The 126,779-nt window shown below is 36.4% G+C and overlaps 8 protein-coding genes across 19 annotated transcripts; 4 read left to right on the forward strand and 4 right to left on the reverse strand.

Moving 5' to 3' along the window:
• The first annotated feature begins 8,309 nt into the window (after positions 1-8,309).
• LOC117916190 (ultraviolet-B receptor UVR8) lies at positions 8,310-12,918 on the forward strand. 4 transcript variants are annotated; one of them, XM_034832107.1, is made up of 7 exons: positions 8,310-8,597; positions 9,435-9,475; positions 9,612-9,891; positions 9,990-10,339; positions 10,433-10,834; positions 11,318-11,702; positions 12,363-12,918. In XM_034832107.1, exons 3-7 carry the CDS (start codon positions 9,667-9,669, stop codon positions 12,603-12,605), a joined length of 1,605 nt encoding a protein of 534 aa, XP_034687998.1. In that variant the 5' UTR covers positions 8,310-8,597; positions 9,435-9,475; positions 9,612-9,666; the 3' UTR covers positions 12,606-12,918. The 4 variants fall into 4 exon arrangements, with proteins under 4 accessions (XP_034687998.1, XP_034687990.1, XP_034688015.1 ...); XM_034832099.1 differs by having other exon boundaries at positions 9,615-9,891; XM_034832124.1 differs by having other exon boundaries at positions 8,310-8,584.
• An 11,706-nt stretch (positions 12,919-24,624) lies between these two features.
• LOC117915436 (probable pectate lyase 5) lies at positions 24,625-26,580 on the forward strand. Its single transcript, XM_034831063.1, has 4 exons — positions 24,625-24,788; positions 24,881-25,621; positions 25,835-25,973; positions 26,051-26,580. Exons 1-4 carry the CDS (start codon positions 24,679-24,681, stop codon positions 26,270-26,272), a joined length of 1,212 nt encoding a protein of 403 aa, XP_034686954.1. The 5' UTR covers positions 24,625-24,678; the 3' UTR covers positions 26,273-26,580.
• A 2,534-nt stretch (positions 26,581-29,114) lies between these two features.
• LOC117917820 (T-complex protein 1 subunit epsilon) lies at positions 29,115-48,767 on the reverse strand. Its single transcript, XM_034834240.1, has 9 exons — positions 48,505-48,767; positions 46,694-47,012; positions 44,819-45,167; positions 44,335-44,467; positions 44,176-44,228; positions 31,590-31,692; positions 29,927-30,093; positions 29,737-29,850; positions 29,115-29,610 (listed from the first exon to the last, which is right to left on the reverse strand). The coding sequence occupies exons 1-9, from the start codon at positions 48,701-48,703 to the stop codon at positions 29,440-29,442; spliced, it is 1,608 nt and encodes a 535-aa protein (XP_034690131.1). The 5' UTR covers positions 48,704-48,767; the 3' UTR covers positions 29,115-29,439.
• Positions 48,768-52,435: 3,668 nt separating this feature from the next.
• Positions 52,436-61,026, reverse strand: LOC117914101 (cleavage and polyadenylation specificity factor subunit 6). Of its 5 annotated transcripts, XR_004651225.1 has the most exons (3): positions 60,656-60,703; positions 57,956-60,069; positions 52,436-53,377 (listed from the first exon to the last, which is right to left on the reverse strand). XR_004651225.1 is itself a non-coding variant. In XM_034829304.1 (2 exons), the coding sequence occupies exon 2, from the start codon at positions 60,062-60,064 to the stop codon at positions 58,112-58,114; it is 1,953 nt and encodes a 650-aa protein (XP_034685195.1). In that variant the 5' UTR covers positions 60,065-60,069; positions 60,898-61,026; the 3' UTR covers positions 57,623-58,111. The 5 variants fall into 5 exon arrangements, 4 of the variants coding, with proteins under 4 accessions (XP_034685195.1, XP_034685203.1, XP_034685182.1 ...); XM_034829304.1 differs by lacking the exons at positions 52,436-53,377; positions 60,656-60,703 and adding an exon at positions 60,898-61,026 and having other exon boundaries at positions 57,623-60,069; XM_034829312.1 differs by lacking the exons at positions 52,436-53,377; positions 60,656-60,703 and adding an exon at positions 60,741-60,868 and having other exon boundaries at positions 57,623-60,069.
• A 1,532-nt stretch (positions 61,027-62,558) lies between these two features.
• LOC117913807 (actin-related protein 3) lies at positions 62,559-84,330 on the reverse strand. Of its 3 annotated transcripts, XM_034828862.1 has the most exons (9): positions 83,867-84,321; positions 83,330-83,789; positions 82,074-82,220; positions 78,863-78,955; positions 78,601-78,720; positions 75,612-75,722; positions 64,924-65,049; positions 64,724-64,822; positions 62,559-63,175 (listed from the first exon to the last, which is right to left on the reverse strand). In XM_034828862.1, exons 1-9 carry the CDS (start codon positions 83,914-83,916, stop codon positions 63,095-63,097), a joined length of 1,287 nt encoding a protein of 428 aa, XP_034684753.1. In that variant the 5' UTR covers positions 83,917-84,321; the 3' UTR covers positions 62,559-63,094. The 3 variants fall into 3 exon arrangements, 1 of the variants encoding a protein (XP_034684753.1); XR_004651167.1 differs by lacking the exon at positions 62,559-63,175 and having other exon boundaries at positions 64,732-64,822; positions 64,924-65,042; positions 83,867-84,330; XR_004651166.1 differs by lacking the exons at positions 62,559-63,175; positions 64,724-64,822; positions 75,612-75,722; ... (3 more) ...; positions 83,330-83,789; positions 83,867-84,321 and adding an exon at positions 73,101-75,599 and having other exon boundaries at positions 64,967-65,042.
• Positions 84,331-97,535: 13,205 nt separating this feature from the next.
• Positions 97,536-108,422, forward strand: LOC117916356 (oxysterol-binding protein-related protein 1D). Its single transcript, XM_034832313.1, has 8 exons — positions 97,536-98,464; positions 99,866-100,222; positions 101,581-101,668; positions 102,219-102,688; positions 105,490-105,645; positions 105,891-106,199; positions 106,815-107,159; positions 107,822-108,422. The coding sequence occupies exons 1-8, from the start codon at positions 97,976-97,978 to the stop codon at positions 107,996-107,998; spliced, it is 2,391 nt and encodes a 796-aa protein (XP_034688204.1). The 5' UTR covers positions 97,536-97,975; the 3' UTR covers positions 107,999-108,422.
• A 906-nt stretch (positions 108,423-109,328) lies between these two features.
• LOC117919168 (protein SDA1 homolog) lies at positions 109,329-117,073 on the reverse strand. The gene is made up of 15 exons (XM_034836283.1): positions 116,574-117,073; positions 116,035-116,211; positions 115,818-115,942; positions 115,593-115,728; positions 114,993-115,142; positions 114,848-114,901; positions 113,804-113,899; positions 113,667-113,726; positions 113,464-113,538; positions 113,327-113,380; positions 112,999-113,100; positions 112,127-112,855; positions 111,847-111,981; positions 110,063-110,170; positions 109,329-109,765 (listed from the first exon to the last, which is right to left on the reverse strand). Exons 1-15 carry the CDS (start codon positions 116,967-116,969, stop codon positions 109,616-109,618), a joined length of 2,547 nt encoding a protein of 848 aa, XP_034692174.1. The 5' UTR covers positions 116,970-117,073; the 3' UTR covers positions 109,329-109,615.
• Positions 117,074-117,816: 743 nt separating this feature from the next.
• LOC117924011 (D-cysteine desulfhydrase 2, mitochondrial) lies at positions 117,817-126,103 on the forward strand. Of its 3 annotated transcripts, none has more exons than XM_034842557.1 (8): positions 117,817-117,925; positions 122,110-122,245; positions 122,337-122,430; positions 122,924-122,966; positions 123,097-123,444; positions 124,135-124,264; positions 124,385-124,561; positions 125,214-126,103. In XM_034842557.1, exons 2-8 carry the CDS (start codon positions 122,169-122,171, stop codon positions 125,455-125,457), a joined length of 1,113 nt encoding a protein of 370 aa, XP_034698448.1. In that variant the 5' UTR covers positions 117,817-117,925; positions 122,110-122,168; the 3' UTR covers positions 125,458-126,103. The 3 variants fall into 3 exon arrangements, with proteins under 3 accessions (XP_034698448.1, XP_034698456.1, XP_034698464.1); XM_034842565.1 differs by lacking the exon at positions 117,817-117,925 and adding an exon at positions 117,932-118,311; XM_034842573.1 differs by lacking the exons at positions 117,817-117,925; positions 122,110-122,245 and having other exon boundaries at positions 122,344-122,430; positions 122,924-122,970.
• Positions 126,104-126,779: the final 676 nt, after the last annotated feature.

A 126,779-nucleotide genomic window follows, 5' to 3' on the forward strand; every position in this document is an offset into this window, starting at 1 on the left:
ATTACCGTCGATAAATAGTTACATATAAGCGGCAAATAATTCAATTTTGTGATGGAATAAGTGTGTTAGAAATTTGTGGCAGCTTAAATCCGTCACAAAAGTAAATATAAGCGATCGGTAATAGTCAATTTTTTGGTAGTGTTCCTACAACTCCTTGGCCTCCACAAACGACTACAGGCCAACGCTTTCTATCATGACCTACTTCTTCTAGACTATTGTGGGGACTTTCTCCCACGTGTCTACCCACATGTACCTTCACACGTCTGTCCACGTGGCAATACCCTAGCTGAACCACGTGTCACTCTTTTCATTGTTGACCGAAAAACCTTTGGTACACTCGGAAACATCCTACTCGAACCATTTAGAGCCACTGAGCGGACCACATCTTCCTGACAGCCCCCAAATCCTCTCTGGTATGCGAGACGATGATTATCTGACACTGGAATGACTGATGGGACTCTTCCCATCCTTATGTCTACGTCAGTAGACTGGCACGTCCAGTCTCAAACCTTTAACAGGATTGAATGGATGGCAAGTTGTGTCATGACGCGCTGTCTAACACAACCACCAACCACCTTGCAATTGCAATGATTGCCCTGTCACTTACTACGCAATCATCATAACAACATAAAGTCAAGGGTCAGCTCAACATCATTGTGTTTCCCCCATTTGAGCAATATAAAAAACCCTACTACACATGTACACAATACCATGGACTCTCTCATCTACTCTCTCAAAGGGTTCCTACCAATTTCAAAGTCTAACTTAGGCTTCGAAGAGTGTGTTCAGACAACTTGTCCGGACATTTTTTCTGTAGGGAAAAAGAAAAGCCCATTTTCCGGCAGTTGGGCAGAAGCTTTTGCTACCACAACCAAGGGAGGAATCCATCCTCAATTGACTTGGTATCAACATTGGCGTTGTCTATGGGAACGAGATAAAGATGTCAATACCCTCCAGAAGTCAGTCGTCGGCCATGGGTAGTAAGGACTACTTCGACTGGAAAAACTCTTAACAAGAAAGAGAGAGACAAATGCAAGGCCTACTCCACGAGACAATAAGATTCAGAGAAAAGATCGAGGTGTTGCGTATCCAGGGGTCTTCATCAGGCTCTCCTCATAGCCGACAACCTAGAAGTCAGCGAACAAACTCTAAGCAAAACAAGAAGGCGACATATCCTAGAAATTCAAAGTTCCCATATGAGGAACAAGGAATGCCTCATGAGGAAAGACCCTCACTAGCTTGCCCCACACTATTAGATAAAAGCTCTGATTCCACTCGCATCTTAGCAAAAATGAGACGCGATAAGATGTCATAGTTGTCAGATGCAATGCGCACCAGGCTAAGGCCTCAGGTGCCTAGTATGGGGGAAAAACCACATGTAGTAACGACCCAGGAGACATATCCTGTTCTCTCGGTTGCACCAGTCATGACAGACTAGCTCTCACATCCGCCAACACAACGACTAGCAGAGGATCTCCCCAATCGAGGTCCCCTTGGCTATGTCAGTAAGCAACTGGATGATATGCTCTCCACACCTTTCAACCCTTACATCATCAACTACGAGCCCCCAAAAGGGTTCACGATCCTAAAGTTTTCCATATACAATGAAACCAACGATCCATTTGACCATATCATGCATTATAGGCAACTCATGACCCTTGACATAGGGAATGACGTGCTTTTGTGCAAGGTCTTTCCAGTCAGCCTCCATGGTCAGGCTCTTTCATGGTTTCACCGTTTTCTGATGAATTCCGTGAATAATTTTTGGGATCTTTCGGAGGCCTTTGTGAGACAATATTTGTGTTCAGCACAACATAAGTAGAACATCAATACCTTGCAAAACATAAAGATGCAGGAGAATAAGTCATTGAGAGAATTTGTAAAGAGGTTCGGACATGCAATGCTTCAAGTAGAATCTTGTAGCATGGACGTCGTTCTTCAAAATTTTAAAATAAGTATATGTCTAAGTGCACCCTTTTTTAAATCTCTCGCCAAAAAACCTCCAGCAACGATGGAAGATTTGTTCAAATGAGCAAACAAGTACTCCATGCTTGAGGACGACGTTCGTGCAACTACCAAGCAGGTCTTGGTCACCAGTCAAAATGCTATGAACGATTCAGTCGGAAGCTCTAAACCCGCAAACCAACACAGACAAACTGGTAAGCGACAGGACAAACAATAACAACCAACCCAAGCTAATCTCACTCTTCTCAACATCTCACACGACAAGCTCCTTCCCATGATCCGAGATTTGTCCAATTTCAAATGGCCAGAGCCAATTATGACAGATTCGACGAAACGGGACCAGAGCAGAAAATGTGCTTACCATAAAGACCATGGCCACACCATAGAGCAATATAGAAGTCTCCACTACTTAGTGGAAAGATTAGTAAGAGCTAGGCACCTGAAATAGTACATCCGCTCAAAGAGAAGGCGTGAAGATGCAACCCAAAATCCGGACACCACATCCCTCACAGCTTCAACGGCTCCTAGAGTCGTAATCAACTACATTCATGGGAAACCCATTGATGAAAAATACAATTCTAAGCGAAAAAGGCAAAAGTTACTTCGAACTGCCTCCATAAGAAAGTAGGTTAGCTCCATCCAACCTAGCTTACCAAGTGGGGTCATGCGCCCGATAGATGGGGTAATTAGCTTCCCTCTAGTAGACCCTAATCGGGTGTTACAACCCCATAAAGATGCCCTGATCCTGACGCTTGGAATCAACAATTTCAATGTAAGGCATATTTTAGTTGATCCGAGCAGTTTAACTGACCTATTACAAATGTCTGTGTTCAAACATATGAGATTCCCATCATCCGCCCTAGAGAATCCCATACGGGTACTATCAGGATTCAATGGAGCCTCGACAACTTCCCTCGGAGACGTTGTACTACCTGTCCAAGCTGGGTTGGTTATCTAGAATGTGCAGTTCTTAGTAGTGGAAGACTTGTCCCTTTTCAACGCCATCATGGGGCGCATATGGCTGCATAGCATGAAGGTCATCCATTTTACGTATCACCAAATGGTGAGTTACTGAACCGAGAATGGGCAGATCAACCTTGTTAACCCAAGGGTTCTCCTAATCGGGTTTTGATGATAACAAACCATAGTTAAGTGACTAATTGGTTTAATAATTAATAATCTTAGGTATAAACTTGAAAATTCATCAAATGACCAAATGGATATAAGATCGAGACGCTTGGAAAACTTGTGATCATAGGAAATTAATGTAAGATGAATGCATGAGTGCACTTAGGATTTTCACATGTTTCATGCATTTTTGAAAACTCGGTTTATTCTTTAAAACGCCGATTTCATTAAAACCCGAGTTTTTAACTAATATACCTTAGGAAAAATGTTTCAAAATTGGCTTAATAATTTACCTAAAGACCTTGCCTAAGTGTTAGAAAAGAGAGGGATTAAAAAAATAGGTTTTCGGGGCCAAAAAGGCTCAACCGATCGAGGCTATGGCCAACTGGCTCAATCGGTTGAGGAACTGGTCGACCGGTTGTGTTCGTCTGATCGAGGACCGGTTGTGTTCGTCCGGTCGAGGACCGGTCGAGGAAGGTCAAAAACCTCCTCTCTCTCCTAGTAACCTTCTCTTCCTGGTCGAGGTGTTTCTCTTACCGGTCGAGGTCCGGTTGAGGCAACGGTAACCTGTCATGCATTAAATGCTCTAACGGCTAATGAACCAGTCGACTCCTAGCTCGACCGGACGAGGTTAACTTTTGTTGTTTTTGACTCCCGAGCTTAGAAACCTATAAATTGAGAGCTCCACTTCATTTATTGACAAGAGAACACTTGCATTCAATAGCCTACCTACCTATTCTTGATAAAAAAAAAAAACTTTCATTTCTTTCATAGTGCATTAAATCACCACTTGCATATCCTTTAGTGCACTCTTGTGTGTCATTCTAGCTTTGTCTTGTATTTGAGTTATCCTTAAGCTAGGTTGAGGGATTATATCTTGTAAAAATCTGAGTGTTAAAGCCTTCAAGAGGGTTGAATCTTGAAGAGGTTGTGTAAGAGCTCATTGGAGCCGGAATCCAAGTGTAAGAAGATTGGAAGCTTGGTTGAAGTTTCAAGTTAGTGGAACCCTCACTCAGTTAGGAGGTTGAGGAAAGTGGACGTAGACAAGGAAGTGTCGAACCACTATAAACTTGAGTTTGAATTCCTTAAACCCTATCTCTTTACTTTGCTTATATTATGTTTGAATTTGTTGTGATTGAAAAGATTTTAAAAACCCAATTCACCCTCCCTCCCCCCTCCCCCCCTTTTGGGTGTTTTTCTTAAAAGACAGGTCGTCAAGGAACACACCCTGAAGCGACACGTCGCCTGACAAACCCCTCAGTGGAAGTGACCCTCCTTTAAACGACTGACACGTGTCTCACCCACACTGGGGGATTCCAAGGGACATTTTCAACTCATCCACCTTTACCCGGACACAAATGCACGTGCTGAAGGGGGCATTGTGGGGACTTCTTCCATGAGTCTACCCACGTGTACCTCCACGCATTTTTCCATGTGGTAATACCATAGTTGAACCACATGTCACTCTTTTCATTGCTAACCAGACAACTTTTGGTGTACCCGGAAACATCCTATTCGGACCATTTGGAGCCATTGAGCGGACCATATTTTCCTGACAGCCCCTAGATCCTCTCTAGTATGTGAGACGATGACTATCTAACACTAGAATGATTGATGGGACTCTTCCCATCCTTACGTCTACGTCAATAGATTGGCACGTCCAATCTCATACCTTCAACAGGATTGAAGGAATGGCAAGTTGTGTCATTACGCACCGTCTGACACAGCCACCAACCACTTTGCAATTGCGATGATTGCCCTGTCACTTACTGCACAATCATCATTGCAACATAAAGTCAAGGGCTAGCTCAACATCACTATGTTTCCCCCTTTTGAGCACTATAAAATACCCTACTAAAAGATTACACATGTATGTAATACCAAGGACTCTCTCATCGACTCTCTCTCAAAGGGTTCCTACCCATTTCAAAGTCTGACTTAGGCTTTGGAGAGTGTGTCCGGGCAACCCGTCTGGACATATTTTCTACAAGGAAGAAGAAAAGCCCATTCTCCGACAACTAGGTAGAAGCTTTTGCTGCCACAACCAAGGAAGGAATCCATCATCAGTTAACCTGGTATCAACAACTACTCTATCCAAACCCACTCAAAGGGTTACTTGAAGACCTCCATGGAGTCCTTTACACCCTGTTTTTTTGCTCAATCCATGCACTTACTTGATCATTGTCACCTTCTGTCACTAATGAAGTCACTTATTTGGTTTGATGCTTTATAATAATAATAATAAGGGTTACTTGAAGACCTCCACAGAGTCCTTTACACCCTGTTTTTTTGCTCAATCCATGCACTTACTCGATCGTTGTCACCTTCTTTCACTGATGAAGTCACTTGTTTGATTTGACGCTTTATAATAATAATAATAATATTCTTAAAATATCCTCAAGTGTCTAGATAGGCAAGTTTTGTAAAGTGAATCATGTGCTGCAAGAAAAATATATATTAGAAATTAATGTTTGCAGGCATTCCTATTTTACAGAAGAAAAGAAACCGATATATGTTTATAGTGGACATATGTGGGTGTCTCACCTTATAGATTACACACATATCACAAAACTACAATTTTAACCATATTTTATAACCCAACCCCCACCTTAAATAGGAATACAACAAGAAGTAAGAATTAACATTTGACTCTTTTAATTTTAGACAAATACAATTTAAGAAGACTTTTGAATCTTAAGTAGCCATTACCCATTATTCCATGATAAAAATTTATTATTTTTAATCTAATATATAGTCAAATATTTATTTAAAAAAATAAATTATATCATGATTGATATTTATTTTTTAATTAATTTTCTAAAATATTTTTCAAAATTTTATTGTAATCATAAAAATGATTATTTTATTTTTTTATCAATACAAATGTTTATATATTCTTTTAATATAGATGTTTATATATTCTTTTATAATATACAGTTTCTAATTTATTACAATATGCCTTTTTTTTATAATTAAATTGAGTATCCTTCTTAATAATTTATTAATATTAAAAACGTGTTATATTTATACGACATATTATCAAAAACACTATTAGAATCACTTTTTTCAGATTCCCATAAAAGCGTTTTTCATTGAAGTGCTATAAAAGAAAACGCTTCAATTAAAAGCACTACTAAACGGGTTCTTAATCTTATTAATTGACAAATTCTAATAAGAGATATCAATGTAAAATGTGAAAAAAAAAAAAAAAAAAAACAACAACAACAACATAGAGGGAAATTTAAATACGATTATCAATTAAAATATACACTCAAACTTTTTTACAAGAACATTTTAAACCTCCAAATCCTTCTATCTCGAGCTATGTAGTATTAACTGCCGTGCTCTACAAGTCTATTCCTTCTAATGGTAAAAAGTATGGTTTAAATTACACGCTGAATGGGTCTTAACACTACCCTTCTACGACCCTCCCAATTTTCTACCATGCAAACTTTATTCTACTTCCTTGGAACTTTCCTCCCAAAACCACAGCCCATGCGATCTATTTACCTCACTCTTTCTTATTCTTTTCGAGGAATATTAATCCGCCCAATTCACACGTTGACCTCCTAATTTTTGGCATGATAGTAAATTCTCTAAGCAGTTCCCCAACAATGCTAGTTCAGTGGAGAAGAGATCAAAAAAACAAAGAGAAAGCCATACATTCACATTCTCAAGGTTGTTTGAAATTCTACAAAATTCAATGGCTTCAATTTCACATTCAGACGAAGCAAATCCCATTTTCCAAATTTATAATTTATTGTAGAGCAGACCTGTAGATTCCAGAGCATACACCGTATTTTCAAAGACTGCATCATTTCTCACTTGACTTCATTTTCCCATCACCCAAATAGCTTTCCATGAATTTTTAGTTTGATTATAATTTAGAGTATGCTCTTGTATAATAAGACTCGAGCGGATCGACAAATATGCATTTACCTAGGTCGATTACTTGAAGCATCATTTACCTTATTTGTTTGCGTGACACATAAACCTGATACATGCATACCAACACGAAAAATTGACACGTTGAATTTATGGCACGGTTGGAGTTCACAGATGTCAGCCACGTCTGTGGCCTGCACTGACACGTACATACCATAAACCATGACTATACTTGAGCAACATGCTATGTAAATTTCCATGTAGCCTCGTCCCTGTATTAAGAAGGAATGGTAACACCCTAACGTATCTTGCTTGCTTAAAGCCAGCTAATGTAGAATGAGATTAGAGATGTAACTATTAGATGGGTTTAATCTTCCAAGCACCAACTACCAAGCATTTGATATTGACGTAAAAATATAGAAAAATATGGACGCTAGACTTGGCAGTGCTTTTAAAAATCACTTTTAATATAAAATTAATAATTTAAAAAAAATTAAATATGTGATAAAAATTAGAAAATATTTTTAAATGAGAAGTTATTGATAGGTGATTCTAAAAAATATATTTGTATTAAAAATACTTTAAAATAAAATATTATCAAATGATTGGTTATTGAATTCACATGTAATATTATTGGATTTGTGTGATGAAGAGTGTATTTGTCAAAGTGTTTTTAGTAAAAATGTAATTTCTAAAAATGTTTTTAAAAGAATCATCCAGATTAAATACTATAAAAATTTTATTAAATAGATTTAAAAAAAAATTATTGAATATTTACATGTGAAACAAATAATAGCTATATGGTTAGAAGCAAATTTTTACATAAAAAGGCATAAAAGATGTGCAAGAGGTTTTACTTAATTGATAATACAATGCACATGAAAAAGAAAGAAAAAAAACATTTATCTTTTTGGAATATAACGGGAACCAAAAATATATTAATGTTTTTAATGAAAATAAAAGGTGACACGTGTCATGTTAAGTGTATAAACTTAATCTCCTATATTTTTTATTTTCTAATTTCTATTTGTATTTAATATTTATTTATTAAAAAGAAATTGGGCTAAGAGAAACAACTTAAAGTAACAGAAGGCTAAAAAGAGGGGCGTAAATGTATATAGAATACAAGTAGAGAAGTAGAGAAAGGAAAATAATAATAAATATCCCTAAGTTTTCGTTTAACCAAAGGTTGTGAAAAAGGGGGGGTGTGAATGCCGAGAAATGACGTGTAAAAAAGGGAAAGAGTGAATAAATGGAAATAGAGGGATGGGTCCTTCTTCACCACCTAAGGACACCTCATATAGATATCATATACAAGAGGGGGAGGGGAGACAACCTCTTGGAAAAGCTAGGGGCCTTAATATTATTCATTTACTCTTGAAAGAGGAAAAAAAATTCTCCCTTTTCTCTCATACTTCTTCCAAACAATCCACCCAAAAACCCCACTATCATCTCCATTTTCTTCAGAATTACGCAACACAGAATCCTCTCATCAGATTCTCATTTCAACGCCCTTCAATTTGATCTTTTTCCTGTTGTTTTTGGCTTCAAATCCAGTAATTCTCCTCGTTTATTGACCGATGCTGATGAGTTTTCAGGAATCCTGGTCTCTGGGCTATGTAATCTTCGTTTCTTAATTTCCGTCTCTCGATCTGTAACGATCATAATGTACAGAGGAAAATGAAAAGTTTAAGACAAGTTTTTAAGTTTTGAAGCTGTGATTGTGTTCTTCCTTTTGATTGATTTAGTTTTTGGTTGGCTGATGATTTGAAGGATCAGAATTGGATCTTGGCTATGTTTAAAAAAGGAAAAAAAAAATCAGATTTTCTCTTTGGGTTAATTCTTCATAAAAGTGCTAATCATTGCAAACCTATGGGGAGTTTGAGATTGATTTTACTGGTTTGTCTCTTTGCTTGTTTTCTCTGTTTAGATTGGATTAATCTGGATTTTGGGTATTGGGAAGATTAATCTGAAGTTTGTGTCATGTATCGTTCATACTCAGATTAGAAGTATCTTTCTAGCCTGTAAAATTCTTTTCTTTTTGCATTTCTTTTGGGTGTGGAATATCCTTTGTGAGAAGATTAGTATTCTTCTGGTTACAGTTTCTTTCTTGTGGTGTATTTTCCTATTTACTTGTGTGATGGATTGGTATTTGCAACTTCCGGTACTGTTTTATGGTTTATGGTTCCTACGTTTATACATCCATCTGATGTTGGCCTGGCATGATATTGAATGATTGGGTTGCCAAATTCTTCCTATTCTTCCATATCTTAATTAGTTGGATCCTTTAAGAACTTGGTTAATGTATTTTGGAGAACTCCCTTTGGTTCAGGCAGTGTGGTTGTTGATGATCTGGGTGTCTCCTGTAGTTGTTGCATTTTGTGTATCAATTTAGTTTAATATTTTTTTTCTTGATGGTACAAAAGGATTTTATACGATCATGTATTTATCTGTAGGTTTTGAGACCTGAAGTTTGCTGATCAGTACGTAACCCAAGGTAGTTTTTTATGGCACAGTTCTAGCTATTCTGAAAGAATCAGTTAAAACTGTAATGTTGAGATCTTAGATACTTTGTTCAAAACATCAAAGGGAGTAATGTAGTTGTTTGGGTGCTCCTGTTTCAAATGCTCTAGCAGTCAGATCGTCTCTTCTGCATAATTTGGGCACTGCAAAACTTTGGCAGTGCCCATGGATGCCACAAGGAGCGGGACGCCCACTGTTCAATACCATAACATACCTGACCAACCGATTGCTGCTATTGTCACCTCCCCATTACCAACATTTCAAAGACAACAACGACACTGCTTTGGGGACTCAAGCCCTGGAGAATTTCCATTGGCTGCCAACCCCTCCATTGTTCTCCATGTCCTCACGGCATGTAACTTGGAACCTCAGGATCTTGCAAAGCTCGAGGCAAGTGTCTCATTTCTATTTAGATCTTTTTAATATATCTTGTTCAATGTTAGAATTGATAATGCTGCTGATTGGACTATAATGGTGTCTGTTGCCAGGCAACATGTTCCTTCTTCAGGCAGCCTGCACACTTTGCCCCTGATTTTGAACTGTCCATATCGGAGCTTGCTGCTCTGGATATGTGCCTAAAGAGGGCCATATTTAGGCCAATGACGCTAGAAGAACGTGAAGTTCTAAAGCAAAGGTGCGGAGGCTCATGGAAACTCGTTCTGAGGTTTTTGCTGGCTGGAGAAGCATGTTGCAGGAGGGAGAAGTCACAGGCAATAGCAGGACCAGGTCACAGCATTGCTGTGACAGTGAAAGGAGCTGTTTACTCATTTGGCTCTAACAGCTCTGGACAGCTTGGACATGGCACCACAGATGAGGAATGGAGGCCTCGCCAAATAAGGTCGCCAATTTTATGATTAATGGTGTAAGAGCAAGAAAATGGAAAGATATTGTTGAGTTTGTGAAAAATTAATAGAAATTCATTATGTTTCAGATCTTTGGAAGGCATTCGCATTATCCAAGCAGCTGCAGGGGCTGGCAGGACAATGCTGATCAGTGATGCTGGCCAGGTTTATGCCTTTGGAAAGGACTCCTTTGGGGAAGCCGAATATGGGGTCCAAGGAACTAAACTAGTAACAACTCCACAATTGGTTGAGTCTTTGAAAAACATATTTGTGGTACAAGCTGCAATTGGTAATTTCTTCACAGCTGTGCTGTCAAGAGAAGGCAGGGTGTATACATTTTCTTGGGGTAATGATGCCAAACTTGGGCACCAAACGGAAGCAAATGATTTGGAACCTCATCCTTTGTTGGGGGCACTAGAAAATATACCAGTGGTGCAAATTGCAGCTGGATACTGCTATCTTCTTGCTCTAGCTTGTCAGCCTAATGGCATGTAAGTTCCTTCGCCATATAGCTTGAGAGAAACTTGGTATTTTAAGAAAAGCTATCTATTATTAATGGTGCTCTCATTAGTTGCATATGATGATGATTTGCAAATTACATGTAAATTTTGAGAGTGCTGCATTGAAATCACAAATTGCTCCAATTAATTTCTATTTGACGGTATAGGCTTCTTCCTTCTTTCCATTCTTTTACAGTTTCTTTCTTTCTTTCCCTTTTTTTTTTTTTTGGTGTGGGGGTGTTTGCTTTTGTCCCACAAAAGGGTATCCTTGAATCGTCTCTGCTTCAGTCCTCTAATCTTTGCTTACTTTTGTTGTTTTTTCCCACTTCATTTTCATGATTTTCCTTTTACTTCTGAATTAAAATTCCTAAAATGCTGAAATATTCCAGAATCCTTTTCAGTATTCAACTCATACCCATGTAAATGAAATTTAATTAATTAGTCAGATATTGTGTTCTTTTGGAAACATATCAGGTCGGTATACTCTGTTGGCTGTGGCTTGGGTGGGAAGCTTGGACATGGCACAAGAACTGATGAGAAGCACCCTCGACTGATTGAACAATTTCGGATTCTGAACCTTCAGCCCATGGTGGTTGCAGCTGGTGCTTGGCATGCTGCTGTGGTTGGGCGGGACGGTCGGGTCTGCACATGGGGTTGGGGGCGTTATGGGTGCTTAGGTCATGGGAATGAGGAGTGTGAATCAGTTCCAAAGGTGGTGGAAGCTTTGATTAATGTCAAAGCTGTTCATGTTGCTACAGGGGATTACACAACCTTTGTGGTGTCTGATGATGGTGATGTCTACTCATTTGGGTGTGGAGAATCATCCAGTCTTGGGCATAATAATGGGCCTGATGGACAGGTTTGATTTTTTTTTTTTCCTTATTCTTTTTTTTTTTTCTGTATTAATTAAAATTAGCTTGATCTTGTGTGATGGTTAAGACTGCCTGCTAACATGGACAAGTGAATTATTTTTCCACTTTTTATCTATTCCTCCATAATTTCTCTGTTACATTTCATAATTTCTGAATGATGCACATGTTTTCTTAACTAATTGTGGATTTACTAGATTGTTCCCTCTGTCACAAGAATGGCAAGGGACATATTCATTTATTTGACAATATCTTGAATGGCCTTTATTCTTTTTCTCTTTCATTTCCTTTTGCCCCCTTTCTTTGCATCTTAGTGCTTGCTTGCTTTATAACTACCATCTATTTAACTTCTGGATTTCCAGCCCCTATTAATAAATATGCATGCAGCATGCTTTCCTAGAATCTCTCTTTAAGCAATTCATTCCACACAAATAAAATCTACAGATTTATAATGGAGATTTGGTGAATCCATGATTTCTCTCTGCTTTCTATTGGTTAAAGCAGGTCCTGGAAAGAACTGAGATTTCCATTGCCATTATTGCCATTTTCAGTAATTATAAGTGCAGGGAGAGCGTGTGTGTGTTTTTGAAGGAGACTTTTGCTTTCGTGAATAACTGATATGTGTTTTGATTGTGTTTGCTATATGATAGGGAAATAGGCATGCTAACATCTTAAGCCCAGAATTAGTAACATCACTGAAGCAGATTAAGGAGCGGATGGTACAGATCAGCCTCACCAATTCCATATACTGGAATGCCCACACTTTTGCGCTCACTGAAACAGGGAAGCTGTATGCATTTGGTGCAGGAGACAAAGGGCAGTTGGGTGTAGAGCTCGTTGCCAACCAAACTGAGAGGGGAAATCCAGAGCGGGTTGATATTGATCTCAGCTAGGGATATTGCCTCACCCTCGTATCATCTACACCAATGCCATTCCTAATTTATCATCACCACCATCCACGATCATGCTTTGCATTTACTGTTTATATTTCCTTGTCTATTCTGTACATAGAAACAAAAAAGGATTGTGAAGGATCAAGCTAGGTAGCAGGGGGGCCAAGCAAATGCATTATTGTTGACTTTTAAAGTTAAAAAAGAAAAGGTTAGTGCTTAGGCCTCAAGCAGTGAATAGCTGATACATTTGTCCAGGTTCATTTTATAACTTATTTATGTTAAATGAATTCATAAGTTATCTGGTTAGCCCCAAGAACTAGAATTCATGCATCATCAGTCTGCCCTTTGATACACGGAAGTCATGCTCATTTGATGGACAGAAGTAGCCGAGTTTGGTTGAAAGCCTGCTGGCTGGCCTCTTCCTCGTAGCTTCCCGGAAAATAAAGGTTGGTCAAAGACCTAAAAGGATAGAGAGGAAGCAGTTTTAAACGTGAGATGTTGTCATGCTGACTGTCTTTTGAGTGTCCTACCTGCCTATGAGCTGAAAAATCAACATCAAAGTGGATGCAGAGAATGGTTCAAATGATTGATGGAGTGGCAGGGGAATTCTAAAGAGGGCTTGGGACAGATCTCAAGGGAAGTTTGTCACTTGAATCTTTGATTCCTAGAGGGGACAATAGAATGAAAAGCAGGGGGGCAGAAGAGATACAGGCCGGTGAGTTGGTTGGTTAAAGCCTGTGTATTGCAGGCCGACAAGCCGGAAAAAAACAGCTACGGCTGTGGTACAATATCAAACCAAAGCACCTCGCTCCAGTCTCCATCCTCTATGGTTTGCCTATTTTCTTAGCGTACCTTCCTAGCTTAGTTGCTTGAATGGAGGAAAATTTGACCATTGGATGCGACGCATGCCCAAAATCCAATTTGCCTACTTCCTTCTCAGTTAGCCATCCGGTCTTAAATAGATTTAATGATATAATAAATTAATTTAAATTATTAAATATGTTTCATAAAATAATTTAATTTCATAACTTCAAATTAAAAATACAATTTGCCTACTTCCTTCTCATTCTTAAAGTTCGCTAATCCGTTACATTAAAATAAAATATAAGAATGATATGAATTTCTGAATAATTAAAATATAAATTGGTTTATAAATCAAAATAAAATGTAAGAAAATATGAATTTTTGAATTCTTAAAATCGCTATGGTCTTAAGGAGATAAGACTGCGAACGAATCTCGAGCTGATAATGATAAGCACAAGCACGAGACATCCTCAACAACTCTCTAATAATATTAATTCAAAACCCATATCAATTTTTTTTTTTTAACGCTTGGTCCCACAACTCCATATAAACTTCTTTTACTAATAAAGTAATTAAAAGAATGATTTTCAAATTTCAATAAGTAAAACTAAAAATAAATTAGAAATTTAAAATCATTTGGTATCCGATACACTTCCTACTTTCTTTTTTTTTTAAATAAAAACTTTTTATATAAATAAGAAAAAAACTGCTGGATATCTGAAAATTTTAAATGTAAGGTTATTATCTTTTTTATATGAACTTATATAAAATTACTATTACTTTTTAATTTTAAAAACAAAAAATAGCAATTATATCTAAATCAATACTTACTTTTTCAATAAAATTCATGATTTTTCATGTCTATTCTTTTCGTCTCTTTCTTGCCCACCATTTTTAACTTTTGAGTGTTAAGGTTAAAATAGTTAGGTTATATTTAATTTCCAAAAAATAAAGAGAAAAAAATAGATTAATGTAAAGAAAATAAAAACTAGATTTAAAATATATAAATTATTTTTATATATTGCTTCAAATTTGTTTCACGTCTTTTTTTTTTCCTTTTATATAAAGATTAAATAATTTTAAAATATATAAAATTTTAACAAATTTTAATTATATTTGATTTTCTTTTATATTTTTTTATAAAGAAACTAAATAAGAGAAAATGATTTTTCTTAACATTTTTTTTCTCTTTCCTTGATACTTTTTTATAACCACACATAATCTTAACTTATCCTTGAACTAAAATCATTTTTACCTCATTTGCTCATATTATTGAGAATATATTTTAGAATTGTGATTTTATATTTCGTGACTTATTTTTTATAATAAATATTTTATAGTTAGTTTATATAATACTTCAAATATGGATATTTTATAAATAAATTTATTACTTAAAATTAATAAAAAATATAAATTAAAATCAATTAAGATAAATATTAATTAAAATTAATAAGGGTAGATATGTTAATTTAATTATTTAAAATAAAATATAAGTTAATTTTTATCAACAACCTTAATAATGAATAAATAATAAGTTTTAAGTTAATAATTTAATAACAATTTAATTTAAAGCCAATTTAATTCATTAGGTAATAAGTATTAAATCTTACCAAGTATTAAATTAATCTCAATACTTTTTAAATATTTTATTTTTTGAAAAAAATAATGATAGTATTTATGAGTGCATTCTACTTACAAATACTCATCCACCCTCAATTATATAGAATAAAATAACTTTTGCAAGATTCATTGTGGTTTCATCCCCAACTCCATTTCACATTACATTTCTTTTACTTAAAAAAAAATGATAATAATCAAATAATAAATATAAAATGGACATAAAAAATGGCCCAAAAAACAAAAACGAGGGTGCAACTTGGGTGGATTGACTTGACTCAACTCAATGTTTCGATGATAAGTTTGAGCAATCATTTTAGATACTTGGGTTGAATTTGGGTTAAGTTTTTTCAACATGAATTCAATTTGGATTAAACTCAGGTTTGAATAACCTAGACCTAACCAAAACTTAATTTAATATATATACACATATATATTCATTTTCTTTTTCTATTTTTAAAAGGAAATGTCAAATTATATTATATAATATATTTTCATTTTTTAAAAAATATATAAATTTATAATTATTCTTTTATTGCTCCTTTTGAAATTTTGTTATATTTACTATTTAAATTTTCATATAAATACCTTAAAATGTTTTTTAAAATATTATAAATAAATTTTGAATTATGTAACCCAATTAACCCAAATTTAACCCAATCAACCCGATTTTAGAAAAATTACCTTGGGATAGAGTTCAAGTTGGGTTGACCTTCAATTAATTGTTTGTTAATTCTAATTAGGCTCAAATTAATCATCAACCTATCTAATATGTCCAAGTTGTAGCTTTAACAAAAACAAAAAATAGAGTTAGGTTTTGATATTTTGTTTGAAAAATCAATATATTTTTCTTCCTACAAATTTTGAAATTTCAATTTTTTCAATTTTAACTTTATTTTTATATTTTTTATTATTAGGTATAAGCACACGTTTTATTCTTGACTATAAGAGTTTATATTTCTTTTATTATTATATTTTATTTTATTTTTCATTCGTATAACCATCAAAGTTTTTGGGTTTGGATCACTTCAAGTGAATTTTTTTCCTAATCATCAACCACTCTAGCATGACATCTACCCCCTTAACAATTTAATTTCAAATTAAATCATCCCACCACATTAATGCATAGCATTAGAATTTAACAAAACTCCTTAACCATATAAATTATAACTCATTTATAATTTTTTTTCTCATATCTTCATTTATTAATTATCGTCTCTAATTAGATTAAATAAAATTTTTATTTAATATAGAACATGATGATTATTAAACATGTTGAGATATTATGAATGCTTTCCTTATATCATTTAGTGTTTAGATATTAGGAAAGTTAAGATATTATGAATATTGAGATATTAGGAATATTGAGATATTAGGAAAGTTGAGATATTAGGATATTAGTTGTTATTTCCTTATATTATTATTTCCTTGTATCATCTTTTCCCATTCTTAGAATGGTGATTACCCTCTATATATACTCTGTACATGAACGAAATAAAATATGAATGAAAAACTATCATTTATCAATTTGAAGATGGTATCAGAGCCAGGGAACTGAAATCCTGGATAGTTTGCCGTAAGGCTAACAATTGTCCCTCCTTTGTGAGAGAGAAAAAAAAAAATGAGTGGAAAAAAGTACTATTGTTTTTCAATCTGAAGGTACTTTCAATCCAGGAATTATTTTGACTTAATCAAACTATGACGTTTGGTCACAACTCGTGGAGATGCATATTGCCGAACGGGAAAAACTTTCCTACATCCAAGTGTGTAGGAAGCCTTAGTTGATCCAAGGTGGAAAGCAAGATTGGTTAGCCGATATCCTCACCAAAGCTGTCTCAAGTCAAGTATTCTCAAAATTTTTTAGACAAGTTGGGCATGTGTGACATCTATGCACCAACTTGAGGGGGAGTGTTGAGATATTAGGAATGTTTTCCTTATATCATTTAGTGTTTAGATATTAGGAAAGTTAAGATATTATGAATATTGAGATATTAGGAATATTGAGATATTAGGAAAGTTGAGATATTAGGATATTAGTTGTTATTTCCTTATATTATTATTTCCTTGTATCATCTTTTCCCATTCTTAGAATGGTGATTACCCTCTATATATACTCTGTACATGAATGAAATAAAGTATGAATGAAAAACTATCATTCATCAATTTGAAGAAAACAATGTTTTGAAAATCGGACCTACATGTGTTATTATTAAACAATTTTATCATGCTATCGAAATTATTTTGACTATTATCTACTAGTAGTGGAATTAATATAGAACATGATGATTGAATCTTATTATTTACATAATGCAAAAGATAAATTGCAAGTAAATAACTAGTTATAATCAACCATTTTCCACAAAATCAGAGGCTACATGTGAAGGACGATGGTTCATGGTATTTCATTGATAAGATGATGAAGGAAAACAAGAATCTGGAGGAAGATAAGAGGGCCTACTACTCCAGGAGGCCTCTGCAAGAGTTAGAAAAAGGTAGACTGCAACCAGGATAGATAAAGCCAAGGCAAGCCCATCTTCTGGACCCATACACCTTCATGAATTTCAAGTACGCCAGGGAGCTGCAACAAAATCAACCCAAAGCTCTCGAGATTTGAATATGTATCAAACTGTCTTCTGAATTCTGATAAAGCACGCTTACCACCCATCTGGGAATATATAGGCAGAGAAGAGGAGGAAGAGGAGGAGGAGGAGGAGGAGGAGGAGGAGGGGGAGTGGAGTGAGTTCCAGGTCCATTGAACTGAAGCTGGCTCCTACCTGGTTTGGCCTCCATTCATGAACTTGTTTTCGTCAGCCATGTTGTAAGGTTTTTGCACGTGGCTTGCATGTGATTGTGATCCGCCATCGAGGCCATCAATGATTGCAATCAAGTTCAGTAATTTGATTTAAGGAGAAAGACATGAATTTTGGAAAGGTTCCTACATTCACAATGTTTGTAAAACGTAAAACACAAGCACATGATCAATTTAATTTTCATGTTGAACGAAAAATAAAAATAAAAAATCCTCATGTAATGATTGACACTGCTTACGTGGCACGTGGACCACGTAACAAGGTAGCCAATGAAATTTTGTGGGTTGGCCCACATTTCCAGACACAGTTACTTAAAATGGCAAAATGCTGAACCTTCGTACTTTCAGCTCAGTCGGTCGGGCCCATTGACCTCTTTTCACTGGGCTTAGGTTCTCCAGCCCAGCTGCAACAGTTGAGCACACGTATGACATATCACTAGTTTCATACATCCAAGCCCAAAGCTCAAAATCATTAGATAATTTCAAGTCAATGATTGTTATAATTATTTTCGGTTCTGCAAGGAGCTTGACGTCCTCTTAGGCATCACGGAAGATGCACATTTTAAAAATATTATCAAGCAACTTGATTCATGTGACCACCCTTTTTCTGTCAACTACACGTGTGTGATCTTAGCTACACACCAAAGAAATGGCAGAAGGGAAAGGATGGAAGGAACGCATATAATCATAATGAGTTTTGACTAACTTCAAAGACCCAGAACTCCGATTAAATTAGATATATCGAGACAGGGAAGATGTTATTGTGGATGATTCAAGGACCTATCACATGCCCCGATCTTTACACTGCTGCATTTTTCTTTTTCTTTTTCTTTTTCTTTTTGTATAATTTATTAATTAATTTATGGTCTATGATCTAAATGATTCCCCCCCTTTTTTTTTCTCAAGGGGAAAGAAAAAAGCTAACAGATGAGGATCTCCAAAGCTCAAGTTTCCAAGTTCAATGATGTTCAAATAGGAATAAAGTCATGAAACAATTAAAAACAAATGATTTCTCACGCTCTTCATTTGGATTGTTTGATACACGGACTATTTATTTATCTGTCTTAAAGTTTTCTATTTCTACAATTATTCAAAATAATAATGATATTATCGTCATGTTGTTGTTGTAATAGCTCTTTGATCTCGGAGCTCATACACCTCTCATAGTGCTTTATGAAAAATAAAACAAATAATAGAATAACCACTATGCATTTAAAAAGTAGAGTTCATTATGAAATGAAATTTCAAAAAAAAATAAAAAATACCACCTTTAAATTTATGATATTGGCAATTATATATAAGTAAAACTTTAAAAGAATAGGGAGTTGTGACGTAATGACTCGCACCCAATCATGTAAATATTATTTATTTTGAGTTTAGAAGAGCATTCATGACTTTAAAAGTCGTTTACAAGGTGAAAAAGAATTCATATTTATATAGTATTGGGAACTTTTTCCCCTATCTGATATGAGATATCACAAACACCCTCTTTCATACAGATACAACATTTTTATTATGTCCTACAAGATTATGAAGTCAAACAAATAAACATATTTTATAAGGACAAATAAACTCTTATATCGGATCAATGATTATACTATTTATAACAACTCATATAAAACCGTGTAATTATTATTTATTCTGAAGACAAATGGGTCTCACGACTTTACAACACATGTATAAGATTAAGACGGATTTCTTATATAGTATTAAAAACTTTTTCTTTTACAAGACATGAAATATCATATGCGATACATAATAAGTCAGCTTCACGGGTGGGCGGGGCACATGGGGAAGGAGTTTGTGAGATGTATCAGTGTCATGGTTTGCCCCACCACGTGGCTTTGCTAGTGCCAATGTGTCATACATTCTTTCTCACCTCTAATACTCTAGCTTATACTTACCACTGAAAATGACACGTCAACAAACGCCATCATCCCTTCTCACAAAACCTGTAGCTCTTGTCCTTTCTAGATGTTGATTCCACCTGCAAACAACTGCTTACTCGAGAAAAGTCATAGCAAACATGGTTAGTTCACATAATATTTGATTAATTATAAATTAACTTTTGTATATATTGCCACGCAGCCTTGAGGGCCCAGGTAATTAATCATCTTAAAATTTGTACAATTAAAATCTAAGTTAAGAGGAGAGCTTATCCATAACCAACAATATTGAAGGAGGTGTTCCCACACGTAAATCCAAGCACAGCATTAATTGATGTTTTTGGTTTTTGAGTGAAGTGACAAAACAGAGAACTTAATGAGCAGGGAAGTGGGAATGTCTTATCCTTAGGGCGGGGCCATGTGCACACCCAAAGGCAGAACCTTGATGGGGGTTGAACTTCCATAACCCGAGTACGTACTGAGGGCGTCCGCGTTCATAGCTGAGGTCTTCCAGTGCTAGGTGTCATGGTTCAAATTCTGATTTATGCCATATATGAAAAAAATCAGATATAAGTAAGAGGAGTACAAATGGATAAAACATTCAAGCAACAAATGATAGGCAAGTGAGAGCTTCTCATTAATAGGGAATATCAATCACTTGAAAGCACATCACAACCTAATAAATAGCTGGCATAGAAAGCTACTTGCTAATATCGATGTGAAAACCTCTCAACTTAATGTTCAACTGCAGATGTCGCATATGGGGTTCCTTAACCATATTTTGGTTTATTTCCTTTTAATTGATTACCATTTCATATTCTCAGTTAAAAAATTCAACACACTATACAAATTTCATGTTAAGACATGTTCCCAGTGAAGTTCGCCGCATTCCATTTTGACTTGGTTTAAATATATACTTCACAAATTCTTATGTCTTCTAAGTTTCTTTGTCTTCCACATCACTTGCTTGCGCTGGCCAACTTGATTAAATTATCATTATATTGACCTGATATATGGTTGAACCACCAAGGCCCTAGGCCTTATCCTCAGGCCACTGTTTCAATTCAGCTAAGTGGATACATACGAGTGGAATCAAGCTAATTAATTGAGGGAGTCAGCTAATTATATATATGGAAAAGTATATACCACTAAGTAAGGATGGGATCCAGCCAAGATCCAATCAACATGAAAACAAATCATGCTTCTATTATTATTAGAAAAATGATGGTTTTTTAAAATGCTAGTGGATATAGGATTCAATACGAAGAATCATATTACTTTTCTATGGGGAGCATCTAATGTGTGTACTGAATTGTGGTGCATAATTCCATCATGATCAACAATTAACAATCCTGTAAAATACTAAGAATATCTGATTGTTGGTTGTGGGTGAGTAGAAGTTCCCTCTCTGCCCTTCCTCTTTGGGGCTAGGCATGCCTTGACTTGCAATGATCATTTTATAGCCATGGTGTATGACTTGATGGAAATTAGAAGGTGATCATTTTTGGTCAATTTGTAGAATATATATACCGGGACTTTTTAACGACGTCTCTGGTGATCTTCACCTCCTTGATGCATCCATGACACAACTCCTCCACTGTGCAGTACTCGAGCTTCTTCTCAATGGGCGGAGGCTTTATCTTCCCAGTTGAGTTGGAGTACATGATGGGTCGGGTGGTCCTTCTGCAGCTTACGTATACCCTTTTTGCAAGTGTAGCTTGGAAGGCAGCTGCATAGAAGGTTGTTCCAGGGGCTGAGGTGTGAGTCCTAGGGTCCCCAGGAGAAGGGTCGGAAGTGACGTAATCATCCATGCTTCGGTTCTTCCAGAAAGTTCTACATGCTGTAGGATCATGATCACCGTGGTTTACCTCGTGGTTTTCTCCCAAGCTGTGAAATGTATGCATGTCTCTTCTTGTCTGGTGCTCTTAATTGAGCGCCGGCCCAAATGAGTTTAAAAGGAAAAAACAAGGAAATAGATTAATGATGCATCCATGATCCGTCCTAGTAAACCTATCATTTTTGGCATATGTATCAAGATACAAATAAGGTTAACCTTGATTAATCAGGCATATATAGCTGAGGAAGCAAACGGGAGAGATGGGATTAGGCTTGTGGCCTTCAATTATTTGATGTCCTTTTATACATCCTGAAGTTGAAATTGAGCCTTCGAACTTGGGTTAAAAAGTCCTATTTGTGAAAGAAATAATGCATCATTAGCCAAATATAAAACTTCTTTTGTGGACTTTTATTAGCAAATCCGGTCTAAACAAAACAGGGACACGTTTTTTTTGTTCTTTTTGGAACATTAATCTTATATATATAATAACATACCAAATCTTTCCTACACAAAAACAAAATTTAATTCACTCTTTGTTGGAATTGGGGTAGAAGTTGCTGTTAGAATGCTCCCTAGTCTAAAAACAAAATAGGGTATACGCATCAACAGCGTTTAACTCCGATCAGCTCCTACTGGTGGCTAGGCCATCAGCATCGGATGTTAAACCGATAACCTGGGTTTAATGGGAAGGCATTGATAATTGGTGGATGCGAGGGCTCCACCCACCCCACTTTATCATGACAAGCTTTCTTTCAACATGTTCCATCTCCCACTCGCATGCGTCCCTGTCAATCATCTTAATCCTCATCAATATTGCAACTACTACCCTTGATCAAGTAGTGCACCAAAGTACGATATTTCGGGTACTTTTCATGTACAGGAGGTAGATTAATGGAAGCCATACATCTTTATGTACGTAATTATGTATTTAGTTGTGTCGGTGGCCACAATTATCTCGTAATTAATTACAAATGGTGGAAACAGCAGATCATCAACTCAGGCCTCAGTTGACTTAATTCCACTCACAAAAAGGGGTTTGTTTGTGGATATGGAATGAACTACGGCCATCCCATTTCAAAGGAATGTCAAAAACACACCTCTGAATTGGCATTTGCTAATTGTAGCGTTTCAATCTAGTCAACCCGCTGCTTTAATTTCATGTGTAATCACTTCTGTCAACCATGAGTGGGTGTTTGTGATTTGGAATAAGGGTGCCACCACTCTACCCTTTCAATTGATGAAAACCGACCAAAACTTATCCCAAACAAAAGAAGTAAACTTAATACGTTCTCTTTTAAGTCTTCACTTTTTTTTTTTTTTTTTGTTCCTTAAATTTGATATCATGCATGGTGTTTTTTGTGGTGTGATTTCCAACCATGTTATTTGATTTAGGCAAAAATGAGATAAGATTCAAGGAGTTCTGAGTACACTCGTGAATTCATAGTATAAAGTGATCTTATCCACTTTAAGAATAATGGAGAAAAGTGGGTGTATGGTGCGTGGTGTCTTCGGTTCCTGAGACCATGAAAGCTTTCAGAGCCACAGGCTGAGAAGGATGCAGCTGGCTTCTCCACTCTCTGCCGCGTGTCAAATGGATGACACTGCTGCTCATGATGCGAAAGCCCAAAAGCGATAGTGGCCCTTTGCGCTTTTACGCTTCTTTCACACCCAGGGCCACATGCTCCACATCCACCATGCCACGCAATCGTCTGACGGCCCACTCTCACCATAGGTGGGCCTAAAACTTGCGGGGCCCAAGTAGGGGGAGACTCTTAAGGGAACATAGCCCACGTGGGCTAACATGCTATGACTGATAAAGATGTCCACGTCATCAAATTAACGGAATGTACGATCCTCCATTATCTTTTTCTGTAGCACTGATTCGCGGCCGCCAACAGCCTAGGTCACCGTGTTACCACGTGAGCATTATTGACGGGTTTGGTCGTTGGCCGCCGGCAAATCCCGGCGGGCTTTACGGTTACGAAAACTAAAGGCGGTTAATGCGGGCGTCTCTTTTGCATTTGTTTATTTGATAAATGTTTTGTCATTGTCACTATTTTTCAACAACTGATTTTGTAACTTTCTAGTTTCTTCCCTCCCTCCATCCTCTTTATTTATTTATTTTTTTAATATCTTAATAATTGCAGCTACATACAATTTATTATGGATTGAGTACCCGGAAGACATTTTCTTAATTATGATTAAAAATATCATTATCTTCTTTTTTGTTTTATGCTTGAAGTCAATCTGCCTCCCCAAGACGTTTTCTTTATCGTTTTATGCTTAAAGCCAATGTGCCTCACGTGATTAGCATTATGCATAAAAGGGAAGAATATCCGCTTAATGATGAGATTTAAAGTCGAAACAATTTTAAATGATAAAAAATTATAATTAATTTATTTTTAAATTCATATATCCATCCTAATAAAGATTTTTGGAACGTTAAAATATGATTTATGAAAAGAAGTGACAGAAAGGAAATCTAATCGGGCCACATGAAAAAAGAAGGTTGTACGTACTAATAATTAATTAGGGCGCATCTCTGTAAAAAAAAAAGGGATTAAAGCTGAATTAAATGAAAAGCAAACCTAGCTATTTGAACGGCTCCAACAAACAGCAACAAAAAGGTAATCTGTGATAGCGAAATAATATTACAAAAGTGTCATAATTTTCAACATCATACTGATAGGTCTTTATGGTCAAAGAAAGTGTCGGTGTGTATTATGATCAGTGTTAAGTTATTAATTAGTATTTCATGCAGATATTTTTTTGTTAATTTTCAATGATTCAATACGTAAATCACGTACGCAAAATTTGGTTCAGTTTTGTGATGAAGAGGTCCTTTTTTTCTGTGCGTCTTTGGTTTTTCCATAGATGGGGTTGTGAATTTCAACTCCTGTGTAAGTACGAGTTGTTGTATTCGTTTATGTCAAAATGAGAGGATTAGTAGAGGTGAGGGTGAAGATTATAGGATTGGAACATGGAGAATGAGAAATAATGAAGGAGGTGGACCCAATTATCCCGGCTTTATTCCTTTATAATCCCACGCCCTTCTCTCAACTTTCTCACAACTTTTTTTTCTCTTCTCTGTTTTTCTTCTTTTCAAGACGGGAGAAAGCTATGGCAATTCCTCTCTCTGTTCTTCTCTTCCTCCTGCCTCTTCTGTCTCCAACCTTCATTTCCTCTTCGCCGGTTCAAGATCCTGAGCTAGTAGTAGAAGAAGTGCACAAGTATGAATGCGTTACAAATATTTGAACAGTCGGTAATTAATTAACAATGTCTCACCTTTTTTTTTTTTTTTTTTTTAATCTTGTTGCTGCAGGAGGATCAATGCTTCAAGGAGGAACTTGGGGTTCCTGTCTTGCGGAACCGGCAACCCCATCGACGACTGCTGGCGGTGCGACCCAGATTGGGAAAAGAACCGCCAGGGTTTGGCTGACTGCTCAATCGGGTTTGGGAGGCATGCCATAGGCGGAAGAGATGGGGAGATTTACGTGGTGACAGACTCGGGGGACGATGACCCTGTGAACCCTAAGCCTGGCACTCTGAGATATGCAGTGATCCAAAAGGAGCCATTGTGGATCATTTTCCAGAGGGATATGGTGATCAAACTGAAGGAAGAGCTGATCATGAACTCGTTCAAGACCATCGACGGCAGAGGCGCCAGCGTCCACATTGCGGGAGGGCCGTGCATTACTATCCAGTACGTGACCAACATTATCATTCATGGCCTCAACATACACGACTGCAAGCAAGGAGGCAACGCCAATGTGAGAGACTCCCCCGACCATTACGGGTGGAGGACGATATCAGACGGGGATGGGGTGTCCATATTCGGGGGAAGCCATGTTTGGGTGGACCACTGCTCTCTCTCCAACTGCAATGACGGACTGGTGGATGCCATCCATGGATCCACGGCCATCACCATCTCCAACAACTACATGACCCATCATAACAAGGTCATGCTATTGGGCCACAGTGATTCCTATACTCAAGACAAGAACATGCAGATTACCATTGCCTTCAACCATTTTGGAGAAGGTCTCGTCCAGAGAATGCCCAGGTAAAGCTAGCGAGAACGAGAATGGAAACAGTTAGGTTCATTGTGTGCATGCCCAATTTCAAACCATTGCTTCCAAAATTAATTCGGTTTTAATTTTAGATGACCAACATAACACTCTCTAAATTCGCTCACTTATATTAATAGGGTAAATTGTAAAAAATATCATGAAATTTTATTATTATCATTATTATTAATTTTTTTCCATATTTACAGATGTCGACACGGCTATTTTCATGTGGTGAATAACGACTACTCGCACTGGGAAATGTACGCTATTGGGGGAAGCGCGGAGCCTACAATTAACAGCCAAGGCAATAGATTTCTTGCTCCTGATGACAGATTCAGCAAGGAGGTGAGGACCCACAAAATTGATTTGGGCTAATTCTTGATGCTTATAGCTTTATTCTAAGAACCAATTGCCCTTTTCAGGTAACCAAACATGAGGATGCACCACAGAGCCAATGGAAGAATTGGAATTGGAGATCAGAAGGAGATTTATTGTTAAATGGTGCCTTCTTCACAGCATCAGGGGCCGGAGCTTCTTCTAGTTACGCCAAGGCTTCGAGTTTGGGGGCAAGACCCTCTTCTCTTATCACCACTATCACAAATGGGGCTGGTGCACTCAACTGCAAGAAAGGCAAGCGTTGCTGATTGGAGCACCCCGCAGCACTAGTATGAAGGTGAAGACAAGTGCAGTGAAAAATGTTAATAAGGGAGGAAGTAGCTGGACAGGCCAGCTTGTATTTACAAGTTTGTTGTTTGTTACTCTTTATGATTACAGCCACCGCCTTGTTTCAAACCAAAAGAAAAGAAAACCATCACTTTGGGTTCCCTGTTGGGAATAGAATGGGGTAAAGAAGAAACGAAGAGCAGTGACTGTTGATAGATAGAATTTCCAATATATCTGTCCTTACAACATTAAAAGCTCGTTGAATTTTCAATGGCTTCATAAAATCAAAGCTCTCGCTCTCATTTTCTTTCTTGCTCTGTTACTGGGGGGGGGGGGGGGGGGGGGGGGGCGGGGTGGTGGGGGGGTCCCAGTTGCAGTATCCCTCACATGGGAGTTATAGACTGTGGAACTCCTTTTTGTGGGACCATATTTTGTGGACTAAAACTACACCATCTTTGAAAAAAGTTGCATGAGCATCCACACCCCAGATCCTGCTTCCAAGTACGAAACCTCCCATCCCTACCATTCAGTCATCAACAAACAACCAGTGTGCTCATAGAAGCGCCCTTCTCCACACAAGCCGAGAGGCTATAAATCATACCACCCACCCTCATTACGCTTCATGAATTTGGAAATATGGCCTGTAGGCTGCCCCATAGACAGCACAACACAGTGGATGGCGCACACAGAAGAGACCTTTCATGTTGCCGACATGGACTGATGGAAGTACAGTATGAGAGATCATTCGTCTTTGTGGTCTCTTAAGAGACTGCTTTTCTGATTGGGGATGGGACTCCCATCTGTGCTGATATATTCTCCAAATAACTACACTGCCACTTTGATACATCTGATTCGCGTAGGCCTAAGTCTAGCAAATGGCCCTTGCCCGCATGGTCAATAAAATTGAATGCCCCACTTCACATTTCAGTATACATACTGAAAAAGGCAAGGATATATCGATTTTTCCTATTTCTTGCACATACGAAAATCGCACTTAATATATTTGAATATTATACCTTTATTATATCTTTTATCCTTCTGAAAAATGACAAAACAATGACTAAATATTCATTTGAATACACTTTTTTTTTAATTGAAAAAACAAAAACAATTTCTATCTAAAATACAATAATTTAAAAATTGAAGCCCATTAATATATATATATATATATATATATATATATATATATATATATATATAATCATTTTCCTAGCAAATTTGGGTGGCTTTAAAAAGAAAAAATTTAACTCATTCTTTCTTTTCAAATTTTATTGAATTTATTATATTAACAATTTATTTAATAAATTGTTTTTATGTCTCATGTTAGACTCTTAACAAATGAACACAAATTGTATATTTTAAGACAAATTTAAAAAAAAAAAAAAAAAGAAACATGTTTACTAGCAAATTGAATGTTTATGAAAAGAATATCCTCAGCCTATAATAGAAATAGATTGCAATGGAATTGAAAAAAAAAATTAAATTTATTATAAATTTGTGATACACGAACTATTAAATGAAACAGAGCAAAAGGCCAGCAGAACCGTACAATGTTTTATGTTTGTCACTTTTAAATTCTTATGCAGTGAATATAACCAAAAGTACAAAATGCGATAGCTGATCCAACAGTTTCCGGGGCGAATGGTAAATTCAGTAGGCAAAAATGGCCAAAGGATTGCAAGGACAGGAAAAAATCTTCTGCCTGCACTTAAACGGTTGTCCAGTAATGGAGTAGGCTACACCACCGACTCGCATTCCACATATCCAAATTGGAGACAAAGGAAGATTACAAAGTTTGTGGTTCCGAGCGTGATGCCCCTAAAGGGTCTACTTAGCAGACAGATAAGAACCTTCTTTAAGCTGGCCTGCACTTGGGTTCAGTGCTACTGAAAAATGCTAAGCCCCACTCTTTTCTCCAAATACAAAGATTGCAATCTGAAATGCTATTAGAATGACTGTATTGTTAATGGACATAAAGGGTCATCTTAACCGGTAAATTGCACAATCCTCTCTATGGGGGGGAAGAGGATTTGCTAGTGGCCTAAACTACCAATCCTCCTCTAGTCTAGTCCAGTACGATCAACCAGTTAGACTCTTTATAATTTTAGGGAGCAATACAAAACCAACTGTCAGCGAGCGTATAACTGTGACAACTAGTGCATGATTAACCTGACATAAATGGGTCATCAGCTCCTCTAAAAAGGTTCCTTCCTCATCCCCCATTTAGCAGGTTATGTAGCTCTATTCACACTTAACAGGTACATTGTACTGTCCCCTCCAGTTGAGGGGAAAGGCTTCACTAGCAGCCTATATCAATCATGCAGATTAATGACCAATGTTTGGGTCCACTAGAACCAAAATGGCTTGCGGTCTAGGATGTGAGTGTGCAAATCAAACCCAAGGAAGAATACAAAGTTTTATGTGGTTAGGACGGTGTACCGGGCATCTTGTAGCTTCCTATATGGGGCCATTGGACTCTCTTAACATGAAGTTCTTCAAACTGTGGGGATAAGGCCTTTCTAATAACCAATTACATCAACCCTATAATCTTTGAACTAGTCCTTGTACCTCCAGTCATGTGGGCTCCATCAGTATCCTTATAGGCATGTGACCTTCAGACATATCTAATTCGCATGCATGGTTGTATATGAGAGCAAGAAAGAGGACAGCTAACCAACTCCGGTCATCTACTACAAACCAAATTTGGGTTATTACTAGAGGACATGTGGATGCAGCTAGAACAAACTTAAACATAAGAACCTATAAAATATAAATAATAAATAAACAAAATTAACTCAATCCACAAGCAGCTAGGAAAGAAAATTTCCTGGCAAGAACATTTACTTTTACTCATGTATCTCATTTCCATGTGCACAAAGATAAAAAGAAGTGGTACTGTCCATCAAGCAATCCATAAATATTCAATAGGAACAACAAAATCAAGAATATATTAACCACAAAACAGGTCAGACTACAAAACCCAATGCAGCAGGTCCAAAATTTGTAAGCAACAAGTAACAACTTATCTGTCCAGTGAATATATGATCTCTTGAGTGATATGGAATGCCACCCAAGCCAACATGATACTGCAAGCACCAATATGGGTGAAGCAAATATTAGAAAGAAGTACAATCAAGTACCTGATATATCAGTATTCAGAGGGGCTGATGACATCATCGATCTTTAGAATCATCTTGACAACTTGTGTTGCTAGCAAGATCTGCTGCTGCTTCCCAATCAGAGTCTCAAAGACATTTTGCTCTCGCATGTCATTTGTGCCAACATCATTGCAGTCTATCCCACAATGGGGATTGTCCTCCTACACATTTTATGGTTTTGAGATTATACACACGAGGACGAGAGAGAGGAAGAGAGCGAGAGAGAGAGAGAGAGAGATTAAATCAGAAGCTCCAAGACAGAACAATGGCTACAATGTCCCATTTACCTTGATTTGCTGAGACTTCACTGCTGATAGTGTTTCAATGGGTTGGAGGCCACTATTCTCAGCAAGCGCCATGGGGATCGAATCCAAAGCATCTCCAAATGCTCTGATAGCATACTGTGAACCAAAGGTGAAAAAGGTGATGATTAAAACCGTTAACAAGGGATCAAAAGACAAGAATAAATCTCCATACCTGCTCAACTCCTGGATATCTATCAGCAGCTGCCTCTACAGCAATTGAGCAAGCAATCTCAGCAGAGCCACCACCATACACAATAGAATTGCTGCGAATGAGGTTTCTAGCCACACACAACGCATCATGGATGCTACGCTTTGTCTCCTCTATCATCATTTTGTTACCTAATGCACAGTAAAACACAAGAATGTATAAGATCATCTGAATGTCTGTCAAAATCATTCCTTCTCAACCCTTTATTTCCACCAACTTATCATATTCACTGTTTTCTTCACTTGTTTTCCTTTATATTTTTTGTTTTGGTATGTGAAAACAAGTTGAACGTGTATAATGGTACATGAAAGTAATGTGTACAAAACTTTAAGGGCCTGTTTGGCAATGTTTTCAGAAACAATTATCAATTAATTTTTAAGGACAAAGTTCTATTGGGGAAGCCAAATATGAAAAACAGTTTTCTCAACTTATTCTCCATGAAGGTATTATCCACTTATGTATAATACAAAAGTTCTTAAAGTGTTCTTCATATTTTCACTTGTTACTCGAAACACTATAAAAAAAACAACTAAAATACCTCAAATTTGTTCTAAAAAACAACCTATTTTTAGAACAAATTTTCAAAAAACTTTTTTTTTGTCAAAAGTATACATCAAACAAGTTTTCTAAGTTACAAAACTGATTTCAAGAACAATTTCCAAATAGGCACTCAACCTCTCCTCAGGATGAAAATAAATAAATAAATCAACCAGTCTTACCTTATAAGAGAATGGAATGCAATTTACAATGCTAACATCAAATTTTCCATGAAACAGCATTACAATCATCTCCTCTAATTTAATTAGTAGATCTCCTTCCAGCTGGGGATCACAATCCCATCCTTCTCTATTTTGATTAGTGGGTCTCTGCCAGTTGAGACGAAAGGGAGATGATCACCCTCCCTTCCTCCTCATCTCTTCACTTCAGTTTAGTTAGATGGTAGATTTACCAAATAAGTGGTGGAAAATAACATTTTGATAGGGACTAGGAAGGGGAAGGGGAAATAATCCTCAACTCCAATTTGGAGATGGTACAATGGTGGTTTTTGAAGCGGAAGTGCAAAAATCTAATTGTTGAGGGGTTTGCTTCTATGTCTGAGGCAGTGGTGGAATTGAAAATAAATTTGGTAACAATAGTTAATTTCAGTTAGAGAGGTTGTGGTTTTATGAATGTTAACATCTGTTCTTTAGTCATCACACAGTATGATATGAATATCTTGGCCTAACTTAATTCACAGTCTAATCAACAGCCATGTTCCTAAACACAACCATATTAGCACTGAGAGTTCCTCCCTCTTCCAGACATGGATAAAATCATCAACCCTAATCAAATTTGCATAGACAAGAATGAACCCAGAGCATGCCAAATGTGAATTATCAGTTTAACCGATTAATTGGACGTACCAGCCCAGAAAACTGGTTAGCATAAAGGATGATGGTGACTAACCTAATTCATCAGCGGTGAGCATTATATCTCAGTAATGACAAATAAACAAGAAAACAACACCAATTGAGGTATCACATACTAACTAGCTAAGAAGCGTTTCTGTGAAAGTGCATACAAACTCTATTCAAACAAAAACAAAATGGTCATTACAGGAAATAAGAAAAGGAAAAGGTAAACCTACCACCACGAATAAATATAGTTACAGCCCTTGAATTTGCACAGCGTTCAATATACAGCATTCGATCTTTAGTGGTACCAAATGATTTTTCACGAACCAAACCAGCCTAAATGAATAACATGAAATAATACATCAGTGTTTCTCATGATTAAATACACAATCTAAGAAAAGTAATTAACAAACAATATATGGAACACAGAATGCAAGTTATAGGTACTTAATAATCAACAAGCATTTACAAGAAGAGTTCTAGTTAAGAATGATATTTTCTGTGTCATTCTAAATAGGGATAGAACAAGACGTCGATATCCCCTGCATTCCCCTGCATGTTCTAAATAAGGATAGGATAAAATGCCAATAACGCAACATCAAATGTCACAGATAATCATATTTTAAGAGCATGATATAAGAAATTGGTTGAGGTACATAACATAAACAGCACAGGAGGTCACTGCATATATCACTAAATGTGATGGGCAGGAACCTGGACAATAGGGGCCTAAGGGCTAAGGGGTCTTTATAAGAGCATGAACAACCTTATCCTTTAAGCCTCAGCATCACAAGGTGATCATAACTCATATTCTAAAATCTGTGGATGCCAACAGATATGGGTTGTATTTTCTAACAAACATATGAGGTCATCATGGGAAATATCCAACGGCTAGGTAAAAGAACCATAAGAAACGACCGTCAATATTTAGAGTAAAATGTAATGGCCTTATTTAATGAGCATCAAAGCATAATAATCACATAACAGAAAAAGGCTTTACAGTGGACAGCAAAAAAATCATGATAGGCACATTCTCCCAAACTTTCTTCTCACAAATCAGGTTGGAGATGTGCAGATATGAATACCATGCCAACAGGTGTCCAAAACAGAAATAATTAATGTGGAGAACACATGACATCTCATATCTTGTGATAAGATGGTTGAACAGGCTTGGAAATCCATCAACCCAAAATCGCTTTCCCACTAAAAGGTACACCTTAAGTCATCTTCAAACCATGACCAATGCTTGTGAATTTTTTACTTTTCTTCTTTTTCTAAAGGATTTCAAATAAATTAGTGAAAATGATCTGACATGCCAGACTAGCTCTTCACTTCTTTAAGAATGCCCCCTTGGCTTAAGATTCTGAAGGAGAGAGTGCATCTATTCTGTGCAGGAAAAGTATCTTCAGCAGTTACTAAACCTATTGATGATTGAACGGATAAAGAACATAAAAAAGATCCAAAACAAATACTAAACCTATTGATGATTGAACAGATAAAGAACATAAAAAAGATCCAAAATGGAACAAAAAACTTTGTCATCACTTCAATCTCTATAGCTGATTAAACAATTTTTTTTATAGGTACTGCTGATTAAACAATACATCATCAAGTCTTTCTTATTGCAACATTTTATAGGCATGTCTTTTCTCACTAAATTAATTCCATGGCTTCCCCCATTAAGTAACTTCAACATAAACAACATAACTCTTCAAACTAGGTTCAGCCATTGGTCTCAATTGGAAAATGTCTTAAATTCCAAATCGGTACATATTTCTTTTGGAAAAGAATATTATATAAATTATTTCCTATGTTGATATATCATTGTAACATTAAATTGTTTTACTTTATAAGAAAAGTTATTAAAAATATCTCTATAAATATTTTAGGCTATGAGAATAAAAAGTTATGAGATGAAGATGGGTTTGTGAAAACTATACATGGTAGATAAAGATGTTAGGAAGAATGGTAACACCCAGTGAAGCAAGAGCTCAGAATTCAGGGTGTAAATACAAGGAGTAAGGAAATATGAGATATTTCAACATATAATAATTGTATCTGATTTTCATCCTTTGTAATATTTTCTACAGCCACAACTTAGGTAGGTTAACCTGACCTAATTCGACATTTAAGTAGTCTTGGACAATCATTTTTTATACTTGTGTTAGGCTCGGGTGAAATTTGTTCAACTCAAACTCATTTTGGATTGAAGTGAAACCAAGATTCAAACAACCCGAACCTATCCTGAACCCAATTTAATATTTTTATAAATAAATGTATATTATTCTATATAATAATATTCATTTTCTTTTTAGATTTTTAAGGAAAACATATCAAACTATAATTATATCATATACTTTTTCCTTTTTTAAAAAAAAAAAGTCCATAAATTTTTTTACTTTTTTGTTATTACCTTGAAATTTTATCTCATTTACTATTTAAATTTTGGTCTAAATATAAAGAAACAAGTTTCAAAAAAATATTATGGATGTTATTTTGAATCATACAACTTGACCAACCTGAACTCATAAAAAATGAGGTCGGATTGAGTACCTTAGGTTGGAGATCAAGCTTAAGTTAACCATCAACCCAACCCAACCCACCCAAGTTCCAGCCATGATATTTTCTATGATAACAACAGAATGATTCACCCACATCCACATGCATGATTGGTCAAACCACATTAAAACCTTGTGTACCTTTATATGTAAATTGACTTTAATTTTATGTTCTTGCACTAACTCAATACATTAAACCTTTCACTAACACAACAAGTGATTTAAAGCTTTTTCCAACACAAGTGGTATAAGTGCTTTTACTGTACATTACTCATCATTACACTAAAAAACTTCTATTCGTGTCAAGTACCCTCTACAATATCGTCCTTAACAACTATGAAGGATATAGATCCTCATGAATACTTTTCTAATTCCATTATTTCATAGTTGAGCTCAAACATCTAAGCATCTTCTTTCAAGCATGTCCAATTTATGAAAATGCTTTTCCGCTGCCTACTATTCCATGTAATAAAGCATCCTAAACTTACAGCAACCTCATAAAAAAAATTTCTCATGATTCAATAGGAAACACCACTTACATAAAGATGCAAAACCATACAATTCTAATTCCACATGCATATAAATTCTACATAGTGCAACAAAAAAGATGAGAGAGAGTGAGCGAGAGCGAGGGCGATGAGGGAGAAAGTCAAGTGGAGAATCGGAGAAAACGGAAAGGGAGTAGCTTTGGGGTGGAGTCGAAGGTGATAGAAATCGAAGTTGAGGAGAGAAAAGGTAAACCCCAAGTTATCATCGTGGAAAGCAAGAGAGGGGTTTCATCATGGGTCTGACTAGAGCCGGCGAGTGTAGGGCTTTTTCTGGAGGGTCTGAACCAGTGCATCAAGGACGGGAAAGAAGGAAAATGGGAAATGGAATGGAAGGAAAAGGGGAGAAGTTACTCCCTGGTGCGAGACGCCAATAGTGCGGGATGCTTTCTCCGGTTAGGGGTTGTCGACCTGGAGAAGAAGAGATACAGCATATGCATCCCGAAAGGCAGAGGGGAAAGGGGGGGATGGATCTTGATGGCGGAGATGTTACAAAAGCTTGGTGTAAATTTCGGCAGAAAGGAAAACAAACAGAAAGAGAAGGCCACGGGAAGGTCGTATGCAGAAATGGCGAAGAGGCCGAGGAGCAGGGACAATAAAACAGTCAAAGTGGAGGTAAAAAGGGAGGAAATAAGCAAAAATTTGAGCAAATTGGAACATTGTCTGGTCGGAAGCTGGAACCCTAGTTCAGCAAGAGGAGAGGACTTGGAGAGATTGGGGTGGTTAATGGCAAGTTCTTAGGGGTTGAAAGGAAAGCTAGGGTCGGCAAGGTTGGAAAAGGGAAGGGTTCTTTTGGAGTTTGAATTTGTGGAAGAAGCTAGACGTGTTCTAACCTCTAGGAAAAGATCGGTGGGAGGGCTTCAAGTGGGCTTGGAGCGCTGGAGTCCAAGGACTGGGTGTTTGGAAGAAGGTGAAACAAGAAATGAAGCCTGGGTAAAGATTCTAGGACTCCCAATTTCATTGTGGGTCTCGTCCATTTTGAGAAGAGTGGGGAAAGTGTGTGGTGGTTTCATAGCCATTGACCCACAGACGGAGAGAATGGAAGAACTTCAGTGGGCTCGGATATTAGTTAAAACGAACGGTGAAGACTTGCTGAGCACGTTGGAGATCGGGGTTGAGGAGACGGTTTATTCCCTCTCCCTTTGGTGGGAGATCAGGCCGTCACCAAGGAAGGCATCGGTGGACAATCAAGACTCGAATGGTCGACCAAGTGGAGAGGTTAGGGGCGACGATGCTGCATGCGCTGGCCCGCGAGTGGAAGAGCTGGCAATCGCGAGGCTCAAGGCCTCCGCTCCAGTCAACAGATGGGACCGGTGGGCAGGCGAGCGGGGCGGGTAGTGAAGTGATTGAAAATCGGGCTCATGTTGGGTCGGAGACCCGCCTTTTTATTGACCCATCGGAGGCTGGGCCTGCCTTGTCAGGCCTTACCATGGATTTTTTGGGTTCAAAGAGGGCTGGTGGGCCTTCTTCGCAAGGCCCATCAGTGGGAGAAAATTTAAAGGGGGTTGCGGCTGTTGGCGTTGGGCCAGTGGTTGGGTTGTTGCTTTCTAAGGATAAGGGGTGGGCTGCCATTGAGGTGAATTCTTCGCCTATTGGGCCATCTATCTTGATAGGGGACAGTCTTGGCCCATCCCAAACCCTGCTTCTTGACAGTGGGCTCTCGGTGAAGGTTTGTTCCTCAGTTCGCCCTGGTACCTGCAACGGGTGTAACTTGGAGATTGAGTTTCTTAAGTTCCGGGATAAGAAAACAGCAATTGGAAACCCAACAATCAACGATAGACCGTGTGCTAGTGGAAGAAGCTTCGAGGTATGGGACTGTTTTAAATTTGTGGGGCTTAAGGGTCTCGGGGTCTTTTCCTTCTAATTCTTTTTCTCTTGGTCGAACTCCGAAGGGGGAGTATTACGACCATTCTAGGGTGCTAAGGGAGGATATCCAAGAGGGAAATACGTTGAGAATGTTAGATGCAGACGGGTCCGCTGAGAATGGCAATGGATGTTGGGACTTGGTTGAGGTTAATTGTGTCGATAACAAGGCAAGGAATTCGGAGTGGGGTTCAGCTCAGTCTGTGCCCCAAGAAGTCAAGGGCGAGAAAGAGATCAGATGGGAGGAAAGTAGTCTAGCCAATTTCACTCATTTTTTTGGATTCTCGACAGAAGGCTTGGAAAAGGCCTGAGTTTCTTGGTCAAAATCTGAAAAAGGCGGGAGATGATACATAGCAAAGGTCTATTGGAGAAATCAAAGTTCGAGAGGGAGCTAAAGAGGCTTGAGTGTTCAATTAACTATGAAGGGGAAAAAAAAAAGAAATGTCCTCTTCAGGGCAGAGGGTGCCAGCTAGCGGAAGTCCAATGAATCTCAAATTATTGAGTTGGAATGTGAGGGGAGCGAATGACAGCTCTAAAAGGAAAATAAACAAGTCTTTCGTAAGAAGTCAGAAGGTGGATTTGTTGTGTATCGAGGAGACAAAAATCCAATCAATGACTAGAGGGGTGGTGAGAAGTTTAGGTTCAGGGAGATTCTTAGACTGAAGGGCTTTGGATGCTACTAGATCGGCATGAGGTATTTTGATTTGCTGGGACAAAAGGTCTCTAGAAATTTTGGATTGGGAGAAGGGCCAATTCTCAATTTCCTATAGATTCAAGAATGTGGAAGATGGTGTGGTCTGGGTGTTTACGGGAGTCTATGGTTCTTTTTCCAAAGAAGAAAGGGAGTGTTTGTGGGAAGAAATTGGGGCGATTAGAGGAATTTGGGAAGAACCCTGGTTGTTTAGGGGGTGACTTTAATATTATTCTCTCCCAAAGGGAAAGGAGTAGACAAGGCAACAATGAGGAGATTTGCTCAGATTATTGATGACTTCGGGGTTGTTGATCTTCCGCTACAAAGGGGATTATTTACTGGAGTGGGGGTCTGAATAATCAGTCCTGGGCTAGACTGGACAGATTTCTTGCGACTCCCAATTGGCTTGATCAGTTCAGTAATGTTCTTCAGAGAAGGTTGCCTCAACCTACCTCGGATCATTTCCTCGTCTTACTAGAGGGTGGTGGCCTAAGAAGAGGACCCTCTCCTTTCAGGTTCAAAAATATGTGGCTTAAAGTTGAGGGGTTTAACGATCTTATTCATAGTTGGTGGCAGGGGATAGTGGTCAGAGGCAGTGCTAGCTATAGATTGGCTGTAAAGATGAAGGAGCTTAAACAAAATTTAAAAGTTTGGAATAGGGATGTGTTTGGGAGACTGGAGTGCAATAAAGCTTTAGCTCTCCAACAAGTGGAATACTGGAATCTGGTGGAAAGTGAGAGAAGTTTGACAAAGGAAATAGTTTTTAAAAAGAAAGCCAAGGAGTGATACGCTAAGTGGGTGTCCTTGGAAGAAATCCATTGGAGACAGTTATCAAGGGAGTTATGGTTAAGGGAAGGGGATAGAAATACGAGCTACTTCCATCGTATGGCAACTACCCATCGAAGAAATAATTCCCTATACAGAATAAAGATAAATGGGGTGTGGTTGTCAGAGTAGCAAGAAGTGAGGAAAAGGGTAGCGAATGCCTTTCAACAATTGCTCTCAGAAAATTCGGAGTGAAAGGCGGATATAGGGAGACTGCAGTTAAAGGAGATCAGTCAGCAAGAAGCGGAGTTTCTGGAGCTCCCTTTTTCTGAGGTTGAGGTCCATTTTGCTTTGATGGATATGAATGGAGACAAAGCCTCAGGACCGGATGGTTTCACTGTGGCTTTTTAGTAAAACTGCTAGGATTTTGTAAAAGAAGAGATATTGGAAATGTTTAAGGAGTTCCATGAGCAAAATTCTTTCCTCAAGAGCCTTAACAACACGTTTCTGGTCTTGTTACCTAAGAGAGGGGGGGCTAAGGACCTTAGGGATTTTAGACCTATTAGTCTTTTGGGGGGGCTGTATAAATTGTTGGCTAAGGTGCTAGCTAATAGACTCAAGAAAGTGATAGGAAAAGTGGTCTCCCCTTATCAGAATGCTTTTGTCATGGGTAGGTAGATTCTAGATGCCTCTTTAATTGTAAATGAGGTGATTGATTCATGGCAAAAAAAGGGGAGAGAAAGGCCTACCATGCAAATTGGATATCGAGAAGGCATATGACAGCATTAACTAGCAGTTTTTACTGAAGGTTTTGCAAAAAATGGGGTTTGGGCCAAAGTGGTTGGGTTAGATGTGGAGTTGTATTTCTACAGACAAGTTTTCAGTTTTGGTGAATGGAGTGTCAGACGGTTTCTTCCCAAGTTCTAAGGGGTTGTGCCAAGGAGACCCTTTTTCCCCCTACTTCTTTGTCATGGGAATGGAAGTGCTGAGTGTTCTAATTAGGAGGGCTGTTGAAGAGGGTTTTCTTTCTGGGTGTAGCATCCGGGGTGGTAGAAGACGACTGTCAACATATCACACTTACTCTTTGCTGATGATACAATCGTTTTTTGTGAGGCAAAGAAGGAGCACTTAACGCATTTGAGCTGGATTCTTTTTTGGTTTGAAGCCGCATCAGGGTTAAGGATTAACTTGGCCAAAAGTGAAATTATCCTAGTTGGTGAGGTGGAAGAGGTTGACGAGATGGCAGTGGAGCTAGGATGCAGGGTGGGGCTTTTGCCTTCAATCTATTTGGGGTTGCCCTTGGGGGCGCCTAATAAGGCTTCCTTCGTGTGGGATGGGGTGGAAAAGAGAGTAAGGAGGAGACTTGCGCTTTGAAAACGTCAGTATATTTCCAAAGGTGGGAGAATCACTCTTATAAAGAGCACGATAGCTAGTATGCCCTTGTATCAAATGTCCCTTTTCCGTATGCCCAAGACAGTGGCAAGGAGGTTAGAAAAATTGCAAAGAGATTTTCCGTGGGGAAGGAGAAATCTGGAAAGGAAAGCCCACTTAGTTAACTGGGAGGTGGTTTGTGCGGATAAGGAAAAGGAGGGGCTTGGCTTAAGGAAGCTAGCCCTTTTGAACAAAGCCTTGCTTGTCAAATGGATATGGAGATTTGCTTGTGTTAAGGATGATCTTTGGAAGCAGGCTTGTGGCGAAGTATGGGCAAGAGGATTTTGGTTGGAGGACAAAGAAGGCAAATGGGGCGTTTGGAGTAGGGGTTTGGAAGGAGATCTTGAAGGAATCGGTTTGGTGCTGGGAAAATATGGCGTTTAATGTGGAAAAAGGCACCAAAATCAGATTTTGGACTGATCTTTGGTGCGGGTGTACAGTGTTGTCCCAAAGATTCCCTCATCTTTATGTCATGGTTGTTCATAGGAATGCCACAGTGGAAGAGATGTGGGACCAGAATTTCGGTCAAGGAGGCTGGAATTTAAGGTTTCTTAGGGACTTTAATGATTGGGAATTGGATATGGTAAGTAATTTGCTTCATGTTATGAGGGGTCACAAGATTACTTTGGAGGAAGACTCGGTTTGTTGGAAGGGAGGAAGAAACGGGCAGTTCATAGTCAAGAAAGCGTACAGCTTGTCGGTCAGCCCCATTGTCTTCGTTTTCCCGAAAAATTGCATTTGGGTGGATCGAGTTCCAACCAAAATTGCGTTCTTTGCGTGGGAGGCCACTTAGGATAAGGTGCTTACCCTAGATAGGCTCCAGAAAAGAGGGTGGCAGCTCCCTAATTGTTGTTTCTTGTGTGGTTATGAAGAAGAAACTGTAAATCATATTCTCATACACTGTATAGTGGTCAGAGTACTGTGGGATATTGTTTTTGGTTTGTTTGGTGTTCAATGGGTATTTCTAAAAACTGTAAAGGAGGTCTTATTTAGCTGGAGGGGTCATTTTGTGAAACAAAAAAAAAAGAAAAAGATTTGGAAATCCATTCTGCTGTACATTTTTTGGACGGTTTGGAATGAGAGAATAAACTAGCCTTTAGGGGGGGGGGGGTGTTAGCAATTCAGAAGCTTAAAAATTCTTTTGTTTATAATTTATGGGATTGGGCTAAATTGTATATTGGAGAGGAGTCGCTCTCTCTTATACGCTTCTTGGAGTGGTTAGCCTCCAGTTAAGGGTTGGTGAATTTTTTTGCTTTTCTTTTTTAGTTGTGAGGTCTTAGCTGCCTAGTATATCCCCTGTATGCTTTGTGGCTTTTTTGCCTTTTGTTATACAATCCGTGCTTATTTATCAAAAAAAAAAAAAAAATCTATACAATAATTTAAGGCCGGCATGCATTCATCATTTAAACAACACCAAATAACCTTGCAATGCTACTTCCACCAAGTGCATCTTCCCAAATTTCCCCCATCCTTATGGAGGCATGGAACAAGATAACTTAAATGGTTAGAAGAAGCTTCTGGACTGAGAGTTGGTTTTATTGAGTTTTTCAAAGGCTTTTCTTTTTCTTTTTTTCCCCCCTTTTTTGGCAATATTACAAGTCCTTGATGGGAAGTACAACTACTACTTTCCCAGCAAAAGAGATTTGGGCATCAAAGGTACCTCCTCAGGCGGTCTTTTCACTTGAGAAGCAATTTAAAGGATAATTCTAAAGATTAATTGGATGACAAGTAGAGAATTGAGTATGGATAATTGATGTAGCCTTGGCAAGCAAAATGAGATGGCAAGCAAAATGAGAAGTCAGCAGAGCTCATTTTATTCATTGCAACTAGGTGTGGGGCTTGTAGCATTTTGTTTTCTCCTCATTCAGGGTTTCGTAGGTCCTTGTTCGGTCAGCTAAAGAGAATATTTTCAAAACTGAATCAGTCATTAAACCAAAACAGTTATTGGGCCACAATTTATTGGTCGAACCATGATGTTAGCATGACTTGATAAATATATAATTTGTATTTCATTAAAATTAAAAATAATTATAAAATTTTAATAAATAATTAAAAACATTAACAATATTTATTTTATATATTAATATTATCAAATTAAATCATGATAAGAATAAATATATTACTATTTTAAATTTTATTAAATAAATTATGTATAATATTTAAATGTAAATATATATAAAAAATGGAAGAAAAATTTATTATTTAATTTTATCTACATGTCAAAGTTGTATATCTTATTATTTTATAATTTTAAAATTATAACAATATTTTACTTATACTCTTTTTATACATAACATTATAAAATATTTTTTTTTTAAATCACACTATTGTATATGATTTTTTCGATCAATTTTTAACAACAAACATAAGTAGCCCAATGGTTACCTCTCCACTTGTTCACCTTGAAGACCAATATTTGAACCCTATGGCCACAATTTTTTTTAGACATTTCCCTAAAGAATGCATCCCCCATCAGAAGCAAACAGGAGTAAAGAGGCGTTTAAATTACACATGCAATGATGTGCAACTGTAACACATAATAACCCATGAAGTCACCCAGGAAGTGAGCCACTGAAATGGGCCCAATGTTTTGCAGGGAAAAAAAGGGTAGAGAACCGGACTGTAGGTTCACCAATTTAGCAATCCAACAACCGACCAATCTGATTCAATGCATGTTGAATCTCTTCTCTGGCTAAAAAGGCTAACTGAACCGTACAAGGGTCTATGTTGATGGTCAAATTGGAAAGTCTGATCCAATTTTTAAATCATTGGTTAAAGATATGTTAAGCAGTTGTCATGGCAGTTCAAAATGTATTCAAACTAAAGAATATCACAAATATATTATTTTGAATATATTCATTTATTTTAGTTTGAAAAAAAGTATTTTTTTATTTTAAATATTTTTTTCAAATCCATCATATGATTGTGGAATATCACAAATTTCTGTATATTATTATGAAATATCATAAATTTTATCATAAATATCAATTTCATTAATCAAATAACTTTAATACATGTATTATTACTTGTTTTATCATTTTTAGAATTGTTTTCAATATTTTTATGACTTTTTATTAATTTTCATTTCATTGATACTTTTGTCCAAATTTCCATCTAAGATTTTCGTAAAATTCAATCATCAGTATTTTCATAATTTTTTATATTTTAATCCTTGGTTAAGAGTGTGTGGCTTCTTTTTATTCTTTTCCTTTTCCTTTTCAACTTTGCACATTTTAATGAAATTCCTATTTGCCTATCAAAAAAATAAAGTGCCAAGCTCATAAATAGCGAGTTCTTAGTTCTAATTCCTAGTAGATGCACACAAATGGGACACTTCAATAAGTCTATTGGAATTGGTGTTATGTCAATGGAATCTCATGATCCATACATAACAATTGGTGTGGTATATGTATATTATAACTTATGAACGGTAAGAAATAGCAATCTTATCGAAATTAGAACTCATAGGGAAGAACATAGATTTAAGGTTGGAATCAAAAGTATTCAATCATTGGAAAAAAAATTAATATAATTTCATTGTTGAATCTAGATCAACTAGGACAAAAATTAAAGCATTGGGCCAAACTCTTCTTTAGTGTCATGGTAATAGCTATAAATAGTCAATTGACTCCTAGGAAGGAATAGAAGAATATGACCTATTCTGGAACAACCAATGTGTTATAGAAGCACGATCATTATATGTCAACTGAGTTATTATTTTATTCAGGCTCTTAGAAGGAAAAGAGCTTAAATTAAAATACTTAATAGCATGGTAATATATTTATACAAAACTCCTATGCCAAGCACACATAATAGAGCCAAAGACGGTTAAGTGAAATTCAATCCACAAATTAATTTGATCTATGGATAGCACCATTTTGGTAAAGGTCATAATGCCAAAGGAATCATTACCAAAAGGAATAGAGGAGAGTTCATAAATGTCTATTCCATAAAATCAATTTTCAATGAAATAAAAAAGACATGGTATAATTGAAACCATAGGACACCATCCTCATCAAAAATGCATATATTTGTCTCGTACACAATGAGAAGTGATATATTTACATCTAGATGGGCTATAATAGTGGATACCATTGTTTCTAGTACTAAACTTGAGTGTGGATTAAACTATTGATTTACGTAATTGGAAGTAACTAATTAGATTTATGACAAAACTTACAAATCAATTACTGATGTAATTTAAGTACCTTTATAGAATAGACCCCAATAGGATAGACCTCAATAGAAAATTGAAGAGTAATGATAGCAAGTGATTAAGTTCAATAGTTTCTCATATAAAATTCTTTTCTTTAAAGATATAGCAATATGGAGAAGAAAAGTTTGTTTTAAGAACTGATATAACCAAAAGCACGCTTGTCTCAATAGGAGGAGGTTGGGCTAACATTTCATATGATGATTAGAGGTCAATTAAAAGTTAAGCAATGGTAATTCTCAAGATTCTCATAGGAAAATAGATATCTCTGCTATAAAACTCACAATATGTGGAAATATGGATGTAATCTCATAGAGATATTCAATGTGAATGCTCCATGAAGAACATAGGCCAGATGATGGAACAGGACGGCCTAGCATGTAGAAGATCATAACATGAGTTATTAGCAAATTTGAAGACTATATCCACTCATGTGGTATTTTATAGTAGAATATATAATAGATTCGTCTCTACAGATACCTCTAGTCATCAGTCTTCACTCTTTCGCCCTTTCCACCACAGTTACACTAAAATTCCATCTCAATCCTAGTTATACTAAACCTTCCAATTTTGAATCATCTCACCAAAGTTCTAAATTTTCAACCTTTATCTAGTGTATGAACTAAAACTGCTTTGCAAGCAACTTCACTAGAAACATGCAATGTTCATGTTCAGTAACTAGGGAAACAAAAGCAGGTTAAGAAAAAGCAAACCTTAATTTATATATCTTGGAAAGAAAAAGAAGCAAAATACCTTCCCCAGCTTTTCTTTTGTCAATTCTTGGAACCTTGGCACAATTCTTCCACCTATGAAGACACCAAAAACAACACCATACAAGTAAATACACAGGTTAGAATCATATTGACTGCTTTGAATAATGTATCAGAACTATAAATCTTAATAGATGCAAACCTGTTGCTATAGCTATCAACTCTAACTCTACACCACCGACCCATCGGACAGCAGGCAAGTTCCTGTGCAACAACAAATGGTTTGCTTCATCATCAAACCCCCATTGACAGATAACCAAGGTAGCACCAACATCCTGCAACTCAAAATACAAGTACAAATTGCAAAGAGATCAATATTCTGGTTAAAAAAGGAAAGAAACAAATATTTGGAGAATTAATCTTCTGATGCATCCACGTGGTATCATAACAGGGGAAGAAAAAAAAAGGCCCTAAATAAAGCATTATAGTTCAACATTAATGAAACCCAGTAAATTAGCTAATACTTTAGCTTAATGACAATGGGAGGTTAATTCAAGATTCAGAAGGAAAAAGAAAAGCCAAACTGAATGACAATAATATATATATATATGTGTGTGTGTGTGTGTGCACGCACGCAATTAGAAAGGAAGATGAATGAATCTGTAAAACTTTTACTGCAATCACACCTTGCATTTTTGAACCATGTCATCAAAGTACTTCTGCTCTTGTTGACGTAAAGTCTGGAATTTTTCAACAGTATCAATGTCAACCTTATGCTTAGTTTTTGGCTTAGGTGGCTCAAAGGGACAAGTTAATATAGCTATCTTTGCATCTTCAATTTGCTTTGGCATTTGTGGATGGCTCATATCCTTGTCTACAAGGATTCCATAGATTAGCTCTGTATCTTCCAACTTTCCCCCCACTTTTCCCTCTACTTTAATTAAATCTAAGTTAACATCCTTTCTCTCTAAATCAGCAACTGACATCACAGCCTTGACAGCAATCTCAGCCAAACTGCGCTTGCATCGATTCACACTGCAACATAAAGAAGAAAGCTGTTACACTCGCATTATACAAATATACAAAAGATACAGTTGTCCGGGAAGTTTCACTAATATCATTGTTCGATAGATGTGTTTGAGCGGAGAACATTTTTAACAAATAAATTGAAGAGTTCAATACTTGTTACTCATTCTGCTCCCATAAGCCAAATTTTACACTTCACTTTCTGACCATTAAACATACATCTTCCCACAAATGAAAAAGAAAAGTGCTACCTTTTCAGGGATCAAATATCTAAAAACCCAAAAGAAATGGACTATCTACAGAGCTCTTTTGGATGCTTCAGCCATATTTAATACAGCTGATTCAAGGTTTTGAATTCAGAACATCCTCAGCACAGCCAAAATATCTTTGGAGAGAGTGTTTCCCTATACAGTAGCATTACATCAATATAAAAATGCAAAAGCAATTCTCTTTCCATGTCACATGGCCATCACCACAATACAATCACTTTTTTAATCTTGAACTCTCAAATCATCCATTAGGCTTTAGTAAATTTAAAAAAGAATAAAAATAAGGAGAAAAAAACACTCTATTTTAGAAAATATGGTTACCATGATGCCCAACTAGAGCTAAGAATTCTCTAAAACTCCTAAGCATCTCTAACAAACCTCAGCCACTAGTTTCATGATAGAAGTCATAATGTCTTTGATAATCAAGAGCTTTAGCAGCAATGTGACATGAACATGAATATATGGTGAACACTAACAAATTAACAACGCATATGTTAATTTTTATTTTGCTTTTACCCTAAACCAATGTGTTATCAACTAAACCACCATTAGCTAAAAAGAGAAACATAAGACAGCTAGTGGAAATAGTACTTCTGCTCATGTTATGCAGCCTAGACTCAACCAGAATCCATAGACACTGGGCCATAAGAATATTTAAAATATTAACTAATCGATTATTTTATCTTTAGTCTAATTTTCAACAGTGACAACAAGAACCACCATAAAGTAAAGATGAAATAAAGGCATAATTATAACCAGATTAATGTTTAGAGTCACAGATGATTGAGACATAGAAAACAAGTAAGCCACCATCCTAGGAAAGTTTTTGTCTACCAATGTTGGTGACTCAAAACTACTGATCTGATTCTAGTGCCTATTCCAATCATGGTACTACGAGCGTTAAGGGGGAACCTCATTATAGAAAAAGATAAAAGAAGAATTTCAGATTGATATTCTAAAGAGCTCTAGTCCTGTAAACTATAGGACATAGCAGAAATAATTGGATTAAAATTGAAATAATTCTATCCTTTAATTCTTCATGAATTAAACCAATCCACTACAAGTCTGCTCAAGCTTGAAGGGGTTGAACCCATCCCATCATCACTCTTTGGAAAGTTACAATGTTGAGTTTCCAGATTGTAAATAAAATAAATGAAAGCATGAAAGTTTTCCAATTTTACAAAATATTATAATGTCAATAGCCATTGCAGATGAGAATGATGATGGACCAGATAGATTGGGAATGGGGTAGAGTGGTGAACTTACATCTTTGATGATAGAGTAGTCATGCAGGTTTGAACCAAAGGTTCCATATTTGTTATGCCAAAATCAAACTTTTGAGCAATATGCTCCAAATGTTCAACAGCAATCCTAGAAGCCATTTCATAGCCCTCTGCAATCCGAATAGGATGAATACCTCGTTCAAGTAGCCGTTCAGCCTGCTCTAGAAGTGCACCAGCCATAACAACAACTCCAGTTGTACCATCACCAATTTCATAATCCTGGCTCCGAGATAACTCAACCACCAGTTTTGCAATTTGATTGTCAACATCCATCTGCTCCAATATTGTCGCACCATCATTGGCTGACACCACAAAAATAAAATATGAACAAAACTCATAGCTTGAGGATCAAACACAGGCAGTCCATGGAAAAATTGTATTAGATAATCTGAGCAGGCGTGCGCAAGAGCAGAACAATTATGCACAAGAATGAAAAATCGGTTCAGCAGCATGTGATGACTAATGACAAGGAAAAACACAAAAGGGTAGGAGTGATAGTCGCAATGAACCAAACTAGAAGTACAAGTCAAAATCTGAGACATGTTTGGAATATGGCATTTGATGGGAAAGAAACAATGCCATAGGAATTGGAGGAAAGGAATGAACTTTGAATTTTGAATTTGATGGGAAATGAATTACCTAAAAAATTTAAAATCCAGTGTTTAAAACCAACAGAAAGGAAATGGGAAGGCATTTGAGAAATTCATTTTGGTTATATTTGGTTCCCGGAAAATACTAAGGAAAGAAAAAAAATGCAAAGGAAAATGATTTTTTTATGTTTGGTTGTCCTATGAAAAATATCAAAGAAAATCAAATATAATTAAAACTAATTAAAAACTTATGTATTTTTAAATTATTTAATCTTTATATTGATGAGGTAAAATAAATAAAATGAGTTTGAAGTAACAAAAAAAATAATTTATCAACTTTTAATCTATTTTTTTATTTTCCTTCACTTTTTCTTTCCCTCTACTTTTCCTTTGTATTTTCTTTTCCTTGCATTTTCCTTCAAATTTTATGGGAACCAAACATAGCCTTCAAGCACCATAAAAAAATAAATAAATAAATAAATAAAAGGAAATATATTTCCAATGTTACTCTCGTTTTTTTATAACATTGTGATTACAAAATGTCATACCTACTTCCTAATGCCAAACACAAGGAAGAATTAGTCCAAGACTTGAAATTCTCATCTCCACGCTTTTTAGAATAAGTTTTGAAGTGGAAAGCGGAAAAAGGTTTGGAGGGCAGCTCCTTTGTGCCTCTTTTGGACTATTTAGAAAGAGAGAAATAGAAGATCTCTTGAGAATGTGGAACTCTCAATCCAAAGGCTGAAATACTTGTTTTTGTGTAACTTGTTAACTTGGACCAAACTGCTTATAGGTGAAAGATTGATGTCCTATTAGATTTCATTGATGGGTTGGGTCGGTTTGAGGGAGGGAGTATCTTTTTATCTTCTCCTCCTTTTTTTTGGCGCTTTTTGGCCGGCGCTGTGTACATTGTACTTTGGTTTGCCTTTTTGGCGTTTTTAATACAAATCTCATTTACTGATCAAAGAAAATAATAATAATAATAATAATAAGTTTTCAGGTAGAAATAGAAACAAGTAAGGAATTGATCAGGCTTCATGGTGCTCGAATCTCTCAGAACACTTGAAAACAACTGGGAAAACGGAAATGTGTATAACAACAGCAGTACTCCAATCTCATGTGCAAGTAGTATTAACTACAGATCCAGAAGTAAGTGAGAAAAAGAAAAGAAAACGAAAAAGAGAGAAACGTAGGGAAAACATACTGATGGTGACATCGCCGTCAGGACTCTGAAGCATCTTGTCCATGCCCTTGGGGCCAAGAGAGGTGCGGAGGATGCGAGCCACCGCTTTTCCAGCGGAAATGTTAGCTTTCTGCGCATCCAAACCTCTCAATCTGCTCTTCTGTTCTTGCTCCTTTAGTATTATGAATGGTCTCCCGAACTCGTCGAACGCTAACGCCATTTTCCTCTTCCTCCTCCTTCCAGACTCAGAGTCGCCCTAAACCACCTCTCTCACTCCACTTTTATTTATAAAAGCTTTGGAGGGTTCCGGAATTTGGATTGGGCTGGCTGGGTTGGCTGTTCAGGTCGCTTCTTATTGGGCTTCACATAATTCATCTTTTTAAAAATATATATATTTTTAAAAAAATAGATTGATTTTTAGAATAATTAAATTTTGAGATATTTTTATTATTTTTTATGTAGAATTTTTTAAACAATAATTAAAAAGGTTGAGAATCCTTTGAAGGCTTTTACATTACATATGAACCCAAAGAAAAAAAATTAATTACTATTAAATAATAAGATTATGTTTAATTCTCGGAAGCTATTATAAAAATAAAAATAAAACACTAAAAAAATTATTTTTTTCATATTTAATTGTTGTATGAAAAATATTAAAATTAATTAAAATTTTATACATTTTTAAATTATTTAATCTTGGTAACAAAAAACTAAATTAAATAAAATAAATTTTAAGTCATATATAAAAATAATTTATTAATTTTAAATATATTTTTTTATTTTCCTGTCACTTTCTATTTTTCTCTTCCTCATGTTTTCCTCAAATTTTCTCCATCCAAACACAACCTAAAAGAGAATATTGTTTTAAATATAAAAAGCAAACTTTTAAATTATATTTGGTTCCGTTTAAAAAAATGTGAAAAATAAAAAATAAAAAAAATAAATTAATAAATTATTTTTATATATTATTTCAAACTTTTTTTTTTACAAATTTAACTCTTCTGTATCTAAATTAAATCATTTAAAAATATATAATTTTAATTATATTTTAAAAATAAACATGAAAAAATCATTTTTTTTAATTTCTTTCCCTTAAAAAAGAAAGCAAACATAACCTTAAAGATGAAAAAAATTATAGAGCTCCATTAAAATTATCAAATTAAACTAATCTATTAATACCCATTTTTTAAATCGTGATATCGATCTTGAAACTTTGACCATAATAAGACGATTATTTCAAATTAATGTTGAGTTTTATAGGCAGCTAGGGTTCATTGAAAGAAGGAAGCAATACCGTCTGATCATTGTGCTGAACAACATAAATTACTTTAAGATTCAAAGCGTTGTTAATCTACCAGGCAGGCACTGCCATGGAGCATATGTAGTGCAGATAAAACGATAAACACAAGTAACATGGTTTGCTGTTAGGCAGTGGTACATCGACCTAGATAGTCTGCTCTTCCACAAGATGTACTTAAATGCAGGCAGCTCGATCCTCCCCAATGAAGGATTGGCATTCAATACTAAAATACAAGATGAGTGGCTTGCCATGATCGAATCACGGGCCTAACAACAGCAACCTCAAATCAAGATTCAAGACCATGTAAAAGCTCATATGGGAAGTGATGCTGCATGACCCAATCCTGTGCAATGACAACTTCTCTCAAGGACAGCAGCACTACCCAAGAAGGGTGGAAAATGGGAAAAGGAAACTACATTGAGAAACATAAACATTTAAGAACACACAGGGTGAGGAAATGAAACCTCCACTAACCACAACATAATTGAGATGAATACAAAGAAACATGAGCAACCAAAACCTACTGGCTCCAGAGGATGCAACAGGAAGCTTTATATAACTTCATAACTCCTATACTGTAGCTTAAAAGGCGCATGGCCCACCTAAGACACAAAAGTCTCCTACAGCTTAGGCCCGAGGCGCAACACAACATGCTCACTTAAGTGAAGTGAAATGCAAACTATGATGCATATCAATTTTATAAAATATGATTCAAAACATAATCCAGTCAATAAAAATGTTCAAATTCTAAACATTTAAAAGAAGGATTTAACAAAAAAAGTATTGAAATTATAAAAATTTCAATATACAATTAGAAAATTTCAAGAATATAAGTATTTAAAAAGAACGAGTAAAGTAGACCAGGCACACCTCTTCAACAAGGTGCATGTCTTCGCAAGCTAGCCACACAAACTATGACCATAGTACATAGTTTACATGTAAAAATAGGGAATAGATCTGAAAGATCCTGAAGCTTGTAAGAATAGCAATAGTTTCAATAAGAACTGGCTTTTTTGGATCTTATGATCAATACAAATGAAATGCATGATCATTTCAACATCTTTACCTCCCTGACTTGGGTTTATTCCTGAACTTGCTCTTGTCCTCATGGAGGCACTAACTTGAAACAAATCACTTTTCCTTATTGCTGCAACCATTGGCTTTTGTACCTGAGCAAACCATTTCAGGAAATTTTCTCTTATGCTTATGAGAAAGATAGTTTTTGAATGCCCAACATTCTAGACCATAAAAGTATTGCTGGCCTCATTTTTTTCTCAAAGAATCAACTCCTCATGTACTTTTCATCTATCTGGCTCCAATCTATAAACCGTATCCTATTCAATCTTCCCCTCCATATGGATGACCAATCCAAATTTAAAAACCCAGTCACTTTTGGGTACATCCCGTTTCTGTTCTAGATTTGCTAAAGTCACATTCCATGCATTTTTAATCCTGCTTATTCTAAACCTAGAGATTCTAATCTTTCAACCCAATTAAAAGTACACGTCAAACTAGACCATGTACAAATTTAAATCATTACCTTCTCTCTTCAGATGCATCAGTGTCATTATACATATATATACCAACCTATTACAACAATACTGCTCAGAATACATGCAGTATTCAAACTAGCCAGAAGTATGTTCAATGTAATTTAAGCCAATTCAACCGCCATCAACCATAAGATTCAAAAGTGTTTCACTCAAAATTACACCATCAACTCCCAATAATTCAAGATTTAGATGCATTGGAATCTCTAACTATGCAGTAAGAAAAGTTTTAAAATAATAGCAGCAGTTGACAGCCTGTTGTTCGTTTGGAGAACAATCCTTAAAAAGACATTTGCAACCTACAACCACTTTCTAGCACAATCAGCATGCCCCACACAACTACCTAGCAATCTAAACTAGTTACCTCACTAGAAAAGACAGATATTTGATAGGATGGAATAACATTTAGTCACTTTCAAATGCTAGAGATGCTAAAGATAAACCTTCTAAACCATTAGGTTCTCATTCCTATATAAAAAAAATCAGATACTCAACCAAAACTTGAAAATTGTTAGAACCTTTCTCTCACCATTGAAGCCTGATTCCCAATTGCATCATTCCTAATGTTTAATGGGGTAAACTTCAAAAGCAATCTATCAGTTCTATCCAAATACAAACCTTAACAAAAATTAGAAATCTATTTCTCACTCCTTTTTATTCATATTCTTTGAACCACCCCTTTTTCGCTCCCATGAAACCCCAATATTTCATAATATTCTTCAATTGTGCTGTCACAGAACTTTTATACACATCATAACCATACCAGATTATATACAGACATCCATAATTGTGATCAATAGATACAAAGACCTTAAGTTTCTATACAAAGTGGCCATATACAAATATGAGAGAATACCTAATAAATTATTTAAATAAAAAGAAAAGCATACATTAAGAAGAAACAGGCAAACCCCATGTACAAAGGAAGGATACAATGGAGCACAAAAAAATATTCAAGAAGAAAAGCTCTCCTACCCCAGCCAAGGGCACCCATCAAAAGAAGCAATTGAAGCAGGTAGCTAAAAATTCCTGGCCTCCATCAAGAATGATGTGGTACCTCCTCAAATACAGAGAGAAAAAGAAGAAGAAGAAGAAGATGAAAAGACTCATAATCAAATGTATAATACATTTGCATAACACTACATTCCATTTTCTCTGTTTATTAAACTAACAGAAGAGTATGATCTATATTTTATACAATGATGCCCCTTCAAGAACAACTATACATATGACCAAATGCTTCCAAAAGGAAGACTTGGAAAGAAAAATTACAAAAAGAACACCGCACCAGGCCTTCATTAAGACGGAAACAATCAAAGTCTTCTATTTCCAGCCCATTCAGAATGCAGCAGCAATCTACAGCTCATGGGCCCTAAACCCAAGTACACCCCAAGTTCACATGATAAAAACAGGGAAATACATCTGAAACATTTTTATGGTTACAGTGAAGTTGCTTGGACAGAAACTGAGCTCTCCAGAACTTATAAATTATGATTACAGTGGGAAGAGAAAACACATTACAACATACTAAAAGCTCAATTCTGATTCCCCTAAGACAGCGAGCTAACATCATAGATACAACACACCAATAATTAACAAGTATGAGGCCTCAAGAATGGTACAAGACTTTTACAAGCTCACATATGAGCCACCAGGAAAAAAAAGGAAAGAAAGAATGAGGCACATTACATATTGTGGATATAATACATAGCTTCCACTACTAGAAAAGATAGCATAGCGCTTTTGCATGCAGATATTTTGGTGATTGGTTCCAAAACTGACTCCAACATCCCTTCGATATTTGATAAGTTCATTAATTGGACTCTTTCTAAACATTTTCTTGCAGAAGCACGATTTACAGAATCTAAGGTAGTTCTTGAGAAGAACAACATGAAAGCCACTAAAGTGGAGGCTTCTTTCACATATTAGGCACACCATAGTCATTATCAAGGAATTCAATGAAGGCAGCCAAAACACATCTTACTCCAAGTTACCAACATAGTCTGATTCAATCAAGACAACAAAGAGTAGCCCACTCTGCTCCCTGAATATGATGACACAAAGAAAATCCCCATGTCAAAATACAATAATAAAACACCCTCCATATTCTAACTCTCCTACTCATTATCATCGGCAAAGCATTAAGGAAATAAGTTGCATCATAAATTGACATCAATTTTTGAGCTACTTTGACCCTCTTAGTAATATCAATAAAATTGCAGCTTAACCTGGTTTAAACCCATAATAACTCAATAACTCATGTATCTCCTAATTCATCCTTTCCAAATTCTTATGCATAAAAATTCTTTAAGACACAAAGAACAAAGACGTGATTAGCCAACTCCATGCTTCCTGGTTAACCATGTAGATTGCATTTCACAGTTAAGAGTGCCAGACAACATAGAAAGGTTAAAATCACAGGACTGAAAAGAATTAGAGGTCAATGAGGAAATTGCCCATAGAATTAGAGAAGGATTCATGAAAGAAGATGTACCTCTGGGTTGATATGAGATCACACAATACCAATCAAGTTAAAGGTGAAATTTTACAGGATATTAATGAGGCTAGTTAAGCTTTATGGAAGAGAATGTTGGGAAAGAAACATTTTAAAAATATGAGATGAGCCAAAATGAGGATGTTATAATAGAAGTGGCAATACAAGGAAAGATGGAATAAGATATGCATCACCCTTGAGAAGCTTGAGTTGCCATCATTGAGGACAGGATGAGGTGCAACAGAGGCCAACAAAGGAACCAGAACAGAGTAAGTGAACTGCACAATAACCATAATGCAAAAGGAAAAGATGAAAGCCAAAAAAGACCAAAAACTGATATGGTGAGTATAGGCATGGACCTATACAGAACAAATGATGAAATGGGATGGCCAACTGAAAACCAATTAGGAAATAGAGGCCTAATTTAGTCAAATTGCAGTCATTTCTATACTATACAATTGATAAAATTGCAATCTAAATAATTATCGTATGTTAGAACTCCAACAGATTTCTTTCATATTATAAGGCTACCAAAACACCAGTAATATCTCCACAAGAGAAAGGCATTTCCTTCCCAAAAGTCAATTGTTTCACCATCTTCTCTTTCAATTTTTTATTGCTTTGCTCTTAAGGACGACTGACATCCTAAACTTCAAAATCATAGAAGAGGGTACATAAGACTGATATCCTAAGAGTCGAAATGATAGAAGACAAGTACATGAGATTGAATATCAACAAGAAGTCAAGATTTGAGTCTACAGACAACAGGTGAAATTATATTTTTCTATTTTTTAGAACCTCATACTGCCACAGACATCTCCAGGTGACATATTACTATTTTTATAATAAGGTTATAATTTTACTCATATTTTTCCGTACCTGCTATATGATTTCTATGCTCTTAAAGGCAGAATTATTGTCAATGCAATTATGATATGGCTTCAATAAAATCTGTACAAAAAGGTGGAAACATCCATTTGCAACCAACAAAACTTAACTTACCAAATATACAAACATTCGTATGCATATGTTTCATCCAATTCTCAGGGTCAGGATATCATAGAGTAGGCATCATGTGGTGCATCCCAAAAACAATTTGAACATGGGTATATAATTTTTTTTTGATAGGTAAATAGAGCTTGAAATAGAAGGGCCTAGAAGCGGCAAAAACAGTACACACAAAGAATACAATCAAAACGCCAAAAAAGCTAGGCAAAGAAGACAAAAAAAAACCTTTCCCCTAGCTAGACATATAGCCATTCCATAAAGTCAATCATAGACAAAGTATGATCCTCTATAAACACCCTAGCCCAATTTACAAGGGTATACAAAAAGGAATGTTTTAAAGCTTGGTTTGACCGTTCAATATCATTGAACGCTCTTTCATTATATACCCATTTGAACATGGGTATATAATGAACCATGTAGAGCCCAAACTCTAAAGAATTTACTGGACACAGATTGGTTTATGCTTAACGGACATGGCTAAACACTCGGACCCAAGTCAAGCAGTAAACTAGCTCTTCTCATATCACAGAGTCGTATCCTCAGCATTTTTTTTTTATCTGTGATGATTATTTTAGGAATTCAGCGGGTTGGTAAATTCCACCGGCAAAAAATTAGTAGAAAGTTGAGCCACTTACTCCATTGTTATAATAAAGCTGTGAAGATGAAGGTTTGCATTCATGCCTATTTAAAAATTTCTTCAATCATGTAAACAGACTGTCAATCATGTTAGGAATTTCTTGTTTTAGCAAGTTCTGCTAACAAAAGTGGTAATACCATCGAGTAACTTCAATTTTTTGTTTTTGTCAAAATTTTGAAGATGAGCTCTTCTTGCATCTGGACAATTTAAAGGCTTTTCAGCTTCACCAAATGACACCCACATTCAAGACTCAAGTATGAGTATTCTGAAGAAATTCAGTTCATCCTATGGTGGGTAACAAACTTGTTAGTCAATAGTGCAGATTGTGTATTCAATCAAGAAAAGGAAAATCATGAAATCAATTCAAACATTTGAAAGGCACATGAATCAACAACTGAAAATTTAATGGACACTAGATAAGGATTTGCTATGTAACACTGAGCACTGACTAAACTTGTAAGCCTTAACTTTCACCATGTGTGAGTCAACAGATGAAGATTTGCAGACTCCGGATTAGGATTCACTGTTTAAAATTAAGCATTAACTTTTACCATGTAAGGTTTAACTTGGAGATGGTCTCATGCAATTTCAGGGAGTTTTTCATGTAAAGAAAATGCACCTATTAATTGTTAGTGAAAACTTTAGGATTATATTAAGTAAATCAAATCTAAACATATCTTTGATATATCTACCCCAAAATGGTTGATCTAGTTCAGTGTTGTTTTTGTTGCACTTAATAGTTGGTCAAATGGCTATTCTTAAGATCTTGACTTAGACCATGTATTAACTAAAGTTGGTAGATTAGGTTATGTAGATTCGACAATTGAATTGATTGTCGCACCTATTCAAGCCCCTCTAGGTCCCTAATCTATATCCATAGGATTTCTAATCATGTGTCAAATGCATTATCTAAAGAAAACATTTATTTAAAATTCAAAGCATGCAGAGGTATGCCAAGCACTATTCCAGGCAAATCAAAACATGACTGTTCAATACCAACTTGGCACAAAAAGAAGTGTCCATGCTACCTACTAAAATCACAAGGCAGGCCCTAAGAGGTGAACTTGCTCATGTTCTTTTAGACAAACCCAAGAAATAAATCCATTAGCCTTAGTTGGGATACATGCCAAAGGATTTTCCCTTTTTCTTTCCTTTTCTTTCTGTTAGATAGCCAAATACCAGAGGAAATATTATCTCCTCTTCATTAGATCTACCAGTGGCAAGGCTTACAAAGCCAGCACTCTCATTCACCTTTCAGTCTACCAAACAAAAGATGCCAACTAAAGTAGGCTTTAACTTACAAAACGGTCAGATAAGGTATGCTAAAACTACATAAATAGGCTTTAGAACAAAAATTCTTCTCACATAAATTTTGGAGCTGCTGCACAGAAAGAAAAGTTTCAGAATAGCATAGTTGCAACTTGCAAGTCTTAAATCACCCAACACAATAACACTTGAAGCAGACACAAATCAGCAAGAAACTGTTTTAATGCTTAAAACATCAACATCATCAAGCATCATGCATTCTCAAATCAACAGAATTACAGTGCAGCATCTAAAGGGAGGCTGAGAAACGCATGTGCTACATATTATAAAGCCATGATAGGCCGTAAAAGGCAGACTCACTAATGCTCCACTGTTAGATAAATCTCAAAATGAAAGCCAACGGCACCTTTTAAACCAGAAGAACGATATCTTCCCCCCAATTGATTATTTTGAAGAGCAAGTCTTGCTACCCATCAGTGGCAATCTTACCGCAAGGAATTAGTATTACAGAAGCTCTGTTGTACTAATAAGTAAATGCAAATTTCGCTAAACTACAACCCAATCAGAAACATACTCAAGCATTCTAAGAGCAGAAAAAAATCAAGTAAAATATCTCATCTCCATAAAGAACTCCACATAAACTTTAGCTACATAGAGAATGATCTGCAAAAAAATATAATTAGCCCACAACTGATGTAGAGTATGTATACATGAACTAACACAGATAAGTAAGCAATGAGGGGAAATTCCTGATTGGACATTTTAATAGGAAATTCAACCAATGAGATAACGTTAGAAGTGGAAAAGAAAAAACCACTACAAGAATTGTAAATCCTTCATACTGTTCATGCACATAGCAATCACTAAAGGTATCACTTTAGTCATGTTGAAAACTGGGAAAACAGATACATGGGCAATTAACTCAAATAATAATATAACACAAGAAGGTTTCAAGTGTATCGTTGCCACACACCACACAAGCCAATTTTTTCAAAACGAGAATTGGCAGGGACAAATATTAAACCACCAGACACCTGGCAACAGGGTATTACGAGTCCAACCCCACAAAGAAAATCCACATTTAATATGCTAATAAAAGCTACTAATCTGTCTTTAGCACATGACTATTAAGTCTTGCATCTAATTATGTTCAGAAGAAAGTAGAAGGAAAGCAATAGGGAATATTGTTCCCTCCTACCCCAACTAGTGTAACTTACTTTTGCCATCCGGAAGCCGCACTCCGTATGTGGGGCCAACAGAAATCAGAAAGTATAATATATCCACTGTAGCACTCTGATGAAGAGAAACTGAGAAGTGAGAACATAAATGTGGGGTCTCATAAGAACTGCCAAAGAAAGATGAACAGCATAGCATCACTCTGATGGCAAGCGTCTCCTCTTCCCATAATCACCATCCCTTGAGCGAGACCTATGATCTTCATCTGCCACAGCCCGGGACCTGCTCCGAGATCTCGAAGAAGATTGTCCTCTGTCCCAATCATCCTCATTATTGAAGTCACGTTCACGTTGTCGATGGTCACGATATCCATCTTTTTCTTCCCGGTACCTGTGATCCTTATCTGACCTCTCCCAGTCTTGCTCCCTCTCATCACGATGCCTCCTCTCAGAGTTCCCTGACCAGTCACGCTCAGAACCCCTTTCCTTTTCCCGGGAGGCAGTATTTGACCTTCCAACTTTTTCATGGTTCACCTCTCCATACCCATAGTCAGAAGCACCATCATCTCCACCATAACTTGACTCCCTAGTCCTTCGGCCATGTTCCTCTCCTCCCCATCCACCCATACTCGTGTCAGTCCACATTCCTGCATGGTGCCCATCCATTCCAGTAGCACCCATCATTCCCATTCCATTGGCTGCCATTCCCCGGCCAAAGAAGGCAGGGTTGACATGAGGGGCCACCCCTGCAAGTCCCATTGTATTAACAGCTGGAAATGAAGGTACCATCCCAGGAAAAGCAGAACCAGAGAACCCTCCATAAGCACCTCCTCGACCCATATATGTTGGATCAAATCCAGAACCCATCATACCCTGAGGATGCATCAAACCACCAGCAGGACCTCCAAATGTGGGACCTGCAAGACCTTGCCCATACCCTCCTCCACTGGCACCAACACCAGCAGTGTTTCCAACCATGTTCTTTGCTCCCACAGCACCCCCTCTTCCCCTCATTGGTCCTCCACCCCCAGGGCCTCTGTTGAGTATTCCCTGCCCTCCACGGCCCCAACCACCTCTTCCATAGTTCCTCCCACCATCTCCTCCTTGCATATTCATCCCACCACCTCTTCCCACCCCATCATTCATAGGCCTCCTTCCCTGAGACTGAGATTGGGCTTGAGTTTTGTTCATATAAGAAGCTCCCATCTGCTTCAAAGTCTGTGGAGAAGCAAAGGCTACCACACAAGCTCGGCCATTGAAAATATAACCATTCATTCCTTCTTTACATGCGGCTGCAGCAGAAGCGTCATAGAACTCAACTTGACAATAGCCTTTGGATTTACCACTAGCTCTCTCATCAAAGAACTTAATCTCCTTCACCCTTCCATATTGAGATAACACACTTTCAAGTTCTGCATCAGTTGTCCACCAATGTAGTTCTCCTACAAAGAGCATGGTTGCACCATTATCCACAGCTGGCCGGATTTGATTTTCATTAACCATTGGACGGTTCACATTCACATTCATTCCCATTTGGTTACTCAACATCTGTGGAACACCTCTAGGACCACCAGTTCCAGAATTCAGGACTGGTGTGGACTCATTAGCAATTTTTCCATGCACATCACTTGGTTCTGCCCCAGTCTTTTGGGGAATTGGAGTCGATCCTTGAAATCCCAAATTTCTGACTTGAGTATCATGAGTCATCTCCAAAACCCTTCCCTTCTGTGAAACTGAAGGCCCATCTAAGTGGCTAGTAGATCCCATTTCCGGCCCCTTAACAGCCATTGGCCCTTCCTTCTTCTCATGGAAATGGGGATTAGAATACTTCCCTTCAATTGAAACTCCTGGGATGATCAGCCCCTGTGAAGTGCCAGCTTCTACTTTTTGTGGTGGGACATCGGTTTTATGAGCTTGGAACGGCCCACCAGCCATAACACCTGATGGTGCTGGTGCTTCAGATCGGTGCATCTGCAGAAAACCCTCTCCAACATTAACATCATTGTAAAGATCATCATATTCATCGTCTTCCCCCATCAGCTCATCATCTGCAAGCGCAGAAATGGCTCCACCTCCCTGAAATGGCATCTTCTGAGCCCCTCCATATTCCTCATCTTCATAATCTAATTGCTCTTCAGCCATTGGATCCATGTAGGCTGGTTTAAATAAATCAAAATACAGAAAACTTACTTGTCATGGACATTTATTTCTTATATGGAGATACAGAATACTATATAGCATAGAACAATTAAAATAACACACTAAAATTTTATAATTAATATATCCATTCCGAAAACTAGAAAATTAAACCAATCTAAAGATCTTAAGCACATAAATGAGAAATACAGGCCAAATATGGAAATTAATATATTCATAAAGCACAACAAATCAAACTAGAAAAATAAATTAGTAAACAACAACTGTGAAGATCTTAGGCAGCTTAAAACAAAGAGATCTAAAGCCTGCTAAAAGAACAGACTAACATATGGAGAGATCTTTCTGCAACCCATCAAAACAAAACAGCTTCCATCGGCCACCTAAGAAGAACAATATCAACGAAGAAATATTCCCCAGCTCATAAAATCATACCAATCAAAAGAAACATCAAACCCAAGTCCTAAAATAACGAAAAATGAATTACAAATCTCCAAGACCCACCTTGTAAAATTATAAAAATCGAGACAAGTAGCAGTTACCTCTATCATAAACCCACGAAAAAACAAATAAATTTCCAATACCCACCTCGTAAAACCATAGAATCATAACTTGTATCAGACACCCACGTCGTACAATTACGAAAAAGCAGATATGGAGAGCTAATACCCACCTCGTAATTTCACAAATTAGACCGAAATAACCAGAAAACACCGGCTCACAAACTCACAATATTGCAAATAAATGTCAAATCCATAGCTAAATAACACAAATTTTAAATCAAAAATGATCAAATTGTCTGAAAATGAATTTCTTATAGGATTCCTTACTCTTCGGTCTGTTCCACCGCGGTCAGCGAAACACGCAGGTGAGCTCTTTCCCTTTTCCGTTTTTCCCTTTTTTTCGTTCCCTGGCTTAATCCATCTCTTTAGTTGTTTGTACAGTGATGTACCTTTTTGGATCGAATCGGACTCTCCTTGATTCAATCTGAAGCTTATAAAATAATGTTTAATTTCTTCTAATTTCTAATTTAAGTATTTAATCTTGTACTCTACCGTTCTAATCATATCATTTTTCTTATTAATTTAACCTCATATTTTAATATTCTTAGGCTTACTTTTTTTCTAGCCCCGTATGTTAAAGAGTGTGGACCGATTTTAGCTAATGAAATCATTGAAATGTTTATTATATTTTTCATTTTTATGGCAAATATAAATTTATTATTTAAAAATTAAAGTCATGAATGTGCAATTTATGTACAATCAGCTGTTTCATCTGCGTTTTTATTACAAATTTTAGAATCATTTCTTGGAACATTTAAAAGTTTCTTACAACAACAATTAAAGACGATCATAAATGTGAAATACAGTATAAAAAAAAAATTAGAATAATGCTTTTAAAAGGTATTTTTAATTCATACATCTGTAAAATTCCCACCCCTATTGACAATTCTATGCCCAGGAATCTGATAAAGAGTCTTGTTAAACGATCATTTGCAACATTGGAAATAGTTGTGTAGATAAAGATAAAATATTTCCACAAAGTCGATTCTTAAGTCAAATGTATATTAAATTAATTTGAGAGAAATAGTACAAATTGATAGACTCTGCTTTCTACGAAGCTGGCAGTCGGCAATCTTTCTATCCAGGGAATTTCTCGAGTCGAAACAAAACAACTAGGGTAACAAGAAGTCAAGGCCCAAGGGTTCAAAGACTTTGCTAGGCATATGTGGATCTCATTTAAAATTGCCCACGGTTGGGAATTCAATTGCATTTCAGAGTAGTTGGAAGCTGGAACCCTGCACGCACAACAGCATATGAATCATTCATACCAGAGACTGCTCTTCATGCTGCCTCCAGGCTCCGACCATCTCAACCTCAATTGGATGATATTCCTTTATACCTCATAACATATGAATGAGTACATGAAAACCCACATGTACTTCCACAAGCCTACCAGCCTAGGCAGTGGAATTGGATTGGATGAGAATAGGGGGCTTTTGAAAAAAAATATACACACATATATCACTACTTTTTAAAAAAATGAAAATTTAATAACACTTTCCAAACTACAGATACCCATTAATAGATTATCCTTTGAAGGTGTTTTCAAAAGACAAGTTCCTATTTCATTCCTCTCAACTGCTGTATAAAAATATTTTTTAACCATCACATTTTAAAAACATTGTTGTGTTTTTGCTTTCGAGTCTCGAGATTAGGAAGTGCTTACCTTCTGGTAGAAATGCCAGGTACTTGTCAAACCTAGTAAGTTCAGATCAGAGAGTAGTTTTATTCCTACAAATCCTTGATATAGTGCCCAGCCCCAGAGTAAAAAAAACTTCAAGATTTCCACACGTTTTCCTTTTTATCCCTTGAAATCATCTTCAGATGGTGGCTACAAACATACAACCAAGTGACCAACCAACCTATCATGATAAAAACCTGTTTGACAGAGAGAGTTGCAACAAAGTTCCAATATTAAGGTTACAAGCTAACCAAAAATTCAGTATTGGATCCAAATAAATCAAGCTCTATAATTCAAAATGTTTCTTCTCTAGCTCCTTGATTTCAATCCAAATAAATTGAACCTACCACCTGAAAATATAAATCAATGGAACAATCACTCCAACAAAGAAAAGGCTTTTATCAAACTCCAACTAAGCTGAACACTAAAAATGCAATTCAGCTTAGTTAATGTCAACCTAAATAATGACTCTTTGTATCTGATTGTGAACTGTTAGCTGGGGGCTCAGCACCACAAGTGGTAAGAGTCCCATTAGCTGCAAAGAGAAGAACCTGTAGCTCCCTAATGAAAGAATACAAGAAATCCATTTTCTTACAGATGAGACCAAAAGCCTATTTTACACCACCTGTCACAAGCTAACCTATAAATGCACATGAAAGCTGAGTGAATATCAGAAGCCAGATGTGAATTGAGGTGCACATTGGAGGAGGAAATGACAAGCCATTCCTTCAATCATTTCTGTCAGCAACTGCCCTCAAAATTATGCCCAAAAGAATCTTCACATCAATACATCCCCTTGAAGACAGGATTTGTTCGGCATATGCTTGCCCCGTATTCCTCATACTCAGCTTTTGTATGACAAGCCTGTGCACAGAACCATGAATTTTCATAGTCATACAAGAATGTCGACTCATGTAATATGATAATATGCATGGAATACCATGTGGAATCAACAACAATGCAGGCAGAATGGTCCTTTTCCTATCTTGATAATCATCACCCTTGTTTTCTGCCTTAATAGTCATGAAATTATATTACAATCCAAAATTATTGCATGTAGTGTCAACCATAGAAGCAGCATAGAAACCCACTTGATCAATGCAGCTATAATGAAATGTCTAATCATGCAACATTTGTTGAGTGTCACTCCATAGCAAAATCAATATGTTATTCACTTGACATCAAATGCAGTGCTTAATTAAATTAATGGTCAGAGGCGCATGCAACAAGAAACTCCCTGGAGAGGCTACATTACCAGGGCTCTAGTTAATTTAAACATGTCCTTTCTCCTATTGCCACAAAAACTTAGGCAACAGATGATATAATGTCATGTCTAATTATACTTTAAAGATGGAGGCAACATGGTCCTGCTAAACCTCTTGCAGGGCCAATTCAACTGGTATATTGGAATGTTGGGGCTTCAGCAATTTCATCTGGTTTCAGGGGAGAAACACTGGTAAAACAACTCTACTAATAGTTCTCCGGCCATAGCCAGTGTGGTTTAGGGTTTTTCGCCCATCAAAAGAATTTATATGGGATTCCCCAATATATCAAGGAACCTGCTGAAGATAGAAAATATGAGATCGAAGAAGGAAGCAAAACAAGCACAATGTAGCTAGCATGCCTAGAACTTTCATTGAGAAAAGTGGAACAACTTGATTTCCTCTTCAAGGCACAGGATACAAGGGACATTTGAAAACCATTCATAAAACTGTGGATGCTTAAAAAGCTAAAAAATATAGGAAGAAAGCCCCCTCATAATATCTAGGTGGAGCAAAGAGTGGATGGTAAGGTCAATCCAAAAGAAAAATGTTAAAAAGGTAATCTACTGCCTTAAAAACACCAATATGTAAGCCTTGCATACATTAAATACACTTTCTTTTATACACATTTTACGACATCATACACGTCAAGGAAGCCTTTATGCTCAATCCTAATACTACAGAGATTGCTTTCAGGTCGAGAACAAGGAATTATGATATGTGACTGCAAAGAAACCTTGGACCACCATTGCATACTTCCCAACAGGGAACATTTCTAAGTTGGATTTGAAATCAGCGATGGACAGCAGAAGGAGATTTTATATATACAACCAAAGAAAGGAGGCTATTACTGCTTATGCATTGGTATTAGATATTAATGTTGTTTTTCATGGCATCCTGGTGCAACTTGGAACTGCTGGACACATGGAGCATTTATAGTGATAGCTCTTGCAACTTTATTTTTAAGACCAGTGAAATGAGATTAGGGAGGTTAGGGTTTGACATCTTTGAATTCTTTTTGAAAGGGGAACTGACAGTGCTTCCTGGGGGAGTAAAACTAACTGTTGTATTAAGTAGTAATTAAAATCATCAACCAAGAACCCAAAAGGGGACATATCATTATGGTTGCAGCTTGAAGAAAGAGTCTTACCGCAAAAAATTCGGGTGTTGATGCAAGTACAGAGCCTCCAAACCAAACCGCATACCTCTGGATAGGATGGCTGACTACATTGACTTCCACTGGTTGTGACTGGGGGGGCAAACAAATCCGGTCAGCCTTTTTATATCATTAATAACCAAAGTTATATTACATTCTAAAGAACATAATGGGATAAAACCCAAAATACTTACTTTTACTTCTCCATCAAGCCGAGAATCAGAAGCAAGAACCCGAGCATCCACAATTTTTTTTACATCACGCTGCAACCTTCTGTGGAAGTCCTTGAACATGGTTGATCCTCCTGATAAAACTATATTCTGAGACAAATGTCAAAATCAGACACACAGATTGATGCATGAATACATAAACAGCAATTAAAGCTGAGTAAACTCATGAATACAGCTGAACACTGAAGAACGTGCACAAAAAAAAATAAACAAACCAACAACATTAACTACCCAACCAATCCCCATATGATCAACAAGACCCAAGAAATGCAAAGCAGCTAATTCAATCCCCCATTTGCCCATAAGAGCAAAGACCTTAGAAGCATATCTTTCACCACCAAACACTACCTCTTTACACCATCAAATGTTCTGCTATTCCACTCTTTCCAAGTGATTCAGAATACACATAGAAAGATCAACTGCCAAACCACCATGCATTTGGCTCCCATAAAAGCACCATGCCAGCTAAGCAAAACATCTCTAATTGAACAAGAAAGAACCCAAGATATATTAAATAAAGAAAAACACCATGGACCCATAGTTGTCAAAAACTTATGATACAATGATACAATCTTTTTTTTCATGGAATACATATCATAATCCATATCCTATCTTAAGTGCATCTTATGAAACATATATGATACACAATATGATACATGATGTAAGGATATATACACTTCCTCTAAAAAACTACCACATTCAACAATAAACTTCCAAAAACAACTTGCCCAACAAGGCCTAACTGAGAGGTCCAAGGCTCCTGATGCCCAACCCTCCTAATTGACTTCTCAAAACAAGCCCACCTCACTAAATGACTCTTCTTTTGTAAAAGGCCTTCTTCCTAAAGGAATTCCCTCTAAATTGGTGTCACCTTGGACTTACAAAAGCCAAAGAAAATGGTAAATTGGTGCCGCCCACTCTACAGCCCAACTGATTAGCCAACTACAGCTCCCAGTTACTGGCTGGGCATTGGCGAGCTGGACCGACTCTGGACCCTAAAATTCAGTTAAGACATCTGAACAATAAGTCTAGAATTTACGAAACCTAAAGAGTTACAAAGTTCTGAACAAACCATCTTTTTTTCTTTAATCTGAAAATGACAATAGATGGTAATAATAAATGGTTCGATATGGGGCATCAACCCAAGATGGAGGATTTTCCTTTTTTCTCCTTTTGGGTTTTCAGGTCAGCAGAAGACTTGAGGATACGAAGAATGAAAACAGACATGGAAAAACAGTTGCTGCTATATCATTTCAAAAGAGGGGACCAAGGCCCTCTCATGGCTTAGTCCATTTAGGCAGCCCCAAAGGCTAATTGAGGATTTCATTAGCTAAACAATCAACAGATATCACCTTCTTTTAAGGTAAGTTTGATCTATACTTTACCATTTCCTCTTCAGCAAAACACAGCATTTACTGGTCATGACATAGTCCGGTTTATAAAGATCTAGGATATGTTTTACAAGTAGGCTAATGAACTTGGATCAGGATTGCACTGTATGATAATAATTCAGGTTACACACAAATCTGAATTGGCAAGTATTGTCTGAACTGAGTCTAAGCAAATGGAATGCAACATAAATGATCCTCTCCTCACCCTTCCCATTTAGGGCTGACTCAATAATACAAGTTGAAGCCCTAAAGCAAAAACCAAAATAAATAAGGCAAGTTTACATTTAATATTATATTAAGAAATAATATAAACAACTCTTTGTATAGAAGAATATGCGTTTAAAATACATCCCCCCATTTCTTAATGGATATTACATAATTTTTTTTTTCGATTGATAAACAAGCAATTCTACTATAAGTGCTTGAAAAAGGCACACCAAAGTACACACAAAGTATACAAATAGCACCAAAAGGCAAGCAAGAGGAAAAGAACAAGAACAAACCACCACCCAATACAAAACCAAAGCCCAAAAGACCTAGCAAAGCAGAAAGCCCTTGACTGATCTTCTTGCTTCTTTTGCTCCTAAAACCAAGAATCTTCCTACTCCTTATATCCTCACCATTGGGACTGACAGCAAAAGCACCTTTGATTCCTTGAAGCAAACTAGATCTCCCCAATCCCTCCTTAGCCTTTTAACAATTACTAAATCCCTAGACATCATCTGAAATTTTGTTTCTTGAAGGCATACCAAATCCCGCTTTCTACAATCTATTCAATGTATATGGGAGGGAGGTCGCTTCCCTGACCTCGTTTTCTTTGGTTTGTGGACGAAAAACTCTTGGTTCTTGGAAGGGAACCTCTGGCTGTCAGACGTGAGAGAAAATTTTTTGCTTCTGAAGTTTGAATTTGCAGATAAAGCGGAGAGGGTGTCTAAATCAGGGGTGAGACACTTCAAAGGAAGAAGCTTCCGTCTAGAAAAATGGAATCCATCCATTGGATGTCTTGAGGGAGATGGAGGGGAGCGCGCCTTGTGTGGGTCAGAATTTTGGGCCTCCCTCTGCATCTTTGGGGAAGAAGCCTCTTCAAGAGGTTTGGAGACTCTTGTGGGAGATTTGTGGTTGTGGATGAAAACACAACCGAGCGCTAGAATCTTAAGTGGGCCAGAGTCCTCGTAAAAACCAGAGATTGGCAACATCCAAGCTCGTTGTAGGTGGTAGCTGGTTCCTCTTGCTTCACTCTACAACTTTGGTGGGAAGAAGAGCCCTGCATTTCCACTGTGCTCCCTTCTCATGGGCTCGGTGCAATGAAGCTTAAGGATGACAAGGTGGCCCCTTCACGCGCTGAGGGGAGTGTGGGCACCTCACCCTCTTCCTCAGCCTCTCCACGGCCTGAAAGTTGTCCCCGCCGATCTTGGGGAGTGGTGCCCCTGCCTCGGACAAGACCGTTGCAGTTGACTACCATACCTAAGCCTACGAAGAGGAAATGGGCCAGCGTTTGGATGCTAAGGCCCAATCGGGCTTGGCCTACATTAAAACCTTCGGGCCTGGGCTGGGGAAGGCCCACATCTCTGCCAAACTGGAGAACCCCTTTAAGCCCATTGTCTTTGGCGACGTAAGGCAAAGAAGCCTTAGATGCTCGCTGTGTCAGAGGAAAGGAATCCTTGCACCGATTCCTGCCACCGCTGGGATCCCTCAGATGGAAGCATTGTCGCCTGTAGCTGAGACTTCCCCCCGTCGAAACCCACAATTCTCAAGGTAAGCTTTCTTTACCTCCGATCTCCTCGAGAAGGGAGCTCTCTTCTTCTACTCCTTTCTGGGATACAGGGTTTGAGAGGGAAGGGGGATCCTGTTTTGGTCTTGTGGAATCGACGCCAAGAGAGGCTGAAGCTTTGTCGAATCCCCTGTCCATGATGCTTAGAGATGGGTCGATAGTAGTTCTGACTGAAACCTTGAGTTCTGATCTGGAAAATGATGTGGCGAAACAGAGAGATCTGTCGGTTGTTCCTCCTTGTGAAAAAGGATGGTCGGAAGAGGAGCTTTCCAAACTATTTCGCTTTAGTAAAGTCTTGGGAATGCTTGTCGAAGGGCATGAAGTCAAAATTCTGGCCTTGCTTAAGAAACTGAAGTTGAGGACTGGAAATAACACCCTTTGCAAGAGACGTAAGAAGAAAAAATCTTGCACTACTCGTTTTGAAAGAGAGTTAAAAAGATTGGAATGCTCAGTTAGTTACGGGGGGACATCAGGGATAGCTAAAAAATCTGGTTTGAGCTCCTGGGAATTGATTTCAGTTGATTAATGAGAATTAAAATCCTTTGTTGGAATGTTCGAGGGGCTTAATGATATTGAGAAAAGAAAGTTGATCAAGGGTGTGGTGAGGAACCAGAAACCAGATTTGGTTTGCCTTTCAGAGACGAAGGTGAAAGAAATGTCTCTGCAAATGGTAAAAAGCGTGGGAGTAGGAAGATTTTTTAATTGGGCTTCAGTGGATGCTAGGGGTGCGGCAAGAGGCCTTCTTCTCTTTTGGGATAATAGAGTCTTGGAGAAATTAGAGGTAGAAAGCGGGGGGTACTCCGTCTCTGTTCGTTTTAGAAACTGCGAGGATGGCTTCTATTGGATTTTCTCTGGAGTGTACGGGCCAGTGATTGGTTGCGAGAAGGAAGATTTTTGGGAAGAGCTAGGAGCCATCCATGGCCTTTGGGAGGACCCTTGGTGCATAGAAGGGGACTTTAACGCTGTAAGATTCCCAGAGGAAAGAAGGAATGCCCCTAGACTCACAGCTGAAATGAGGAGATTTTCAGAGGTGATAGGGAAGTTGGGGCTGAGGGATTTTCCCCTGGCTGGAGGCCCTTTCACTTGGATAGAGGGTTTGAATTCTCAGACTGCCTCTAGATTGGACCGCTTCTTGATTTTGGACCAATGGGAGGACCACTTTTCTGCCATCACGTAATCTACTCTTCCTCGTCTGGTTTCTGATCACAGTCTCATAGTCCTAGAAGCTGGAGGCTTCTCTTTTGGCAAAAGCCCCTTCCGTTTTGAAAATATGTGGTTGAAAATAGAAGGTTTCAAAGACCTAGTAAGAAGCTAGTGGAATGGTTATTCTGTTGAAGGCTATAGCAGTCACTGCATTGCTGAGAAACTCAAAGCGCTAAAGAAAGATTTGAAGAATTGGAACAAGGAGGTGGTAGGAAATGTCTCATTCAATAGAGCAAAGGCCTTCTCCCGCCTGCAGTGTTGGGAGGCCAAGGAGAATGAGAACTCTCTTACTCCTGGAGAAGTGGAGGCTAAAAAGCTGACTCTTGAGGACTATAAGAAATGGACCCTTCTGGAAGAAACTTCTTGGAAACAAAAGTCAAGATAAATCTGGTTAAGAGAAGATGATAAAAATACCAGGTACTTCCACAAAATGGCCAATGCTAGGGCAAGGAGAAACTTCCTGTCTAAAATTAGAGTGAATGAGGTGTCTCTCTCTTCTAATGATGAAATCAAAGAAGGAGTTTGCAGAGCCTACCAGTCCCTCCTCTCAGAATTAGGGAATTGGAGGCCTAGTATTAATGGTCTTAGCTTCAAGGAGTTGGGGAAAGGCTTGGCCAGCAGCCTAGAAGTAATGTTTTCTGAGGCAGAAATTTTTGTAGCCTTGAGCAGCTGTTGCGATGATAAAGCCCCAGGCCCGGACAGCTTCACAATGGCTTTTTGGTTGTTTTGTTGGGATGTTGTTAAATCAGATATTTTGGGACTCTTTAGGGAGTTTTACCTCCATGGGACCTTCCAGAGAAGCTTAAATTCCACGTTCCTTATGCTCATTCCTAAAAAGAAGGGAGCCGAAGACCTAAGAGATTTCAGACCAATCAGCTTGGTAGGGAGTGTGTACAAATTACTTGCCAAGGTCCTTGCTAATAGGCTGAAATTAGTGATGGGGGAGGTGATTTCTGATCCTCAGCAAGCTTTCGTCCAAGGGAGACAGATTCTAAACGTTGTTCTAATTGCTAGCGAGGCCTTTGATTCTAGATTCAAAGACAACACACTAGGCCTCCTCCTTAAGATGGATATTGAGAAGGCTTTCGACCATGTCAGGGACTTTCTTATGGATGTGATGTCTAAGATGGGATTTGGGCATAGATGGAGTAATTGGATGAAATGGTGTTGCTCGACGGCTACCTTCTCGATCCTCATCAATGGGCGCCCTTCGGGCTTCTTTCGTAACTCTAAGGGTTTGAGACAGGGCGACCCTCTTTCCCCCTATCTTTTCCTTTTTGCCATGGAAGCTCTTAGCCAACTGTTGTCAAATGCAAGAAATGGAGGCTTTATTTCTGGTTTCAAAGTGGGAGGAAGAGGAAGAGAGGGGTTGATCGTGTCCCATCTCTTGTTTGTCGATGACACCTTGATTTTCTATGACACCGATGCAGAACAGTTACAATATCTTAGCTGGACATTCATGTGGTTTGAGGCGATTTCAGGGTTAAAAGTTAATCTGAGCAAAACTGAGGCCATCCCAGTGGGGGAAGGCATTCCTATGGAGACTCTTGCCTCAGTCTTGGGTTGCAAGATTGGGAGTTTACCTACCTCCTACCTGGGTCTCCCCCTTGGGGCCCCTTACAAATCCACTAGGGTATGGGATATAGTAGAAGAAAGATTCAGGAAAAGGTTGTCTCTTTGGAAAAGGCAATGCCTCTCCAAAGCTGGCCGGCTTACCTTGGTAAAAAGCACCCTCTCTAGCCTCCTAACCTACTTTCTTTCTCTCTTTGTGATTCCCAAGAGAGTGTGTGCAAGGCTTGAAAAGATCCAAAGGGATTTCTTATGGGGCGGAAGCGCCTTAGAGAATAGACCTCACTTGGTGAGTTGGAAGGTTAATTGTGCTGCTAAAAAGTATGGAGGCTTGGGCATTCGCAGTCTAGCTATCTTTAACAAGGCCCTACTTGGGAAGTGGTTGTGGAGATTTGCTAATGAGAATGAGTCCCTATGGAAGCAAATTATCTCTAGAAAGTACGACCTTCAAGAGGGGGGGTGGTGTTCCAAAGGTGTAAGAGACCATTATGGGGTGGGGGTTTGAAAGGCCATCAGAAATGGTTGGGAGAACTTTCGAACTCACTCCCTCTTCATCATAGGGGATGGCACTAGAGTGAAATTTTGGAAGGACTTGTGGTGTGAAAATCAATCTCTGCAAGATGCTTTCCCAAACTTGTTTAATCTAACCGTCAACAAAGAAGGTTGGGTTGTTGAGGCTTGGGAGGAGGACAAAGTTGGGGGCAGCCGGGGGCTTCGTTTTAATAAACACCTAAATGATTGGGAGGTGGGGGAAGTAGAAAGCTTGTTAAGCAAGCTTCATCCTTTAACCATTAGAAGAGGTGTGGACGACTTGCTCTGGTGGAGAGAGAACAAGAATGGGACCTTTTCAGTCAAGTCTTTTTATAGCTCATTCTCAAGGGGCATTAGACCTCATTTCCCGGCTAGAATTATTTGGTCGCCTTGGGTTCCAACTAGGGCTAGCTTCTTTGGTTGGAAGGCAGTTTGGGGACAGGCCCCCTCCTCACTCCTCCCCCGTCCAAGAGGATGGGAAAATGATCCGACACTGGCCTGGACAGTGTACTCTGCACCACCCCGTTAAAGTAGCCCTCCCAGTCCTCCGTCACTAAAAAGCGATCAATTTTTGACATAGTTTGGCTGTTCAAACCTCCACTCGAGGTAAACGGCCCCCCCTGAAGGGGGAGGTCCCTCAACTCCAGCTCATCAATCACCTCCGAGAATCTTCTCATTGAAGAGGACACTCTGCCTCCTCTTCTTCTCTCATTCGGAAACCTAATCATATTAAAGTCACCTCCAATACACCATGGATCAGTCCATAGCCCATGGATGGCCCCTAATTCTTCCCAAAATGCTTCTCTGTATCTTTTTAGCGTAGGGCCATACACTCCTGAGAAAGTCCATCTGAATCCATCTTCCACATTCTTAAAACGACAGGAAATGGAAAAGAGTCCCACTTCCAATCCCATTAGCTCTAGCACCCTGTTATCCCAGAATACTACCACCCCTCCAGCTGCTCCCCTAGCATCCAAAGCTCCCCACTCCAGAAATCTCCCCACCCCTAGGCTCCGAACCACCCCTAATGACATCTCAATCATTTTAGTCTCCTGAAGGCAAACTAAATCCACATTTTGGGATCTAATTAAGGCTTTAATTAGTTTCCTCTTATTTCTGTCATTCACCCCACGAACATTCCATGATAGAATTTTTAATTTCATTTAATACACAAAGCTCTGTCCCCTCCTCTTCTGACCGACCCTTTCTTTCTGCTCTCACCATCATAATTAATCAAACATTCTAGCTTTTTTACTTCCCGATCAAACCTAGTCAATCCTAGAGTTCCCTTTTTCTTGCCTTGGTCTCTTCTGGTTTTCAGTTTTAGCAGTAACTGTAGGATTTCCCCCTCAACACCTTCAGTCGAGAACCCCAATGCCTTACTGAATTTCACCAAACTACATTCATCCCACTTATTCCCAAGATCCATCCTTTCTTGCATCACCTCAACAACACCTGACATATTATTGCCCTTAGACTTTTCTTTCACCGAGTCCATCATCCACGGGCTGCCAACTTTCATCACTGCACACAATGGAGTTTGATACCCAACACCAACAACAGTCTCGTCTAATCCCGAAGTGCCCCTCACCACCAAAGCCCTCTCGCACCCAGAAGAAGAAGAAGAAGAGATGAAATCCTGAACCCCCCCAACCTCCACAAGATTTGGCTCATACCTGGATGCCTCGGCTGCTAAAGCGTCGTCGGTTAACCGTGCCCTAGACACCGTTGAAAAATCCTCAGAAGCCCTCTGATCCCCTCCGTGACAGCAGGCGACCCCCTCGTCGTCTCTAACACCAGCCTGCGAGTCCTCCTCAGTAGCCCTAGCTCCCATTTCCACTTCGTCAGCGGGAGAGAAAGCCCTAATACCTTTTAACCCCTCTTTCGCGGGCCCACAGCCTATCTCAGCCAAACCTGCCCAGCCCACTAAGGAACCCCTGATATAAAAGGGCTTCTCCTCACAGCCCATCTACCATCCTTTTAATATAATGGGCTTTGCTTCCTCCGGCCCAAACAACTGGGCTTCCTCACGGTCTGGACTGCTCTTCATTACCCCAAGCCTGCTTCTAATCTGGGCCTCCCCATTATCAGGCCCAACCTTAATGGCGGCAGGCCCCAACCCAACACCACCCCTTATGACCACTTTACCTGCTCCCTGACCCCTATTCTCTAGCCTATCCTCTTCATACGTCTCCTCCACACTAGGCCCCCTTGCAGCTGGCTCCATAGAGAAGACTGTAGTTCCTTTCGAGGAGCTTCCACAGGGCAGCTCACTCTGAATTCCCATCTGCTCCACCAGCTGCGCCTCCTTCTCCAACACGTTTCCTCTGCACACGTCACCTAACCCACTCCCTTCCTCATCTTCAGTCTTTGTATCACCTTTCCAGCACCCGCTTCCCGCCGGCATCACCTGAGAATACCAGGGCTGGACTTCCCACCACAGCTGGATTGAATAACATCCCGATCCCTCCACCAGTTGAACTGAGGAAGGGAAATCCCTTCCTTCCACCCTCACCAACAATCTAGCCCATCGAAGATTGGCCATAGAAAACGTTTTTTCATTCACATTAATCAGACCACCACAGCCATCCCCAATCAATTTAAACACCTCTCGACTCCATAGATGAAGGGGAAGGCCCACCACTCTCACCCAAACCTCTTTAACCATGCCTTTATTACCCAAGCAACCCACCTCCGGATGCCATTTTTCCATAATTAATTCATTGTCTTTCACCCTTCTCTTCCCTCTCGACAAGACACGCTCAGCCTCACTTGAACATTCAAACTCGAAGAGCAAAAACCCTCCTCCCAAAACATTTATGTTCAAATTACCTTTAAGGAGCCAAGCTTGACCCGCCCAATGCTTCAGAAAATCCAGCTCTAGTGATGGATTCACACCATTTTCCCACCTGCCCACTAAACATCGATCCAATAGCTCAACTCTTTCTGGCTTCACCCTCCTTCCCACCTCCAACCAGACCTTATCTCCTATTTTACCCGCTCTTAATTTTGTTACATCCACGTAGGTCCTTGTTTCTAGTTCCAATTCCTTCTTCTGCACCTCTCTAAACAGAGGAGTCTTTAAGCTTCCAATGGGGACTACTCCCACCACTCTCAGCTTCTCTGCCAAAATATTCCACCCGCCTGACAGCCCCTTCCCTTCTGGGAAGATTAAGCAAAAACGTTTTGCCTCTACATCACGGACCGAGCAAAAGATAAATCTTCCCGCCTCATTTAGACGTTTCTCCAGCCTGTAACTCCTACCCTCCTCCTCCCAAGCATGGGACCAGCCTTTATCATCACCGCCTCTGCAACAAAACTCAACCCCGGCCAGCAACCTACCTAGACTAACGTCCCCAAATCTGATCCAAGATGTTATACCTTTGCTTCTCTCCCAAATGCACCCTCTCAGTTTATCACCTGACTCATCAATCAAAATCTCAAAAGATTTTGACTCCACAACAAACCGAACTCTTCCACCCCTAGGAACTGCCTTCATCACTCTCTATCAAAATTCCACTTCCTCATCTAGAAAACAGATGGAATTTCATGGTTTTGACTCATCAATCAAAATCTCAAAAGATTTTTAAGCCCTTACTAATAGTAATCATGAGGGAGGGAACCAACTTTGGGAAACTCAATTACAGGAAAAATCTTCAAAAAGCTTCAATCTAGTAGGATCAAAACAGTGTATTCAAATACAGTTTGATCCTATCTGATCTAGCAGATTCAGATGTTATCACTATGGACCAAACCACTCAGTGTGTAATGACATAGGAATTGTGATCATAATTCCATCCCATGGCAGCCCCTGTACTCAATGTCATGGTTCTTTTGATGCTTAGACAATTGGAATCAATTCTACAGACCCACAAAAATATATGGTCCTACTTCCTACTCATGACAAAGTTTGAAGTCAACCATAGTTCATGGTTTGAAGTTTAATGCTTTATCGGGAACATTTGAATGCAATCATTGCTAATAATTAACAAAAGCTGGACATAAAATGAAGTTACTGATGAATGAACTCAAAATGTAGAGATTTTAGGACCCCCCAAGCAATTCATGGACACTACCAGGCTCAAGTTTGAAACATCAAATAGGCAATTCTACATTGTTTCACATGGATCATATCTCAAGAAGAAACAAAATTTTCACCGTTTTTTATTGGGGTCTATGTACTTTACCTTATACAAAGCCCTTCTTGTGTCAATTGGTGCAGACTGAATACACTTGTCTATTACAGCTGGTAAAGGGGTTGCAAAATCGCTGCTGTAGATCTCAGGATTGAAGAAAATCTGCATAATCAGCCAGATTAATCATCAAAAACAAATTCCTTTTTTTAAAAGACTTATCAAAGCATCATCTAGTAGATGAAATGCAATCCACAAGTAAACAAATTTAATAGTAAAGGAATTGTAACGGCTTTATTTTTTTGGCAAGTGAACAATTATTACATAAATGGATCAAAACATCACCAAGGATGAAGCTAGAAAGCTACAGATGCGTGTCTATTTAACTCATTACCATGCAGTCTCCTTTTAACCAAAAAAAAAAAAAAGCCATTAATTTCAATGTTTGATTAGCTCAAAAGTAACACTCAGATCTAATAACATAGACAAAATTTTAAAACAAAAAAGAGGCATTCATGTCAACAGCATGAAGACCTTACAGATATTAAAATGTATATTTCAATTACCATATGGATGCTGAAACTTCAAAATCATATTCACTATATAAGTGAATCATGAATACTGTTTTCAGAATATACAAGTATAGTGGTAAGGCATTCTTTTTCTCCTAAAAGAAACAGGGATTTGCTATTTAAGAGAAAAACGAGTTTGACACTAAACTTCATCACAAAAGGGCACATTGATTGGGTCTATAAGCTATTTTTTAGGAAACAAAAGGATACATAAATGATTAAATCTTAATAACATTCATTCAATATGGTAACTGTTTTCTTCCAGAGCATGCTACTCTATTCTAAAACATAACTTTTACAAAGATTATTTGCAGCTGGAAAACCCTGTTTTGGCCCTTGAATCCTTACGAAGTGGCAAAGGGTTGGGGAGCCGGTGTGGGAGGTTCAAAATTCAAGTCCAATAGGGACAAAAAACATGTTACCTACAATAAAAAGGATGCAGTTCAAAGTTGGCAAAGGTGTTTGAATGGAGTGAATTGCTAAAGATTCGACAATTGGCAAAGGAACACAGGTTAGAGATGATGAAGTGGGCTCAATGACTGCAGTCAAGACATGGATAATGTCAGGTTGACAAATTTGAGCAAATCAACAGCTAACAGTTGTGGAGGATCCTAACCAGCAGAGTTCTCAGCCATTTCAAGATTTTGAATAGAGATAATAGAGTCAAAAATGATAAGAACATCATGCACAATAATTTACAACCTACTCTGATGAGCAAGGAAAGTGAAATTGTAATTCAAGTGCATAATCCTTGTCCAGACCAAGGTACAATTGTAGTCACCCAATTAATGCTAAATTTAACTGGTTTCAAGATATTGCATGGCAATGGATCAGATGAGAACCACATAGGACTACAGAAAACAAACTTGAAGGTGAAACTGAAATATACCTCAAAGAAATCGTACTCCTTAGGTTTGGGCTTACTTGGTGAGGAGTTGAATTGAGCTTTCGAGTTGTATTTTTGTATAGTCTTTTATTCTTTTTGTATAAATCTCCTTATAAAGAGAAGATTTTCATGGGTGTTTTGATCAGGTTTGTATTTCATGGGGAGGATTTCTCATCCTTCTTATGTTTTATGATCTTTAATTAATACACCTTTGGTTTCTGATTAAAAAAAAAACTTGGAAGTGGAACAAAAGTCAGAAAAGCAACAAACATGGAAGAGTGACAGGTAGGAAAACAGTGGGAGAGACAGAAAGGGAACTATAGGGAGTACAAAGCACGTCTAGATGTTCAAAATGGTTGAAAATAGATATAGAGAAAGTAGACTATAAGAAGTACAACGCACTTCTAGATGTTCAAAATGGTTGAAAATAGAAATGCAGAGACAGTAAAGCTGGAGAAGATGCAGGAAAGGGAAATTGCACATGCATCATCCCTTTTATTTCCATGTCCACCTATTTTTTAAAGAAAAAATTAATTCCAAAAATACCCTTGTGTAGAAAGACCAAAAAGGCCTCCTTCCAAAAATGCACCTGAGTGTTGGACACCCCTATGACATCCAGCATTCCAGCACCAAACAAATCCAAGATGTCCAGTATTCCAATGCTGGACCGTGCTATAATGGGCTTTTTTTTTTTGTCATATTTTTTGTGTTTTCGTGCTCTTTTCAAAATTTTATCATGCTTTTTTTAAAACAAAAATTTAAAATGGAAGCTTTAATGGAGGCTTGAATGGAAGTTTGATAACAAATGAATGTTTTTTTCATCTTATAAAAAAAAAAAAAAACAAATGAATGTTTTTTCATAAAGAAAAATGTGACATTTAGGGTTGCAAAGAAGGTGAAGGAAGAGTTTTGGAGGAAGGAGAAGGGTGTAGCAATTGTTTAGGAATAACATATTAGGGTAGGTGGGTGAGAAAATTTGAAATATATGCGTGGATGGTGAAGAAATAACATGGATGAGGAAATAAAAATGGTGGATGTGTAGATATATATATATATATATATATATTTGATGAGTAAAGCAAGAATATATTATTATAAAAAAAAAAATAGTGGATGTATATAAAATTTCCCTATGGAAAATATTGACCATATCATCCTATATATTCCATAAAAAGTGAATTTCAGAAGAAAATAGCCCCCATCAGAGAGATTCTAGGCTTGTCCCATAGTTCAAGTGGCAAATCATCAGGGTAGAGATGTGGAAGGTTCCAGGCTCATCCCATCAGGGACAAAAGAGTTACATGTCCAAATATACATACATACATACATACATACATACATACATACATATATATATATATAGAAGAAAGCTATAAAACCAACCATGATATATGACTACAATGGGTTCTTATTGGCAGGTTCAATGGATATTGCTTCAAAGATCTAATACAGTATTTGTGTCAAGTCATCCTAAAACAATGAAGACTATTACTTATTACATTTGAAGTGGAAAACAAGTCATTCAATATAATCACTTGAATAGTTGGAATCTTGGATATGAAGAACATTAAAAGGAAGGGCAAACCTCAGGGCCTAGAAATCGTTCATAGCCAACATCACAAGAGTATGGTGCTCCTGTCTTCGGTTTGATGCCTCTCCAATGCTTTATGTACTTCCCAGGCTCTTTGTCATGCTTATTGAACTCCTGTAATCATTGAAAAACTGAGTCATCATCAAATAAGATCCAGATTCAAAATTCTGGACATAAAACCATACAATGATCAATGAAATTACACCATTTATATCCTATATTTCTTTAAGTCAAAAGTTCTTATAGAAAAGATGACCTTGACGATATCAGAAGATGTATAGCAATACATTTCCTTCACTTTTCGAGCTACTTCAAAAGAGTCTTCAGGCGGCACATGCTCTCCTCTTTCCTACACAACACAAATATCAAAATTCAGGAAACCATGAAGGTAATCATTTCACAGATCGTGATTTTTATCCTAGTATGTATAGATACTATGTATAGATAATTAGCTTTCATTTTCACTGTCAATAATAAACTTCAAGAATCAGCATCCCATTGCAAAACATCCAATATACTGAAAGAGTAGAAGAGAAAATAAGTAAGCAAAAGAAGTACCCAAAGTTCATACTGGAAGACTCATAATTTGGTATGCCAGAAGAGAGTGGCTCATGCTGAGTTGGTTGGCAGCATCTTTCAAACAACAAGAAATGGCTAGACAACCAAATTAAAACTAGAACAGCAGTGGCACCTATAAGATACCATCATCCATCTCATAATCTACAGTCTCTGACATCATGCTCAAATCACAATGAATTGAGTATGACAGATTCCTCATTATTAAGGAAGGGATAGAGAAAGAGGCTGCACTCCTTATTTATTAATCAAATAAAGTGAATAGATATAAAAATTAAGGCGGTGTGGTGTTTGGATATACTTCCTATTTTTTATTTTTAAAAATAGTAACTCGTATACAAAATATAAGAATCCTTGTACAAAAAGCATAAATTTACCTAGTGTTCCTAAAAACTATATGCAAAATTTTAAAATGTGTGGAAATGAAAATTTTTTACTTGAATTTTAAAAATTTTTAAAAGTGCTTTCTAATACACAATGTATTTACCTCATAGTTGTTAAAAACTTACGATACAACGGTACTATACATTTTTTATGGAAATTGATACGTATCACAATTTGTATCTTATTTTAAAGCATATTTTATGATACATGTACAATACACGATATGATACGTGATATTATGATACAACAATACATACATCTTTAACTATTTGCTATAATTTAAAAAAAAAAAATCAAATTAATTTTTTTTGTTAACAAGTCTATTATATTAGTTGTTTAAAATATACTAAAAGATTAAAAATTGATATGAAAATGAGAAATTGGTAAAATAATCTTATATGAAAAGCTTCATTATTGTTGTCAAATGTTATATTATAAGTCAAGTAAGCTTATTTTAACAATGAATATTAGAGAAAATTTTCATTTGAATAATTTAAATGTTGACAATGAAAATGATGATAGTTAGTGAATAAAAATTTTTATTTAATAAATTAGTTTTTTTTAATTTCTTTTTTTGGTGGAAAAGGAATGACAATAAACCTAAAAAGCTGGAACTTTGAAGATGACACATATTAAATACATTAAATTTTTTTTTTTTTTTGGTGACATTCAATATTTTGGTAACTTGAACTTCTCAAAACTTTAACATTCAATGTTTATGATATGATATAGCTAGACACTTCAATTCCTACTATCTTCCATAAAATTGGTTATGTATTACTCTATATTTCATACTTTCAATAGATATACACATATATACATATTTTTTCTATTTATTTTTCACCATATAAAAATACTTATGATATAGGATACAATACAATACCAATACAAAAAAATAGAAAAACAATACACGATACGTTTTACGAGTTAATAACTATGATTTACTTACTTTTAATAAGAATTTCTACATTTTGTACAAAACCTTCTACTTAAAAAATAAATAAATAAATAAAAAGATACAAAATGTATCCAAACACACACCAAGTCAATGGAAAACGAGGCCTAATAATTAAAACTGATGTCATATGCACATTTTAGAGCTATTTCTTAAAATCTGCTATGGTGCTATCAAGTGTTTCTTCATCATGTTCTTGGGGTTATAGAGTTTACTACAATGGCAGATGCTTGTAGAAAGCAACTGTGAAGAGTATCCATTACCATTGAAGCCCTATACCCCATTTTTTATATGTATTTAGTTTCTTCTCACATTTATGGCATCTATCCTTTTGTTCCTTGCAATATAAATTTGTAGTTATAAAAGAGAAGCAGTGAAAGTTATTATGGTTCATATTTCCCTTTGTGAGGCTTTTCCTTCTTTGTTTGCCTTAGCGGTCTCTCAAGATGCGTGGGTAACGGATTGTTGGGATTCTGTGGAGGATGTGGGGGGTTGGATTCCCTGTTTCTCTAGATCCTTTAATGATTGGGAGGTGGAGGTGGTGGAGAGGCTCCTCTCGACCCTTCAAGGAAAGAGGCTAGTTGCTGGGTTGAAGGATAGAGTGTTGTGGAAAGCTTCGAAAAATGGGATTTTTTCTGTAAAATCCCTTTACAATACTCTTGAATCTAGTTGTGCAATCCCGTTTCCGTGGAACATTATTTGGAGCCCTTGTGTGCCTACAAAGGTGGGCTTTTTTGCTTGGGAAGCTTCTTGAGGGAAGGTTCTAACCCAAGATCAACTCAAGAGGAGGGGCTGGATTTTAGCAAACAGGTGCTTCTTGTGTTGTGATGAGGAGGAGACGATAAATCACATCCTTGTTCATTGCCCAAGGCAAGGGTTTTGTGGGATCTTGTGCTTTCTTTGTTTAGTGTTAATTGGGTCCTCCCGCTTATGGTTAGAGACACTCTAATAGGTTGGTCCGATTCCTTTGTGGATAAGAAGCGTGGAAAGGCTTGGCGGGCAGCTCTTCTTTGTTTATTTTGGACGGTTTGAAAAGAAAGAAACAGGATAGTTTGTGATAATGAGGTTTTGTCGATTCAAAAAATGAAAAATTCTTTTGTTTGTAATCTCTTTTCTTGGGCTAAATTTTGTTTAGATGGAGGACCTTGATCTTTAATTAATTTTATTGATTGGTTGGGTTCTAGTTGAGAGCTGGTGAGTGTTTGCTTTTTTGTGTGTTTTTTGTCTTTTGGCATCTCATGTATACTCCCTATATGCTTCGGGTTGCTTTTTAGCTCCCTTTTTCTAATAAAATTTCTGTGGTTTTATCTTTCAAAAAAAAAAGTTATTATGGTTCATCTATAAAGGCAGATGTTCGTTATCTTCAAGTTTGTTATCACCAAACAAGGATTAGGGTTCTAATGACCCAAAAAAATATCAATGGATATAAGACTAGATTAACAGCAAAATAATTATATGCACACCTCACAACTGACAACAATAACATTTCAAACAAAGCAAGCATAATATGAGGAACTAATAATTATAATGGTGAAAGACAAACACAACTCACCCGCATGAGCTGTTGGACAAAAAGAGTAACATCTTTCCCAGCAATAGGAATTGACTTAATGCTGCTCCCAATAACATAACCATCTGCAACAGGTACAACATGAGTAGCCCCATCCCCAACATCCACTACAACCCCTGTCATCTCACACTAAGGGAAAGTGTAGGTTAATCTAAAAGGCAAGGGTCAATCAATCATCAAAGAGCAAGAAAAATTATTTACATAAGAAGCAAGGTACACTTTAAGACAATACATATGAATGTTCTAAGTATAATAGGCCTTGTTTACTCAGATAAATAAAAAAACCATTTAAAGAAACTGTAAAATAACTGTTAATATCTAGACATAAGAAAAAATGTGAGACAGAATAGTGTAAAAATAGACTTCACTGGGTAAACAAGCAAGGAGAAAATAATGATGCGGCCAGATACAAAATCATAGATTCAAGCGGAAGCGAATTGTTTTTCCATGAACATTTCAACTTAGCATATCATTATTAAAAATATATATATAAAAAGAAAAAAGTAAAACCACCTACACCAAAAGGGAATTGCCACAAATGTAACCCAAACAAGCCAGCTATGTTGCCAAAATAAATTGAAGTAAAGCTTCTTCCCCATGAAGTGGATATGTTAGCCCCTAAATAGGTATCCATATTGATCCAAACAGTTTGTCAGGTTATTGTTTGGTTGTTCCCACCTCCAATGAGGCCGAGGAAAAAATCCAGAACTATTCGCTCTCACATTGTCATTCCCAAGTATTTGAATGTTAATTACAGGCATTTAATGTGGTTTCCTAGTTAATGGAATAGATAAAGGACAGAGAATGGCTAATAAATAGGATTGAAGAGTGATATGAAATTGTTACTTGGAATGCATAATGCAGAAAGAGGGAGAGAATAAGACCCTCAATCTTTTGTTCAAATTTTCAATTACATTCTGCTAATTGTTCATGAATATTGCACTTTCTCGTTAGTAATCATCCTGAAAACCCAGAATACTATCCACTATTTCACATCCAATTCAGTATTATATCTTTTAATACAGTCCCCTGAAACAATATAAATTAACGAAAAAACAACAAGATTCGTGAATTTCCATGTTTGCTCGCAATTATCCAATCCACCAACTATAGTTCCCATCCCAACCTCTGAACAATTTACTAAGCCTTCATCTGATTGCTCCCAATTTCTAAAAGCCAATAAAATAAATTTGCATATTAGAAAATATTCCAACAGTTCTCAGATTTCAGATGCCAACCTTAGATGTAGTGTATCCTGCCGCAAGGGCGAGCACCGGCTGCACCGCAATATAAAGACCAGGAACGTTGAAGGTTTCAAACATAATTTCACCAGTGTATTCACGGCTCTCCGGGGCAGTGAGTGGACTTTCCGTCAAAAGAAAGTAGTGATCCTCCGGATCACATCTCAAATAATTAAATATACACTGCTGCCAAAATCTCTCCATGGCATCCCAATTATCAACCTGACCGTGAACAATCGGATAGCTTAGATTGTAAGTACTACTATTCCGAGATCTCGCAATAGCCTCATCTCCTATAAAGAAATCAAGATCGGCCATCACGCCAGCGCTATGTTGCGCAAGCCAATTGCCTTTGGTGGAGCTCCGATTTTGATTCAAGAACGACTCGTTGACAGCAACAACTGTCGGGGCAATGAAGCACGGCTCCACGTTACCGGCAAAACCCATTTTAGTATACCTGCAATAATGGATAAAAATTAGGGAAAAATCAATCCGGCATTTCATCGACCAGTTGGCATGCAAATTTGAAATTACCCGGTGCCGTTGTCGATGACCACGGCGGGACGAGAAGCGGCTGAATCCATGTGAAGAGGAAAAGAGATCGAGGCAGTTGCGGTGGTAGCAGTAACGGACCTGCGTCAGAGATCCGATAGAGGGTTTAGGATGGTTGATCATGGTCGTTGAAGACGCCTCCAATAAGGTGGCAGTAATTGCGATGAGGAGGTTGATCTGAAGTGAAAGCGTCGACTCAACGCACAGCGTGGTCGGTTAAAGTAGGTGATTACGCCTCCATCCATTTCAGTGACAAGAATGCGAATTCAAAACGGAAGCTCTCATCAACTTCACCATCATTGTCGTGTGCGTTCGATTCTTTTCTTCGCAACCAAACAAACAAACAAACACACCCACTTCCTCTCTCTCTCTCTCTCTCTCTCTCTCTCTTTCCCTCTTTCTGTGTTGTCTCCAAAGCAAATGCCTTGTGAATTGGTCGTGGAACTTGTCAGTCATACGTGACGGTGCATTTGAACCGCTTGATTCGTGTTCCGCACGATGGACGCAAACCAATCTTGCGGGCCCATCACATGTATTCCAGTGCTCCCGCAGTCCACCAGAAAAACCGTAGGCCTGCCGTCTGTCCAATTAAAATTTCAATAGTTCCCATTATTTTTAACTAACTAGGGTAGACGGGGGTATACATGCCTTACATTGTGCCTGATAGAAATAATAACAATACTAAAATTTTCAATGATTAAAAAATCAACCCTTTTCTTTTTCCATGAAATGATGATTCTGTGCTTTCCCTTCCGGCCAATCAAATATGTCACGGTGTCTTCTCTAAATTCACTCAAAAAGTGTAATATCATGCTTTTGGACAGATGCGGTTACAAAAATTTCGACCACAAGAAGCGAGATGAGACATACAACAAAGAGATAAGGTGTTACTTCTCCTTCTTTCTATTCATAATTCTTTAGTTTTGTCCCATCCTTTTCCTAACCCTTTCTGCGGTAATGGCCTGGTGGCAATCGGCAGATCGCAATACCACTCGCACTTTTGGGAGCCGACACTTGGGTTTGGCCCCGCTTTTCTTTTTCCTTTTTTTTTTTTTCTTTTTTGTGTCTTTCTGGTTCCAAGAAGGCAAGAATACTTGTTTAGTCTTTAGACTGCCGGCACGTGAGGGCATGTGCCACACACAGAAAGATCGAGATCATGAAGGTGTAAAAAATTTAATGTTTCGTTGTTGAGCCAATTTATTAGTTGATGTATTTGTTATGACGTTTCAAAGTTTCCAATAACGTTTTTGTATCATGGGCAAAGTAATGAATGTGGCATGGCAATGGCAATGGCAATGGTACTATGCATAATACGTGGGATTTTTGTTTTTTCAGGCATCTAATAGGCTTTTTTTCCCCACAAAGAGGAATCTTGTCCTCATTGGATTGTCTTTTGTCATTTTATTTTTTATTGCCTGTGAAATAGTACATATAGTGGGTACTGTTTAATGACTATTGGGCTCTGTTGTTGTTTTGTTGCTAGTAAATTACTGCATGCCATGCATGTTATTTAAAGGCATTTTGGTTGTATTTGGTTTTGAGAAGTTTAAAAAAAAAAATAAAAGATGAAATAAAAATAAAAGAAAAGAATGATAAGGATGATTTTTTTTATCGAAATGTTTATGGAAAAGGTCGAGGGAAAATATTTGGCTCTTAGTATCTGTTTTTTAAAAATAGTTTTTAATAATAGTTTTTGAAAACTATTTTTTGAAGTTTTATAAAATAAAAATATGTTTGGAAACCTGAAATATTTTTAATATGTTTTTTATTTTTTTAAATAATTTTTATGTTTAGAGATTTATTTTTAATCATTATAAATATTTTATAATTATTTTTTAAAACAACTTTCAAAAAATAAATGAAAACAACTAAAATATATTATCTAAAAACAACATGTTTTTTTGTTATGAAAAACAAAAAATAAAAAACAATTTTCTAGTTATCAAACAGTTTTCTAGTTTTTTTGTCATGAAAAACAGAAAATCGTTTTGAAAATAGTTATCAAACAGGCTCTTAGTGAGATAGCTTAACTAGTCTAGATTTTCAATTTTATTTCAAACATTTTGGAATCTAATTTACATACTTCTTAGGATTTAAATTGACCTTGAAACCTCAAAATCATTGTCAAATTGTACATAGGGTCATTTGGATAAGTATGGTTAAGTTTATTAAATAAATATTGATATATAAAGGTGTATTTTGGATATTATTGTATAACATACGTCTTATAGGGTGATAAATAAATGTAAATGTAGGAAAGAGCACTTTCTCTCTATGCGTGCTCAAGTGGCTTTTAGGAGTACGACCCAGCCAATTTGGGTTTTTATGACTATAAATATATATTGTGTTGTTTATTTTGAAACATATGCCCTTGAGCTATATCATCATTATTCTCTATGAATTCCCATAATTTTTAGGGTCTCAACTTTGATCGAGTTTAGGTTTTGGTGGTTAATCACATCATGTCAAGTTGTTAAAGAATTCACTTCAAGTTTAGTTTTGTGGTGGTTGATCGCATCATTTTAAGTTGTTAAAGAATTCCCTTAAAAGCACGTAAGTACTACACGGGGACATGAAGTTGAATGTAAGTGTTGACCAATGTAAGACCCTTAGTAGAAGCCAATGTTTGGTCTATGTAAATTATGTATTTATCATTTCATAATCATTGAATTTGTTCTACTATATATTAACTAGTTTTTACATTTATAAAATTTTTAGAAGACTTTGTAGATAATTTTCCATGTATATTGTACATCTATGGATGGCGTGATTGAATTTTGTTTGATATATGATATCTCCTATTGATTGAATAATATTTAAATTGTGAACAAAAAAAAAATTGAATTATTTGGCTAACAAATACAACTATCTATTCAATTCAACCCTCTTCTCTAATATAGTTTCAACAACTAAGATCTGAATTATCAATTGGTATTAAAGCAGGTTGAATTAAAATATAAATTTGTTTTCCTACTTGATTATTTTTTGGAACCATAACGAGTGAAGTTTTGTATAAATAATCTACCTTACTTTATTGGAAATACTTTTCTCCATTGAAAAACTTATATGAAATCCTTCTTAATGATGTAAGGATAACAAGTGATGCAATTGAATTTGTTTAGGGACTTTTATTAAAGTTAGATGGAGTTGGTAGACCTAATAGAGAACTAAAGTCCAAACACAAACAAGATAAATTTGATAATAAAGGCTATGAGGCAAACTCTATGGCTCTTTATAACATTTTTAATGGTGTTAGTACTAATGAGTTCCATTTGCTAGCAACATGTAAACATGCCAAGGAACTTGAGATATTTATTTTGTTACTCTGGTGGACATTTCTTTTACGAAGTTATTAAAAATAAAAATATTAATTGCTAAGTTTAAGAATGTTCACATGCAAAAGAATGAATCTTTTTCTAATTTTTCTGTTATTTTGAGTGATATTATTAACTCAATGTTTAATATCCGAGAAGATCCCTAAATATAAGGTTGTTAGAAATGTGATGACTTTAGTTGAATAGAACTTAGCACTGACCCAACTTAATTTTTATGGGGTAAAATCAATGTGATCAGACATTTTAGGTGGAAAGAGGAAGAGAATAAGAGAATCCTACAACCAGTTAATAAAGAACTTTTCCTATTAGTTAGTTTCTTTGGCAATTGGAGTATTGTAATTGGAATAAGCAATATTATAATGACCTTAATTTTCAAGTTTGGTGATAACTTTACTTGCCTTCATAATATAGGATCAATGTGCTAAGGGAAAAAAATTAAAAGATAATAAGAGAAACCAATGCACAAACTAATGACTTAATTAGTGGATTGATTAGTGACTTAATTAAGAAAATATTACAATTAGAATTTTCCATTGTAGTGGTCCATGTGGTAGACGGCGGGCCCCACTAGTAGCATCCTCCATCAACCATAGGGAAAGCGATATGTTGCATCAATTGTTGAATGTACAGTTAAAAAAATGATCAAACATTCAAGATCACATGTAGCAATAATAGGGTCACCAATCGGCACAAAATTAGTTTTAGAAAATGTTTAACTAATTGTCTTAATAGTGCTATTACTAAGAACATTCGAAGATTCCAATAAAAGACATGATAATTACTCAAAAGTTAACCAATTGTTTACACAAACGTTAGCTTATCTCGAAAGTTTGCTTTTGAAACTTAAGAGGGCATAATACTTAAAAACCTCTTAGATTTTGCTTTATTTTCCTCTTACTAAAGGCCTCATAAGGTTAAAACTTAAAAAACAACATAGGAGTGAAAATTGAACTTTTAGGGTAAAGTGCTTAGTAAGTAGAGCAGGTTCTATCATAAATTCAACTTTATATATAATCATTAAGCATGATGAAAATCTTGATTATACAGTGTTGTGACTAAGGTGGTGTTTGTTTTTTGGCTGAATAGAAAATACCAAAATAGTTGGTTTTTTCTATTCAGTTAAAATTAATTTACTGATATCAATCAATATAACTAAAATGAACTTGTTATTAATAAGTTCATTTTAGTTATGCCGGTTGATATCAACAAGATACTTTTAGTTGAATAGAAAAAAATCAAATATTTTGGCTTTTTCATTTAACCAAAAAACAAACACCACCTAAATTTGAATTTTCCTTAATAAATAGGCAATACATATATATTACATAGCATGTTGATAAGATTTGCTAAATGAAAATTGGTGTTTGTCTATGTAATCATGAATACATAAGATCTAAGCATTGTCAATTATGAGTTCATTGCTAAACTAAGGCTCAAGGAAATGACTTGTAGTATTGATACAAAGTAAAATTTGTATGAAATTTTAACTATTTAGCATGAGCCATTGTGTTTGTTACTAACATTGGACTACAACATGAGCAATATGGTAATAATGTTTAAGGCATTAGAAAATGTGCAAGCAGACGCCATGATAGGTAACTTTTTGAATTAAGAGAGAACATTGTTCTAAGCTAAGAGCCCCTAAAATAATGAAACAAATTTTGAATGCTAGAATAGATACAATGAAACAAATTGTGATTGCTAGAATAGGTATAATTATGAATCGATAAGGGGCGACGGTTCTTAGGTCAAATGCTCTTAAGGAATAAGGGCAAAATGTCCTAAGGTGAAAGACACAAAACATGCTTCAGGAATATCTTTTTTAAGATTACAGAACCAATTAATCAAATGAAGTACATTTGAGCCACAACACAAGTATATGGTGAGGTAGTATGATTGAATTATGCATCTTATGATGATTATGAATTCATAAATGCTTGAATGGGTGAAATGTTATATTACTAATTATACATATTAACCGAATAATTCCACAGACCAATAAATAATCTCTACTAAGTTGCGAAACTTGTTCTTTTATAAAATTGTTTTAGATATTGTTGAAGGTGTCCAAGGTGAAGGAAAATCTCAATAGGTCTCTTATAGAGTAAAAAACTTCTTTAGGGATTAGGGTGTAGTGTTATGTTGGTTGAGGAATGTATTATAATAAAATGTTTTTTTTTTTCAAAAAAAAAAAATTGTGTTAGAAGTGCTTAAAACTTATGTAAACAAGAGCATTTGAGAAAGTTTTCAATTTTTGTTATGTATACCTAGTTTGATGAATGAAAAAAATTAAATTATTAGTTGGAATTGAAACTCCCCAAAGTTTTTGAGGATGGAATTGGTGATTAATATTGAATTCGGAAAGTCAAAAAATGCATAAAACCAAGTATATCTTATAAAATTAATAAAAATGATCAACCTATAGGATTTATGCTTACACATCCTTTGTGATCGATTTAGGTTGTGTACTCGTCTCCCTTTATTTTGCTTAATTGTTTTGGATTGTTCCCCATTTGCTTTATTTTTTTTCATTTCACTAAAGCAACATAATTACAAATCAACCAAAGATGCTTACATGTCTTTGTGATCAATTTTGGTATGCAACCTTATTTTTTTATTTGTAATAAAAATGTTGCCATATGTTCCAATGCTACATGTTGAATTGTCAATAATGTGTTGTCGCGTGCATTAAATTATTCTTTACTCACACAACTACACATATCTCTCGTTGTTGTATGCCCACTAATGTGCCCTATTGTGGACCTCGCATTTCGGCTCATGCGTTTCCCACTCGATGGCGAAACTCGCTTTTTATTTTATTTGACGAAAATTCGATTTTTAGAAAAAGACTTGGAGTCGCCACTTATTTTTGTTTTATTTTTAAAGGGTAAACAAAATAAGAAAGAAAACCCTAAGTGCGACTCCTTATTTTGGGAAAAGGTGATCTACGAAAAAACTGGATCGGGTTCGGGGGTCAGGTTACTTATTGGGAAGGTACGGTAACGACCGTAGCACCCCTCTAAGTCCCTAAAGTCGGGTCTCTACTAATAAAATGAAGCTGACATGACAATCAATGAGAAAATCAATGAATACCCGAAGCGATCATGCACATATGAGAATCAAAACATGTACAAAGAATGAACAAAATATGAGTGGATACGTACCTGGTGCTCCAGTCGCGAATGCGCTATCATGGAACAGGATTAGTGAATCACGAATAGATAAAATTATGCGCATGTCAAGGAACAGAATGAATCAAACAAGCATGGTAAATCAATCAATCAATCAATCAATCAGTCATAAAATCACATATGCGGGGCCCCCACCAAAGCCCGATTGATCTTGCCTGAATTAATCTCGCGAAACCCATTATTTCGGAATTATGAAGATTCATCATTCTTACTTGTGTAAAGAATCGAAAGAAATAGAACATTATTTAAAAATTTAAGTGGAATTAAAGCTTTTCGAGAGAAAACTGGATTTTTGAGATTTATTTGAAAATTAGAGTCTCGAAAATTATTTGAAGATTGGAGTCTTGAAAAATTAAATTTAAGAATTGGAGTTTTGGATATTAAATTTGAAATAAATTAGAATTTTGGAAATCGGAAATTAAGTTCAGAAATTGGGATTTTGAATAATTATTTAAAATGGAATTTCAAAATAAATAACTAAAATAATAATAATTAAATAGATTAATGTGAATTTTGGAACTTTGGAATTAGGAATTAAATCGGGAGTCGGAAATTTTAATGAATTGTTTAAAATGAAATTTTAGAATAAATAAATAAAATAATAATAATTAAATAGATTAATGTGAATATTGGAATTTTTGGAACTATAAATTAAAATCGGAAGTGGAAATTTTAATGAGTTGTTTAAAATGGAATTTTAGAATAAATAAATAAAATAATAATAATTAAATAAATTAATGTGAATATTGGAATTTTTGGAATTAGAAATTAAATTTGAAGTCAGAAATTTTAATGAATTGTTTTAGATGAAATTTTAGAATAAATAAATAAAATAATAATACTAATGAAAATAATAAGGATTAAATAATTAAATGTGGAAATTGGAATTCCGAAAATTAGAAATCGAATTTAGAAATCGGGATTTTGAAGAATTACTTGATGATAGAATTTTAAATAAATAAATAAATAATAATAATTTGAATAAATTGATGTGAGGATTTAAAATTTCAGAAATTGGAATTTAAATTTAGAAATTATAATTTTGAAAGATTATTTTAAAGATGAATTTTAAAAATGAACAAATGAATAAATATCGATGATTAAATAAATTGATGTGAGAATTAAAATTTCGGAATTTGGAATTTTAAATTTAGAAATCAAAATTTTGAAAGATTATTTTAAGATTGAATTTTAAAAATGAACAAATGAATAAATAACGATGATTAAATAAATTGGTGTGAGAATTAAAGTTTCGAAAATTGGAGTTTTGAGGTTATTTGAAGATGATATTTTAAAAAAAGATGAAATTCGGGATTATGGAACTTTTGGGATATTAGAATTAAAAATTGAATTTTGGGAAAACTAAATTTATAGTTAGAGTTTTAGAAAATTATTTCGAGAATTAAATTTTGAAGAATTAAAATTAAAATATTGGAATTTTAGAAAATTGAATTTTAGATCTGAAGTTTCGTAAGCTGAATTTAAAAATCGCATTTTACGAGATTATTTCGGAAAGGGTACGTGTATATATATATATATATATATATATTTCTTAAATAAAATAATTAACAAATAAATAAATAAATAAAATAAATGAATGAATTCGGAACGTTGAGATTTTTAAAAGAATTACTTGATAACGGAACTTTCAAAAAAATGAAAATTTTAACATGAAAAAAATGGAATTAAGAAGATGGCACCTGGGAGAAAAGAGAAAATAACAAATAATAAACACCCTTGAGGCCTACGGGACCTATGCCACTAATGAATAAAAAATAATAAATTCATGTCTTTGACTTTTATTCACCAATTTCTTTAAACATGCCTGCCATGCAATATATTCCTCTTTCCCCTTTTTTTTTATTATGCTCCTGCTGCCACTATGAAGGCTAGATAGATTCGGGACCTTAGAGGAGACTCACAACAACCTGGGCAGCCATGCGTGCATGGGTAACGTAGACGTGGGTGAGATGGCAAGAGGATTGGTAAGAAAGGAACATTAAAACAGTGAGAAAAAGGGTTTTCGGTGATTGATGAAACGGAAGATGTTTGGTATGAAGAGCAATAGGTGATGAACTTTGTGGGTATGCAAGGTGGTCTTGGCTAATGAGGACGAGCATGGTGTGGGTATGGTGATAATATAGAGAGAGAAACGGGTAAGAGATGGATAAGTGGGGTATTCGGGTAGTGGGTATGGGCACGTATGCACGAGGTTGGAAGGTTGGGTTGCCAACAGCGGGTTTCGAAGAAGGAAATGTGGGCATGGTGGTGAATACGACTGTGGGTATGGTGGGGTAAGAGCATGAAAGGTGAAAGTGTCATGTATGGAAAATGAGAAATGGGCATATGAAGAATAACTAGGTTAGCATGATCCTCCTGCGCATGGGTGGATAAATCTGGGATATTAACAAGAGTTTTGGAAGGAGCTTTGGGGCAGCCATGCATGCGCTGGGATGGGTATCAAGAGGGGGGTTAAATAGGTAGGCACGCATGCATGAGGACAAATGGGTATTAATTTGTTTAACTTCTCCTTTCCATCGTTGTTCAAGTCACCTTCCAAAATAATATAAATAAGGCTTGGAGTGGTTGAAATAGCCGAAATCTCTTCGGAGCAACTTTACTCTCTGATGACATCAAAACCTTGAGGATCTGTATCTTCGCAAGGGGTCACAGCCAGATTTCCTCTCTCACAGTCCATGCATTTAATGCGGTCCAGGAACAAGGAGCAGCCACAACAAGCAAGCAATAATGGAAACAGAGCATGAAGAACAGCAGATGAAGATATCCTCAACTAAGGCTTCACTCATGAGCCACCAGTGAGCCCTCCGATCAGGTGAGAATAAACACAACAAATACAACTATTGGCATGATTGTGGAATATTTCACACTAGAAGCATGGCATATTAAGATTAACAACCTCAAACATGAGCTTAGGATCATATCTCAACAAACAACAGGTGGCCTTCATTATCCACCCCAAGCAAACGGATATCCAAACACCAACAAGAGATATGGAAGAGAGGTAACAGCTAAAAACATCAATAAGCCTGCAGTAACCATACCTGAGGAAGTTTTTCTCCAGCGAAAACGGACTCCAAGCTTCTTCCTCTAACTCCCAGAACCTCCCCTGGACCCTCTCCACAGCAGCCTCTTAAAAAAAAAAAACCCCGAACCCCCTTTCAATATCTCTTCTAGCTTTTTAAACCTCCTCCTCTCCCTGTCTTCCTCAGCAAGCCCCTGAAATATCTCCTCTGTCACCCCTGCAGCCCTAGCTCCTCTGTTCCCTTAGACCGTCACCTCAAGTTCTTTGGGCTGCTCAAGAACAGCTCACCCATCATCCTCTTTGGCTGCCAGCCTTCTTTGGCTGCCCAAGAAACGACTCCTTCTCATCAGCCGCTTTCCTTCACTTCCCATTCCCCATTTAGCTGCCCGAGAACGGCTCCTCTTCGGGTTGGCTAGGAGAGATAATCAAATAATAATAATAAAAAACGAACACCCTTTTAGGGGGTCTACACCTATGTTAGTCTCATAGGCTCTTTTAGCATGAGAGTTGACTCCTTTAAGCTTATGGAAGTAGTCTCATAATGTTGATCAACCTAAACCCTCACAAGATGATGTCAATCTAATCTTTTATGCAGGATGCATAGTCTTGCTCTCCGATAAGGTGGTACCAACCTCATTCTTTGTATGTCAACACACACCCTTCTCATTTCAAGAAGAGGGCATCTTCTTCAAGTTTGTATCACCCTATGTCTTCCCACTTCCTTGAAGACAGCCCACTGACATGATTCCTTGATGCTATTACAGTTGTTTGAGTAAAAAATAGGGGATCAAGTGGCCTTTCATAGTGATAGACTTGAGTTATTGGAACATGTTGAGGGCCTTGGTTTGATGGATGGAGATGAAAACTTGTCTAGACACGCTATATTGTGTATGCATTGAATTTGTGTCAATAGGATTGAGAGGATTGAGACATCTTGTCATTGAAAACCCATTGTCATCCAATGTCATGTGACAATACAAGCATAAGGATGCTAGTCAGTACAAGCATGTGATAGTCTCTCCATAGTTATACTTGACTAACTAGAGATTAAAACCTTGAGTCTCTAAATAAAAGAAACAAAAAGATGAAGGCTAAGAGGGTGTTTGTTTTTTTAGTTTTTTGTGGAAAACAATTTGCTTTCAAACTTTAAGTTATTTGTTTTTTTACTTTTTCATAACTTATTATAAACTTTTTACTGAATTGAAAAAATAAAATATTTTAATTTTTTCTAAATGAAAAAAGTAATATGTTAATTTTTCTTTACTTTTTAATGCTTAATAAAAATAAAATATTAAAAAAACAAACAACTTAATATTTAATACTATTAAACATTAAAATTTTATTTAGAGTCAAGTAAAAAAACAAACACCACCAAAGTCTATTATTACCTTAAGATCCTTAAAATTCAATCTCCAAGGGTTCCTTTGAAGTACTCTTTGATGCTCTATTCCCAATTATGGATCATTATCACTTGTTCCCCTCACTCTTCTCTTAGTTCTCTCCACTCTCTCTTCAAACCTTGACATTTCATCATCCTCGTAGTTCACCTCTTATCCTACCAAAAGACCACCACAACATTTATTAATACATTAAATTTTTTTCTTAAATTTTAAAAATGGCCTATTTTTAATATTTTAATGTATATTACCATGGTAATGTATATGTTAGTATTTTGACATAATACAAGAGATTTTCACATACATAACTTTAGCTCCAACCTCTTCCCTTTCGCGTGAAAGGAAATAATTTTGGAATCAATCATGAGCTCAAAAGCAACCTTATGTCCAATCACAACAAGGCAAAAGGGTTACTCTTGTCATATAAATAAAAAAGGTTGGAGACTGAGCAAAGGGAATCTTCTTCCTTGCATCAGTCATTCAACACTCAACTGGTGTCCTCATGTGCTCTTTTGCTGTAGCATTATTAGCTTAATTCAACACTTTAAAAAATAAAAAAATAAAAAAAATCAATGCACCGACATGTTACATCCGAGACAATCTTATCTTCTGATAGTTCCAAACTAGTTTTTCCCCATTTTCAATAAACTCCATCATGCAGCATTGGATGATCACCGGTGATCATTTTTATTAGGACATTTAGTTGGGTTTGATTATTTGAGCATTTTTATTTTTTCTTGATAATTGACAAATAGAAAAAAAGTTAGACCACCTTAAACATTTTATCTCACATATGGCACTATAAATATAAATGTTAGAGTGAGAACAATTTTTGAAAATAGTTCTAATAAACAGTTTTATTTTTAAATGCGTTATATTTTTAATTATTTTATATACTTGTACAATTATTTTTCAAAATGATCTTTAAAAAATAAGTGAAAATAACTAAACAATGTTATCTAAGAATATTTTATTTTGTTTTATTAAAAATAGAAAATAAAAAATGGTTTTTTTGTTGTCAAACATGTTTTCTAGTTTCCTTATTTTGAAGAATAGAAAACCGTTATAAAAAATAATTGTCAAATAATGTCTTAGCCTTTAAAGAGATGACACATAAACATAATTCCTTGTTTGCTCACATTGAAAAAACAAATTATGTTAAACATTTTCAAATGTGTTCTTTTTAAAATGTTGTATGGGAAAAAAATCACAAGATAGACAAAAAGGATGATAAATCTTAATGGTAATAAATAAAAAAATATTTGTAATTAATGGAAAGAAAGAAGATAATATTTAATACATAAGAATAAAAACAAATTTAATGATTCATCCCAAAAAGTAAAGTTGAAGTGATTATTTCTTTTTGTTTCAATATTTAGTAATAATAGAAATAAGAATAAATAAATAAATAAATTGATAATAATATTTTTACTCTTGATTTGAAACTATTTTTAAGATTTTTTTTTACTAATGATAAGAGTAAAAAAAAATAATATTTACTCAATAAATAAAATTTAAACATTAAAAGTAATATAGATTTAATGAAAATAAAGAGAAAATAATAATTTTAATATGTCTTTTATCATTTCCTACATCAATCAAGAGCCCCCTCAATAAATTTCATATCATGGCCCCTCAATTTCTCCCTTGGCTCTACGGTTGCCCACAAAGTGAATAAAATGATGAAGTGATAATATACAACGTGGCAGTATCACATGGGATACACATTCATACACCCAATTATAGTAGTTGGGTTTTCAAAATCCTTTTCCTTTCTCCCAGTAACTTCAAGGGCCAGCCACCTAAAATCCCTTACATCCAATTGGGTCTTCTAAAGAATGTATGAAAGGCATGGTGATTGGTGCCCCACTTCAATGCATGGGGACCATATGGTATCGAAGGATACCCTTTTTAACTCTCCCATCCTGTGGTTCGTCATACTGACTAATGAGTGAAAAAACCTTCAATTTTGTAAGATGTGACAGTCTTTTAATATTTGTATGTACGATTTACATAAGAATGGATCAGATTCCCTTGCGCTCTTGTGGGAATCTGCGACCACTCGATCCAATCTCAAATTGTTTCCGCACCAATTTTGTACGAAATTTAAACTTTTATTGCAAAGTGCCAAATGTTTCTTTTCCTATGCAACTCTAATAACGTACATAAATTTAATTCTTATTTGAAATATTATTTGACTTTTACGCGTGACAATAATGTAAGTGGGAATAAAAGTTTAGTTCTAAGAAAAATGGAGTGGGTGGATATTTGAAATGATTTTTTTATTTTAGAATTACTATGCAAACGGTGAAGAAGGAGGAAATTGAATAGAATGAGTGGGGCAGGGGTAAGGCCAAGTTTCGAATTCATGGCTGGTAAGTGATGTGATGCGCTCCTCCGAGACGGGTGGGGGACCCGCTGTTTGGGCGATCGTTTCCGTGGGAGGGAAATGACGGAAACAGCCTCCAACGAGGGGTTGTGGTGTGAGGGGGAAGAGTGGAAGTGGAGAGGTGGGGGAAGAGAGCGAAGCAGGCGTGGCCAATGGGGGCCATGAGTCATGACCAGAAAGGGGTTTTCCTCTCAACCAACGGACAAGCCCTCCCCCACCCAATCACTACCTGTGCACATATATGCGCATGTTAGCTGTCTCCGCAATCATTACTTCCCCCAAAACAAACCAAAAGCCATGCATTTATAAGAGTTATTGTGCAACCACACCTCCCCCCCACTAGCTTAACCTACGCTCTCGCGCGCACAGGCACATCCATTCTCTTTCTGTCTCTTTCTAATTTCTCTCTCTAGTTTAGTCCTTAGTAGCTGCACTGTGGTCTACTGAATTACTGATGAGTGAATTAAATTGATCTGCGCACTGTACAACCAACAGCGAGTCATAACTCATAACTGTTCTTTCCTTCTCTCTCTGTCTCTCTCTCTCTCTCTTCATCTCTAGATCCCCCTCTCTTTATTCCAATCTATAAGGCTTATGTCATTTCCGAAACGTTTCGGCTGTTGTGTGACGCAGTCACCGCGTGTCGCATCCGATCGGGTCCGGTTCTTTGATTCGGATCTTCTTCGGATGTGGGGGAGGGGGTGTTGTGGTTCAGCGTGATCTGTATTTGGCTGGGATGAATCCGCTGTGCTGCATTGCTCCGGTTTCCATCGATCGGGACCGGGCCAACCCGGGTCCGTGTCAGTTAGGGCTGGAGAGTTCGGTGAAGAATGTTAACATCGGTTCCAAGCAGGGATTCTCAGCTCAAGTTTCGTCGATCAATGCTGAGTCGGATGCGGTGAGCCACGATGTTGAGGACGCTTTTCCGGAGGCCAGGGACGGGAAGGTGTTCGGTGCAGGTGGAGGCGTGGCTGGGATTCTCTACAAGTGGGTGAATTACGGCAAGGGTTGGAGGTCGAGGTGGTTCGTGCTTGAAGATGGGGTTCTTTCGTATTACAAGATTCATGGTCCGGACAAGATTTTGATGAGTCCAGCAAGGGAGAAGAGCTTGAAGGTAATTGGAGAGGATTCGTTGAGGTGTATGAAGAAGAACAGTTGGAGTAATCATCACCGTCTTGCTGGGTCTGCGAAGCAGTGGAAGCCGTTTGGGGAGATTCATTTGAAGGTTTGCTTTTGTTTTTTATTTTTTAATTGATTCTTTCTATTCTTGTCTTGCTAAAAGCACAGATTAAGACTGATTAGAGTTTTACTGTGGTGGGTATCGGTGATGTTCATATTCGGAAAGGGAAGTAGTTGTAGAGAGATTTTGATGACATGGATGTGCAATATGGTTATCTTTTCTGAAAAGCCTTTAGACTCAGACGCCTTTTATGAGTATACGTACTTGTTGTCGTTTGCGGATGCGCTTAGTCTATAAAGATATGGAATTTTTCTTTTGATATTATTAGTTCGTTTGGGACTATTTGAAATTGTTCCTCTGTTCCGTAAGCCGCCAAGCAGGGAAGTTACAAGGAGGAATTTACTAAAGGGTTGGGTCACAAAAGTGGGGGATCGACAAAAGTTTAATGTTTATTTAAGAACTTCTGCCATACTTGGATTTATGTACATACTTACAGAAAAAACCGCATCATCTGTAAACTCTATTAAATTTGGATGCTCCTGTGTTAAATATGCGATTTATGGCGAGTGTGTAATTTGGAACTTTTTCTGAAGTTATTCCAATGAATAGATTCTCTAACCGGCAAAGTGATTTGGGTAACTCCCACATGCCCTGCATGAAAACAAGCTGATTATGCAAGCTTGTCTTTGTTTATGATGTATAAGTTCTTTTTTTCCCTCCTAAAAAACCAGCCCTGTGTTAAAGAGGGTAAACTTCTTTCTGCTGATTTCTCTTGAGAAACTGCTTATTGCCTTTGAGTAGGGTTGACTAGTGATCACTGTAGTTCCCTCATAGTTGGTCTATAAAACAAGATAGGTACTAGCATTTGGCCAAGTTTCTCCTTCCCTGTGGAATCACTGTGGGATGGGCTATTTAATTTATAGACTGCATGGTGAACTTTATGGTTATGTTTGATTGCCATAAAATCTGAGGGAAAATGCAAGACACAGAAAATACGAAGGAAAGATGGAAAAAAAAGAAAAGCAAAGAAAAATAAAAAATATTTTTAAAATCAATAATTTTTTTTATATGTTACTTCAAACTCGTTTTACTTATTTTTCCTCTCCTATGTAAAGATTAAATAATTTAAAAATGCATTAAGATATTCTTTCGTTATTTTCCATAGTGAAACCCAACGTGAGAAATTTATTCTCCTTAACATTTTTTTCTTCTCAATACCTTCTCAGAACCAAACATAGCCTAAATGTTTAACTAAAGTTAACAGTTTTCTCTAAAGCTACTTTGTAATTGGTTAATCAGAGCTTATTGTGAAAATTTGGTGCATCCTTGTGATATAGATAATCCACGACCTTGATTGTGTGATATGTGCAATGTGTGCCCATGGACTTTATGTTTCATAATTCCCTTTTCGAATGGTAGCTGAAATTTGAATGATATGGTTTGCAGGTGTCCTCAATTCGTGCAAGCAAATCAGATGATAAAAGGCTGTCCATATTCACGGGAACAAAAACTCTTCACTTGCGTTGCATATCTAGGGAGGATAGATCTGCATGGATTGAGGCACTGCAGGCTGCTAAAGATCTTTTCCCTAGAGTTTTGACAAGCAGTGATTTTGCACCATCTGAAGATATTGTTGTTTCAACTGAGAAGCTACGTTTACGATTAGTGCAGGAAGGTGTTGGTGAGGTAGTCATTAAAGACTGCGAATCTATCATGCTTTCCGAACTCTCTGAGCTGCAAAATCAGTTTAAGGCTCTTCAACGGAAGCATATTATCCTGCTAGATACATTGAGACAGTTGGAGGTATCTGGCTTTTCTCCCTTTCTCCCTTTCTCTTCATCTCAGTACCTGACACTTGTAAAACTAACTTGGATGTACCACCTCTCAGAAGAAAAAAAAAAAAATCTTGGATGTGCCGAAGCTTGAAATTGACATGCCATGAATAAGCACAGAATGGAGCTGGCCAGCTTCTGTCAAAATTTTATTATGTTCCAATTCTGTTGCATTTTTGTCTTAAGATGCATGATAAAATAGGCTCATTATCATTTTTCTCGAATGATATAATATGACTGTTAAACTCTCTTTCTTGAATACTCTTTTTGGAATGGGTGGTATGTAGATGAGCCTCCTGTGTCCATGGAAGGCTTTGTAGATTGGATTAGTTCAAAATGAGGAGAGGGGGTGAGGGGTTCTGTGTTTTTTTTTCCTTTCTTCTCTATTCTGCTTGCCTGTTTTTAAGTGACAAATGTTTACTTTTGCGTGTACTTTGTTGCGTCTTTGGTTCAAACACTTTTCATATATATATATATGTATGTATGTATGTATGTATGTATGTATTGTTTCTTATTGCCTATAAAAAAAAAAGTTGACTGTTAAAATTAAATCTATTGACTCCCATTAAGAATGAGAAAGTGATTTGCTTCAATTTGAATGCAATGCACAAGACAAGGGAATGTTGAAAAGAGTGTGAATTGTATTCTTTCTTATTGCCTATAAAAAAAAAATTTGATTGTTAAATTAAATCTATTGACTCCCATCAAGAATGAAAAAGTGATTTGCTTCAATTCGAATGCAATTCACAAGACAAGGGAAAGTTGAAAAGAGTGTGAATTGGGGCTGTGACAGAAGAGATGATATTACTAGAACATATGCCTGTCAATGAAATTGAATAGCTGATAAAGATTCTGAATTGCCAAACCCAAGTTCTCTGGATACATCTTTTATTAAGTTGGTCAAACTATAAATGGATGTTCAACCCTCATGATTGTTGCCTTTTGGTCCTTGTTTTTAGTAAAAGTCAGCGCACTAGTAGTTTCTTTGGCACCTTTCTCTATTGCCATGTTTTTAAAACTCTAAGTAAAGGGTCTCTATTGCCATGCATCCTTTGTATCAAATGATTTGAAGGTGTTTTTACTTAATGCAAACTGGGCACAGCAGTTTGACAGCTTAGTGCCAAGTGTCCATGCCTCTTGAATCTATGTTGACTGCCCATTACTTTGCTTTCTCTCTGTATTTCTACCTTATGATAATTTATATTAGTTTTGTACCACATTTGGTTCCTTGTGGTTTTCTCCTACCTATATGCTGCAAGAGGAGCTGGTGGTTTTCTTATTTGGAGGAATAAGTTCATCTTTTTTTTGGGGTATAAAATGGTTTTGCAGACAGAGAAAATAGAACTGGAAACTACTGTAGTGGATGAAACAAAGGAACGGGAGTCATACTGTGGCCAAGGAAATAGAAGATTCAGTGGTTAGTAAATCTTTTCTCACTACCATGATTTATTAATGTTTTTGTTCAACATATTTTTGTAACACCAGAGCTAGCCTGTATTTTGAATAATTTGAATATTCAAGACTCTATTGGAGCTGAATATGAATACAAGAGCTTCTTGGGAAGCAATGGGACAGCCTGATATGGATCTTTAGTGGTTTTAAAACAATTCAACCTTGTTCATTATTACTTGCTTTGTGCATTTGTAATAATTCTAATCAACTAAAGTGCTTTTAGTATCCCTATATGATCGTTAAGTGGCATAATTTTTCCAAGGAAATATATAAAACTGTCCTGTCATAGCATTCAAGTATTGCCTTCTACCCTTCTGCTGCAAAATTTGTGCATTCAATCATGCTTTCCTAGGTTCTTCAATTTACATTTTTCCTTATTCCTTTCTGTTTACATGAATTTTTTTTAGCAAAAATACCAGTTTCTCCTTGAAATGTTTACTGATAAGGAACTTGTGATAAAGTAAAATTATTTTGAGGAAAATAATGGTTTTCATACCATCATCATAATGTTGCAGACTTCTATTCTATCATGTCAGAGGGCAGTGGAAGTGATTCTGATGCAGATAATGAAAGTCAGGACGGAGTAGATGTTGAAACTGATGAAGATGATATAGTATTTTTCGACACAAATGATTTTTTGTCTTCAGAATCTCTTAGAAGTGCTTCTTACAGGAGCAGAGAAACCTTGGGAAATGGGACTTTGATAAATAATAGAGATCCTTTCCTTTCTGATCATTTGCATGATGAGATGGAGATCAGGACAGTTGAATATCCATACATCAAAAGAAGGGATAGTTTGCCAGAACCAAAGGAGAAAGAGAAGCCAGTCGGTCTATGGTCAATAATCAAGGATAATATTGGAAAGGACCTGTCTGGAGTTTGTCTCCCTGTTTACTTCAATGAACCACTTTCTTCATTGCAGAAGTGCTTTGAAGATTTGGAGTATTCCTACTTAGTTGATCGAGCAATGGAATGGGGAAAGCAGGTCAGGTCCTCAGCTGTGCTTTCTTTTGTGGCAAAGCAGTTTCTTAAAGCATGATCTGCTAATTACATTTTAATCCAGGTAGTTGATATGCTGGCCTTAGTTTTGAACCACATGTTTCTTGAATAGTTGAACTACTTCAAGCCTTATCTAGATTTTGGCTTCATATCCCAAAACATAGGTTGTGGCATTTACTCGATTAAATTTTCCTCCCTTTCTTTCAGGTTTTTGTATTTTTTGCTCAGATCCTCTATAATGCATGGTAGGAGAGGAGATATCCTATCTTTGTTATAATACGATGACATGTGGCAAATTGCTAAACCAATGGTTTAGGTAGATGCCACATCAATTCTTTTATAACAAAATACATTATTGTTGATAATTTTATATTCAATTAAGTAATAAAAAAATTAAATTTTAGGATAATAATAAATATAAATTTTAGGATAAATTTAATACACACAAAATTAAAATAAATTATTCTTCTCAATTTTCAATTTTATCTTAAAAATATATTTAATAAATTTATTTTTCTATATTTCATATTTTTAATTAAAATATAGCTTTACAAATAAGTTGATAAGTAAAATTTTAATTTTAGATTAAAATAAACATTTGTCTCTTTCATTTTAAAAAATAGCATGGATTTGGCCTTGGAGCTTTGTTTTTTTTCTTTTCAATAACCGTGGATGTCCGGGCTAGCTTACATGCACCTCGACTAATCCCACAAGACCCTGAAGTTAATGACCAGGTAAACCTCTAGTGGCCCTGAGGGGACTCAAACCGGTGACCATTGGGGAGCAAACCCAAGGTCGGATCAATTGAACTACCCCCCTCAGGGTTTTTGGCCTTGGAGCTTTGTCCTCACATAGAGTAGACAATGCGACTAACACTTCTTCCTCAACTAAAGGAACCTCCAAGTTTCTAAGATTGTCACTTCCCAATGATTCATAGGACTTCTTGCTAATGCTAGGTCTCCAATCCCTTAATTTAGATATGAGATTATGGAAGGTCCTCGACACCCTCTCCTATTATGTCTGCTTTCTTAGGCAACCATTGCCTATTCACTCTAATTTTGGACAAGACATTCTTCATCTTTGTGTATTAGCCATTTTATGGAAGAATTTGGTGTTTTGTTCCCCCTCTTTTAACCAGGTTTCTCTGGATTTCTACCTCCACATAGTTTCTTCCGATGAAGCCCACTTACTATACTCAAACACCACTAACCTTCTGGTCTCAGATTCTTTAACAGAAAGGACTCCTCTGTCCTTAGAGTCCTAGAACCAATCTGATTTAGACGTTGCAACTACAAAATCTGAGACCCTTTTTTTGATAAGTAAAAAAATCTGAGACTTTTTTCTTTACTGATCAAAAAAAGGGTCAGAGTTTTTAGTTGCGACATTTCCAAGCACCTGCTTATTCCATGCTTTTAAATCTTTTTTGAGAGCCTTCAGCTTAGTTGCCAAATATGACTGAATGAACTGCTCACATTATAACCCATCCACCTGCTCCTAAGTACATTTATCCATTAAACTCTTAGGAAAGAGTGACCTGTTTTATCTATGAAATCTAAATTCACCTCCAAACTACTATAGCTTCCATTGCTAATTCATGCAGAAACCTCTGAGGTTTACCTTTAGCTTCATTGCTGAGATCACAATTGGTTCAAAGATACATCTTTAAGCTCCCTCTAGATACACCATGTTGCACAAAAAGAGCTGCCTCCTCACTTGTCCCCTCATTTTTCCAATAGAGTTTCCATAGAGACTTGACAAAAGCTCCTTCACCTGATTCATCAGGGCCCATATTGACAAAACAGAGCAAAAATCATTCATTATCATTCCTTAGCTTTGGGCATGTAGTGGATATGAGACCAAAATAGTTTGCATTAACTGGCTTGAGTTGATAGTAATGCATAACTAATAAGATGTGCTTTCCAACTTACCTTACAACTTAAGCCTCGATAGATATTTGGACTTGTATTCACTTGGTTGCCCATGTTTGACCGGCGGTGTATATTTCCTTGCTGCCAGTCTCAGAAAATATTCATTCCATGCGCCTCTCCCCTCACCTGTAGTTGGCCTTCTAGGAATATGCATCAATTCAACCACGGTTGACATCAGGTTTTGATCAAGCTGTAAATTATCTTGCACCTTTGTTGGATTATACTTCTAATTTATATACCTGATTCCAAATAGCTGGGAAAAACTTGCTTCAGGTCCTTTGAGGAGATTCATATAAAAGAGTATGTTAAAATGGTTTGGATTCTATATGTGACAGTGATGCTCCTATATCACTGTTGGTTATAAATGAAAATTCTCACGCAACTATTCGCTTTTATTTTTATTATGTATAAACTGTGACTTTATATTTACTGTCTCTTTAATGCGTCAGTCTGTTCAAGTTGTTTCAAATTGGGGTCTTGTTTTTTTCTGCCACCCTAAACCTATATGAGGCAAGATTTTATCCCAGGTCTCCAGTCAAACCAGTTGGAGACTTTTACCTACTTGACTAGGCAGCACAATCATCATGGTTTCTTAATGAGCCTATCTAAGGGCCTTCAATGCTCTACAATGAAGGATGAAATTCTAAGATTAAAAAAATGACTTCTGTGCTTTAGTTAAAGGTGTCCAAACTCTCTCTCTCTCTCGCTCTCTCTCTCTCTTTTATTTGTTTTATTTTATTTCTTTATACTCTCATTTCTACTTGTAATGGTTTCCGTCTGTTCTTGAACTGTTTTACATCATAATTGGGTGATATTAATTGAATTCCATGACTGAAGAGCATGGTTTTACCTGGTGCAGGGAAATGACTTGATGAGAATTCTAAATATTGCCGCTTTTGCTGTATCTGGCTATGCATCAACAGAAGGTCGGCAGTGCAAACCCTTTAATCCTCTCCTTGGGGAAACCTATGAGGCTGATTATCCTGATAAAGGTCTTCGCTTCTTCTCTGAAAAAGTAATTCCCTCTGCCACTAAAATTTGTTAAGCATCAGTGTATCTTTTACTTGTGATGGTAACCTCACAATTTTACTGGACTTCATTCTCAATCATGATGAAAATGAGAGAAATGAAACTGAAGTCACTCCATGTTTTATCCTTATCATTCAGGTTCCATAGAAATTTGGGCTAGACATAATGGATAGCACTATGACATTTCCTGTAGTCCTCTGATTATGTTCTAACAAGCTGCTTGTTGTTTAGGTGAGTCACCACCCAATGATTGTTGCTTGCCACTGTGAGGGGAGAGGCTGGAAGTTCTGGGCAGACTCTAATCTCAAAGGGAAGTTCTGGGGCCGTTCCATTCAGCTTGATCCTGTGGGTGTCCTTACCCTGCAGTTTGATGATGATGAGACATTCCAATGGAGCAAAGTCACTACTTCTATATACAATATCATACTAGGTAAAATCTATTGTGATCACTATGGAACCATGCGCATCAAGGGCAGTGGAAATTACTCCTGTAAGCTGAAGTTCAAGGAGCAGTCTATTATAGACCGAAATCCACATCAGGTACTTTGTGTGAGTTGAAATGAAGAGGATAAAAAGAACGGACTTTCTAAAACCTTTCCCTTGATATTTCTGAGCTTTAGAGCTTTTTTCCTCCTCTTGTAATGTTACACTTATTTCTTCCTTATTTACTAAAATAATTTTCACATTGATTTCCCATGGCAATTCAAAATAGTCATAGAAATTAGAAATTAGTTGATGACCTTTTAGGCTGAGCTTAAAAAAGTTTGACACTTTTCTTGCAACATTTAGATCTCCTCATGTTGTACTTTTATTGGATATTTAATTTCAGATCAAGTAAAAGTCACTAGTTATCACCCCCTGGAATGTAGTTCATCACTAGTGCGCCCTTTGGCAATGAACCAAAGGTCCCAAGTTTGAGCCTTCCCCTGGTGAGGGTGGGGGTGAGGGCATTTGCTGGCTGTTGAAATGAATGTCCCCCTGTCAAGATTGTTAGTAGGAAAAAAAAAAAAAAGGAAGAAAGGTCACTGGTTGTCAAAGAGGGCAGTGCACCAGAACAAACTGTGCTATCACTCTGAATTGATGCTTTTTGAATATTAATGGCCTGGCTAAGAAAACTGAATATATATAAATTTACATTTTGGTATATAATTGCAGGTACATGGATTTGTGCAAGATAATCGAACTGGAGAGAAGGTAGCTATGTTGGTGGGGAAATGGGATGAGGCAATGTATTATGTGTTGGGAGATCCAACAACAAAGCCAAAAGGGTATGATCCGATGACAGAAGCTGTGTTGCTGTGGGAAAGAGAAAAATTTGTTACCAAGACAAGATACAACCTCACACCTTTTGCAATATCTTTAAATGAACTGACACCAGGCTTATTGGAAAAATTGCCACCTACTGACTCAAGGCTGCGGCCAGATCAGAGGCATTTGGAGAATGGAGAATATGAGCTGGCAAATGCGGAGAAGCTCAGACTCGAACACTTGCAGAGACAGGTATCTCACTTAGTCTCCTCTGTTTTCATTTGTTAGGTTTGGCCGTGTTCTAGTTTAAATTTTTCCTATCACAAGTTGTGATTGTTGGATAAACTAATCAAAGAATGAGCAAACTAGGGTAGGAAAAAAAAATTTTGGAAGTAAATTTTTAATAGGATTACCATAAAATGCTAGAACTGAGCTATTGATGAGCTGGGTTCATGGATATGTGGTACCCTTCTGTTCCAAACGGCTAGACATAGCTATGAAGAACCAAATTTGAATTTAAAACTGGCTTCTTAAATTAATTAATCTGAACGAGTCATCTGATCTTGCTTTTGCATACTACAGGCATCCATTTCCACACAACATTGCTTTGTTATCATCTAGTATGGTTGCAACATAACTGAATAATGCTTATCTGTAAGGAAGTGAAAACAAAATTGTTAGAAGGTCAACAGTTTTGATCTTATAAGCATTTATCATGTGGTAAACCTGATGTGTCCCTAGTGTCTTTCATTAATGTAGGCTTGGGCATGAATGCAAAGCTTGGTTTTGGTGACTGGAGAGCTTTTATCTTCGTTTAATTTATAATTTTAATTTCATTCCCCTTTTTTTATCAGGTAAATAAGGAAAAAAAAAAAAAGGAAGTTGAGATAATCCTTGTGTACTTTGTGTTGCAGGCAAGAAAGTTGCAGGAAAGGGGGTGGCAGCCTAGATGGTTCCGTAAGGACAAGGAGGATGGTTGTTACCGTTACATAGGTGGATACTGGGAAACAAGAGAGAAAAGGTACTGGGATGGGATTCCAAATATATTTGGCCAGGGTAGTGATTCACCCTCATGTTTAATAGAGGAGTAAATCTTGTAATGGCCCAGCTTGCTTCAAGTTGTTTTGGTTCCCTTGTATGGTATCCTTTTTACTCTGCTTATCCGGGGAACATTTTAGTGGCTGGGTTTAGATGTAGCACTTGTTTAAGTTATAAAGAAGCTCCTTTAAGGTGCAATGTGTAGTTCTCCAGGAGATCGGTTTTGACTTTTCCAAAGTTTGTTCTGACATACTGTCAGGGGTGTACGAGGCAGTAACTATATTCATACTTCCTTTCACCATTGTTGGTTTCTTTTGGCCGAGTTCATTTTCTATTCCTTTTTTTAGATGGGAACTCGCCAGGAGCATAAAAATCCAGGGCAATGGTTTTGTTTATAAATGGCAAGGGAACACAGGGATCGATGGTCTGTAAAACAAACTACAAATCCTGTATTCTCATGCAACCTTTTGGATCCAAGTGGTTTAGGTTTGCCCCTTTTTTAACGTATATTTTTCCTGATCATTGATTGCAAAGTATTTATTCCTTTTTATCAAAGAAACACTTGGTGGACTTAAAAAGCACGGCTGCATTCAACACTCGTTCTATCTATATCTATGGTCCATAATTAAAGTCACGACTCATTTTGTTTATTTAAACATTTACCATAATATTTGCAGTCGTTTTTAGGCACTTGGTCTATGGCATGATGGCACCATTGTAAATAATAGTAAAATATAGGATAATTTGTAGAGGCAATAAGAATAAGCATCTGCAGGCCGTCATGCTCCAGAACATGGAGAGTGCACAAGAACATTTGGAGTTATCTTTGCACTGCACTACTAGAGTGTAAGCAAATTAATATAAACTTGAGACCTAATATAAACTCAAATTAATGGGCTCTGAACTTAAAAGAAATATAAATTTATAACTGGATTGAGGACTAAAAAAATTCATTAAATTCGATTAACATTGATAAATAAAAATTGAACCAAACCCACCTCAAAAGTTTAGTTTGAATTGATTTTTCACTCCCAATCTAATCAGATTTGCATCATATAAAATCGATTATATTGATTCAACTCATTTTTTATCCAAAAACTGAACAAACCGGTCATAGTATACCACTATGCGCTACCTGTGCTACAATTTAAAAAAGGGGAAATCGTACAAGATGCATCGACTTAAAACAAAGTAAAATTTTGGAGAACTTTTAATCTTTGGATTTCACAACATTTCCACGTCAGGTCCTACAGTTTTTGAAGGATGCTAAAAGGTAAAGTTGTATATTTTTTTTTTGTTTTTACAATTTATCTAATGATCAGCCCATGAACAACCTTGGGCCGTGGATAACCAAATGATACTTTGCACAAACAAATTGTACCGTTTCACCAACATCCATGTCCCTCGAGACTTTCCATTACGCCAAAAAGAGAAGAAACTGAATCAATCACTGTTAATGAGACAACGGACTTGGTAGATAATTCACTAAATGGAATTATTTTTTATCGTTGGCTTTCAAAATAATCAGCAACATACATTCCTACTGGAAAGAGAATTGGGAAAGGAAAATCACCCACCTTAAATACGCACGCACACACTCTCTCATCAGACAAAAAAAGGGGTAACAGAGTGTATTTTGAGTTATGGGAAGGACAGACACAAATCCCAAATCACTTCCATGCTTTCCTCCCACGAAACTGTTTACCAGAACGACGCTGTTGTTTCCTTTTCACCTCTCGTGATTTTTGTATCTTGGATCGCTTAGCAGCTAGAGGCATGGCCTTCTTGTGTTCCTTCTGTCGATTGCTCGAACCACCAGTCTGTACACAAACACAACAATAAAGGTAATCAGACAATGCAAAACAAAGCATCCACATGGAGCATCTCCTTGGTGGCACCCATGACATCTAACAGGAGGGAGAATAGAAGTTAGCATTTCTCAAATTTTATGGATTGGATCCCATGTATAATGCTTTTGTGCCCTCAATCAAGCACAATGCTCACCAAAAATTATTGAGAGTACCATATCTGACACTACATTCCACTTTACAGACAAAAGGAAAGGGAAAAATTACTATGATTCTGAAAATTAAGTACATAAAAGAAGCAAAACATACCTTCTTCTGTTTCACTGCAGCTCGGGCCTGGTACTTCCCTCTGTCCTCTCTCCCTGCTCTCACCAGTTCCAATCTTTCCTCTTTACTTAGCTTTTTCCTTATATTAACCTATAAAATGCATACAAAAAGAATCAAACATAAAGTTGCAGACAGTCTTTCAAAGGGAAAGGAGATGAGGAAATACTCAAGAACATAATCTTTGCACAGAATTATTAAGCACTGAAAAAAAAATGGAATCAATAGGGGATGAAAGATCAGCCAAACATCTCACAAATTTTTGCAACTTCAGAAAGGTCCAAACTAAACATGACTTTTCTTTTAAGTACACACGACCAGAATTTCTTAAACATACTTCAGTAATATGCTGATGTATCCTTTTTTTCTCCCTCAAGTTCAACTACCATATTCTCAAAGACCATTCTCAATTTTTTTGCTGATTCTGCCAGGCTGCTAGTTTCTCAAAATTTTCATGATTAATTTCTAATCACTTTCTGAAATATAAAATATTAATGGAGCCAAATAATTATGTCTGGTTCCCTAATACAGGAATTCTTGGAATTTATAGAGACATTCCTTTTAATAAATGGTTTGATGAAAAAGGGCACTAAGAGTTTAGCACACTACTGTTTTCACAGAGTGGATCACCTTTTTAAAAATGTTCTGTTTCTCAAATACAATTTGTGTGTGAACTTAGAAGTGAAAGGTACCAAATCCAAGCAGATTGGATTTTGATAGTAAAGTTGTTTCGTGCAATTTGGAAAAGAATCATGACGGGCAAAATTCCATTACTTTTTGCTATTGCTGAGGATAGTGAGTAATCAATCACATTCCAGATTTCTCTCAACAAGAGAAGACTGGTCCTAGGGTCAAGAACATAACCAATTCAGGAATATCCTTCAACCAACATCCTCTGCACAATTACTCCACAAGGGAAAATCGGTTAGACAACAAAATATAGGAATCTGCCTTTTTTTTTTTGATTCCTAAACCTCAAGTTCCTACCCTCTCACATCCCTACGAAATATCATCTTCATTTGGGCAACATTTTCAGAGAAAAGGGTTCCTAATATTAATAACCACAACTGTGAACACGATATACTCTTTGATTTGGATTCACCAGGGTGCTCCAAGCTTCTTTTGCTGATCATCTCTCTGCTTGGTATTGGGAGGCTTTTGGCACTAGAGGAAAGGAAAGGTGCTAATTGATCTTTTTATTTGGATCCTTTGAAATCAAAAGAACTCCAAAATTACAGGTTATGTGTGATTGGGGTGTGGAGGGGTGGTTGGTGGTGTTGTTTCTCAAAGGTGTTCAATGTGACCAAAAGAGTAAGAGCTCAGTTTTCAGCTTTCCTTCTCCTGCTTTCTTTCAGGGTCATTCCTATCCTTGTAAAACGACTGGTTGAATATTATTCTGAGTGGCTGTTTTTATAGCCTCTCAGACTTGTAGCTTTTCTCTAAGTCAGATTTGAATGGTATCCACCCCCTCCCTCTCTTTTTTCATTATAGTTTTTCAATAAAGTTTCCATTTATTAGAAAAAGAAAAAAAAAAACATTAGAAAAAGAAACTCATCATGCAAGCACGAGCACATAGCAACTTGAGGAAGTAAAAGTTATAGCATCTTGTTGTTTCTGTATTTTCTTCTCAACAACTCGCCTGTACTTCACCACAGTTTCCTGTTTATACCATCCAAGATGTGTATATTTTTTATCTGTAACTCCACGTTCACTTACAAGCCACAATAAACAAGCTGATCGTACACAGGGCCAGCAAGCAGAAAACTTACCTCAAGCATAGCAGGATCCACTCGTTTAACACTCAGCTGATCAGAAGTTGGAATCTTAAAACCTGTTGATTTTGCATCTGAGCCTTTCCTTAACAACCCATGCTGAGCCAAAGCAAATTTGGCTTCCTCCTTTGCCTGATTATGGCCCAAAAGAAAAATGAGAAAAGAAGAAGAAGAAGAAGAAGAAGAAAATTTTGAAACTGAGAAGTGTCCCTTGATCCATGTAAATGTTATCCAAAAGTGTGAACTTTAACTCAGAAAAAGAAAAGTGGCAACATACCTTTAGGTCTTTAATCCGTTGGAAGTCTTCATTAGAAAGAATACCATCTGTTGATTCCAATGGGGCATGCCCCATCTTTGCCCCTGCTAATCTCTTAAGAGCCCGAAGACTAGAATCAGCAGCATTCAATTGTCCCTCAAAATCCAAAGCCTTCCTCTTCCTTGCTTTAGATTTTTCTTCTCCAGTACCATCATTCCCATCATCATGGTCATTAGTTTTATGAGAACCATTAAATTCCCTCTCCCCCTCCTCTTCTTCCCCATCAACATCGTCACTGACACCATCATCATCATCATAATCCTCATCATCATCCTCATCACCACTACCGCCGCTCTCATTGTCATCATCATCATCATCATCACTGACATCAACAGAATCATCATCAGTAATATTATTGCCATCTTCATCTTCAGCCACTTCTGCAACTTGTACATCATTAGTGCTATCTTTTCTGAAAAGGTCAGAATTATGATTGTCTAGCTCATTTTGTTCACCATCACTAGCAGCAAACTTCACATCACTATCATGACTACCATCACAATCACTGAATCCAGTCTCATCAGAATTGTCATCATTCACATCATCATCATCATCATCATCATCATCATGTTGTAATAACTCAGCACCAGGAACACTACTGACAACATTCACTTCTCCAAACGCTTTTGGCTTTGCCTTTGGGTCAGTAGGTCGTCCACGATCTTTTTTAATCAGCAGAGAAGGGCAAATCTGCAAGTAAAAGATATAGTTTTTTTAATGAGAAGGTATAAGAAATAGTTAGTCTTGATAAATTAATCATGCATGCACTTGCATGAGCACAAACACACACACGTAAGCACACAAACAGAGAGAGAGAGAGAGAGATCTAATACCTCTCTAAATAATGTAATGAGTGAACGAGCTGCTGTTGAAACAGCTTTCTCATGTGATTTCTTATACAAAACAAGGTCTTGCAGCAAGTCTTCTGTCATCAACTAGCCATCAGCAATAAAATACACAATTGGCAGAGTTTCCAAGTTGAAGCATGAAAATGAAGGGCACAGAAAAACCAAGGAATTAAAAAGTCAGAACATAAAGAACACATGTCAAATTACTTGAACTGAAACAACTATTGACATTAGATCAAAGATATACATATAAACTCATCAACATTTGGAAATGAAAGGTAAAAGGGACTAATAACATGGATAGGTTGTATACCAAAGGTATGCGCAGACATATTTCCCTTACTACATTCAGTCCCACAGCAATAGCCTAACAAAAGAAAAGGGCAAAGTCAATGATCAATCCATTGCCAACGAAAAATATTTTAATTTTATCCAGTTTCTGTACAATACCTCTGTCCGTGAACGATCATGTACAAACTGATTTACGATTTGTTTGAATAGTGGTTCAACCGCATCAGGAGGCACCTGGTTAAAACAGGATTAATTGAATTAGCAAGAGGGGAATAGAAAATTAACAAGGAGCAACAAAAAAAAGGGCTAAATTGATTGGATTCTATAGATTGTTAAGATCCAATCATAAAACTGTATTGTACCATGTCATGGCATGCCTGAACTGCCGCTGCAAGTAAATTTGTGACATCACGTTGATGGGGCTGCAAACACCAAAATCATACTTCAAATTAAGAAAGAGAACAAGCAACAATTTCATTGCATCAGCAGGACAACATACCTGAACATATTTCTGGAGAAAAGGATAAAAATTTAGTAAAATCAACCGGTGAAGCCCAACTGTTCGAGCAATTACTTTCAACATCATCATCTTAACCTACATAGGACAAACAAAAAATAAACATACGCATGCATGAGGTGATTTTCCAAATACATGAAACATGAAATTAGCAGCTCAAGTTGACATGGTAAGAAGCTGACCAGATATAAAACCAAAAAAAACAAAACAAACAAAACTTCATCTACCAAATAGGAAGAATTCTGTGACTCATTCTAGTCAAGTTTTTGAACCTTAACTGAAGGTTCCATGAAGTAAAATGATAAATTAAGCAAAAGTTGACTCATGAGTCATTACAACTCATCCAAAGTGTCATTGTCCTAATTATTAGCCATACAAATCTTCTCTAGAATATTGGTCAAATACCATGATCAATTTAATATTGAAAATAGCCAAAAATAATTTAATGCTAAGAGTAATGACAGTAAAGGAAAATAATAGAATCCTTCCTAGCTGCAACAAGTTCTCCAGAATGAAGATGACAATAGATGTCAAGTTTGCCGGCACCCCAAAATCATAGTTCTCCATCTAGGAAAATTTTATTCCAAAATCATTATAAGAAACAGCATCAAATTTCTCTTCCCACCTCTGACACCTCCATTTAATGCTTTTCCCTCCTTTCTCCCGTGCTTAAATCAGCAACACCACTTTCCAACTATTCCCAAGCCCTAATTTCCCCGCATTACACAAATCTAAGTTTTTTTTTTTTTTTAAATATTTATAGTTATTTCACAAATCTAAGTGTGTGCCACCTTTAATTGATGATGACAGCCAGGAAACTGGTATGCCAACAACAATTAACAATATTAAAAAAAAAAAAAAACCTATCCCTACCATGCAAACTTACAAAAGGAGAAACTTTAAGCAGGAAAAGAAATTAGTGAAACGCACAGATCAATATAAGTAGCTCAAACATCAGTTGCAGTACTAGTCTATCAGCAAAGAGACAAATAAAATATACCAGAATAAAACATCAAAGATTTCTACCTCAAACCGTTCATTGCATGTTTGAAGACGAGAGAATAGTTTCTCAGAAAATCCCTGTTATAGAATATACGTTAGAAATCTTCTTGATCCTGTGGATATAGAGTAATTAAGAATTGGAATAAGATGATCATATGTAAACAAACACCTGCGCATCTTTCAGATGGTTAAGTGGTGAATAGTTATTTGAAATGCCTTTTTCTGATGATAGGCGCTGCTTCCTTTTCATATTACGAATCACACGCTGCAATTTTGCCTTTTTTTTCTTCTTGCTTGAAAGTGTACCTTTATGGTGTGCCTGAAGTCCAATAAGAAATAACAACATTAGAATTAACATGATGTGTAGTCTAAATTTTACAGAGGAGCTACAGCAAACATTTTCAACTATCAAAGCATTACAGAAAACTTATCTATCCTGAAAAAGAAAGCATTTCAGGGAACTTTTACTGTTTTGTACCCCCTAAAAATTGGATAATCTAACACTTTATGCTCATGGAGGATGAAAATAAAGGACACTGAAACCAAAACAACAATTAATCTAAATCAATTTCCAATTTCTTGGTAATAATTGATACAGTTCAATATCGATGGAATCATATGGATATGTGGTGTTTACTTCATTAAATAAGGGTTGGTAATATATTCTTATATACCAGGAATCATCATGCATTAGAAGAATTATTAGTCTCAGGAGAAATTAGGATACTCTAAATTGCAAGGAGTTACCAAGTCATATGGCACAACTGACCTTATAAACATCCCCTTTACTTAGGACAACTTGAGGCTTTTGGGGAGTCTCATCTTCACTGCTTGAACCATCACTGTCATCATCATCTTCAATCTTTTCATAGTCAAGAAGAAAGGATAAAGCAGCAATCATGATCCTAAATAATTCAGGTACAGATAGTAGTTCATTAGTTGCTTAAATTAAGCCCAGGAAATGATACAACAAACATCTAAGAAAAATGCACACCTCGATGATGAATGAAAACATGCAGTACAGATTGCATTGGCGGTTCTATCATCAAACCACACCTTTCTGCGATGAAGATCACAAAGTGTGATAAGCGATCTCTTAGCTTGTGCTTCATCCTCTTGCTATCACAACATATAATTCAAAAAGGAGTTTGGAACAGCTCGAAAAATCTGGAATCATATGACAGAAGCACAAGAAAAGGAGAATTACTAACCTGTAGCATCGGAAACAATATGTTTTGAAGTGCACGATTCTGAGCCTCATTCTTATGCTTCTGGTTCATTCTCTTGATACTATGAACAACATGAGAAAATGCCAATTTTCTCAAAGCCCTATCACCGAGAGTTTGAAGCTCCAAGAACAATGCAAGAGTGTCACCAATATCAACTATCTACTAAACAAGAATATGTGTCAATAGATTTTTGAATATTATGATTGTAGTGTTAAGGTTCAGTTGAGTGGAGGTTTATTATTTCTCCAGTCCCAAATAATTAAAAATCCAGGTTCAAAAAATTCAACATTTTCTCGTCTTTTTCATTTTTCTGTAGCCAAACAAACACATGTTCCATTCCATTGCGTTCCCATGATAAAATCATTTGACCAAAATTTGTTTTTGTTTTTGTTTTTTGGGTCCAAAATCATGAGGAACATATACATTCAAGACTCGACTTTTTGTGTAAAAAATTCTACGGAGAGGCCATCAAATCCAACAAAAAAAAGGTAAAAAATGTTAGAAAAAGAAGTCCCACATACCTTCCGATTGATGAGAAGAATGAGGGCTTGAGCAACATGGCAGCGAAGCGACGATGGAAGCGAACGGGCGGTTGAGCGGAGGAACTGAGCGAGTTGTTTAGGGAACTCAGCGAGATGTTTGGGGTAAAATGGGGTGAGGTGAGACAAGAAGACGGCCCTGTCGCCAAGGTCCTTGGCGACAGCGGGGTCGGTGTCCACGCCGCTGATGGAGGTGAAGACAGCTTGCTGTTGGAAGAGCTCGAGGGAGGAGTTGAATTGGCTGTAGAGGAGGAGGAGTTCGGACTCGTAACCTTCTGGGTCACACTTCATCTTGGATTGCAGCGCTGGGAGGCTCAGTTTCTCGGAGGTCCTGCCGGAGGCAGAGAGCGCCTCCGAATTCACGTGTTGAGGCCGCATTGTCTGGTTGCGCAAAGCAGACGACTCAAGAGAAACCCTAGAAAAACCCTTGAAGGGAAATGGAGTTGGGGTGCAGCTTTCCGGGTTTGCCCGATCGAATCCAAATCTAATGGAACGGGTTGGCCCCGGTGCAACTTTCCCAAATCCAATCCAACTTGCCCGAATCCAAATATATCCTTTTGGGCTAGTTTGATACTCAGCTTGAAATTGGGTTAAGCTTTTTTTTTTTTCAATCCAAACTCAAAAGGCTAAAAATGGAAAAAAAAAAATCTAATCATTTTGTAGTTTTTCTTATTAGTTCTGATTTATATGAAAAAATTATTTATACTATATAAGTATAAGTTTCTCTTTAATCCTATATATTTGTTTTAAAACCGTTAAGACCCTTTGAATTTGAAATAAGTAATATTCATATTGTTAATCCTATATACTTGTTTTAAAATTGTAAGAACCTTTTAAGGATAAAATAAATAATATTTATATTGTTAGGTATGAGTTGTTACAAATTATATCAGGATTGATTTTTTGACTCTAATGTGAGAGTTTATTTGACCCTATAAGAAATATTTATTTATTTAACTCTGTAATATTGTGTAATATAACAAAGACATTGTATTTATATGAATTTTTTTTTATGATACATGAATTATTATATTTTATCAATTTTTATTTTATTTTATTTTCATCTGATATTTATCAAAATTTCTATAAAATCTAGTCATCAATATTTTACCCATTTCCAATATTTCGATTTTTCACTAATGGCAAAAACTTATTTTAAATTGTACGGTAACTTAAAAGCATAACTGCAGGGGAACCAGCCTTCAAATACGCATTTATCCTCTTAGCCGGATGGTTTCCATTGCTGTGCCTCTGCTGGATATGAAGCTTCACCGTCTACCAAGGCATCGTCCACTTTCATCCTTGAAAAATGATTTCCGTCAACCACTTCTCAGGTCTCTCTCTATATCTCTTCCACCGTTTATAATTTTCTTTACTTGTCGCTAATGGGACATTTGTAAGTTAAACAGATGATGAATTGTTTAGAAAATTAGGGTTTGGTTCAATTCTGTGGTTGGGATCATGTGATAAACTGATTATTAGTTCAGATACTAAGGATCTTGATATGGGTTCGATATCTATTACTTTCCCAGTATTCGTGATAAAATCTCATTCTGTTATTTACAACTATTTGCCTTTCTGAGTAAGTATTCCAGGAAAGAATCTATAATTGTGCAGTTCTATACTAACAAATTGAGCTTTAGTTCCAAACCGATTAAACAAAATTTCAGGATTACATCCATCAGAGCATCAATGCTGTAACTGTGGGCAGTGGATATTGGTTAGTGCTTAGTCTATAGCAATGTGTTTAAGTTTTTGTTCTGTTTCTAGTCATACTGCACTACAAAGTACAAACATGTTAGAATCAGCCATAGAAAGTAAGGGGTGTCTGACAAAATAGCTAGCTACTTAAAAGTGAATAAATTAAAATTATAAAAACACCTATTTTTTATTGATTTATGTTAATATTGAATTTCTTTTAGCATCAAATCTTTTGTTTCTAGTTATTTAATATAATAAAATTAGAATTCTGAAGAAACTCGTCCTAATTTTTATAAGAACTATTTTTTCATTAAAGGGTTAATGAAGAAACTGAAAATTGTGATTATATTTCTCTAAATGATTTTGATAAAAAAAAAAAAATTATTATGAAATAAATTAAGTAATACATTATTTTTACCTACTATAAACTATTTATGCTATATAAGATTTTATTTTATTTTATTTTTTGCAATTTTCATGCTATAATTTGTTTTTATTGATTTTCTTATTGTATGTTTCTTAAAAACAAAATACCATATTTAGTTATTAAAAAAAATTGACAAAAATTTAGAAAGATAAAATAGATGGAAAAATGATGAATAAAATTTCCTTTAGTTCATTATTCATAAAAATTTTGAGAAAAATAAATTTAAATTGTTAGCAAATACACTAAGGTTGCAACTTGGGTGGGTTGGTCGAGTTGATGACTAACCTGAGCCTAACTTGAATTAAGAAACAATCAACCTGACCTCTAACTCGAGGTACTCAACCCAACCTCATTTTTATAAACTCTGGTTGAATCTCAACTTGGTTGGGTTAAACTCAAGTTGATCGGGTTAAACTCAAGTTGATTGAGTTAAACTTGGGTTGATTGAATTGCATCGTTCAAAATCCATCCATAATGATTTTTAAAAAACTATTTTTTTTCTATATATTTATACCAAAATTTAAATAATAAATAACACAAAATTTCAAGATAATAATAAAAAAGTAAAAATAAACTTATATATCTTTTAAAAAAATGAAAAAATATATGAAAAAAACAAAAATAAACTTATGTCTTTTTTAAAAAAAATTAAAAAGTATATGATATAATTATAATTCCACATTTTTTCTTTCAAATCTAAAAAGAAAATGGATACTATCATACAGGATAATAAACATATTAAATTGGGCTTGGGTTAGGCTCGGGTTATTTGAACCTTAGCTTGAGCCCAACCCAAATTGAGCTCGGGTTGAGAAAACTTAACCCAATCTCAACCTGAGTAATGCAAATGTTTGTCCAAGCCTGCCCAAACTTTGGGTTGGGATCAGGTTGGGTCGGGCCAACTTGTCCAAGTTGCAACCTTAAAATGCGCATTCTTAAATTTCCCTTATTATATTTTAGGAAAATATTTTAAAATTTTCCATAATATTTTCTTTCTTCTTATTATTGTTTTTGTATCTCATTTTCCTTGAGGATAATGATTTTTCTTAATATTTTTCCCTTTTCATAGCATTTTTCAAGAACCCAACATACTATAAATAGTTTTTGTTAAAATAAAAAAATATTATGATGAAGCAAATTATATGATTCATTGTCTTTTTATTATTATTTACTTTTTATGAGATATTTTTAGGGTAAAGTTAAATTATGTTTAATCATAAATCTACATATAATTCATTTATTCTTTATAGTCAAATTAATTAAGATAAAAAAATATAGTAGCAAAAGTGGTGGATTTATGAGAAGTACCATGAATCTTTTTTTAAATTAAAATTAAACTTTTTTAAAAATAAAGTTTTTATTATATAAAATAAAAATAAAATTACAAATAAAAACTTTATTTAATTAATTCTATTCTTATAATTAAAATTTTGAAGTTAAGACACAGTTTTGAATGAAGGTTTAATATCAATTTTTTCCCCAGTGGAAGGTAAGTACCAAGAAAATTTTTAAACATTTATATTTCTTTTGAATTAAATGATGATTATAAAATAGTCATTACATTTTTGTAGAATAAAAAATAACAATATTTTGTATAGTTTTAATCCTAACATACGAAATTATATTATTAAATAAGATTTAATCACTTAAACAATATATTTTTATTTTCATGGTGTATAATGCTTAAATTTTTAAAGATGTCATATGATAAGTATAGGTTAAAATTTGTAGAAAGGAATTATTTTTAGACTTAAACTATTTTCATTATCAAATGGTCAAATCACATTCAACACTTAAACCTAAGATAATATCAAACACTTTTCACTTCTATTAATCCAACACTTAAAATTTAGCACAAAGGTTTTTAAGTATTTAATTTCCAGTTTTATCAAACACCAACTAAGACTTCTTTCCAAAACAAATAAATGTTATTAATCATATCAATATGATTTATTTTGCTGACATTTTTATGGATGTTTAATTTGTTTGAGCATTGTCTTTACACGCATTCTGCTTAATCAAGTGCATTGAACAAGATTTGGGTATATGAGGATATACATGAGAGACAAACATGGGATCCTTGCGACTTGATAGGTAGTTGACGACCATTTATGAATTTGAGCAATTTAGTAGAGGCCGTAATCCATCACCTTTCATTTGTGAAATTACTTGTCTTGGTCATTATAATTGGATTTGGAGGTGGATGTGCTAGTGTATGTGTAATAGATTGAACTAGACCTATAAAGATGTGTGTCATAAATGCTATTAGTTGGACTTGTCCTTTCTCTAATGTACCATGTTGCATGTGTTTTCAATCTTGAAAGGTCATTGAGCTAATGTTGAATTAATAATTGTTTTGAGTTTATACAGGAGTGAGATTTTAAATGATCATATATTCTTGTTGTCTTGGGTGATTATTTAATTCAACTTGTAGTAAAATGGATCTTGAAAATAGAACCATGATATCTCGGTATTTGAGACAATATATCATCTTAAGTAATTCTAAGATTAATGATCAAGTTTAATCCATGGTCATTGTAATTCCATTAAGTTGGAATTTGATATTCATCCTAACTTCCTAAGGAATATAGATATATCAATTTATCCATAGAAATAAAATGCATTTATGACATAAAGATGTAATTCAAATAGTGTATAAGAAATTCCAATTCGAATTATAACTATTGGTTCATAAGGAACATCATGCAATGGTATTATAGGTTATGGACAAAACATTTATTAGTTAATTACTTCATCATAATTTTCATTGAACTGCAATTAATCTTCTTTGGTGGGGTAAAGATTAATTATAGTTCTTGTAAAATTATTCTATGGGTCTTAGTGGTCCCCACTCAAGCTATTTATTAAGCATACAATTAATTAATTGAGCAATTGGAGAATTGGGGTGCACCATGTAGTCTTGGGTGTAATATAAGGGTCGTGGCTAAGGCTATGTCACCAAGGGTAGTTTGGTTTTTATGTCCTATCCTAAGGTCTATATAAGCACTCCCGTGCTTTATGGAAGATACACTCGAAAAGAATACCCTATGAAACATCACCCACACAAACCTGCAATGGTTACATATGAAAGAATAGCATTGAGAGGGAAAATCCTTGGTGATTGAAGCAGTTTAACCAAAGGAAGCCTTTTTTCTTCAAATGTAGGTATAATTTGCGAATACTATGATCAATGGGTGGATTGAATGAATAATTTTTCCTCTGCATTCATGTATTTTGAATCCAATAAAACTAACATAGGTTGTTGGTTTGTATCTAGCCATTATTATTACAGCTTTTTTTTTTTCTTTTTTGTTGCTTTTGTTTACGATTAAGATTGGTTTTGGAGCATTGTGTCCAATGGTTGATCAATGATTTTCTCCTAATTTCTAGGGCGTTTCTGAGCTCAAACTGTGTGGTGAGGAGTTCGTGACAAAATTACTTGACAGAAGATGGACATTACTCAACCCAAATACCACAATTCATCAAATAAAGCTTTCTACTATGCTACATGGGAATGGACCACTTGGTAACATTTCCTTCTCAAGCAATACTCATCCATCTTTGGGTCATGGCATTGCGAATAATAGCAATCAAGGCCCATTCTTCTATGTTGTCAGGGATGATTTGTTGCATCCATTGGTAAACGGTAATAAAGCAAGAAAACTGGATGGACTACTTCCTCTTGTTGAAGATCATTCAGTGACTGATGTGGTAAGATGGTTTTCTTTTCCCATTTAAGACAGCTTTATCTAGAGTTTTACCTTTCCATTTAAGACAGCTATTACTTTTAGTCACCCTATTCCATCTAAGATGGCTTTAATGATGGACATATGTGATACATGTACATTCTTCTGGCCTATCATAATTGGATGAGTTTCTAGCATGAGATTTGATGCTAATTTCTTGGATGATACTCTTTTTTGTGCTATACATCAAGTTCAAGAGACTGAACTCACTGAACAAGTATGAAAAGTAGTTTTATAAGATTTCTACAACAAATGGTTATCAAAATTTAATCATGTTGCCATTTGCTTATTTTTTGGGTGGATTTTGTTAAATGGTGGATCTCAGCCCTTGCATGTTCTCAACATGCAATGTTTGCTTCTTTTTCTTTGATAGACATGCAAGTTATAGTGTCAAATAATGCTCATTCATTTTTGGGGACTTTCAGAATAAAATGACATCTTGTTGGGATACTTTCTAGGTTACATGTGGAGGTTGTCAAAGTGCACATGCAGCAGCAGTTGGTAGGTGATTTCCAGTTGCTGTTATACTAGAATTTTCCTCAGAAATTTGTTCAGTCAAGTTATATTCCTTTTCTTGATACTAAAAACCTTGTTAGGCTTGCTTCTAATTGCTGATTTGCATATTGTGAAGCTGTTTCATGTGCTGAGAGAGGACTAAAATCACATTTGCTGCTACGAGGGGAACAACCCGAAATTCTGACAGGCTACAATCTGATTTCCACATTATATGGAAATGTCAAATATGTTCCAAGATCTCTTTATGCCAAGAGGGAAGAAATGCTCACCAGGCATGCTGATTTGGTGGCAGGCAACAGTGGTTCTGTTGTGTGGTTCAATGATCTTCTTGAGACCTCTTTTACAACTCAAACATCTGGAAAACCAAATCTTGTGCAAATTGATGCTCATATGAATGCTGATAGTCATCCAAGAAAGGTTGCTATTATCAATGAAGGTGCAGCAGATGCTGTAAGTTTACTTGGTAAGATTGGATTTGTATTTTAGGTGACTAGTCCCATATCTTAGCTGGGTTTGCAAACTATGAATCTGCATGTCTTTTAGGGCTTGTGTAACATTTCCAGCTCCTATTCCTCTTACGCGTGTATAGACTTAACATACAGAAATATTAATGCATCTGCTTCTTCCATGAAACTTGTGTAGATGGTTTATTTAGTCTCAATCATATGCATGGTGCAAACGAGGGTGTGTGGGTATGTTGTGCCCTCTCTTATGCTTAAAACTTATCAAATTGATGGTAATGAGTCTAATGACAGAGAATGGAATTCTTCTGAATGATCAGTAGAAGTATGGCCAATGAAATAGATAAGAACTTATAATGTGTAGTGTCAGATGCTATGGTCTCCTTTTTGGTTATCTCTCTTCTATTTACAACCCCCTTTTTTGGGTTCTCTAGTGACTATTGGTTGATGGTTTTCATAGTGTACTGAATGACATAGTTTATGAAAGACTAATTTTGATTGTGTTAGGCTATCTTTTCTTCATATCCATAGCCATTTGCTGACTTATTTAGTGGTTCTTGTAGGTCTTTTATCTTACAAAATGTATATTATAGTAATAGTTTTGGGCTTCAAGTTGGCTCTTGTTTCCTTGAAACAGTAACTACTTTATTGCTTCAATTGCTTCACTCAATTATGGTTTTTTCTCTCCATAGGTATGATTCGCCTTGTGCAGTACTTGTCCCAGAACCATTTATTTGGAAAAGAGAGGACCTTAAAAATTGTTGTAGATGCTGGTACTGGGACAACAGCTGTTGGTTTAGGACTTGGAGCCTTATGTTTAGGGTGTGTTCCAATTTGTATTACATATAAAATGATTGCTTTTACTTCCATGTAAGATTTGGACTTTTGTATAAGCATGCTATGTTGGACTTGGAACAGTAAAGGCTGCTGTTGTTTTGTCAGGCTTTCATGGGAGGTAACTGGAGTCATGTTGGCTGATACCGTTGATGGTTACAGAAAAAAGGAGAAATGCTTAATTTCCGATTTCAAGCACTGTACTGCTTTTCATCATATTGATCATGTCCTCAAGGGGATGGATGGTGGGATTGTTCATTGGGTAGAACGTGGCCATCCAAGGAAGTGAGTAATGATATGTTGTCATAGTTACTGATCTTTTTCTTATACCTAATGGTATTGTTCCAAACCCATTCAATTAATTCTCGTTGCCGACCACCATAGGAAACTAAGTTCATTGCTTCTATATGTAATCATGCAAACATGAATTATGTTCCATTCTTTTTTTTTCATAAACATGAATTATTTAGAAAAAAAAAAGAGGTAAATGGAAAGGAAGTGTCTTTCAAGGAGAAAAAAAAAAAGTTTTAAACAACAAAAAATAAGGACTGAAACTAACATCTCTCTGTTACTAGTTATCACAACGATTATACATCCAGGGTCTGGTAATTCCAAAATCTACTTTTCACTCCGTAAAGGAGCCACATATTAGTGGGAATTTTTGGTCATGTTGATCTGAAGATAAGAGAATTTAATTCATTGCTGTTTGAAATGGTTAGGCCCGCCCAATCCTTTTGACTCCTCTTTTACAACCTTGATGGACTGACTTTTTATATTTATATCTTTACCTTTGGAAAGTTCAAAGACGAATCACTATTTCTTTGTATTTTGACTGGCTAGAAGTCTGTCTTAAATGATGTGTATATGTTAAGTATTGAGATGATTCTTATTCCTAGTCACTATTCTTAACTGAGAGGTTTCTTTGTTCCCCTTCCAGATTCGGCAATGTGTTGAAAGGGGAAGTAGAAGCATGCCAACAAATTGCACAACAAACCGGTATTCTAGTGGATCCCATATATACTTTAGCTGCTTGGGAACTGGCGACACTACTTAGTCAAGAGGAAGCTAAAGGGGGTGCAAAAGTGGTGATGCTTCACACAGGGGGTACGCTAGGCATGTTTGGATTAGCACAGAGGTACAAGTCTTACTTCCATGCAGTCAAAGATGGACTGCTTGTTTAACTAGTAATGGAGAATTTTGTGTTTGCTCCATCTTAACTTTGAACTCATATGTGACATAGAAATGAAGAGAAACCCAATGCCTGTTGCTCAGAGCTTGAGCATAGTGGTATGTAGCCTTTTGTTCTCCTTTTATATTTTCCCAGCTCCATCAACAATACTTGTCCAACAGTCCAAGTACCTTCATACATCAATCTGAGGAACTGCCTAGACTTTTCAGGATCAACAACCATGTACCATCATGCATCCTGCAAATTCATGAGCTCTACTACTATAAAAGAACATATAGAGAGTTCAGTTAAGTGGCCAGGACCCAAATGTTAATCGAGTGACTAGAGTCTGAGGTGAGGGGAACTGGACCTGGCTTTGCTCTGTACTGAGTACACTTGATGAGCTTTAAGATGCTGTAAAAAGACATTGTGATCTACCACAAGCCTCTGTTTTTGTTGCAGCTGTCCAACAGTACTTTTAGTCTTTTACTTATTTATTTATTTTGTTATCAAATAAGATGATTTGGTCTCACATTTTTTACCTTGGATGATTCTTACTTTATTGTCATCAATGTCATGGCTCCAGAAGCCTGGACCCAGTACTTGGAAACATACGGATAAGTCCAATTTGAGCAGGTAATATGTTGAGGTGTTGGTCAGAGTATTATCCCCTTTGTTTTTGAATTTCTTGTTTGGGTGGCAAACATTGTCATATTCAAATTTTGCTGGGAATGGGCTGAATTTGGATTTGAATGGGGCACCCCAAATCAAATTGGGAATTAAAATATGCCTCTAGTCTTGGGAATTCGGCCAAAATACAGAAATGTTCAATTCAAATATTGGGAAAAATTGAAGAACATCTCTTTTTCTTTGTTTTGTTTTTATTATTATTATTATTATTATTATTATTATTATTGGGTTTGACTGAGAATTGGGATGAATTTAAAAAAATTCGCTTGAAATTTTCCTTTTATAAAAACTGTTAGTTTTGAGTTGTTTGTTGTTTGATTTTCACAGAACTTTGATTATTTGGATGGTGTTGGATTTTGGCAGAAAACAAATCTGCCTCTACTTGGAATATGTGAATTAGTACACAGACAGTTGGGTCTTAAGATGGGATGAACACTTGTGTCCAATTCATGTCCCTGCAGGTTCAATTTTAATGTAGTCTTCCCTTCCACCCCTCAACTCATGCCTTGCTATGTTTAATTTTCAGAAATTACTAAGGAAAGGAAAAAAAAAAAATGCTAAGACTATGTTTGATTCCTGTAAAATTTGAGGAAAAAAACTAGAGAAAGAAAATGGGGAGAAAAAGTAGAAGGAAATAAAACTTGA

This window comes from Vitis riparia, chromosome 1 (assembly GCF_004353265.1).
Source record: "Vitis riparia cultivar Riparia Gloire de Montpellier isolate 1030 chromosome 1, EGFV_Vit.rip_1.0, whole genome shotgun sequence".
Classification (NCBI taxonomy): domain Eukaryota; kingdom Viridiplantae; phylum Streptophyta; class Magnoliopsida; order Vitales; family Vitaceae; genus Vitis; species Vitis riparia.

What these genes read in the sequence shown, in the direction of transcription:
- LOC117924011 (XM_034842557.1), top strand. Translation starts at nt 122,169, where the DNA reads ATGGACATTACTCAACCCAAATACCACAATTCATCAAATAAAGCTTTC. An exon ending in ACATGGGAATGGACCACTTG is followed by an intron (nt 122,246 to 122,336) that starts GTAACATTTCCT and finishes CTATGTTGTCAG; the next exon opens with GGATGATTTGTTGCATCCAT. An exon ending in AGATGCTGTAAGTTTACTTG is followed by an intron (nt 123,445 to 124,134) that starts GTAAGATTGGAT and finishes TTCTCTCCATAG; the next exon opens with GTATGATTCGCCTTGTGCAG.
- LOC117915436 (XM_034831063.1), top strand. Translation starts at nt 24,679, where the DNA reads ATGGCAATTCCTCTCTCTGTTCTTCTCTTCCTCCTGCCTCTTCTGTCT. An exon ending in GTAGTAGAAGAAGTGCACAA is followed by an intron (nt 24,789 to 24,880) that starts GTATGAATGCGT and finishes TTGTTGCTGCAG; the next exon opens with GAGGATCAATGCTTCAAGGA. An exon ending in ATGACAGATTCAGCAAGGAG is followed by an intron (nt 25,974 to 26,050) that starts GTGAGGACCCAC and finishes TGCCCTTTTCAG; the next exon opens with GTAACCAAACATGAGGATGC.
- LOC117919168 (XM_034836283.1), bottom strand. Translation starts at nt 116,969, where the DNA reads ATGCGGCCTCAACACGTGAATTCGGAGGCGCTCTCTGCCTCCGGCAGG. An exon ending in TATGTCTGCGCATACCTTTG is followed by an intron (nt 113,101 to 113,326) that starts GTATACAACCTA and finishes GCTGATGGCTAG; the next exon opens with TTGATGACAGAAGACTTGCT. An exon ending in TCATTACATTATTTAGAGAG is followed by an intron (nt 112,856 to 112,998) that starts GTATTAGATCTC and finishes TTTTACTTGCAG; the next exon opens with ATTTGCCCTTCTCTGCTGAT.
- LOC117916190 (XM_034832107.1), top strand. Translation starts at nt 9,667, where the DNA reads ATGGATGCCACAAGGAGCGGGACGCCCACTGTTCAATACCATAACATA. An exon ending in AGGATCTTGCAAAGCTCGAG is followed by an intron (nt 9,892 to 9,989) that starts GCAAGTGTCTCA and finishes GTCTGTTGCCAG; the next exon opens with GCAACATGTTCCTTCTTCAG. An exon ending in GCTTGTCAGCCTAATGGCAT is followed by an intron (nt 10,835 to 11,317) that starts GTAAGTTCCTTC and finishes GAAACATATCAG; the next exon opens with GTCGGTATACTCTGTTGGCT.
- LOC117913807 (XM_034828862.1), bottom strand. Translation starts at nt 83,916, where the DNA reads ATGGATTCAGCCGCTTCTCGTCCCGCCGTGGTCATCGACAACGGCACC. An exon ending in CAGGATACACTACATCTAAG is followed by an intron (nt 82,221 to 83,329) that starts GTTGGCATCTGA and finishes ACTTTCCCTTAG; the next exon opens with TGTGAGATGACAGGGGTTGT. An exon ending in CATCTTCTGATATCGTCAAG is followed by an intron (nt 78,721 to 78,862) that starts GTCATCTTTTCT and finishes CAATGATTACAG; the next exon opens with GAGTTCAATAAGCATGACAA.
- LOC117917820 (XM_034834240.1), bottom strand. Translation starts at nt 48,703, where the DNA reads ATGGCGTTAGCGTTCGACGAGTTCGGGAGACCATTCATAATACTAAAG. An exon ending in CAAAAGAAAAGCTGGGGAAG is followed by an intron (nt 31,693 to 44,175) that starts GTATTTTGCTTC and finishes TTATTCATTTAG; the next exon opens with GCTGGTTTGGTTCGTGAAAA. An exon ending in AACTATATTTATTCGTGGTG is followed by an intron (nt 30,094 to 31,589) that starts GTAGGTTTACCT and finishes ACTGTGCATTAG; the next exon opens with GTAACAAAATGATGATAGAG.
- LOC117916356 (XM_034832313.1), top strand. Translation starts at nt 97,976, where the DNA reads ATGAATCCGCTGTGCTGCATTGCTCCGGTTTCCATCGATCGGGACCGG. An exon ending in TTGGGGAGATTCATTTGAAG is followed by an intron (nt 98,465 to 99,865) that starts GTTTGCTTTTGT and finishes TATGGTTTGCAG; the next exon opens with GTGTCCTCAATTCGTGCAAG. An exon ending in CAATGGAATGGGGAAAGCAG is followed by an intron (nt 102,689 to 105,489) that starts GTCAGGTCCTCA and finishes TACCTGGTGCAG; the next exon opens with GGAAATGACTTGATGAGAAT.